General features: G+C 48.1%; 2 protein-coding genes across 6 annotated transcripts; both read right to left on the bottom strand.

Moving 5' to 3' along the window:
- Positions 1 to 61,281: 61,281 nt before the first annotated feature.
- Positions 61,282 to 118,945, bottom strand: CWF19L1 (CWF19 like cell cycle control factor 1). 5 transcript variants are annotated; one of them, XM_008176710.4, is made up of 14 exons: positions 118,796 to 118,945; positions 117,645 to 117,729; positions 113,739 to 113,817; positions 108,540 to 108,641; positions 105,905 to 106,119; positions 103,474 to 103,592; positions 92,249 to 92,333; positions 89,461 to 89,601; positions 88,625 to 88,736; positions 71,255 to 71,334; positions 68,837 to 69,046; positions 68,070 to 68,189; positions 63,237 to 63,334; positions 61,282 to 61,586 (listed from the first exon to the last, which is right to left on the bottom strand). In XM_008176710.4, the coding sequence occupies exons 1-14, from the start codon at positions 118,816 to 118,818 to the stop codon at positions 61,445 to 61,447; spliced, it is 1,611 nt and encodes a 536-aa protein (XP_008174932.2). In that variant the 5' UTR covers positions 118,819 to 118,945; the 3' UTR covers positions 61,282 to 61,444. The 5 variants fall into 5 exon arrangements, with proteins under 5 accessions (XP_008174932.2, XP_023968928.1, XP_065429366.1 ...); XM_024113160.3 differs by having other exon boundaries at positions 68,074 to 68,189; XM_065573294.1 differs by lacking the exon at positions 118,796 to 118,945 and adding an exon at positions 118,586 to 118,604.
- A 7,663-nt stretch (positions 118,946 to 126,608) lies between these two features.
- Positions 126,609 to 131,434, bottom strand: LOC135976601 (fibrinogen-like protein 1-like protein). Its single transcript, XM_065573296.1, has 4 exons — positions 131,258 to 131,434; positions 129,677 to 129,820; positions 128,846 to 128,908; positions 126,609 to 127,700 (listed from the first exon to the last, which is right to left on the bottom strand). The coding sequence occupies exons 1-4, from the start codon at positions 131,259 to 131,261 to the stop codon at positions 127,072 to 127,074; spliced, it is 840 nt and encodes a 279-aa protein (XP_065429368.1). The 5' UTR covers positions 131,262 to 131,434; the 3' UTR covers positions 126,609 to 127,071.
- Between the last annotated feature and the right edge of the window lie 1,081 nt (positions 131,435 to 132,515).

The raw sequence follows: 132,515 nt of genomic DNA, 5'->3' as shown, positions 1-132,515 counted from the left end.
AACTCAGGAGGTCATCTAGTCCAATCCCCCGCTCAAAGCAGGATCAACCCCAACTAAATCATCCCAGCCAGGGCTTTGTCAAGCCAGGTCTTAAAAACTTCTAAGGATGGAGATTCCACCACCTCCCTAGGTAACACATTCCAGTGCTTCACCAACCTCCTAGTGAAATAGTTTTTCCTAATATCCAACCTAGACCTCCCCCACTGCAACTTGAGACCATTGCTCCTTGTTCTGTCATCTGCCACCACTGAGAACAGCCAAGCTCCATCCTCTTTGGAACCCCCCTTCAGGTAGTTGAAGGCTGCTATCAAATCCCCCCTCACTCTTCTCTTCTGCAGACTAAATAACCCCAGTTCCCTCAGCCTCTCCTTGTAAGTCATGTGCCCCAGCCCCCCAATAATTTTCGTTGCCCTCCGCTGGACTCTCTCCAATTTGTCCACATCCCTTCTGTAGTGAGGGGACCATAAATGCTCAGAAACCAGAAAACAAATAAATCCTACAATTTTTTAACAAAAAAACTCACTATTTTTATTCTGATCGCAAGGGAGTTTTTGGGAGCCTGTCTCATGATTTTTGACTGCTTGAGGTTGGCCTGGGAGGGGGATTTCTGACTTGGGAGCTTGGAGGTCAGCTGGAGGGGCAAGAGTTCAGTGCTCTGGGGATGGACGTTTGGTAGGAAGCGAGTTTTTAGAGCTCGGGGTCAGGTGGGAGGAGTTCTGAGCAGGGGAGGGGTTCTGAGCCTGAGGCAGTTATGGGGAGTGTGCGTCTCGGGTCAGGTGGGAAGGGGGGCTTGTCAGCCTGGAGGGAGGCCAGGACAGGAGGGAGGGTGCTGACTTGGGGAGGCTAGATAGGAGAAGTTCTCAGTCAGGGGGGATTTCAGCAGAAGGCACTGGGTTGCAGTCGCAGATTTACCATGGAGCCAGGCCCACACTCCAGGGGGGCCCCGACCAGGCCCACTCTTCTCCGCCCCCTGGCTCTCTCCTGCGGGGGGCAGAAGCTTGGTGCTCCTGGCACTGAGGCTCCTGCTGCAGTAGGGCAGCCAAGCTCCCCCTACCCTGCCTCTTCTCACAGCTTGCTCCCTTCCCGCCCTCCCCTCCCTGCCGCCAATCAGCTGTTTGCCGGCAGGAGGGTGGGGGAGGAGCACAGGTGCAGCATGCTCACCTGGGGAGAGGAGGCAGAGAAGAGGCGGGGGTGGGGCCTTGGGGAGGGGGTGGAACGAGCAGACCTACTCTGTGACTGCAGAGCTGCACAGCCCGGCTGAAAAAAGAAGGTGCTGCTCAGCTCACCGGACTTTGCAGCTGGACATCCCCTTCTGGGTGCTAGGGCTGGTTGAGCTCCCTCTGTGTGCTGGAGCCATCCTTCATCTTGTACAACAGTGAGTGCCCATGGTGGGGCAGGGGCAGGGGGACAGAGGCAGTGGGGAAGGAAGGGGCATGGGATGGGGAAGAGAAGGGGATAGGGCAGGGATCGGCAACCTTCAGCCCGCGGCCCGCCAGGGTAAGCCCCTGGTGGGCCGGGCCAGTTTGTTTACCTGCCGTGTCCGCAGGTTCGGCCTATCGCGGCTCCAGGCCAATGGGGGGCTGCAGGACGACGGATGTGCTGGCCGCAGCTTCTCGCAGCCCCCATTGGCCTGGAGCGGCAAACCATGGCCAGTGGGAGCCGCAATCGGCCGAACCTGCAGACGCGGCAAGTAAACAAACCAGCCCGCCCGCCAGGGGGCTTACCCTGCTGGGCCACATGCCGAAGGTTACCGATCCCTGGGATAGGGGAAACGGGGGCCCAGCATGCGGATCCCCTTGGCAGCAGCTGGGGCTCCCCTGTTAAGCAGGCCCATTGAACCCTCACCCTGACAAGCCCCACCTCCCCTGCATCTGTACCACCCCGATGAGCCCCCCCAGACACCCTCCCAACTGAGCCCCAACCACCTACACCTAGACCCCCACCCAAATGAACCCTGTAGATCAATCTCTGTATTAAGCATCTTCACATAACTTTCATACGTCTTTGTATTATGCCTCTCTCTATAACCTTGTATTAAGCCTATCCATATATAACCTCTAACTTTCAGATGACTTTGTATTATGCCTCTTCATATAACCCTGTATTAAGCTATTTTCATACAACTTTGTATCAAGTCCTTTGATATAGGAACTTTGTATCAGATCCCTATGTAGAAAAACGTATAGAAAACTTTGTGTTAAGCTTTGGTATAATGTTATAGCCCCTAAGGATAGTTAAAGTAGAAGAAAAATGTCTTTTTGCTAGGAGTAGAATAAGATTCCCCCTCCCCACACTCCCTTAATCAATTGGCATGTTGAATGAATAAGGTGTGAATGAGCAAGGCGTGGAAGGCAGCACCTCCAGACAGCTAGTTGGAGAGGGGATGGAAGCCAGACCCAAGGACAATCAAACTTGTCAAGTGGGCTCACTAAAGAAGAGCAGACGTATTGACGGCCTCAGGGGATGGTTTAGAATCAAGCACCTTCTTTTGGAAACAACCTCTTTGAACAGTATTGGGACAACACCCAGAAGGAAGCAGCACAAAGGACCAATGGACACAGATTTTGAAGCTGGTACAGATTTGCACGAGAGGGAAGCTGCTATAAATGTGAGGTGTGTTGCAGAGGACCCTGGGTCTTGTTAACATTGGAGTGTAAGCAGAGTCAGGATGAGCTCTACCCTGACATCTGGTGGTGAATTATGGCGAGTGTGGAAAAGAACTCCAGGGGCTGATCTTGTTTGCATAGGCACACCCACCCGCCTGGCACGAGACAACAGCAACTGAAAGTGGTTACTTTGGCTGGTGTGGGATCCCCAGTTTTCTCTGTTATTGGGGCAGGAAGAATAGTTTTGTTACCCTGATTCTGTGGATCAAGGCCAGTGGAACTGTTGTATGACAGAAGGACTGAGTGAGTCCTTCACCATTACCTAAGTAGCACTTGCTTGACAAGGGGCATGGGTTACAAAACCCAGTGAATAGAAAGAGGAGGGGGGCAAGTATTTGTATCAGATGGTGTGGGCCCTCTTTGAGGGTTTGAAACACCAATTGCACTACCTCCACTGTGGAATGTCAGAGCTAACTTTGATTCCATTAGGAGTCTAGTTACAGACTGCTGAGCTGAATTCACTTTGGGCCAATGGTGCACTAGCACTGGGGCTCCCTTACTATCAGCTGAAATTGCTAAGAGCTGAAATCACAAAAGAGCTAAAGTTGTTAAGAGCTGAGATCACTGAAGCTATATTGCTAAGCAGCTGGCGGAGCAGCTAGCAGAGTGGAGCCTTGTGGGAGCGGCCCAAGGGACGGCTGAAGTGGAGCAGAGCTGAGCGGCTCACAGGTCGGTGAGCAGAGCGGAGCAGCTGCCGGAGCAGTTCGTGGACAGCGGGAGCGGCTCACGGGACAGCTGGTGGAGTGGAGCGGCTCGTGGTGAAGGCTGCGGCAGAACCCCACGGAGAGGCAGCCGGTCGGCCTCGGATCACGTAAGGTGCCCCTTAACACCCTGCGTGCCCCACACCCCCCCGCTTGAACTCTGGGGCTGCACTGACCAGGGACAGAGACTTTGGGGGGTTGTTGGACTTTTGGGACTTTGGTGATCCTTGGGTTGCTGGACCCAAGAGACTTTGGGGTTGTTGGACTTTTGGGACTTTGGTGATTCTTGGGTTGCTGGTTTCAAGAACCAACAGGAAAGGACACAGCCCAATTTGCTGGGGTGGGCTTTTGCTCATGGTTTGTGTTATGAATCCTGTTTGTGGTGTTTTTCTAATTTAATGCTGATGTCGTTTACCTCATGTTATTAAACATTTTCTGTTACACTCAGACTCCGTGCTTGTGAGAGGGGAAGTATTGCCTCTTAGAGGCGCCCAGGGGGTGGTATGTAATTGTCCCAGGTCACTGGGTGGGGGCTCGAGCCGGTTTTACATTGGGTTATTGAAACGGAACCCCTAGATACAGAACCCGGCCCTTGTTGCTGCCAACTTAGATGGGCAGAAGGGTTACAGGAGCATTGATCCGGATCAGCAGAAGCCCGGCTCCACCCCTCCCCTATCTAACTCACCTGGCCAGTGAAGTTAAGGGGAGCAACTAGTTGGTAACAACAACAAGACGGAGTGTGTTTGTGAGTGTATGTGAGTGAGTGTAATATAGATCATATGCATATGATACAGTGTTGATTGATGCATGTGTTACCAATGAAAGTGGCATTTGCCTTATTCCCCCTGAAAAGATCCTGTGCAGTACTTTAACTACAACAACCCCACCTCCCCTGCACCCAGACTAATCCCCCCGGCTGAGCTCCAACCACTTTCACTTGGAGCCCCCTGCAGACTCCCATTGTCCCTGCACCTGGCACCTCCCTGTGCATCCAGATCCCCCACTGAGTTGCCTGCACCCAGACCCCCCCCCCCCCAGAACCCTCTTACCCCCCCCCCCCCCACAGAACCCTCTTACCCCCATCTGGATCCCCCACACTAAGTCCCTCTGCACTCGGATCCTGTGCCGGGCTGAGCCTCCCTGCCCACATCTGGTGAGCCTGGCCCAAAAGGGGCCCCAGGGTGTTTCTGTGGCAGGCCTGGCCCTTGTGCTGTGTCAGGGTCAGGTTCAGCCTCACTGCCAAGTCCCTGTCCCAGGGGGGCGGGGGAGGCTGCAGGGTGATCTCCCACCTCCATGCAGGCAGTGGCCTGTGCTCCCCACTGCTATGGTGGAGCTTCCACATGTATTTATGATTAAAAAAAAAATCAGAATTTTAAAATATTATGCACAGAATTTGATGCAGAATTCCCTCTGGAATATGGGACGCTGTGCAGCTGTGATGGTGGGACTGGGAAGGGGGTGCTGGACAGTAGGGGATCTGTGGGCGGGGGGGATCTGGGCAGGGGTATGGTGTGCAGGGTGCTGTGTAGTTGTGGTGGGATATCAGCGGGAGGGGTCTTTAGGTAGGGGGTGCTGGGCATAGGGATCTGTGGGGGCATAAGGGCAGGGCATTGGGCTCAGGGGCAGTGTGGAAGGGGCACGCTGGCAGCGCAGGGCTGGGCGGGCCAGTGTGTGTCTAGCAGTTTGGGGTTTGTAAATAGTGCCCTTGTGCTGGGCTGAGTGGGGCCACTCCTGCTGTGCTGCGTGTCATTGCCCCCAACCGTCCCCTCACTCTGCGGACCACCCCACATCACATGCCCTATTTCCCCTATGGGGCCCACAAATATGTTTGGCGCCAGGCCCACAAAAAGTTGATCCGGCCCTGCTGGGTTGGAGAGGGTTGAGGAGAGTTGGCGAGGATGCTGAGCTGGGTGAAGGACAGGTTGGGATGAGTGGAGGTAAACTGGGGGTGGACATACATGAAGGTGTTTAAGAGACAGTAAAGATTATAGGAAGGGACAAGCCTGACTGGAAGTGGGGGAGAGAAGGATGAAATGAATAACAGGGGAAACGACGGTAATATTTACAATTCCATACACAATCTCCATTAAAAGGTCACTGTTCAGTGAAGTCAACTGTTCAAAAGTTAGGAAATACCAGATTTAAGAGGACCCGTACAACCTTGGGTCCTCTTCTGCATATGCATTGTGATAGTTTGGTTTTTGCTACAGGACCCCTGCCTTATTCCTTGCCCAGGATGGACAGTGTTCACTGCAAACACTCAATATTTTGTCTTACTCTCGCTGTCTGGTGTGTGGCCCCAGGCCTTATTTACTGCACTCTATTCAAAACCTGCTCTGAAAACACAATTATTAATTTCCTCCTGAGATTTTGTATGCTGTTTGTTGCTAGAGTTTCTGAGCACTTCATAATTAACGGATCTACTTTCACAACACCCTGTGATCTGAGGGGGTGTTATTATTCCCATTTTACAGATGGAGAACTGAAGCACAGAGAAGGTAAATCAAAAGAATCCACTAATTTTAGGTGCCCAATTTTGTGATACGTAGGACCCGTTTTTTCAGAGAACATAGCATTAAAGCATAGAGGTGCTGGAACTTCTCAATTAAACTATTGTAAGAATTTTTTTCCCCTTAATTTCATTCTGAGAAATGGATAAACCATTTTCCTGAAACTTACAAACACTCATCAAGGAAAATTTCAGCCCAAAAGGTAAAGTTTGGCAAGTTTGCAAGTCACTAAAACTGGGTCTTATAATGGGACTTGCTGGACAAACTTAAATGTAGGTGGCACAACTAGTTCCATATATAATAAAGATCTGCCTAGAGACGGGAGATCAGGAGCTTCTATTCTGCCTGACTCACGATACGAGAAAAAAGGGGCCATTCAAGGAAATTAAAAAGTGGAAAATTCCAAACTGGCATAAAGAGAAATGCTTTTTCACATAGTGGGTAATTACCCTGGGGAACTCACTGCTACAGGATGTCACTGAGATAATTTAGTGAGATTGAAAAAGGGACTGAAGATTTGTATGGATAAAAGAATAAATATCCACAGGTAGAGCAGTGAGTGCTAACATCCATTTTAGAAGAGTTATTGAACCTCCTGTTTCAAGGTTTAAATCAATCTTTAAATAAAAGAAATTATGAGGCTCCATAATGCTGGGGGTTGGGAGGGGCAGGTTAGCCCCCATTTGTTTAATGGAAAGATTCTTGCACTTTCCTCTCAACAACTAGTGTTTTCTATTCCCCACAGTCCTTTACTGTAAAGTATCCCAGTGTTTCCTCCTGAAAGGGATGGGGTTGGAACAGGGGAAGGGATGGGAGAAGGGACTCCTTTTCTTCCCATTTCTTTATCAATTTCCCTCACCCAAAAAGCAATGAAGGAGGGCCAAGGCTCCTACAGCCCCACTCCTGCCCATTTCTGCCTCTTCCTTACCACGCATGGCTTTTCATGCCCTCCCTCAGAAACACACTGTCTATTTTATTACAAATGTCAAAGCCATAAAAAAGAGAGTAAAAGGTAACAGCAACTCACCTGCCATCTCTGCTCAGCTGGTGAGGGTAGCTTAGTGACTTGGTCTTTTATAGCAGCTGCATTGATCTCAGGGCGGGCACTCACAGAGTCTGAGCTGGGCTTTGTCAGGAGGAAACAGCTCTAGGGATAGGCTGGGCCAAGTGGAAATATTTACTGCTTCTTCCCTAGGTGAACTTGAGAAATGCACATTTCTTCATTCTTCCCAGGCAACAGATCGTTTTCTTTGTGATGCATCCATAGAACAGGGGAAGAGAGCGATATTTTACTATGCAGTTCCTTAACTTCTAGGGAACTGAATGGTGAAGGAGTCTAATTGTCAGTTAATGCATTTTTCACTCTTTCAATCAACACACTTTCAATATGTGTAAAAAAACTAGAAATAAATAAGACATATCTAAAAGAAAAACTGAGATTCTCTGGGCCATAATTTCACCTTGGCTTTAGCTGGGCGTAATCAGGTGCTTAAATGGATATCTGGATTTGATGCACCTGCAAAAAACTATGGTGGGGAATAATTGCAGGGAAATTCCAGAAGACTGGACGAGTGCTCTTGTTGTGCCAATATTGAAAACAAGGCAAGTTGGATGACCTGGGTAACTACAGGTCAGTTAGCCTGACATCAATCCCAGGCAAAATAATCCCAGGAAAAGCTGAGGTGGGATTCAACTGATAAAAAAATTAGATGATTAATAGATTTCAAGGCCAGAAGGGACCATTTGGATCATTTAGGCAGTTCTATATAACACAGGCCAGAAAATAGCCCCAAAATAATTCCCGGAGCAGATCGTTTAGAAAAACATTAAATCTTGATTTAAAAGCTGCCAGTGATGAAGAATCCACAATGACCCCTGGTAACTTACTCCAATGGTTAACTACTCTCCAAATTAAACAATCATGCTTTGTTTCCAGTCTGAATTTGTCTATCTTCAATTGCCAGTCATTAGATCTTTCTATGCCTCTGTCTGCTAGTTTAAAGAGCCCGTATTAAATTTCTATTTCCCCATGTGGTACTGACAGACTGACCAAGTCACCCATTAACCTTCTCAGTGTCAAGCTAAATGGATCGAGCTCTTTGAGTCTCTCGCCATAATGCATGTTTACTAAACTTTTAATCATTCTCATGGCTCTTCTCTGAACCATCTCCAGTTTATCAACACGATTTGTGAATTGTGGGCACTAGGACTGGACACAGTATTCCACCAGTGCTAAATAAAGAGGAAAAATAACGACTCTAATCCTCCTCAAGATTCCCCTTTTCCTGCATTGCAGGATCGCATTAGATCAGGGGTCGGCAACCTGTCAGAAGTGGTGTGCCGAGTCTTCATTGATTCACTTTAATTTAAGGTTTCACATGCCAGTAATATATTTTAACGTTTTTAGAAGGTCTCTTTCTATAAGTCTATACTATATAACTAAACTATTGTTGTATGTAAAGTAAATAAGGTTTTTATAATGTTTAAAAAGCTTCATTTAAAATTAAATTAAAATGCAGAGCCCCTGGACCGGTGGCCAGGACCCGGGCAGTGTGAGTGCCACTGAAAATTAGCTCGCATGCCGCCTTTGGCACGCGTGCCATAGATTGCCTACCCCTGCATTAGATCCTTACTGAAGGGGGAGGCAACCTAGTGACAGATGTTGTGGAAAAAGCTGAAATACTCAATGCTTTTTTTGCCTCTGTCTTCACAGACAAGTTCTGCTCCCAGACTGCTGCACTGGGCAGCACAGTATGGGGAGGAGGTGAGCAGCCCTCAGTGGTGAAAAAACACGTTAAGGGCTATTTAGAAAAGCTGGATATGCACAAGTCCATGGGGCCGGATGCGCTGCATCTGAGGGTACTGAGGGAGTTGGCTGATGTGATTGCAGAGACATTGGCCATTATCTTTGCAAACTCATGGCGATCAGGGGAGGTCCCGGACAATTGGAAAAAGGCAACTATAGTGCCCATCTTTTAAAAAGGGAAGAAGGAGAATCCAGGGAACTACAGATCAGTCAGCCTCACCCCTGTCCCTGGAAAAATCATGGAGCAGGTCATCAAAGGAATCCATTTTGAAGCACTTGGAGGAGAGGAAAGTGATCAGGAACCGTCAGCATGGATTCACCAAGGGCAAGTCATGCCTGACCAACCTGATTGCCTTCTATGATGAGATAACTGGCTCTGTGGATATGGGGAAAGCGGTGGACATGATATACCTTTACTTTAGCAAAGCTTTTGATACGGTCTCCCACAGTATTCTTGCCAGCAAGTTAAAAAAGTATGGGCTGGATGAATGGACAGTAAGGTGGATAGAAAGCTGGCTAGATCGTCGGGCTCAATGGCTAGTGATCAACGGCTCGATGTCTAGTTGGCAGCCAGTATCGAGCAGAGTGCCCCACAGATCAGTGCTGGGGCCGGTTTTGTTCAACATCTTCATTAATGATCTGGATGATGGGATGGATTGCACCCTCAGCAAGTTCGCGGATGACACTAAGCTGGGGGGAGAGTTAGATACACTGGAGGATAGGGATAGGGTCCAGAGTGACATAGACAAATTGGAGGATTGGGCCAAAAGAAATCTGATGAGGTTCAACAAGGACAAGTGCAGAGTCCTGCACTTAAAACGGAAGACTCCTATGCACTGCTACAGGCTGGGAACTGACTGGATAAGCAGCAGTTCTGCAGAAAAGGACCTAGGGATTACAATGGACGAGAAGCTGGATATGAGTCAGTAGTGTGCCTTTGTTGCCAATAAGGCTAACTGCATATTGGGCTGCATTAGAAGGAACATTACCAGGAGATATTGAGGGAAGTGATTATTCCTCTCTATTCAGCACTGGTGAGGCCACATCTGGAGTACTGCATTCAGTTTTGGGCCCCCCACTACAGAAAGGATGTGGACAAATTGAAGAGAGTCCAGCAGAGGGCAACGAAAATTATTACGGGGCTGGGGCATATGAGGAGAGGATGAGGGAACTGGGCATATTTAAGTGAGGTAGCTGTGTTAGTCTGTACCCACAAAAACAATGAGGAGTCCGGTAGCACCTTAAAGACTAACAGATCTATTTGGGAAAAAGCTTTCATGGATAAAAAAACACTTCTGTTAGTCTTTAAGGTGCCCCCAGACTCCTCATTGTTTTTTTGGGCTTGTTTAGCCTGCAGAAGAGAAGAGTGAGGGGGGGATTTGATAGCAGCCTTCAACTACCTGAAGTGGGGTTCCAAAGAGGATGAAGCTCGGCTGTTCTCAGTGGTGGCAGATGACAGAACAAGGAGTAATGGTCTCAAGTTGCAGTGGGGGAGGGCCAGGTTGGCTATTAGGAAAGACTATTTCACTAGAAGGGTGGGGAAGCACTGGAATGGGTTGCCTAGGGAGGTGGTGGAATCTCCATCCTTAGAGGTTTTTAAGGTCAGGCTTGACAAAGCCCTGGCTGGGATGATTTAGTTGGGGATTGGTCCTGCTTTGAGCAGGGGGTTGGACTAGATGACCTCCTGAGGTCTCTTCCAACCCTAATCTATGATTCTATCCACAGTTGGTAGGCCCTGAAAATAGTCTTTCACCTCCTGGCACAGGGGACGGTGGACTGCAAAATAACCTTTCTATACTGATTGGGAGTCATGGAGCTTTATGTGCATTTTAAACTCTCAGCCTGGCCTATGTCCTGACATCCTTTGCAAAAGCCCTTGACTCCTCTCATAGCATGAATTACATTCATTCTTTTACCCTGTCCTGGTTCAGGGCTAGGCCTGGTACCAGCAGTGGAATTACTTATTGAATCATCGTAAACATTCCAGACTGTGTGCAGGTGAAGTTTAATATCATGTTGGCTTAAACTACTGATGGGATTGCTGACTTAATGTGGTGACTCTGGAATTCCGAGTAGGGTCTCCGTAACATTTCTGGCCACTGACTCTGAATCCTGGGTTCAAAAATGGCTGGTATCATGGTTCTGCTTCATTCGAGTCATATCGCACAGACGTTGACACAGCGTAAGCTCTACCAAGCAGTCTCCTCAATACACCCCAATAAATAGGCAGCGGTCCCCCCTCACCTCCTGGCTTGCCATGCCTTCTGGCAGGTCAGTGTTTGGTAACAGGCTGTAAGATCCAGGATCCACACTGGAAGCTGCTGGTAAAATGCTTTGGCGTCGCCATCCAGAAACACTGCCAGGTCTGTGCTGCTCGCTCAGCAGGCCACTCATTCACAGAGTGCAACAGCTCAAAGTTTGTCAAATGCTCACAGGTTCCAGTCTCCTCTTTGTGACCAGTACCTTTGTCTGAAGCAAAAGTGCTTTTGCCTTCTTAAAGCTGCTGCCACTAGTTGTGATACTCTCTTATATGAATCAAAGGATTTATTGGAACACTGCAAGTACCAACTCCAGCACACACAGGCAGGATTTCACTTCCTACTAGCCACCTCCCTCTCCCCCACCAATCAGATACAGCAACATAGAATCAAAACATCCACACCTCAGCACTGAGCTAGAGATACAGCACTACTTATGGGCGGAGGTGCTACCTGCACTGACCATTAGACAGTCCCTCTCCAGTCACCATCTAGTCTCCCTCCCTCCCTCCCCACTTACTGTCTCCTTTCATGCTCCCCCCGGCTCTTTTCCCCAATGCACCCCACCCCCAAATCTATCTACTCCCATATTTTCTTACTGCTTATGTATCCCTCTCTCCCTTTCTTTCCCTGCTGTTTGTCAGTCTTCTGTTGCAACCTCCCTCCTGTGTGTCATGTTCCCATCTCCTCACAGGTTCCAGTCCAGCCCTCTGCTATAGAGAGGTAGTGACCTTCCCTGCAGACAGCCTAGCTGCAGTCCCACTGAAAACTGGGAATTGATGGTCATTGTTACTAAGGTCAGTCTCTCTTCCACAGGCAAAGCCTGTATGACTGTGAACGGCTGCCATCTTGTCTGAGACCCATTGCCAGGAACAGGAGGTTGTGGCCATTTTGAATAAAGGAAAATTTGCAAGTTTGAAGCTAGAAATTAAGAGATGTAGTCTCCCAATTCAATAGGCGCACAGGAACCTATCCAGCCCTGCTCCCCTCCCACTCTGCCCCATGTCCAGCCCTGCTCCCCTCCCTCTCTGCCCCATGTCCAGCCCTGCTACCCCGGGATCTCTTGGCCAAGTGGGAGTTGCCATCACAGCCCAGAGCGGGCAGGCGCACGTGGAGCGAACACCCCTGCCCCAGTGGTGGTGGCAGAGACTGGGGCAGGGGATTGGGGCGCAGGCTTATATCGGGCGGCTCCCAGTCAGCGGTGCAGCGGGGGTGCAGAGGCTGGCTTCCTGCCTGTCCTGGTACCGCGGACCGCGCTGCGCCCTGGAAGCGGCCAGCAGCAGGTTTGACTCCTAGGCGGAGGCGTGCAAGCGGCTCCCTGTGGCTCTCGCCCGTAGGAACTGCCCCCCAGCTCCTATTGGCTAATTCCTGGCCAATGGGATTGTGGAGCCGGTGCTCAGGGTGGAGGCAGCGCGTGGAGCCCTGTGACACCACACTCCCGCGTAGGAACTGGACCTGCTGCTGGCCGCTTCCGAGGTAGGGACTAGCCTGCCTTAGCCAGGCAGCACCGCGGACGGGACTTTTAACAGCCCGGTCGGCGGTGCTGACCAGAGCCACCGCGACCCAGTAATGGGTCGTGACCCGCAGTTTGAAAATCGCTGCTTTAGTGAGCTGGATTTCCAAATCCCAGAGAATTTCCCTCTGGCTCAGATAACCTCTTGAAGACCTGAACCTTGACATTTACTTTTCTCTTCCTGGTTCCCTTTTTGCTCAGCAGTTTGCATAAGCCTACTACTGTTTTCTTAGGTAGCCGAATCTAAGGGTGTTGCTTCCTTTACTCTTGACATTAGACCTTTTCTGAAGAGCTTCCTCATTATATTGAAATCCCCTTTTCTATATTTAGTGTCACTGTGATAGGTTTTTCTACCTTATTTCCCTTTCACCAGTTATGTTGTGGTTGTTATTACTTGCTGGCTTATTGGAGGAAGAAGTGAGTTGGGGCCTTTTTATTCATAATATTGTATGTGCTGAATTAATTTTAATTAAAGTAGATGCAGTGTCCGCCCAGCCTCCCAGGAGTCTACTGAGCTATTTTTAGTCATACGGGGGAAAAATGGTTGGGAAATGGCTGGTGTGCCCAAGAATGGCTATTTATGAGAGCCCGGCATATCATGTCCTCTTTTTTAATTGAGACCCCACATTTTCCTATTTGTACCATACCAAGGTCCCCAGACTTTGTGGCCTTGAGCAAGTGTACCAACATTTTCTTCTTTTTTTCTGCTGGACACAGGGAAAAGCCATTGAGAAATTATGGAGAGTTGGATGTTCTGTGTCATCTGGGCATTCCGGAGAACAACCTGTTTGATAACATTATACCCAATGACAGGACTCTCCATCTCAGGAGTTGTGATGAGTGTCACAGTTCAGGGCACCTGTATTTCCCCTTCTATGGTCCAATAAGGGCACCCACTCCAGTCTCCAGGCTCCGCAACTGCCACCTCTCTTGGAGGGATACCCAGGTCTCTCTCCCTTCTGACTGGGTTATTTCCATGCTGAACAGTTCCCCACAATAGCAATGTTTGTTATTCCCCAAAGACAGACTGCCTAAGCAGACCTGCTTCACTTCTCTCCTCAGAGACAGTAGACAGTGTAACTGCCAACTGTTATAAGTTATGGCATAGTTCTTTCTAAGCAAGCCCTTTTATTATTAAGGTAAAAGCATAACAGAGAAAACCTATGTGCCTGCTAATATGCTACCAGAGATCACCCTCTAACTCCAACATGGGCTCTGGCTGATAATTAGTCCTTCAAACCCCACACCGGGGTTTTTCCCGTGGTCACTGGTTCATAACAGCTTTTGCTCAGAACTAGCCCCCAAGTCTTAAGGGCCCTTAGCTGACCAAAGCCCTTCCCTAAGGATTGGGGTCCCCCTTTGGACCAGAGGGCCCGTCTCTTTGCTGGATTAGAAAGAAGGCCCTGAGCTCAGGCTTTTTAACCAACATTCCTAGCTTTGTGTGTTGGTCCCTGGAGAATCCAGTCTGAACCAGTATGTGTGAGCCTCTCTCTCTGGAGTTGTTACAACCTGAGTGAATTTGCCTAACTATCCCCCACTAGGGAGGTAGTTCCTGGAGGACTATGGTCCCCCTCCACCATGGAAATACTCACAATTCCTCAATAGTGCATAAACGCCGGCATTTTTAATACAAGTTGTTGACCTATGACCCTGTTTCATGTATTCTCTAGCTTGTTGTAAATGGAATGATGCTATTGTGATATAATATTGACAGATAAGATATACTATCATATTGGGATATAATATTGATTCCCTTCTCTACAATGTTGCTTCTCCCGGTCTGCAAGTTACTGGGCTTCCAAGCACAATTTGTCTTTCTCCAGCTGCAGCTTCTCCTTCTCTACCTGTTGGCTTTTTCACAACTGGGGCTGAAGAAATATATTCTGTTTGGGTGAAGGCTGGTTGCTGCCTCTGTCCAGTTCTTCCCTCTCAGGAGCCATCTCCCAGGTTTCCCCCCACTCTGGGTATCTCTTACAATCCTAGACAATCATTTCTTTCCTGGTCTTTAGAGTATAGCAGGTTATCCAGCTATGCCTTGGTCAACTTCTGACAAAGGGGTAGCTCTCTGGTTATGAGATACAGGGCGGGTGAATTAATATCTTTGATTGTCCTAGGACCAACACAGCCACACCAACACTGGCTCTATATCCCAAGCTGCTTATATCTTATCTTTCCTGTCTGTCTCTCTTGGCTATTCTTTTCCCCAAAAAGATTGAGACAGTTTCTCTTTGTTTTTTACTTCTACAATACTTGCTTTTGCTACTATTGACACTTCCTGGAAATTCACTACTGTCATTAGATCCCATACCTGCTGCCACCATATATATCTCATTTTGGGAATTAACTGCACCTCTGCCCCCTTTGAGGCCAACCCCAGATTTAACCTACCAATTCTGAAACCAATATTCCATTGTGAATTTTAGAGGAAGGGCAAAAGCAGGCTTGTCCTGGAAACCCAACTGCAGATTCATGGAGAAAATTCAAGAATGAAATAATTAAGAGTAGATGAGTCATTCAGTAATACTGACCATAACCCCAGTTCAATCAATAGGTTCAACATCCAAAAACTGTCAGTTTCACTAAACTTTACAAAGGGCTATTTGAATAAAATGAGGACGCTACTCAGAAAGAGCCTACAGTCAAAAAGGAAAGGGAATCCACCTTACGTTTTAAAGAAACAATAGAAGAGTCTCATGCAAACAAAAAAGAAACGAGGAAGGCAAAAGAAAACCCCTTGAACGAAGCTTGCTACTCATTGGTTATCTAAGCCAATCAAAACCCCTTTGGAATTTGGAGATCTATCCCCAGTGAAGCCAATAAACAGCAGTTAATATGTACGAGGGAAATTGGGAGGTTAAGCTGTATTCTGAAGAGCAGTTAGCTAAAAGCTAAAAAACAACTAACGAGATTCTTTAAGTATATCAGAAACAGGAGGACTGTGAATCAATCTGTGGATTGCCAGGGGCTAAAAGGAGCAATTAAGAAAAAGGTAAGGACATAGCTAAGAAGATAAAGCACAGTTATTCAATGATGGTTCAGTGCAGCGCCTAACTCCCATTGAAATCAATGGAAGTAGGGCTCAAGTAGGGAGGGAAAACAAAGGACGTTCAAACAGGTGAAAAAAAACAGCAGGGAACATCCTTCCACATAGGCTCTTTGTCTCCTGGGTCTCAGCTGGAAATGTTTTTCGAGAGGGTGACTGAAAATATAAAAAAGAGGGACAAACACCTCAAGGCACCCCCATCTCTCTCCTTGTCTTCCTCATTGTCAGCACCTGAGAAGACAAAAGGAAACAGCCATTGGACACTAGGGCAGGGGTCCTGACCTGAAGAGTTTGGTCAGTAATCTGCTGGCACATGTGGTGAGACAGTTTGCTTTGCAGCTAAGATAGTTGCTTAAGCAGATACTAGTAACCATTTTATCTTTATTTTTCTTGTAAGCATTTCTGACTTTTATGCCTCATTACTTATATTCACTTAAAATCTCTCTTTATAGGTAATAAACTTGTTTTACTATTTTTTCCAATACAGTGTGTTTAAATTGGAGTATCTGGGTGCTCTATTTAAAATGGCAAACTGGCATATTATTCCCTTAAAAGAACAATGGAATTAATATATTTGTACTGTCCAGGAGAGGGCTGGACAGTACCCAAAATATATTTCTGGGGGAAGATCCAGGACTATTTTATTTAATATAGATTAGAGTTGATATTTTATATTACAATGTTTTGACATTATCTAAATGAAACAATTCAAAATTATGAAAAAAAGTTTTGGTATTTCCAAATAGAATTTTTTTTCCAAATTTCTGTTGTTGCTGGCACATCGGCACTGTGCACCGATTTCTGGCTCAAGTACTTTTGTAGATTACCTATGTGTGTGACTACAGCTTACGTACATATACCCATGCTAGCTTTCCTACGGTGAAAAATGGCATTGTATATATGGTGGCACAGGCTTCAGTGCAGGCTGTATAAGCACACTGGGGACCCACTCATATTGTTGGTCTGTCGCACAGCCGATTGCAGGATAGACATACCCCAAAAGTTGCTGGCAGACCAGGTTCCAGCTCTTGCCAAGGCTTTAGGCCTCAGCCGAGAACTGACACATTCATTGCTGGAAACCCGACCATCTCACCTTTGTGTTAGTACGATTAAGATGGGTATTGGACTTATAACAGTGTATTCAGTGGGGAGCTGGAGCCGGTTGCTAAAAATAGAGGCAGGTAGAGAACCGGTTGTTAAAGGGCCGGGGGATGGGCAAAGAATTCCTGTCCCCGGGCCTCCTGTTGCTCCCAGGAGTCCCAGCTTGGGAGGCTCCCCCGCCCCTCTCCCGCTTCCCCACCCCCCAGAGCTGCAGCCTGGCCAGTCACAGGTGGTCACCTACCTGCACCAGCTGGGCAGCTGAGGGGGGTATGGGGCAATTTGCCCGGGCCCCCGGGCCGACCCCATGAGGATGTCTGTCCCCGGGCCCCCAGCCCCTCCCCTGCTTCCCCCACCCCACAGAGCTGCAGCATGGCCAACTCAGCTGAGCTCAGGGCTGCGGGCAACGCAAGGTAAGGGGGGGGCTGCTGCTGCAAGTTCCAGGGCTGTCCAGAGGGAAGGTGTGTGCAAACAGAGTTGTGTGTTGTGGGGCAGCTGTGTAGCAGGGGAGTTGTGTGGCTGGGAGAGGGTCTGTACAGTGGTGGGTATGCGGCTGGGGAGGGAGGGATGTATAATGCTTGGGGTTGTGCAGTTCAGGTCACTTATGGTGTGTATGGGAGGAGGAGGGCTGGCTGTGTACAGTGTGTTGTGGTGTGTTGCGGGGGTGCTGTATGCTCTGCTGGGCATGCATAGTGTTCTTGCAGCACAGCAGATTGCTTGTTGAGTAGTGTGGTGTAGATGGGGGCTGTTGTGCAGTAGGGATTGTGTAGCTGTTGTTGTGCCTTGGGTTGGGTTGGCTGCCTAGGGCTCCTGGCAGCCAACAGCTTGTTTGGTGAGCTGGGGAGGTAGAGGTGGGTGGATCGGGGTTGGGGCAGTCAGAGGGCAGGGAACAGGGGGATTGAATGGGGGCAAAGGTCCTGGGGGGGGCAGTCAGGAAGGAGCAGGGGTTGGATGGGGCGGTGGAGGGCAGTCAGAGACAGGGGTTCCTGGGGCAGTCAGGGACAGAGAGAAGGGGTGGTTGGATGGGGCAGGGGTCCCGGGGGGGCATCAGGAATGAGAGGAGGGGTTGGATGGGGCGGCAGGGGGCAGTCAGGGGACAGGGAAGGGGCGTGGATGGGGCAGGGGTCCCGGGGGGTCATCAAGGAATGTGGGGGGTTGGATGGGGCAGGAGTCCCAGGGGGCGGGGGAGGCATGATCCCCTTGTGGGGTGGGAAGGAGGGAACCGGTTGTTAATTTTTTGGCAGCTCATCACTGAGTGTATTTAATGTTAGCCTATGAAATGCTTGTGAGTTGCCACATGTATTAATCCTACTTGTAATGTCTGTATCCCAGTTACACACTTGCCCTACTCAACACAAAATAATCAGTGGAGGAGGTGTTTGTGGTGCCCATCTTCTAACTTTTAGCCCAGTGGCTAGAGCACTTGCCTGGGATGTGGGAGACCCCGGTCCAGGTCTCCACTCTACCTGGTGGGGAGAAAGGATTTGAAGAGAGGTCTCCCACCTCTCAGAAGAGTGCTCAAGCCATTGACTTATGGGATAGTCTGATGTAGGGCTGCCTCTGTCTCTCCCATTGAAACTGTTCCTTTGTGGATAAAAACTTAGTCATTGGGTCAGTGAGAGTAAAAGTATGGAAATGACTGTTTAGATTGGTGGCTAGGGCACCTACCTAGTAGATGGGAGACCCAGAGTCCAGTCCCTCTGCTCCAATCACTCTATATATTTATACCACGTGGAACCTTAATTTGCCCCAGTATGCGTTATTGTACAGTCTGTAATTACATAATCACAGAGTAGTTTTTCCATAGGACCACTGCCTCGTAGAAAACACACTGAAGAGGACAGCTACCAGATTGGACCCTGCAGGCAAGATAGCTGGAGGAATGCCTAGGATGTAAATCTCATAGGGCTTCGTTGTCAGCTATGGTGCTGAGTAGTTCAGTGGTATCGGGACTCAGGGTACGTCTACACTACGAAATTAGGTCGAATTTATAGAAGCCGGTTTTATAGAAATCGGTTTTATATTGTCGATTGTGTGTCCCCCCACATAAAATGCTCTAAGTGCATTAAGTCGGCGGACCACGTCCACAGTACCGAGGTTAGCATCAACTTCTGGAGCGTTGCACTGTGGGTAGCTATCCCACAGTTCCCGCAGTCTCCGCCGCCCATTGGAATTCTGGGTTGAGATCCCAATGCCTGATGATGCAAAAACAGTGTCGCGGGGAGTTCTGGGTACATGTCATCAGGCCCCTCCCCCTCCGTCAGAGCAACGGCAGACAATCGATTCGCGCCTTTTTACCTGGGTTACCTGTGCAGACAACATACCACGGCAAGCATGGAGCCCGCTCAGCTCAGCTCAGCTCACCGTCACCATATGTCATCTGGGTGCCGGCAGACGTGGTACTGCATTGCTACACAGCAGCAGCAAATTGCCTTTTGGCAGTAGATGGTGTATTACGATTGGTATCCATCATCGTTGTATTCCTCAGTGAGTTCGGTCAGAGGCACCTGGGCAGACATGTTTTGTCTCCTGGCCTATTGAACCATCTTGACGATGATGGCTAGCAGTTGTAGTACATAATTTTCTGCCAAGCATCCAGAAGATGCCGATGGCTATCAATCATGCTGCACCGTCTGCTGCCAGCTTAAGATGTAAAAAATAGATGGACCAGATTTGTTCTGTATTCATTTGCTTCCCCCTCCCTCCGTGAAATCAACGGCCTGCTAAACCCAGGGCTTTGAGTTCAATCTTTGGGGGGGCCATAGTGTGACAGTTGTTTGTGTTTCTCCCTGATGCACAGCCACCTTTGTTGATTTTAATTCCCTGTACCTGTAAGCCATGTCGTCAATTGCCCCTCCCTCCCTCCGTCAGACAATAGTTTTGCGCCTTTTTTCAGCCCAGACGCCATAGCACTGGGATCATGGAGCCCGCTCAGATCACCGCGGCAATTATGAGCACTATGAACACCACGCGCATTGTCCTGGAGTATATGCAGAGCCAGAACATGCCAAAGCAAAACCAGGCGAGGAGGCGATTGCAGCGATTGCAGCGCGGCAACGAGAGTGACAAGGAAATTGACATGGACACAGACCTCTCACAAAGTACAGGCTCCAGCAATGTGCAAATCATGGTGTTACTGGGGGAGGTTCATGGTGTGGAACGCCGATTCTGGGCCCGGGAAACAAGCACAGACTGGTGGGACCGCATCGTGTTGCAGGTGTGGGACGATTCCCAGTGGCTGCGATTCCCAGGACCTGTTCAACTATAGGCTGAGCAAGTGCTGAATGGTGGTGGAAGGTGCATTTGGACGTTTAAAAGCACGCTGGCGCAGTTTACTGACGCTGATAGACCTCAGCAAAGCCAATATTCCAATTGTTATTGCTGCTTGCTGTGTGCTCCAGAATATCTGTGAGAGTAAGGGGGAGACATTTATGGTGGGGTGGGAGGTTGAGGCAAATCGCCTGGCCGCTGATTACATGCATCCAGACACCAGGGCGGTTAGAAGAGTACAGCAGGGCGCGGTGCGAATCAGAGAAGCTTTGAAAACGAGTTTTGTGACTGGCCAGGCTACGGTATGAAACTTCTGTTTGTTTCTCCTTGATGAACCCTCCCACCCATCCCCGCCCGATTCACTCTACTTCCCTGTAGCTAACCACCCTCCCCTCCCCCTTCGAGCACCGCTTGCAGAGGCAATAAAGTCATTGTTACTTCACATTCATGCATTCTTTATTAATTCATTACACAACTAGGGGGATAACTGCCAAGGTAGCCCGGGAGGGGTGGGGGAGGAGGGAAGCGCCGGGTGGGGTGGGGGAGGAAGGAAGGACAAGGACACACTGCAGTTTAAAACTTTAAAACTTCTTGAAGGCCAGCCTTCTGATGCTTGGGCAATCATCTGGGGTGGAGTGACTGGGTGGCCGGAGGCCCCCGCCCCCACCATGTTCTTGGGCGTCTGGGTGAGGAGGCTATGGAACTTGGGGAGGAGGGCTGTTGGTTACACAGGGGCTGTAGCAGCGGTCTCTGCTCCTGCTGCCTTTCCTGCAGCTCAACCATACGCTGGAGCATTTCAGTTTGATGCTCCAGCAGTCGGAGCATCGACTCTTGCCTTCTGTCAGCAAGCTGACGCCACCTATCCTCTTCAGCCCGCCACTTGCTCTGTTCATCCCGCGATTCAGCCCGCCACCTCTCCTCTCGTTCATATTGTGCTTTTTTGCACTCTGACATTGACTGCCTCCATGCATTCTGCTGTGCTCTGTCAGCGTGGGAGGACATCTGGAGCTCCGAGAACATATCCCGAGTCCGCCATTTTCTCTTTCTAATCTTCACTAGCTCTGTGAAGGAGAAACATTTGCAGCTGGTGGAGGAGAAGGGAGAGGTGGTTAAAAAAAGACACATTTTAGAGAACAATGGGTACACTCTTTCAAGTTAAATTTTGCTGTTCACATTACACAGCACATGTGCTTTTGTTACAAGGTCGCATTTTTCCTCTTATATTGAAGGCCTGCCGGTTTGGTGTGAGAGATCACTCACGCAGTGCCAGGCAACAGATTTCGGCTTGCAGGCAGCCATGGTAAGCCACAGTCTTTTGGCTTTTTTAACCTCCTTAACATGTGGGAATGGTTTCAAACAGCAGCGCCCTCATTTCCCATACCTAGGACCCATTAGGTTGGCCATTTAAAATGGGTTTGCAATGTAAAAGGAGGGGCTGCGGTTTCTGGGTTAACATGCAGCACAAACCCAACTACCCCCCCACACACACACACACAATTCTCTGGGATGATCACTTCACCCCTCCCCCCTACCGCATGGCTAACAGCGGGGAACATTTCTGTTCAGCCGAGCAGGAACGGGCACCTCTGAATGTCCCCTTAATAAAATCACCCCATTTCAAACAGGTGACCATGAATGATATCACTCTTCTGAGGATAACAAAGGGAGATAAGGAATGGATGTTGTCTGCATGCCAGCAAACACCGGGACCATACGCTGCCATGCTTTGTTATGCAATGATTCCAGACTACGTGCTACTGGCCTGGCGTGGTAAAGTGTCCTACCATGGCGGACGGGATAAGGCAGCCCTCCCCAGAAACCTTTTGCAAAGGCTTTGGGAGTACATGAAGAAGAGCTTTCTGGAGATGTCCCTGGAGGATTTCTGCTCCATTCCCATACATATTAACCGACTTTTCCAGTAGCTGTACTGGTCGCGATTGCCAGGGCAAATTAATCATTAATTATTAAACACGCTTGCTTTTAAACCATGTGTAATATTTACAAAGGTACACTCACCAGAGGTCCCCTGTGTGCCCTCAGGGTCTGGGAGCACGCCTTGGGTGAGTTCGGGGGTTACTGGTTCTAGGTCCAGGGTGATAAACATATCCTGGCTGTTGGGGAAACCTGTTTCTCCGCTTCCTTGCTGTGAGCTGTCTTCATCATAATCTTCCGCATACCCCGAACCCGCTTCCCTGTTGCGTGATTCTCCATTGATGGAGTCAAAGCACACGGTTGGGGTAGTGGTGACTGCACCCCCTAGAATGGCATGCAGCTCCGCGTAGAAGCAGCATGTTTGCGGCTCTGCCCCAGACCTTCCGTTTGCCTCTCTGGCTTTGTGGTACGCTTGCCTTAGCTCCTTAATTTTCACGCGGCACTGCTGTGCGTCCCTGTTATGGGCTCTGTCCTTCATGGCCTTGGAGACTTTTTCTAATATTTTGCCATTTCGTTTACTGCTACGGAGTTCAGCTAGCACTGATTCGTCTCCCCATATGGCGAGCAGATCCCGTACCTCCCGTTCGGTCCATGCTGGAGCTCTTTTGCGATCCTGGGACTCCATCACGGTTACCTGTGCTGATGAGCTCTGCGTGGTCACCTGTGCTCTCCACGCTGGGCAAACAGGAAATGAAATTCAAAAGTTCGTGGGGCTTTTCCTGTCTACCTGGTCAGTACATCTGAGTTGCAAGAGCTGTCCAGAGTGGTCACAATGAAGCACTGTGGGATAGCTCCCGGAGGCCAATAACGTCGAATTCCGTCCACACTACCCCAAATCCGACCCGGAAAGGCCAATTTTAGCACTAATCCTCTCGTCGGAGGTGGAGTAAAGAAACTGGTTTAAAGGGCCCTTTAAGTCAAAAAAAAGGGCTTCGTCGTGTGGACGTGTCCAGGCTTAATTCAATTTAACGCTGCTAAAGTCGACCTAAACTCGTAGTGTAGACCAGGTCTTAGATGGTTTTGTGCATGTTCTCCAGCAGAATTTAGCACCTACAGGGCTGGATAGCAGGTGCCCAGGAGTTTTGAGGATCTAAAAGTTGGATTTAGGCACCAAAAGTGGCAGGTAGGTGCCTAAATCCCTTTGTAGCTCTAGTCCTTAGTAACTAAGGAGGATGTTAAACACTGTCGAGTAGGGATAAACATGTTTAAATCAGCAGGCCCAAATAACTTGCACTGAAGAAGTCTAAAATCGTTCGCTGAAGAGGACATCTGGGCATGAACTCATCCCATCAATTTGGACTCTGGGGAGAAGGGGATAAAAATCGCTGGCAAGGAGAAACTAGGTTCTTTTTGCTGCTTGGGCTCTAACAGGGCAAGAACCAATAAGCATAAGCAAAAGACCCTCAGCTGTTTTGCTTGGGTTAGGCCTAAAGGACATATAAAGCTTGCATACGATAGCCGCTGCTATCATCTCTTGGAATCTAAGACTGGAACTCATTTGTGTGTGTATGTTACCTGCTTTAACCTTGTCAATAACTCTCATTTCTTTTCTTAGTTAGTTAGTTCATTACAGGATTGGCCACAAGCATTCTCTGTACTGACAGATCTGGGGTACAATTGGCCTGGGGTAAGTGACCAGTCCTTTGGGACTGGGAGTAACCTGAATATTGATGTGAGTTTCAGTGTAAGGGACCATCAATCCCAAAGACAAGCTTGCCTGGGTGGAAAGATAGACCGGAGTGCCCCAGGGGACTCTCTGTGACTCCATGTTAAGGCTGCTATAGTGCTTGTGGAGTTTACGCTTGTTATTTGGTTGGTGAAACCTAATTGTAGAACACACAACCAGTCTGGAGTTTGTGCCCTGTTCCTGGACAGTCGCCCTGAGGTTGGCACTCATGCTCATGAACCACTCCAGACAGCATGCCATACACTTTGAGCTGGAGGTATAAACTCCAGCTCGAGGAGATACACTTCCACTAGCTCCAGTCAAGCTTGCATACTCAAAGTAAAAGTGAGGCCATGGCAGTGGAGGGGTATGTGCCTCGCATCTTGGACAGGGTCGGGCTGAGGGTGCTTAATCCGTACTGCTGCTCACACTAATGTGGCTATCCTGTTTTTGACACAGTAGTTCAGTAACAGCTAGCGTGGGCATGTCTGCTGACCTAGAATGTATACCTGCAGTGTGAAGCACAGACATATTCTCTGAAAAAGATACAGGGGTCACAGTAGACGAGCAACTCAACATGAGCGTGCTGTGCCTTGCTATAGCGAAAAGGGCTCTCGGATGTATAAACAGTGGAGTAGCAATTGGAGAACAGAGGTGACTTTACTGCTGTGTATGAAATTGGCGAGACGCGTTGTATTACTTTAGATTAAAAAAAAGAAGTCCCAAACAGTCAAAGGTATTAACATAACCTAGTCACTGTCCAAAAATAACCAGTTTTAAACAAGGTTCAGGGTTTGGTCCCACGGCAAGAACACTATTAGACTTTGTTCTCATTTTTTATTAAAGATACAGAAAAGAAGGAAACTCAGTTAAAGCATTTGAAACGGAAAATATTAAATGAGGCTTTCATTTGAACAACATTCCGTATTCCCTTTCACGGGAGAAACTTTTTAGAAGGAAACCTCCCCCTTCCTCCCAGCTCCCATTTGACAGGCTTTCGTACGTATAAAAGACGATAAAAACTGTCTTGTAGGGGAAAAGAGAAGTAAGCAGAGAGGGGCAGGAGCTGTTTGTACTGCTGGTGTTGTTACAGTCCAACCCTGTTTCCTAAGGAGACAGAACAAGACAAACCCACACAAAAGAGGAAAGAAAAGAACAGCAAAGATAAATAATGCCGCTTCTGTCTCTGGTGTTAACTTTCATTTGCAATCTCACTGCTGGAAAACACAAGTCCAGCATGTGGTCTGGCAGGTGCTCTGAAACCTGCCACACTTGTAGCAATGTTGGGCTGTGCAGGGCATTATTTTCAGCTGCCTGTGGGGCCCGGAGCCTGGGGCAAATTGCCCCCCTCCCCCCCCCCCCCCCCCCGGGCAGCCCTGCATATGGGGGATAGGAGAGAAGACAAAGTCTCACATCAGATCAATATCTTAAATGTTCTTGAGTGGTATCAGTGAAACCCGTTCTGTTTAAATTAATTAAGCCTTTCTGGCTCCCTCTTACAACTTTTCTTAAACAATGTTATATGACAGATCACTGTGACAATCTATGAACTTTTACTCCCTCTTTACAGTTCAGCTTACAACTAGGGTAAATCTGTACACGCAAACCAATACCCTGCAACGCTTCCGGGGTCCGCATTTTTAAAAGGATCTTGAAAAATGGAGAGGGGGCAAAGGAGAGCCACAAAACTAGTTTGAGGTCTGGAAAAATCGTTTCCAGTTTGAGATTTAGGGTTAGTCTATACTGGAAAGAATTACTGGTGTAACTAGGACAGGTTTCAGAGTAGCAGCCGTGTTAGTCTGTATCCGCAAAAAGAACAATAGTAACTATGTTGGTCATGGCTGTGATTCTTTGCCAACATAATTATACGTATAAAAGCCGTAGAGTGAACACAGTTATAAAGGTATAAAGGTGCTTTATATCACCATAGCTTATTTCACTTCCTGAATCGGAACAAGCACTTTTATACCAATATAACAGTGTCTAGACTAGGGAGTTTAGCGGTTTTAAGAACGCCAAAACAGTTAGTGTGGCAAAACTTTTCGGTTTACAGTGGGGAAATCGATTAGGTACCAAATAGCTCTTGAATCCAGTGGAGAATGCCAGAACAAAGAACCCATGTCTACAAGCGAAAGCCAGACAAACCGAATTAGAAATAAGGCACCAATTTTTAGCTCTGACTACGGTTTTGAACTCTGGCTCACAAACTACCAAGAGAAGTGATGGATTCTACAAACTCTTGATGTCTTCAGATCAAGCCTGGAAGCTCTAGCCAAACCCAAGTTTGGATGTTGGTAAATTGGAAGGGATTAAGAGAAGAACCATGAGAATGATTAAAGGGTTGGAAAACATGTCTTCAGGTGATAGGCTCCAGGAGCACAATCTGTTTAGCTTAATAAAGACAAGGCTAAAGAATGACTTGATGCCAATCTATAAACACGTAATGAGGAACAGAATTTTGATAATGGGCTCTTCAGTCTACTACACAAAGGTCTACCAAGATCCAATGGCTGGACACTGAAGCTAAACAAATTTGGTTTGGAAATAACGTGCAAATGTTTTAACGGTGAGGGTAATTAACATTCAGAAAACTATCCAAGGTTTGTGGTGGATTCTCCATCACTGACCATTTTAAAATCAAGATTGGATGTTTTTTAAATGATCTTCTCTAGTTAAAACAGGAATGAATTCAGGGAAGTCTTATGGCCTCTGTTATACTAGATGTTCACAGTGGGCCCCTCTGGCCTTATAATTTATGAACCATGAGACTGAGTAAGGGGATATAGTTCTCTCCCTGAGGGGCTTCTGAGAGCAGGGATCTGATGGCTTTAAACATGTAAAATTTCTTCTGCATTGCCTCAGCGCTGCAGTTCTTCACCCTCCCTGCTGTCCTCCACACATCTCCTGGGGGACACTGAGGCTCCCCTCATGATGGGGATAAAGGGAGCAGAGTTCAGGTTAAACCCTCATGCTTCAGGGCATAAACCAACCCCTAACACCCCTGTGACCAGATTCTTCTCTTATGGGATTTCTTGTTCCTTCCTTTGAAGCAGTTGGTGCTGGCCAGCGTCAGAGACACGATACTGGGCTAGATGAACCCTGGGTCTGACCCCGTCTGGCAATTCTCATTTGGTTCTGTGATTCTAGACAGTGACGTTTTAATTTTGAGTCATAAGAAAATGAATAAAGTATAAACAGCAGGGAAGGTTTCATTTTCTTCCACCGAGTATCCAAGACCAATACGGGTTATTGTTCAGCACTGTTTGCCTTAGGCCTTTTACGGTTATAGGGATGTGTAAACAGGAAAGAGAGAAATTGTCCTTCAGATAGAGTGATTGTTTCATGCTAATCCCAATTGATAAGCCAGGCTTTCCCCACCACCTACTAATCAAATACCTTTATTGATCTAATGAAATGACGGAAATACAGAGAAAATAACGAGGAAGCAGATCTAAGGAGTGAGGACAATAGGCTAGGACAAATATTACAGTGAATCAAAGTACAGGTGAAGTTTTCAGGGCATGACTTTGCTGTGCACATTTTTGTTGGTGTTTTTCCAGAAAAAAAACGATTGAATGGAAACTGGAAGAAAGCTTCAAACATCGAAGCTTCCTCTGAGCACCCACTCCACTACTAAATCTAGACATCCTGGAGCTTTTTACATTCGAACTGGGTTTAGTAATCACTGCTCTAGGAATGTTGCGAATAAAAGAATAAATGTTTGTGACTCTGAAACTGCAGGGGCAGCCTTGGTGTATTTCTATTTTTCAGGTATTATTTGTATTGCAATTGCACCTACGGGACAACCTGCTGACATTGTGCTAGGTGCTGTACAAACATATAGCAACAGACCGTCCCTGCCATGATGAGCTTAGGCCTAGATCAACAAAGGTGCCTAAATCCACCATTTAAGCTCCACTGATCTTCTCAAAACCACCGCTTAACTGCTGCCTAAGGCCTGGTCTGCACTAGAAAATTAGGTTGGTTTAAGTACATTGGTCAGGGCTGTGAAATCCACAGCCCCATAGTTAAACCGACTGAAGTCCCCAAGAATTCTTCCGCCCACCTAGCTGCCGCCTCAGGGAAGTGGATTACTTATGCCGACGGGAGAACCCCGGTACCATTTTAAATGTAGACAAGCCCTGACAGTCCTCTAGTTGACATCCACAAAACCGTCTGAGCTCTGACTCTGCAGGCCGGGAAAGCCTATCCATGAGACTCCTCCCCACCCTGCCACCAGCCTGGGGCCCCCATGCTCTCTCCATCCCCTCCCCATGATCCATCCCAAGTTACCTGGGGGGGCTCTGTCCTCCTCCTGCTGCACCGGAGACTTCGGAACCGCAGTGGGGAAAGGAGCAGAACCCCCAACCCCTCCCCCTGCCGTTCCATGGGGCTGAGTCTCTGTCCTCCGTCTGTACAGCAGCAGCCCTGCCAGAGGACAGGGCTGGGGGGCCGGGCTGGGGGCAGTGCAGGGCGTTCTACTCCTTTCCCTGCTGTCCCTCCCAGCTCCTTCGGTGGCTGTACCAGCCCTGCCCCCCAAGCCCTGTCTTCTGGCTGGGCTACTGCAGTACAGATGGAGGAGATGCAGCTCCATGGGGCGGGGCTGGAGGTGGTACAACCGTGCCAGTGGAGCTGCCGGCGTGGGGCCGCCGGCTCCTCCTGTGCCTTTCTGGTCCGCCATACTGGCTATAAATACCTTGCTGGTGCGGTGGACTGGACCGCCCTACATGCGCTGCTGCCCACGGCCCAGGTGAGTACTCTAACCCCGTGGCTGTGGGGTATTCTGGTTGCTCTCTCCCTCTGTTTTTGTGAAAAATGTCTACAAGTTTCAGTTTTAGCCAAAAGACAAGGGTATGTAGTCAGGATTCTCTTGGCGCATGAGTGGACGGTGACGATAGAAACTTGCAGATTTCTTAAACAAAGCCCAATTGCCTCAACCTCTGGTGACCAGCGATACTCTTTTTGGGGGCAGGACTAATGCTATTTACCTGTGTTACAAATCTAACCACCATGAAGAAATCCACCATTAAAATGTTACCAGTCTTTTTGTAAACAAAACCAAAGAATACACGATCAGACACTCCAAAATCATCCAAGGCCGGGGCTGGCCCTACCCCATATAGTATACCCTGGGGGTTTTACTTCCGGGGTCAAGACGGACACGTGACCAGAAGCAAAGGGTGTCATATGATCTCTTTAAGAACTCCTCCCATCACCTTCTACCAATCAGGATGGATTTTTCTCCCCTGTAGGACCACCTCAAGAGGAGATTTGACCAATCAGGGGGAGTTCTGGGGCGGGGTGATCCATCCGGAAGTGGGTTGTGTGACCATTCTAAAAATTCCCCCCATGCCCTCTACCAGTCGGAGTGGGTTTCAGCCCCCTTAGGCCATCCCAGAAGGGAAACATGTACCAATCGGAATAGGTGTAGCGCACAGGTCTAGGCTGGAACCCCCTGATCTATGGACCTCGACAGTTAACTGGATGGCAGCACTTCCCCCCGGAAGTCCCCTCACCACATGGAAGAGGCTATCTTGTTCCAAGAACACATGTTTTAGAAATCGGGAAAACGCTGAGAGGAAACATGGACTCCTTCACCACCACGTGAGAATTTCAGACTTTGTTTCAGCTCCAAGGGCCTTCAACCACCCATGGAGGAAGTGCTACATCAGTGACAGTTCTGAGGAGGAGGAGGGAGTGGCCAAGAGGAGCCCTTTGGCCCAGCCACTGATGGATATGCTGGAACCCAAGCCCAAAACCCACCCCACTCGCGAGCAGCCCGACGAGCATCATGACCTCTCATCATCCACCCCATGGAGGAAGACGACTGCGGATCATGGGAGCCGCCAGTGGACATCGTGAACGGAAAAGACGTTGCTCAGGTAAATGCGTGATTAAGAAGTTACAGTCAAGGATGGGGCATAATGGGGTTAGGAACTGACCTGGGGTTGCGTAAATCTAAAAACAAACAATGGGGGCTTACGCTGTTTCTTTTCTGAAAATCTCTTGATGCCTTTCTAGAGGCCTTTGAGAACTTACACATCAGTAGCCCTGGGGGAGTAAATCTATCATGCATCAGCTGGTTTTGCTTGTGTCTGAGACACAGATCTTGAGAGGAAAATCCAGAAAAGGACAAAACGGAAGAATGAACCAGCTCAGACTCCCTAATGGTCGGGGTCCTGGCATCCATTTCCGCAGATGGCTTTAAAAGGGTGTTTTAAACAGTGATTAATAAAAGTTGTTTACATTTGTCAGTGTGAATGTCTCCCTTCCATACTCGTGTTAGTAAAAGATGGTACAAGTAACAGTCATGTCTACGCAGCCAGCTCTGTTAAAGAAAATATATTACACCCCCCGGGGAGTTGGGAGCTTCGGTGGGGTGAACCCTCTTTTTTAAGCAGCCAACACAGTAAAACTTTGAACAGAAGACAGGCAGCAGCTTGATTTTCAGCCCAGAACACTTACGCTTTACACAAACCGGCTCGAATCCATTTTAAAAGAAGCAGGACCATTGGGACTAGTTAGAGGGGGCGAGAAAGTTGCATAAGAAACTGGGATGGTCAGATCGAAATAAGATTTATGCTCAGCGATGTAGCGGCGTTTGAACAGCATTTAGGAGTCAACATACAGGTGGTGCTGTATGCGGCGAGAGGCCGGTGGGGATTTCTTAAAACGGGGGGGCCCGGTGTACCCCAAGACTTTTTCCATCCTGTCACATGATGAGCGTTACTATGGGGTTCTGGACATGAAAAAGTTGTTCGGTGCGAAAAATTATTGAGGTTTGCCATGCGGTGTTACAGTCCCGACCACTCCTGCAGGTAGCGTTGCTGCCTCTGCTTGAGTTTCAGGTCTGGGAAAATGGTTTCTAGTTTGAGATTTAGGGCTGGTCTATATTGAAAGTGTTACCGGTGTCACCATGTTGGTCATGGCTGTGATTCTTTGCCAACGTAATTGTACGTATAAAAGCCGTAGAGCAGTGGTTCCCTGGGGGTTTGCAGAACGTTACAGGGGGCTCGCAAGAAAAATTTCATGAATGGCGGCCAGAGGACCCCGGCATTGGAGGCAGCAGGTGGGACCCGGTTGCAGGGCTGGCAGTCCGAGCCCCAGGGAGAGCAGGGCCGGGCAGTTGCGGCTGGCAGCCCGAGCCCTGCCCCCTGTCAGCAGGGGAGCCTTCAGCCCGAATCCCAGCACTCTACGTGGGGCCGGCAGCCCGAGCCCTGCCCCCTGTCAGCGGGGGAGCCTTCAGCCCGAATCCCAGCACTCTACGTGGGGCCGGCAGCCTGAGCCCTGCCCCCTGTCAGTGGGGGAGCCGGCAGCCCGAATCCCAGCACTCTATGTGGGGCCGGCAGCCCAAGCCCCAGGGAGAGCGGAGCCGGGCAGTTGCGGCTGGCAGTCCGAGCCCTGCCCCCTGTCAACGGGGGAGCCGGCAGCCCGAATCCCAGCACTCTACGTGGGGCCGGCAGCCCGAGCCCCAGGGAGAGCAGAGCTGGGCAATTGGGGCCGGCAGTCCGAGCCCCAGCGGTCAGCGGGACCTGCAGCAGAAGCTCAGTGGAGCTCAGTTGACCGGGGCAGTCAATGGGGTCCAGCAGCAGGAGCCCCAGGGAGTGTGGATCCGGCAGCCCAGACCCTGACGCGGGGCCAGTAGCCTGAGCCCTGTGGTGGGCAGGGCGGCAGCTGAGACCCCCAGGCCCACAGGTGGCAGCTCGGACCCCTATCCTTGTCAGACAGGGGAAGTTGGTATAGAGGGCAGAGTGAGCAGGAGCCGCGTTGTACGTGGGGGGTGGTCCAAGTTAATTTGTCCCTTGCAGGGCACCCTCGTAGGAGAGACCTCGTGGCGGAAGAAAAGCTGTTTGGGAGCCAAACCAGCCGGAAGCACGTTGTAGCCAGTGTAGCAGTGTTAAGGTGCCTCAGTAATTGTCATTCTCTCTGGAGTGCTGTTTTGCTTCAGTGAGACTTGGGTGAATCTTCTCAGTTTCTAGTTTGTTGGTTGTTAGCAGTCTCTCTGTTATTTTTTATTAGAACGTTTGTACACAAGTTCAATGGATAAGTGGCTGAAAAAGGAAAGTGTAAAGACGCAAGAATCAGCTAGTGTTTCCTCACATTCACACTGTGGAAAATCTACGTCTAATGATCATGATGGTCCTGGAAAGTCACTTACAAAGAAAAAAATATGATGATGATTCTATAAAATATGGCTTTACATGCATTGGTGATCAAGAACATCCAAAACCACTGTGTGTGATTAGTGGTGATGTTCTAGCAAACAGCAGCCTCAAACCTTCTCTACTTCGGCGCCATTTAGAAACTAGGCATCCTGCACAACTCGACAAGCCTGTTGATTTTTTCAAGCGAAAATTAGCTGAGAGGAAAAGTGACATTACCAGTTTTATATCCAAAGCAAGTACTGATCATGAAAATGCACTTGAAGCATCATACCGCGTGAGCTACCGAGTAGCAAAAGCATCAGAAGCCCATACCACAGCAGAGAGCTTGATTGGTCCATGTATAAAAGACGTAGTTCACTGCATGCTCGGAGAAAAGGCTGCAAAAAGGATTGACATGGTACCTTTGTCCAATAATACGTTGTCACGAAGAATTAATGACATGTCAAATAACGTAGAGACCACAATTGTACAGAGAGTGAAAAATAGTCCATATTATGCTATACAGTTGGATGAATCAACTATTTTGAATGAATCTAGCTATTTTGCTACTGTTTGTACGTTATGTGAATGAAGGTCTGGTTGAAGAAGACTTGTTGTTTTGCCGACCATTGGAAGAACGTACAACTGGAGAAGATATCTTCAATCTGACTAATGCATGTTTTCAAGAAAAGGAAATCGATTGATCTCATTGCCTAGGCATCTGCACTGGGGCATCAATGACGGGGAAGTATCCTGGATCTACAAAAAGAACAGGAGTACTTGTGGCACCTTAGAGACTAACAAATTTATTAGAGCATAAGCTTTCGTGGACTACAGCCCACTTCTTCGGATGTATCCTGGATCTGTAGCTCGAACAAAAAACATTGCATCAAAAGTCTCTTGGACTCATTGCAGCATCCATAGACAAGCTCTTGCAACAAGTGGGGAGGGAAAGCTCAGTGGTTTGAATATCAGCCTGCTAAACCCAGGGTTGTGAGTTCAATCCTTGAGGGGGCCACTTAGGGATCTGGAGCAAAATCAGTACTTAATCCTGCTAGTGAAGGCAGGGGGCTAGACTTGATGACCTTTCAGGATCCCTTCCAGTTCTATGAGATAGGTATATCTCCATATATTACTATAACAAAACGCATGCCTGAAGGAAGTGCTGGACAATGCAGTGAAAATGGTGAATTCCATAAAATCACAGCCAACAAATTCCAGAATATTTCACGTACTTTGTGAAGAAATAGGTGGTGTACACAATTGTCTGTTGACCCATACTGAAGTTAGATGGCTCTCACGGGGCAAAATGCTTGTTTGAGCTTAGAATGGAAATCCTAGTTTTTTCCAACAGCCACCCTTTCCACCTTGCCAGCTGTACGGAAAATAATGTCTGGCTCCAGAGCCTAGCTTATTTAGCAGATATTTTCTCAAGAATTAATGACCTAAATTTATCTCTTCAAGGTCTATAACAGTTATCAATGAGCAAGAGCGAGCTGAATCCCTGATAAAGAAGTTGCAGTTCTGGGGAAGTTGTTTGGAAAACAAACAAACTGAGTGTTTCAGTAATCTCCATGACTTCCTGGCAGAACATAAACTTCAGTTGGATCAGTGCACTAAAACCAATATAACTGCACACCTAAAAGGACTTTGCACAACTTTCAGGGATTACTTTCCAGCTGTCAGGCGATAATGACTGGATTCGCAACCCTTTTGATGACACCACTTTCTCAACACAGATATTAAACACTGAGGAAAAAGAGAAATTGATTGAGATCTCCTGTGATTACGAACTGAGAAGGAGTTTCAGAAATCTGTCATTGATCAACTTTTGGCTGAGTTTAAGAAACAAGTACCCCCTTCTGGCAGAAAAAGCTGCTGCCGTTTTGTTACCATTTTCAACAACATACTTATGCGAGAAAGCATTTTCCTCATATACACATCTGAAAACCAAATACAGAAACAGACTTGATGCCGAACCAGACCTGAGACTTTATCTTTCTCCAGTGGTTCCAGACTTCCAAGAGCTATGCAGAGCAAAGCAAGCACATTCATCACACTGAGGAAATTTAAACTTAAAACCCTGGAAATATTCATTTTTGGGAGGGGGTTCACAAGATTTCACAATTTAGAGAAAGGGGTTTGTGGGCTGTTAAAGTTTGGGAACCACTGCCCTAGAGCAGGGGTAAGCAAACTACGGCCCAGGGGCTGCATCTGGCCCTCCCAGACAGGGACGGCTCCAGGCACCAGCCAACCAAGCACGTGCTTGGGGCGGCACATTGTAAGGGACGGCCAATCTTGGGGTGGTGGGGGGCACTCGGTTTTTTTTTTTGGTTCGGCGGGGCAGCGCTCGAGGTTTTTTTGTTGTTGTTTTTGTTTCAGCCAGGCAGCACTGGGGGGTTGGAGGTTTTTTTTTTTTGGCTGTGCGGTGCTCGGGGGGATGTTTCAGTGGGGCGGGATGGCACCCAGGGGGGGCGTGTTTTGGCGGGGTGGGGCAGGGCGGCGGGGCGCCCGAGGAGGAAGGGGGGTGTTACGGCGGGGCGGGATGGCACCTGGGGGTGTGTTTTGGCGGGGGGGGGGGCGGCGGGGCGCCTGAGGAGGAAGGGCGGTGTTACGGCGGGGCGGCGCTCTTTATTTTTTGCTTGGGGCGGCTAAAAGGTTAGAGCCAGCCCTGCCTCCAGATGTTTTAATCTGGTTCTCGAGCTCCTGCTGGGGAGCAGGGTCCGGAGCTTGCCCCATTCCGGCGCTCCAGTCAGGAGTGGGGTCGGGGGCTTGCCCCACTCCGCAAAGCTCCCAAAAGCAGCAGCATGTCCCTCTTCCAACTCTTACAAACAGGGGAATCCAGGGGGCTCCGCATGCTGCCGCCGCCCCAACCACTGCCCCCGCAGCTCCTATTGGCCGGGAACCACGGCCAATGGGAGCTGCAGGGGCGGCACCTGTGGACAGGCAGCATGCAGAACCACCTGGCCACACCTACGCATAGGAGCCGGAGGAGGGACGTGCCACTGCTTCTGGTAGCTACTTGAGGTAAGAGCCGCCCAGCACCTGTACCCCTGATCCCCTCCTGCACCCCAACCCCCTGCCCCAGCCTGTAGCCCCATCCTGCACCCTGAACTCCTGACTTCTGGCCCCACCCCAGATCCCACACCCCCAGCCAGGGCCCTGACCTCCAATTTTGTGAGCATTCATGGCCCACCATACAATTTCCATACCCAGATGTGGCCCTTGGGCCAAAACGTTTGCCTGTTCCTGCCCTAGAGTAAACACAGTTATAAAGGTATAAAGGTGCTTTATATCACCATAGCTTATTTCACTTCCTGAATTAGAACAAGCACTTTTATACCAATATAACAATGTCTAGACTAGGGAGTTTAGCGGTTTTAAGAACGCCAAAACAGTTAGTGTGGCAAAACTTTTCGGTTTACAGTGGGGAAATAGATTAGGTACCAAATAGCTCTTTAATCCAGTGGAGAATGGCATAACAAAGAACCCATGTCGACACGTTAAAGCCAGACAAACTGAATTAGAAATAAGGCACCAATTTTTAGTTCTGACTACGGTTTTGAACTCTGGCTCACAAACTACCAAGAGAAGTGATGGATTCTACAAACTCTTGATGTCTTCAGATCAAGCCTGGAAGCCTTTCTGGAAGATACGCTCTAGCCAAACCCAAGTTTGGATGTTGGTAAATTGGAAGGGATTAAGAGAAGAACCATGAGAATGATTAAAGGATTGGAAAACATGTCTTCAGGTGATAGACTCCAGGAGCACAATCTGTTTAGCTTAATAAAGACAAGGCTAAAGAGTGACTTGATGCCAATCTATAAATACCTCATAAGGAACAGAATTTTGATAATGGGCTCTTCAGTCTACTACACAAAGGTCTAACAAGATCCAATGGCTGGACATTGAAGCTAAACAAATTTGGTCTGGAAATAACGTGCAAATGTTTTAACGGTGAGGGTAATTAACATTCAGAAAACTATCCAAGGTTTGTGGTGGATTCTCCATCACTGACCATTTTAAAATCAAGATTGGATGTTTTTTAAATGATCTGCTCTAGTTAAAACAGGAATGAATTCAGGGAAGTCTTATGGCCTCTGTTATACTAGATGTTCACAGTGGGCCCCTCTGGCCTTATAATTTATGAACCATGAGACTGAGTGAGGGGATATAGTTCTCTCCCCGAGGGGCTTCTGAGAGCAGGGATCTGATGGCTTTAAACATGTAAAATTTCTTCTGCATTGCCTCAGCGCTGCAGTTCTTCACCCTCCCTGCTGTCCTCCACACATCTCCTGGGGGACACTGAGGCTCCCCTTATGATGGGGATAAAGGGAGCAGAGTTCGGGTTAAACCCTCATGCTTCAGGGCATAAACCAACCCCTAACTCCCCTGTGACCAGATTCTTCTCTTATGGGATTTCTTGTTCCTTCCTTTGAAGCAGTTGGTGCTGGCCAGCGTCAGAGACATGATACTGGGCTAGATGAACCCTGGGTCTGACCCCATCTGGCAATTCTCATTTGGTTCTGTGATTCTGGACAGTGAAATTTTAATTTTGAGTCATAAGAAAATGAATAAAGTATAAACAGCAGGGAAGGTTTCATTTTCTTCCACCGAGTATCCAGGAACAATACGAGTTCACAAGTAACATGTATGTTCAGCACTGTTTGCCTTAGGCCTTTTACAGTTACATGACGCAAGTCTGTGTAAACAGGAAAGAGAGAAATTGTCCTTCAGATAGAGTGTGATTGATTCATGCTAATTGCAATTGATAAGCCAGGCTTTCCCCACCACCTACTAATCAAATACCTTTATTGATCTGATGAAATGAAGGAAATACAGAGAAAATAACGAGGAAACAGATCTAAGGAGTGAGAACAATAGGCTAGGCACCTCTGTTAAACCAGGACAAATATTACAGTGAATCAAAGTACAGGTGAAGTTTTCAGGGCATGACTTTGCGGTGCACATTTTTGTTGGTGTTTTTCCAGAAAATAACGATTGAATGGAAACTGGAAGAAAGCTTCAAACATCGAAGCTTCCTCTGAGCACCCACTCCACTACTAAATCTAGACATCCTGGAGCTTTTTACATTTGAACGGGGTTTGGTAATCACTGTTGCTCTTGGAATGTTGCTAATTAAAGAATGAATTTTTTGGTGACTCTGAAGGGTCAGAGGCAGCGATGGGGTGTTTCTATTTTCTTTTTTGTTGCTGTTTATTGTTTGTATTGTCGTTGCACCTACAGGACAACCTGCTGACACCGCGCTAGCTGCTGTACAATCAAACAGCAACAGGTCCCTGCCATGATGAGCTTAGGTCCAGATCAGGAAAGATATTTAGGTTCCTAAGTTCACCACTTAGGCACCACTGACATTCTCAAAACCCCCATTTTGCTGCCACCTAACCCTATAGGTGCCTAAGACTCCCCTTGCTGGAATTCACCAGGCCCTCCAAGCACTGACTCGGCCCAACAGTTCGGAAGACGCTCGGAGCCCTAGCAGCCCTGATGCTGGATTCTCAAACTAGGCAGGGGAAAACCTATCTCAGCAGCGGGGCCCAATCCTGCAGCCATGCTCTGAGCACACCTCACACCTGCTACCTGTCAGACCCTGTGTCAGGAAAGCCAAATGAAGGCCCCCAGTAGGTGAAGGGCAGCACAGCAGTCAGGAGTGAGCAGGTAGGGAATATTTCAAGGTGTCCCCCCCCGGTGATTAGGGCATTCACCTGCGATGTGGGAGAGTCCAGTCCAAATCCCTGCAGTGCCTGATTCAGACCTGCTCTCCCACGCCCCAGCGAGTGCTCTAACACCAGGCGTTGGGGTATTCGGGTGGCTCTCTCGCTCTCGCTCTCTGTATTTTTGTGAAAAATGCCTACAGGCCTCAGTTTCATCCAGAAGAGCGTCAGCTGCTGGAGCAGGGGCGAGCTAAGCAGCTGACCCGGCTTAGGCACCTAACTCCAGGAGGGTTCACAATTGAGGATCCCACGTGGAGGCAGGTGTCTTTCTCTGACCCATCAGCCTGGTGCATCAAGTCAGCTGCTTGGGTACCTTGGCCCATCCCTTCTCTCTGCCCCTCTCTTTGGCATTTCCTACTGGCTAGCTTAGGGAGCTCCCCACTCAATTTGCTGATTTCTGAGAATCCATTCCTTGGGGGCCTAATGCTCCCCAGGCCTTGTGTGGGGCTGAGGGTCCACTGGGCAGCAGGCTGCCTAGGGGGTAGGTGTTGCAGTGCTGAGGGGAGCAGCACCTGTGCGCCTTTGGGGATCTGAGCCTTACAGACAGGGTGGACAGCATGGGGGAAAGGCAGTGTTGCTCATTCTTGTGGTTTCTTCATGAGTCACGTGAGTTTGGTCAGGGCTGGAGCCTGTCTGGTAATGGCAGAAGAAACTCGAGCATTGTCGTGAGTTTTAACGCTGTCTCTGGGAAAACACCCTCTGATTGGCTGCTTTCTCCACTGCTCCACCTTCGGAGGAAGACTAGCCAATCAGAGCTGCTGCAGCAGGCGGGAAGCGCTTTCTCCCCTTCCCCTCAGCAACCTGCTACCATTCTCCCAGGTGTGGGTAAGGAAGAAGGGGGCTGAAGAGTCCAGTCGCTCAGGGTGGCTCTGTTCTCTCCTTCCCCCTCCTCTCCTGCTGCAGCCCCCCACAGACAACTGCCAACCAAGAGGGCAGACTTCTAGATGAAGAGGGTGACCCTTGAAAGAACGTGACCACAAGGACAAGAGAGAGGAAGAGACTAGCTAATGCAGGAGAAATAGAGTTGAGGAACAGATTTGCTCCACTGCAGAATGAGGAGGGGAAGCCGGCAGACGATGTGATGCTAAGAAATAATAAAAGGGAAGCTAGTCCCAGAAGAAAAGGAGTTAATGGAGATAGCCAGGGAGCATAGGCCTAAAGAGGTCGAGGAAGAGATACAAGGGACTGCAAGAGAGAACAGAAGACAGATCTGTGCACAGAAGAAAGAACAAATGGGAGGGAACTTGAGTTTAATGCCAACAGCAGGAAGAGGCAAGTTTGTTTCACTGGAGACTCCTTATTAAGAAGAATTGACAGGTCTGTCACCAGAGTGGACCCGAAGAACAGAAGGGTGTTCTGTCTCTCAGGAGCAAGGATAGGAGATGTGAACCTGAGTCTAAAAAGGATCGTAGTGGGAACAGGAGAAAATCCTTGGCTTGTCCTTCATATTGGGACAAATGATACTGCCAGACCCCCCTTTGGGTGAAATCAAGAACGACTACACCAGACTGGGGAAGATGCTCAAAGAAGACAAAGTTCAGATGATCTTCAGGGGAATTCTTCTGCTCCCTAGAGAAGGAGGGTGGAGAAGGGACAAGATAATGAAAATCAACAGATGGATCAAGGATTGGTGCTATGTGGAAGTTTCAGAATATTTGGAAACCGCCTGAGTACCTAGGATACTAACCCTCTGGTACTGAGGCTAGCATGCCTGATTAAGAAGAGCTTTAAACTAGGGGAAAATGTGGGGGGAAAGTTTGGCAAAGATTCATGCAATCTTCATGCCTGATTTTAATGCATAGGAAAAGGAAAATCAGGTTAAAAAGGATATAGTAATGGATAAGAAAACGCCAGAGGATAAGAGTGTGGACAGCAAAAGGAAACCAGATAAGATCAGAGACAAACCACTGAGAAACAACAGTCAACAGAATTCATCCCTTGTATCCAAGTAGCTGGATCTGTCTTATCAAAGTCAAAATTCTGCCCCACACTTTCAATAATGGAATTGCTTTCAGCATCCACATCTGTAAAAGTTGCAATAGCAACCAATGGCAACTTTCTGTCCCGGAATCAGAGACTCTGGCACCCAAAAAGCCTGACACACCCAAATCAACATCTTCATAGGTAAGGAAGGCTCAGAAGTGAGACTGACAGAATCATCCACAGATTGTTCACCAGGAACATGGCTGAACTTTGTATGTTTCAAGAAACTTTGTAGAGCACTTGCATTTTTCTGACCTTTTTTTTCACAGACCTGTTGCCTCTTACGGTTTTGAACACCACTCTTATTCCTGTAGGTAATAATGGCAGAAATCATGGTTGACTGAATTCATCCAGTAAGCTCTTCATGAATGAACTGCTAGGTTTGGCATGACTGCGGTAGTGGGTGAAAGATCTAATTAATATCTGTGAAACTCTGAGAAATAACAGATGAAAGATTATGAGCGTTTCCCATTAGGACAGGTTGGGAAAGAGCTGCTGTCCAGGGCCGGTGCAACCACTAGGCGAACTAGGCGGCCGTCTAGGGCGCCAAGTGGTTGGGGGTGCCAAAAAGCAGTGCCCTGGCTCAGCAGGGAGGAACCACCTTCCGGAGGCACCGGAGAGCCAGAGCATCGGCTTGCGGGGGCAGCGAGCCCCAGCCATGGAGGAGCCGGCACGGTGCAGGGGGGCAGCAGCCCTGCAAAGGCAGCGGTGCTAGCGGGGAGCAGCTGTGCCCCCCGCCCCTCCTGCCCAGGCTGCAGTCCCCCCGTCCCCCCCCCACACACACTCGGGCTTTGTGGCTCCGGGAGGGGCAGTGACAGCGGCTCACACTCCTGGGAGCCGCAGAGCCTGAGCGCAGTGAGGGGGGAGCCAGGAGGCACACGGGGGCCGCCACATCTGCTGCAGGAGCTCCTGGGGGGGGTGCCGGGGCGCAGACTGGGCAGGAGGGGTGGGGGGCATGGCTGCTCCCCACTAGTAGTGCCACTGCCTTTGCAGGGCTGCTGCTCCCCTGCACCGCGCCGGCTCCTCCATGGCTGGGGCTCGCCACCGCCGCAAACGGGACACTCTGGCTCTCCGGTGTCTCCGGAAGGCGGCTCCTCCCTGCCGAGCTGCTGCAGCGGTCCAAGCCCGGCAAAGCCAGTGAGTGGACTCGGGGCGGAGGCCGCCAGGGTGGGGTGGGTGGGGTGGGGAAGGCTTGCAGGGGGGCTGTGCACCCTCCAGGGGAGTTCAGGGGGCGGGGAGGGGGGAACCTGGTCTGGGAAGCAGCCCCGGGCACGGCTGGCCCCTGGGGTCTATAAAGGCTCATTGGGATTTGCCCCTCAATGAACCGATGTGCAAGGGGCGGGGGGGGAGTGCAAGGTGGAAGTTTCGCCTCGGGCACAAAATATCCTTGCACCGGCCCTGCTGCTGTCTCAAATCTTAGCTGGACATATTAGCTAATGAGCCTTATCTCCATGAAGAAGGCCATTCCTCCCATCCTCTCTCACTCCCTTGCATCACAGATAGGACTTTGCATGCCTGAAGGTCACTTTAAGATCACCTTTGTCCAGCTTGTCCTCATCCATCCCTCCATGAATGCAAGTCAACGCCACCCCATTCCGTTTTGTTGCGAGCACGTTCTTTCCATTTCTGGCCAAAGAATTTTGTCATGGGATTGGCCCAGCGTGTTTTCGGGCAGCCCAGCGGTCGCTTGTGGTCTCTGGGGATCCAGTCACTGATGCGCATTGTCCACCTATTTTCTTGCCTGCAGAATACATGACCCGCCCAACTCCACTTTGTGTCGTGCATCGCGTGCACTACATCGGTCACCTCTCTATGCCTTCTGATCTCCTCATTCGGGATATGATCACGGAGCACATTCGCCTTTCCATTGCTTTCTGGGTGAGAGCGAATTTTTCTTCCTCCGCTTTCGCTGCGGACCAGCTTTCCTCTCCATGTATCATTGCTGGCAGAACAGTGGAGTTAAACAGTTCTTTCCTTTTCTTCATGGGCAGTTCATCATCTGTTAGAGACGTCTTTATTGTGTTGAAACTTGCCCACCCCGCCTTTCTCCTCCTCCTACTCCATTCCCTTTCAAATGAGTTGTCTCTGTCTTGTTGCTCTCAGATGCGCGCATTAACTCATTCAACATGTCCCCCCGAGTCTTCTTTTCCTGCCTTCTAATCTGGGAAAGTCTGTCCTGGTGTGGAGGATGCGCCAACGGACAAGGTTTCAGCTGCAAGGAATGCAAAGCACAAGGGTAGCATTGACAGTGTATACATTGTTTCTGGTGCAAGTCTAAGTCAGCCCTGGCGACCCCATTAAACGGGGCCGTGACCCATCTTGGGGTCCCGACCCACAGTTTGAGAACCACTGATTTAGATAATGGCATTGTAGCGAGGTGGTCACCTGCTCCCGGCCTGAAAGGGGTTAAAAGCCAGCCCTTGGAGAGGGCTGGGAGCCTTGGGCTGGGCTGATTGGGAGGCAGCCTCAGCGGTGGCCATGCCCCAAACAGCCCCAGCTGGCCCTATAAAAGCCAGGCAAGCCAGGAGCAGACACACCGTCTCCTCTAGCTGTAGAGGGAGACAGGCGTGGCTGCAGGGAGCTACAGAAGGTACCTGGAGTGGAGCAGAGCTGGGGAGCTCCGGCCCAGAGACCCCCCAGGCTGTGGCCTAGTATAAGGCCAAACAGGTACTGGGATTGCAGGGGACAGCCCAAGGCTAGGCCGAGGCAGCAGGTCCAAACCGTTCCTTGCCTGTGATGAGTAGCAATTAGACTGCAGCCCGCTCCAGGGAGCGGGGGGCTAGTTGGTGACTGGCAGTAGCCAAGACTGAGGCGAGGTGGGGATAGGGGGTGGGGGGTTCCCTGAGTATGAAGAAGGTTGTTAGAAGGAGGAGGGAGGTAAATTGTTCTCACTAACCTCTGAGGACAGGACAAGATGCAACGGGCTTAAATTGCAGCAAGGGCAGTTTAGGTTGGACAATGGAAAAAATATCCTAACAGTCAGGTTGGTTAAGCACTGGAATAAATTGCTCAGGGAGGTTGTGGAATCTCCATCACTGGAGGTTTTTAAGAGCAGGTTGGATAAACACTGTCAGGGATGGTCTAGATAAAATTAGTCCTGCCATGAGGGCAGGGGACTGAACTTGGTGACCTCTGACGATTCTAAGATTTCCAGGATTAATTCCATCCTGCTGTAATATTGCACCTTATTAACTGCTCCTCTTCCATGCTGCTCCCTGGCAGTAATGACAAATGCACATTCTTACCATGCTGAGAAGTTCCCTCATTTGCACTGGTGGGGAGAAGTTACCAATATCCTGCTAAAAGAAGAACAGGAGGACTTGTGGCACCTTAGAGACTAACAAATTTATTAGAGCATAAGCTTTCGTGGACTACAGCCCACTTCTTCGGATGCATATAGAAGAAGTGGGCTGTAGTCCACGAAAGCTTATGCTCTGATAAATTTGTTAGTCTCTAAGGTGCCACAAGTCCTCCTGTTCTTCTTTTTGCGGATACAGACTAACACGGCTGCTACTCTGAAACCTTTCAATATCCTGCTCTAGCTCTCAGTGTCACAGCTCAGAAATCTCCTGGATTCATGAGTCTCCAAACCCCACCTATCACATAAAAACTAAACTCCTGCATTTCTTGTTGGGCAGCATAACTGTCCTGTTCCACCAGAGCCCTAGCTGTAAATTTGTCACTCTGAGATTGCCCTCAGGCTTCATTCTCCTCATTTCACTTGTCACTTTAGCGCCTGCGTGGCCAAGCTAGAATCTGCTCTGCAGGCAGCTCTGGCCAAGAAACGGCACGTTGAGGAACGTGGCAGGGAAAGTCCCTTTCACCCCAGGGGCACCTGTTCCAACCCCCCAGAGTGAACCCACACACAGTGGAAGAGTACAATGAATATAGGAAAGGGAAATATTTATTTACAGAGGGATGAGAAGAGAAAAACAACAAGGGGAAATATACGGGGAGCAGTAAAACAGGGTTGCATTCAACACTGTGGTAGCACAGTCTGGAAGGGCAGACACTGAGCAATGTGTCTGCACACAGAGTTCAGGAGTCCTGGGCAAAGCTCCAGTCCAGTGGTGAGTCTTGGGTGCTCCTGGTCGTCTTCGGCGCCAGTGAACTTTCCCCAACAAACTCCTCCGGTGCCCTCTTCTGCCGCTCTCTGCAAAGCCACACAAGGCGACCACCTCCCCACTTAACTAGCTACAGCCTCCCTCCTTCTTCCCAGTGCAAAGTCACAGGCCCCAGTACTCACAGCCCCATGCAGCTCTGGCAGCAGTGACACTGGGTCCAGCTCTGGTTTGTTCTTCTCGGGTGATTCCTCCCTGCCACAGTGTTCCTCCTGCCTCCTGTCGTGGGGTGTCCCTGTCGGCCCCTCTGGGCCTCCCAGGCTTCGGGCAGGTTCTTGGCTGCTTCACTCTGTGAGGGCCTGCTCGCTGCAGCCCTTCTCTACCCCAGAGCTCCAGACACACACACCCAGTCGCTCTCCCTTCTCTCTCTGCTCCCCCTCCCAACAGCACTTCTTCCTTCTGAAACAATCAGCACTTCCCACCTCAGGAAAAATATCCTGCTACGGATAATTCTGCTATCGTCTTGCCGTACATCAGTGAACCTGGCTCCATAGAGGTGGTCATGGAACCTCTGTCACTGCCCACTTTAATGCCAGAAACTCAACTTGAGAAGCAGGTAGTTTCTCTTAGGTGGTTGTGAGGCCTCGACTTGCAAAAGCTACTGGTTGGAGTTTTCCCTCACACTCTTGATAAAGGACAGCTCCTAACCCGGTGTAGCTTGCATGGACGTGGGATCGGCATACACCAAAACAGGGGCTCGAGTGAACTGTTGAATGATTTTAAGGAAAGCTTCTTGACACTCAGCAGTCCACCACATTAAAGTACTGATGCCGGGGTGGCTTCCCCTTTTTCTTATTTGTAGGGGGGTATCCCGTGGTGAGCTCTGTGAGTGTATGCCCAATGTCTGAAAATTTCTTTATGAACCTGCGTTAATAGCCGCAGAATCCCAGAAATGACTGTAATTCTTTGAGAGTCGCGGGCCTCAGCCAGATGGTTACCATCTTCACCTTCTCTGGGTCTGTAGCTATACCACCTGCAGACATATGTGTCATAGAATCATAGACTATCAGGGTTGGAAGGGACCTCAGGAGGTCATCTAGTCCAACCCCCTGCTCCAAGCAGGACCAATCCCCAACTAAATCATCCCAGCCAGGACTTTGTCAAGCCTGACCTTAAAAACCTCTAAGGAAGGAGATTCCATCACCTCCCTAGGTAACCCATTCCAGTGCTTCACCACCCTCCTAGTGAAATAGTGTTTCCTAATATCCAACCTGACCTCCCCCACTGCAACTTGAAACCATTGCTCCTTGTTCTGTCATCTGGTACCACTGAGAACAGTCTAGATCCATCTTCTTTGGAACCCCCTTTCAGGTAGTTGAAAGCAGCTATCAAATCCCCCCTCATTCTTGGATGTCTGGCAGAAGATGCACTTGTCTAAGGATAACTTGAGGCCAGCCTTTTCCAAACAATCCAGGAATTTTCATAACTGAATCTCATGTTTTATTAAAGTGTGCCCGAACACCACAATGTCATCCAGGTACACCAGACACTTTAACAGGTGGCTGCCCCCTACCACCCACTCCAGAGTCGCTGAAATGTGGCTGGAGCCCAGACACTCCCTGGGGCATGCGATTAAATTGGTAAAACCCTAAGGGGAAGATGAACGCTGTCTTCTCCAGGTCCTTTGGTGCCATGGGTACTTGATAGTATTCACTGCGGAGATCAAGGACAGAGAACCAGCAGCTACCATTCAGGCTATCCAAGTCATCATCCACCCGGGGCACTGTGTATTGGTTGGGGATTGTCCGCCGATTCAGAGTCGATGCACCTGCGCACATTGCCACTTCTCTTTCGTACTACAACAATCGGCGACGCGTAGGGGCTCCTGGATTCCTCAATGATACCTGCATGAGCCAGTTCCTGTAGATGCTGCCTCACATCTTCGATATCAGCAGGGGATAATCGTCTTGACCTCTCTCGAAAAGGCCGACCATCCTGCATTCGGATATGGTGCTCCACATTGTGAGCACACCCAACATCCCACTTGTGCATAGAGAAAACAGCCTTCCTCTTGACTAACTTCTCACACGGGCGATCCTTTCACTCAGCAGGAATGGGGGAATCCCCAAACTGGAAACTATCCCTCCCAAAAGGTCTAGCCTTGGTCTTCTCTTGGGATGGGGGCCCCTCGCTCGCTGATATGCGGCTTTACAGAAAGCGTGCATTGGCAGCTCCTGCAGATAGGTGTTCCCTGCCATCTCACATCACTTTTGCGCCAATCTCTGGAACAGGTTTGCATTTGTCCCTAGGATTAAAGGTGCATACTCTCTTCCCACTGGATCCGGGGAGACCAGCACCAATGTTTTTAGTTTCTGGGTTACCCCTGCAATGTCCTTTGGAAACTGGACTTTCAACAGGATATATCCTCAATAAAGACAAGAGTCAGCTAATTTCCCAGATTGTCAGGCTGGACAGGGGACGCAAGGGTAAATGGCGCAGGTGTTCTCGGCAGTAAGATTTATAAAGTATGGTGACCTGTGATCTGCTGTCCAGAAATGCCTCCCACAATCGTCCTTCTATACAAACGGGCACTACAGCCTGGGGACCTACCAGGTGAACCCTGTTTGTGGTTTTTGCTAGGGAGCCTTGGAATTTTAGGGTCTTGGGTTTCCCTGAAGCTCCCTAATGGTTTGCTGCAAACTCTGAGATACCCTTGCATGGCTTGTCTTGTTTTGGCAGGCCAAGGCAGAGTGCCCACCTCTTCCACAGTTGTAACAGAAACCTTCTCACCGGCTATCACCCCCCCGTTACTCTCCCCTCTTGCGGATGGCACAGTATGTCCCTGAGCCTTCATCATGGCCACTTCTCGGGTCAAATCTCTCAGCGCCGCTGCCACTGACCGGGCTCTTCGTCGCTTTGAGCACGGTGGTGGTGTAACTCCCTGCCTCCTTCGGCTGCGCCACTGCATCTACTTGCAAAAATTGCTCCTCCTCGTCATGTATCTCTTGAATGAGATCATGGAATGAGGGTGAGCTTTGGGCCCGCTCCCTCACCTGCAGTTACTACTACATCAACCCATCTTGTCGGGTGCCCCGAAGGATCTGGTTCAACCTCGCAGAATCAATGTGCTTGGTGGGGATTTCTTCATTCCTCACTACCTGCTGTAGCAAATCCTCAAGTCTCCTGATGAAATCTGACACCCGTTCATGGGGCTCCTGATAGGTGTGGCAGAAACGATCATACAGGTCTTCACCTCTGTCAGTAGCACTGTAGACATTCTCAAGAGCGGCTAAATAGTCTTGCACCATAGCCGCTGGTTGGGTCTTTCAGGGCTCAGACCATTCGTGGCAGGTCCCCTCAGATTCTCGGGCATATGTTTCTGCTTCTTAGCATCAGAGCATTCCCACTCGTGGACAAGGGGCACCGCAAAATTCCTCCAGGTCTCATAGTCATCCTCCCCCAACGTACGGATGACACCCCCAAGAAATAATATAACCATTTGTATGGTGCACTTTCATATGCTGGAGTCAATGCATTTTTGTGGGCGCTCCCCAGCTCTTTGGCCCACTCCACCAGGCTGGGTGCTGCAGGTGGTGGAGCCCCTCCTAATGCCAAAATTAATTCCCTTCATGTCCATTTCTTATTCACCCTCAGAGCTTGCAGTTTCTGCACTAATGAATCCATCTCAAGTGACATTGGCAGACTAGTAGGGGTAGGGTTTCCAACCGTCTAATTGCACAAACCCAAACACCCGTGACCTGCCCTGCCCCTTCCCCAAGGCACTTCCCCTGCCCCCCTCATTTCCAAGGCCCCACCCCCCAGCCCTCCTCCCTCCTTTACTCGCTCTCCCGCACCCTCACTCATTTTCACCGGGCTGGGGCAGGAGGTTGGGGTGCGGGCTCTTGGCTGGGGGATGGGGCCAAGGAGTTTGGAGTGTGGGATTGGGGACGGAGTTTGGTTGTGGGAGGGGGCTTAGGGCTGGGGCAGGAGGTTGGGGTGCAGGAGGGGATTTGGGGTATAGGCTCTGGGAGGGAGTTTGGGTGTGGGAGGGGGCTCAGGGCTGGGGAAGGAGGTTGGGGTGCAGGAGGGGGCTCAGGGCTGAGGCAGGAGGGTTGCATGAGGGAAGGGGCTTGGGCAGGGGGTTAGGGTGTGGGAGGGGGCTCAGGGCTGGGGAAGGAGGTGGGGTGTGGGAGGAGGTTTGGGGTATGGGCTCTGGGAGGGAGTTTGCGTGCGGGAAGGGGCTTGGGCAGGGGGTTGGGGTGTGGGAGGGGGCTCAGGGCTGGGGAAGGAGGTTGGGGTGTGGGAGGGGGTTTGGGGTACAGGCTCTGGGAGGGAGTTTGGGTGTGGGAGGAGGCTCAGGGCTGGGGAAGGAGGTTGGGGTGTGGGAGGAGGTTTGGGGTATGGGCTCTGGGAGGGAGTTTGCGTGCGGGAAGGGGCTTGGGCAGGGGGTTGGGGTATGAGACGGGGTTTGAGGTGCAGGCTCCAGCCGGGCAGTGCTTACCTCAGGCGGCTCCTGAAAGTGACGGCATGTCTGGCAGCGGCTCCTAGGCTCACGGCGGCCAGGTGGCTCTGCACTCTGTCCCTGCCTGCAAGCACCCATTGGCTCCCCGTTCCCCATTCCCAGCCAATGGGAGCTGCGGAGTTGGTGCTTGGGGCGGGGGCAGTGTGCAGAGACCCCCCTGGACACACCTCCTCCTAGGAACCACTGCTGGACATGTCGGCTGCTTCTGGGAGTGGCGTGGAGCCAGGGCAGGAGCCCCCTCCCACACTCCAAATCCCTCAGCCGCAGCCCAGAGCCTGCACCCCCTCCTGAACTCCAACCCCCTCCCTAGCCCTGAGCTCCCTCCTGCACCCAAACTCCCTCCCAGAGCCTGTGCCCCCTCCCACACCTCCTCCCGAACCCCAACCCCCTGCCCCAGCCCGGTGACAGTGAGTGAGGGTGGGGGAGAGCGAGCAATGGGGGGGGGGATGAAGTGAGCAGGGCGGGGCTTTGGGGAAGGGGCGTGGCCTCATGGAAGGGGTGGGGTAGACCCAGGGTTGCCCTTAAATTCAAAAAGTGATCTTGGGCGTAAAAAGGTTGGAGCCCACTGATCTAAACGGTCATAGTTTAATCAGATAATGTCACACAGAGGTTCTCAAAGTCGGGGTCAGGACCCCTCAGGGGGTCGTGAGGTTAGTACGTGGGGGGTCGCGACCTGTCAGCCTCCACCCCAAACCCAGCTTTCCCTCCAGCATTTATAATGGTGTTAAATATGTAAAGAAGTGTTTTCATTGATAAGGGGGGGTCGCACTCAGAGGCCTGCTGTGTGAAAGGGGTCACCAGTACAAACGTTGGAGAATCATTGAGCTATGGGCTTATAGGCTCCATATCCATCAGGATCATCCCGATTAAACCAATGGGTTGGGCAAGTTATAACTGGGAGGAAGCAGCAGTCAAGTGAAGTTCAGCAGACCAGAGATGGCAGGATCGTGCCCAGTATTTATAGCTCTCTGGGAGGCTGACAGGCATCCTCACAGCAATGGTTACAGCAGGGCTTTCCTCCGATGGAGAACAGGCAATGCAGACAGATTGTGGACCTTCATTGTTAAACTAGGATCCTTGCTTTGAAGTTGACCTTCAACTTCCCATGCCTAAACAAACAAGCCAGTTTCATTGATTTACATAAGGTAATTGTCGGCCATTCGTTATAACGGATGGATAATCATCACCCATAAGGTATTATCATTAGTCTCACGCCCTATATACACATCTTTGATCTTAAGGCCGATTGAGTATAGTCACATACATGATGTGAAGAGACATGAAAAGGATTTAGCATCTACAAGCTAATTTGGTTAAATTGGTAAACTTCTAACAGGATACCGGCAAATCCTCAGATCTTACAAAACTAGGCAGGGCTGGGCCAGACCAGTTCTTTGAAAGCAAACCTAGGGTAGTGGAGATTCAGTAGGTGGCACTCTTTCCCTGAGTCAGTGCTGAACCAGGAGTATCGGGCTACTGAATGATTCTGATGAGATGTAGAACACAAGTTCTGACCATTTGGGTTTATTACGAATTCCGTGCCATGGACGAACCCTGGTGTTTTGGCCAAATTCCAATATGATTAGCTAAAATCTACCTAAAAAATTCTCCCTGCAGTTTTAATTGGATATAGTAACGGTCACTTCCTGCTACTAATGTGAAGCACAGCAATGAATTGTTAACAGTTGGCCACAATCCATCAGAAAGGTAGCTGGATTTTTAGAGGCAGAAATTATTTCTATGTGTAGGCCTTGCAGGAGCCCTAGACATCACCAGCCGCGTGAACCAGAGCAGGCAAAACACACCAGGTATTGGCTAACACCGAGTAAGCACATTACTGACCAGAGAGCATGGTACAAAAATGCACATAAGCGTACTCCTTAGAGATGGTACAGGAACACACCAACCCCTGGTAAAGATAAGGAGGGGATGACAGGATAATGGAGAAGGATCTTTTGTTCAAACTAGCAGGTACAAGGATAAGGGTGGTAAACCAATCTGGACGTACTGGTTAACTTATTAGTATCAATGTGTAAAAGAAAAAGTCATAGGAGGGGCGATTTTGTGCCGGTCTAAGAGACACCAGTCTGATTGAACCAGTCCCATTGTCGTGGGTGTACATGTGTTAGTGTACCTGTAGCTCTTATGGGGCGCTAATACCGTGCTTTGTCGACAATAAACCTGGCCAAGCACCTTCACCATCTAACCAAGCATGTGGGCTTTCTTATGAGTCTTCTAAATTAGCATGTCTGCTAGTGGAGCTCCAAGAACAGCAACAGTGGCAGCAGTAACAACGCTACAGCATCCGTAACAACAGTCCTCAGCACTAACATGACGCACATATACAGTCCAAAGTGTTCTGGGATCCATTATGCTGAAAGGAGTTATAGACATGCCCGGTAGTGTTGCATCAGCACAGAAAGCCATACAGGTTTATAGTGAAATTCCATGATCAGGGATTGTGTTAATCTAATATCGTTTTATAAAACATGTTCTAGTTACGTTCTACACTTTATACATTACAAATACACATGTGGTATATGTACCAGATGAACATGAGACAGAGAAAATGCACATCACTCCCATGCAGTAACTCAGGAGAAACTGGCTGAAATCCCATGCAACAAAGACACTCATGAATCAGAGCAGCAGCAGAAAGTCCATGTGATAGACTATACTGGACACAAATATGGATCTGAGCCCATATACTTTTGCTCCCAGCCTGAGGGTGCCGAGTGGGGTCAGTGTATTTCGGGCGGATTCCCTGCTGACCCAGTGATGGACATAATTGCCACTGATGGGGCCCTGAGATGGGAGCCGGTGGAGCAGTCTCGTCGATGGAGGACTACCTGTCTGCCGAGGGGTTGGGGCACGAGGCCAAAGGACAGAGAACCCTAGGGACCAAGGCCAACAGCTAGAACGAGTTGTCCATGAACAAGAGCCAGGGAAACTGAACTATCAACTTGGTCTGTTGAAGGCGGAGAGAACTCCGATTAGACGGCAACCCGCCACTGGATCGGGAGAAGAGTGGCCTGCAGGGAGAACAAGCAAACGGGGCTCCAGAGCTGCCGGAGGGAATGGCCCGGGGAAAATGTTATGAGTGTGGACAGGAAGGACATTTCCGTCACAATCGCTGATTCATGGACGGCAGTTACAGCCAGGCGCTGACTGCAGGTTCCACGCAAGAAGAAAAGGCCCCGCCAAGCTACTGGTAACTGTGTGGGTGGAGGGCACCCCGGCAACAGCACTAGTTGACGCAGGTTGTAGCCAGACGCTGGTGAGAGCCAATCTGGTAGTGTCCCCCAATCCCATGGGGGACCCTATCCTCATGCAATGTGTCCCTGGGGATGTACATTTGTACACCACTGCTTGGGATGGACACCGGGAGGAGATATCGGGGCCAAGCCACCCCAGCACATTAGCCTACCCAGTGATCTTGGGGCAGGATTGGGGAGGGCTCCGCAAGATTGTCAAGGACTAGAGTCATCGCGCACCAGAAGACAGGACACGTCTGATAAAGAGAGGGCTTGTGGCCCAAGGGTGGGGGGACTCGGGAAAAGACTCTTCTCCTATGCCCAGTACCTCCCTACAATGCACTCCCGAAGCAGGGCCGACAGAAATGACTGACCCCCCAACTGGCTAGACACAGAAGGGGATTTCATGAGGGAGCAGCGAGAGGACCAGACCCTATGCTGTGCCTGGAAACAAATGGTGACACCTGACCCAGACGGGGAGGCCGAACAATGAAGGCTGCAGGGACCCTGGTTTGAGGTACGTGGAGAGCGTCTTTATCGTGTGCTGAGCGAGCCTCAGTCCCAAGAAGAGCTGTGGCAGTTGCTGGTCCCACAGAAGTACCGGAGAGGCCTGCTATGATTAGTCCACTTAGTGCCCTGGGCAGGGCACCTGGGTAGGGAGAAAATCCTACGGTGGGCGCACAAAGTTTTTTCTGGCCCGGCATCCACTGCGAAGTTCAGAACTTTTGTGAGGCCTTCCCGGAGTGTCAATGCACCGGCCGCACCAAAGGCCCCCTTGGTAGCACTCCCTGTGGTCAGGGTGCCATTTGAACGACTCGATCTAGATCTTATAGGACCCTTGGAAAGAAGCGGCTCGGGGTATCAGTATATACTAGTGGTGGTGGATTACATGACTTGGTATCCTGAGGCCGTTCTGTTTCGGAATACCACGGCCTCTGCCATAGCAGCCGAACTTCTAAAATTCTTTTCCCGGGTGGGGATACCCAGGGAGATTCTGACCAACCAAGGAACCAACGTCTGGTTCAAACTGATGTCGGAGTTGTGCTGGTTGTTGAATATCAGAGCACTTAAGACCTCCATATACTATAAGCAGATGGATGGCTTGGTGGAAAGTTTTAACGGGACGTTGAAATCCATGCTAAGGAAGTTCGTAGATGACCCACGACACTATGACAAGTTACTACTGTCCTTGCTGTTCGCCATACTGGAGGTTCCCCAGGCCTGCACAGGCTTCTTATCTTTCGAGCTGCTTTAAGGGAAACAGCCCCGGGGCATCCTCGGCCTCCTCAAGGAGACCAGGGAAGAGCAAGGGTCATGGGATCAGTTCCCTATGTATTACAACTACATAAACTCCAGTAGTTGGGAGCATTCGCTCGGACGAATCTACTGCAAGCGCAACAGATTCAAGCCCACCAATATAACCGAGAGGTGAAGCTGTGCACTTTCGAGCCCGGGGATAGTGTCCTGCTCCTGCTACCTTCGGCCATGTCCAAGCTACTTGCTAAATGGCAGGACCCTTTCGAGGTGGTCTGACGGGTAGGGCCAGTGGATTACGAGGTCCGGCTACTGGAAAGAAGAAAGGAAGTCCGGACTTAACACATGAACCTCCTGAAGGAGTGGAAAACTCAGGAAGGGCTGCTGATCACTGCGTATCCCCTGGAACCAGAGCTCAGTCCATTGCCTGGTGACCCTGGTGACTTTACACCCGTCACGATCAGGGCAGAGTGGATCCAAGGTAACAGGAAGAGTTGCAACAACTAGTTCAGGCCTTCCCCACCATGTTATCGACACACCCGGGGCAAACTAGACTGGTAAGTCACCACATCGCCACCCTCCCGGGCCAAAAGGTCCGTGACAACCACCGGCCTCTGCCGAAGAAGATGTGGGATGCGGTCCAAAAGGAGCCCCAGGCTATGCTGGTCATGGGAGTAGTAGAAGAATCGCGGAGCGAGTGGAGAAGTCCGATTGTGCTGGTCCCGAAGCCAGACGGGACCACACGATTCTGCATAGACTTTTGAAAAGTGAATGCGATCTCTCAATTCGATGCTTATGCCATGCCATGGGTAGAGGAGTTACTCAAGCGGCTGAGTAATGCCAATTTCATCTCGACCCTAGACCTGACAAAGGGGTATGGGCAGATTCCTTTGATCCCGGCTTCCCGTGAGAGGACAGCTTTTCCTACTCCATTTGGATTATACCACTTCGTTACCATGCCTTTTGGTCTACCTGGGGCTGCAGCCACATTCCAAGGACTCATGGATCAGCTATTGCCACCACACCGCCAACATGCAGCAGCCTACACAGACGATATAGTGGTGTACAGTCACACGTGGGAGGGACACTTATGGCACCTCAAGGCCATGCGACAAGCCCTGGCAGAAGCCGGACTCATGGTAACCCGGCCAAATGTCACCTCGGATGACGAGAAGTAACGTGCCTAGGATACACTGTGGGGTGAGGGACCCTATGCCCACTTGTGGACAAGGTACAAGCTCTGCAGGACTGCCCGATGCCCAGGACAAAGAGACAGGTACACCAATTCTTAGGCGTGATAGGATACTACCGCCGCTTTGTGCCAGATTTCGCAACACTCACGTCACCCTTATCAGACCTAACTAAGAGCTCCCAACCCTGAAAGATCCAGTGGTCAGCAGAATGTGAGAGAGCCTTCCAAGACATAAAGGACTGACTAACTAGGGCACCAATCCTATTTCACCCCGACTTTGCTAATCCCTTTATACTTGAGACAGATGCATCTGAAGTGGGGCTGGGAGCAGTATTGTCCCAGGAGATCGAGGGAGAAGAACATCTAGCTCTCTATTTGAGCCGAAAGTTGTTTCTCCGGGAACAGAGGTATTCAACCATAGAGAAGGAGGCCCTGGTGGTAAAGTGGGTGGTCAATGCACTAAGACACTACCTGCTGGGGAACGCTTTCCAGTTGGTCACAGATCACGCACCACTGTGATGGCTCAACAACATGAAAGCTACCAATGCTCAAATTATGAGGTGGAACCTATCGCTCCAGCCCTATGACTTCAACGTCACCCATTGACGAGGAAGGGCACATGTAAATGCAGACTTTTCCTCCCGGGTGGGAGGTGAGGAAGGAAAAGAGGGACCACCACCGGACACCCTCTTATAGGGGTGTGTGTGACAGGGTGCACTTGCCCCGCACTGGTACGGTGGGGGTTAACTCTGCTCTCTGGGCCAAGGAGGCCACGCCCCCACGGCCCTGCTAGGCATGCTCCGGCTGGAGATTAGTATAAAAGGGAGCAGCTGTGCTCATTCAGGGCTGACTGCCAGAGGGAGGACACATGCTGTGAGCGCCAGCCTGGGAACCATGGAAGCCCCACAGGGCGGAAGCCAGGGATGCTGAGACTCCGGAGGACAGCCAAGGAGTGACGGAGCTGTTGGGAGCCGCACTGACCGAGGAGCCCAGAGACACCGGGACCGCTGCATCAGAAACAGGGTAGGAAGTAGCTCAGGGGGACTAGTTATTGTGCAGAGTGGGGTCAGCGTGTTTTGGGCAGATTCCCAGCTGACCCCTTGGCGGGCATACTTGCCACTGACAGTGCCCTGAGCTGGGACCCAGTGGAGCCTGGGTCCCCCTACTCGGCTGCCACCCACCCTGGGGTGGTGGCCCACTCCCCTGACAGGCCACTAGGCCAGGCAGCCCTACAGAAGGGGCAGTTATACTGACTCTGGCCACTGGGCCACACAGCCCTGACAGAGGGCAGCCCTATGGACTCTTGCCACTAGGCCATACTGCCTTGCTGAGCCAGCCTTGCTAGGCTATACACCCCAGCCAAACTGGGGAGCCACACTGACTGGTGTCATTAGGTCCCACAGCCCTGTGGGAAGGGGCTGTCACCTAACTCTGGCCATCGGGCCACACAACCTTGAGAGTGAGGGGCCATATTGACTTTTACCAGTAGGCCACACTATCCCAAGACAAGGGGTGATCGCAGGGAAGTAATTACCCCAACCTGCCCCAAGAGGGGACGGGGTGCACTTGCCCCACGACAGTGCCCAAGACACATTGACAATAGCTGCACACTTGCACAACTGCTGCTGAACTTCTGCAGATGCTCTCGACTCGTAGCACTGTGTCTCTAGCTGAGCCGTGAGTTGCACTGATCTACCGACTGCAACTCCAGCTCCGCCCTGGGCCCTCCCTGATGCTGAATTGTCAGGAGTGCAGCTAAGAGCTAGCTAAGGCATCTGTACACCACAAGCCAGTTTCCATAGCAGATGGCAAGTACTCTACCCTTCCAGGAAGGTCTAACAACTTTCCAGGTTTCAAATTACAGACCTTCTTGTGCCCTGCGTTACACCTCAGCCAGGGAGCTCAGCTATAGATAAGGTTCACCTTAATCCTCCCCGCTGGATTTTCCTTACCTGTGACCAAGAGCGTGTGAGAAGACTTTTAGAAACAGCTTAGGATTTCAAATTTTTCCCATAATCTACCTTTGCCTCAGCTTTCAAGCTGATCTGACTTTTTGGTGAATTTTAGAAGGGCTGCAAAATGCAGCATTACAGAGAACCTTAGCTGTCACCTTAACTATGGAGCAACTATTGGCACACCATAATTCGTTCCGGTATTGTGCAAAAGCAATTTCAGCAGCAACGGTAGCACCTCTAATCTAGGGATCTAACATTGCTCACATTAATGTAAACAGAAAAGTCTCATGTAAGAGTTCACGCACCATTTAAGTAATATTTTGTTCCTACACAATGAATGCTTGTGATATGAAATGAGAAGCACCAAAGACAGACCAATAATGGAAAAATTATGTAAGTGAATTTATTACATATTACTTATATGTAATAAAGTTTACATATATTGCATAACTTGAAAAATAACAGTTATTCAGTTAATCAGTGTTGTAATGTATATGCATGGGAGCCAAAGAATGGTTAAATGTTCACTTAAATTTAAATCAGCATTTTTTAAATTTGGCATGTACACTTTACTGGCATGTAATGCTTTAGCATTGCATTAAGATTTTTTCAATGGAACAATCTGAATTTCAGACTCTACAGAGTTTAGTGGCACCAACTCTAAGGGTAGGTCTACACTTACCTCCGGGTCCGGCGGTAAGCAATCGATCTTCTGGGATCGATCCCGGAAGTGCTCGCCCTCGACGCCAGTACTCCAGCTCGGCGAGAGGAGTACGCGGCATCGACCTGCCTGCCGCGTCTGGACCCGCGGTAAGTTCGAACTAAGGTACTTCGAATTCAGCTACGTTATTAACGTAGTGGGGGGTTAGTGTGGACCAGGCCTATGTGCGGTGTTTTTTGGAAGTTGCAAAGAACAGTTTCAGAAGATGCAGGTTTAATTTTCTTTTCCTTTTTTAGTTAAACCAAATTTCTTCCCAAAACAAACACATTTGTCTCTATTAAATGCCCCCCTCAAGGGCTGAACTCATAACCCTGGGTTTAGTGGGCAAATGCTCAAACCACTGAGCTATCCCTCTCCCCATTAGAGCATCTATTCTAATCTGACCTCCCGTATATCACAGGCCATTAAATGTCACCAAGTTACTGCTATATTGAGTCCAATAACATGGCTGAGCCTAAAGGAGACTGAACTGTTGTGTGCCACAGGCAGAGGACAGGAGAGACCAAGGTGCCATCGGTGCTCAAGGCCCCTGCAATGGCAGGGAATTGATTTGCTGAAACATGCCCCGGTGATCCCTGCAGTGAACTGTGCTGCACATAGGGTGACCAGACAGCAAGTGTGAAAAATCGGGACGGGGGTGGGGAGTAATAGGAGCCTATATAAGAAAAAGACCCAAAAATTGGGACTGTCCCTATAAAATCGGGACATCTGGTTACCCTAGCTGCATACCATAGAGAAAGGAGAGCTGGCCTGGGGGAAATTCCTGCCCAACCCCAAATCTGGCAATCAGTATGACAACAAGATTTTAAAGCCGCCAAGCCCTGGTCAGGCCCAACCTCCCCAGTAAGATGTCCCAATGCTAGGAAACTGTTATTTCAAGACTGAATTTGTCCAACTTCAGCTTCCAGCCCTTGGCTCTTGCTGTCTTTCTCAGCAGGCGGGAAAGCCCCCACTCTTCGATCTCTTCCATGTCTCAGTGCCTAGCCACACTGATCAAGTCACCCTCGCCCTTCTCTTTGATAAGCTGCATCATTGGAGTTATTTGAGCACAAAACGGCAAACTGGAGTTTCACAAAAGTCTGTCACATGCAAGGCTGACCTCTGGGCAGGAGCGAACAAGACCCACCTCACTGCAGAGGGTGGTTTTTCCATGACACTGAGAGAGCATGAAAAAAGCTTATAAATTAATCATAATTATAGTTAAGGTTAAGATTCTGTCACAGGTATTTTTAGTACAAGTCAGGGACAGGTCGTGGGCCATAAACAAAAATTCATGGAAGCCAGTGACTTGTCCCTGACTTTTACTAAAAATACCCTGGGGAGAGGGGGCTAACAGTGGGAACGCTGCCAGGGGCTGACCGCCAGCGGGAGCTGCTGCTCCGGCAGCCCCAAGGCCGACCGCCAGCCAGCTGCTCCACAGGCCCAGAGGGCGGCCGCTGCTCTGGCAGACCCAGGGACCCCTACTCCAGCGACGCTGAGGCTGACCGTTGGCCAGCTGTTCCAGCCCTAGGAGAGCTGATCCAACCCCTCCCCCCACACTGCTTCAGTTCTGGGGCCGCTGTTCTGGTGGCCCCAAAACTAACAGCTGCTCCAACCCTGCCGATGCGGAAGACGGAGGGCCCGGGAAGTCATGGAATCTGTGACCTCCGTGACAGAATTGTACCTTTACTTTATCATTACAGTTGAAGGAGAGAGAGTCTGGAGCACTGGGGCTAGTGCAAGACCCAAGGCCTGAACCAGAGGCTGTGAACTAAAGTCAGGCCATGTATTAAAGTAGATGCTTACAAATTCACTGTCCAATATATGCCCTTGGCAAAGGTACTGTTAGTGTGGCTAAAACACAGGCACTCCCTATGAAGCAACAGATACTGAGTATGTGTGTGAACAAACTCCAAAAGATGGAGGAATTAACTGAAGAAATCTGGGAGCCACTGGCAATAATATTTGCAAATTTATGGATGACAGAAGAGGTCCCAAAAGACTGGAGAAGGTCTAAGGTTGTGCCCATCTTTAAAAAGGGGGAAAAGAAGGAGCCAGAGAATTATAAACCACTCAACCCTCAATATCTGGGAAGCTACCAGAGCAATGTATGAAACATTCAATTTGCGAATACTTAGAGGATGAAGGGTGATCACTAGCAGTCAGCATGGATTAACCAAGAACAAATCATGCCAAACCAGCTTGATTTCCTTCTTTAACAAGGTAACTGGTTTGGTGGATGGGTGGCATGTGGTGGACATAATATACCTGGACTTTAGCAGGACTTTTGAGACAGTCCCACAGGACATTCTCATAAGGAAGCTGGAGAAATGCAGGCATGGTAGAACTACCATTAAGTGGACACAGAATTGGTTAAACAACTGCAAACAGAGAGTAACTATTAATGGAATGACATCAGATTAGGAGGTCTTCAGAGGGGTTCCACAGGGAGCTGTTCTGGGTCCGGTGTTATTTAACATCTTTATTAATGACCTGGATGCAGAAACAGAGAGCACACTGATCACATCTGCAGATGACACAAAGCTGAGGGAGAGAGAGGGTTGCCAACACTTTGGAGGATAGAATTAAAATTCAGGGATCTTGATAAATTGGAGAACTGGGCTATAGACAACAAAATGGAATTCAACAAAGACAAATATAAGGTGCTACACTTAAGGAAGAAAAAAACAAATGTACAAATACAGACTGGAGGCTAATTGGCTTGGCAGGAGCACTGCTGAGAAGGCTCTGGGAGTTGTGGTGGATCACAGCTTCAATATGAGTCAACAGTGCAATGCTGTTGCAAAAAAAGCAAATGCAATTTCAGGTTGCATTAACAGAGGTATAGCATGTAAGTCACGGGAAGTGATAGTACCACTCTACTCAGCACTGATTAGGCCTTAGCTGAGGTACTGTGTCGAATTTTGGTCACCAAAAGGATGTTGAGAAACTGGAAAGGATCCAGAGGTAAGTAACAAAAATGAACAAAGGGATATGAACAAAGACTGAAGGAACTGGGTATGTTTAGTTTGGAAAAGAGGAGATTAAGGGGGTCATGATAGCGGTCTTCAGATACTTGAAAGACTTCCATAGGAATGATGGAGAAAAAAATCGTTCTCTGTTGGCACAGAGGGCAGGTCAGGAGGCAATAGGTTCAAACTACAGCACAGAAGATCTAGATTAAAGCTCAGAAAAAACTTCCTAACTGTAAGAACAGTAGGACAATGGAACAAACTGCCTCAGATATTCATGGAATTCCTCCATGGGAGGTTTTCAAAAAGAGGCTGGAGCCATCTGCCTGGGGTGGCTTAGACACAACGAATCCTGCACCTTGGCAGGACTTAGACTAGACAACCCTCAGGGTCCCTCCTACTCCTCTGGTTCTGTGACTTTATGTACATTTTGATTTATTTTTTTTAATGCAGCTTTATTTCCAATGGGATAAAGATGCTTCTGACACTCCTAAGATACAGTTAAGGCCAGAAGAGATGTCCATGGCCTAGTTACAGCTCTGAAATACAAATGTTTCCCAATTGATTTGTGGACACCACCTCTCCAAAGCAATGGGAAACATGTTGGATCATATTTACTTCTTCGTTCTCTGGATTTCATGGCATCACCAATCTTTGTTTTTCATGTTTAGTTCCACACAACAAGATGTAATAGCTATCTTATCGCCTAAAGCCTACAACACAAACAATAAATGTGCTACGGCCCAACAATCCACCTGGGAATTAGCCAAGTTTCTGCTCATTCAGCACATTCTACAGCTCCTTACACTGTCCCCCCCACATCCAAGTCTTACTCCCTGGAGGGCTGGGGGAAGGAGTGGGATGGGTTTAGCACGGGGGGCATGATGCTGGAGATCACTAGGATTTATCAGGGGCATCTTTGGACTGGGGCACTTATTAGGGGTTCAGAGGCAGTCAGAGCAGTCCGGGTCACTGCAATCAGGGAGAGAGGGAACGCTGCGGGGGAGCACAATGGGAAGTTACCAAGGAGGTTTATGTGTGGGGCCAGAATGAGGTCAATGGGGAGCTGTTAGCAGCAGTAGGGGGTTACTGAGACAACAGTGTCAGGGGAGTTTGCCAGGCTGTTAGCAGTCAGGGTCTCGGGGGTTACTTGGGGTTCTGGAGCTGTTAGCACTGGGGGGTTAAGGTTATTGTTGGTCCTTGGGAGTATTACTGGGGGCTACTATCAGGGGTCTGGGTGTATTAGCAGTAGAGTGGGGCTGTTGGGGTTTGGTGAAGTTACCTAGGCAGGGGACTTGGTGGGGTAGGGGGTTACCCAAGGGAGGGAATTATCAGCAGGGGGGTTACCCAGGGGTCAGTGGGGTTTGGTGAAGTTACCCAGGCAGGGGGGATGGTGGGCCACTAGGTGAGGGTGATTCTCAGTGGGGGTATCCACATTTGGGGAGTTACCCGGGGGCTCAATTGGCAGGGGGGTCACCCAGAGGTGGGGGAGACTGCCCAGGGATCAGTTGGGAGTGGGTACAGTGAGGTTTGGGGGGTTACCCAGAGGTGGGGCAGACTGCCCAGGGATCAGTTGAGAGAAGGTATAGCGAGGTTTGGGGGGTTACTCAGAGGATCGGTTGGCAGCAGAGCTTAGCTGTGGGCAGTTATTGGGGCCTGAGCACTCCTAGACCTGGTGCTTGTACAGACAAACGTTCCCAGCTGCTCCCGCGTCTGCAGGAGTCACGGCTGACCCTGGCCTGTCCCTGCAGCGCCGTGCCCATTGGGGTCGCTCCACGCCATGCTGGGACCTACAGCAACCCCCCCCACGAGGCACATGACCTCGTTCACATCTCTTCCCACGAGCCTCAGGGCAGGGCTGGTTGGGGGAAACAACTCATTCTCCCCCTCCCGCAGGGGTGCAGCGTGTTCTGGAACCCACAACCCTGCCCCCTCCATGCTTACTGCTTCCAGGTGGAGCTGCCCCCATTCAGACCAGTCCTCGCCCCTCACTGGGCCCCACCTCCCTCAGTCCAGGCTCTCCCTTGCAAAGCACTAAATCAGTGACACAGAAAAGTAGAAAGTTTATTGCAGGGGTAAAAGGTGCATGCGCCCTGCTCTGCCAGCACCTTGCCCCAGCCTGGATTGAGTTCGGCTGCGTGTCCAGCCCAGGGCAAGGGCAGCGGCACTGACGAGGCAGGAACAAGCGTCCGCAGGGTCCGCAGCATTACTACAGCTCAGAAAAATCAAAAGGCTGGAAGTCTTCCCGGAAGGCCTTGGCAGTGGCCTCTGCCTCATCCCGGCTGGCCGTACACTGTTGCCAGTCCGCTCGCCCTGGAACATTCAGAATGGCTTCGCTCGCCAACACTTCCCTGCCAGCAAATCAAAACACAGCAACCCCTAGTCAATGGCCGGACTATTTTAAATTGCAAATAGATTACTTGAAATAATGAGGTTACAGACTTGGCATATAAACTCTGCTGTCACAGAAGCTATATTATATCAGAGCACAAGCTCAGATCATGTTGAATACAGTAGGAAAACTCCCATTGAATTCAAGGGGAGCAGATCTGCTACGTCACACTCATAAATAGCCTTGGTAGGATTTGATTTTTATTGGTAAATGTCCATTTCACCAATCACACCCAAAGCTACGAAGAAATATTTCCTTCAGTTATCATCAAAAATTACAGATAAAACTGAAGTAGCATTTTTCTTTCTTTTCTTATTTCAGGATATTTACTCTGTATATTTTGACAGGTGATGTTGACAATTTGTGTTGTAACAGTTTTAAAGTACTTTTTTGAATTTATATCTACTGTCATTAAACAACTGTCTGAACCCTCACCCCATCATTTCCTGAAACTAAAAATTTAAATCGATAAAAAAATATTTAAAATGTTTAAAAATAAACATTGATGCCTGTCATCATTATAAAAAATGTAAATCAAATTTTACCAAGTCTACTTATAAACAGACAGAATTCCTAGCCAAAAGCTTCAGTAAGCTGCTACTCAGATGCACCACCCATCTTTCATGTTTTAAAAAGGCATTTTACTATGGAAAATGAAATGCAAACCACAGAGACTGACTTTATAAGGGATGTCACACAGACATGATTTTGCATCACTACATTAACCTCAACAGAGGGTCCTGTGGCACCTTTGAGACTAACAGAAGTATTGGGAGCATAAGCTTTCGTGGGTAAGAATCTCACTTCTTCAGATGCAAGTAATGGAAATCTCCAGAGGCAGGTATAAATCAGTATGGAGATAACGAGGTTAGTTCCATCAGGGAGGGTGAGGTGCTCTGCTAGCAGTTGAGGTGTGAACACCAAGGGAGGAGAAACTGCTTCTGTAGTTGGATAGCCATTCACAGTCTTTGTTTAATCCTGATCTGATGGTGTCAAATTTGCAAATGCTCCCAATATTTCTGTTAGTCTCAAAGGTGCCACGGGACCCTCTGTTGCTTTTTACAGATTCAGACTAACATGGCTACCCCTCTGATACATTAACCTCTTCATTCGAAGCACTATGATTTTTGATCTGAAGGTGGCTAGGAATTTGGCCACACTAGCTATGGAGCTGGTAGCACATAACTAACTGGAGACACATGGAATCTTTACAAACCAGTATGAAACTCCAGACCTCATTCCTCAAACAGAGAAGAGAAGGACTGGTGGCCACCTGGTTAAAGCACATTCTATTCTTTATTCTGCCACCAGGCTGCTGCGTGGCCATACGCAAATGACTTCATGTCTCTGTCTCTCACTTTCCCCATCTTTAAATACTCATTCCTCTTTTGTAAGTGACTGAGATCTACAGATGAAATAAGTTTTTAAGGAGTTTAGTGTTATTTCAATTAATTAATTAATTGATTTTAAGATGGTAGTAATTCCTCATTAGCCTAAGTAGCCTCAGCTCCCCTCTCAGCTGCTGTAGGACAGCATCTTTGGTGGGATGTATCAAGTGTATATTTTATTATACTAAACACGATGAAGTTAAATAGGAGGAAAAACAAACCTTCCAAACTGCAAGGGAAATTTTTTCTTAATTCGGTGAAAAAGCTTCTCTCCAGTATCCAGTTCAACGTAAAAATAAGGTGTCCCCGGCTGTGCAATCTAGAAGAGGGGGAATAAAGATGATGCTGAAACATTAATTAGCATTTCACACAGTGGGAAAACCTGGATTCCCTGAGCCAAGTCTGAAAAGTACAATAATGTGACTATTGATCATTCGCAGAAAGTGAGCAGAGCAGCTGATGTTTAAATACATATGGTGTAAAATGTTCAGATATAAATTCCCCATAAAAAAAACGGAAAACCTAGAAACAGCTGGTAACATAAGTGATTTTGTCACAACTGCCAGCTGGCAGAGAGGGGGAGAACCAGCCTATCTTCGCCAGCGTGGGGTGAAGTGTCTTCTACTGCTGGAATACACTGTGCACACAAGGTAACACCGATTACGTTTCTGTGCGGTTAACATTGTGAAATCGACCAACAAAAGCCAGCAAATGAAGTTCTAGGTTAACTCAACTTGTTATTGTAGAAAAAATGTTAAAGGGCAGAAGCATAGCTGCTTTTTTCTTAGCTTTTGTTAACTCATGCCACAACCCGGGGAGTTAGCGACTAGGCCGGAAATTAGAAGTCCTACAAAATACACTGGGAGCAACAATCTTTGCCAGCCATCAGCCCATGCAAGAAGAGACTTAACTGAAGCTTTTGATTGAAAATCTGTGATATTTGGTTTAACTTTAAACATCTCTGTTGATCTGTGACACAAGTCTAGTTTGATGGAATACATATACTGCAATAGTAGCATGTCCTCTTTTTCCTTAGAATACCACACACCTGACTAGCAGCAGCAAAGGTAATAATACAAGACAAAATGGAGTTTGCTTAGGCCAATTTGGGCCTACGTTCACAGCTTTCAACGTTTCTGTACAACCTCAGGTGTGCAGCAAGGTTTGTATTCTCACCACAGCACTATCCTAGCAAGCTATCAACTGGACACAAGGACTTTGTGGCTCCACATGTCAGAATCAAGGTTGGTCAAGAGGTGTTCACCGAAAAAGAGTATGCCTATGACACTGTCTTTTTTGTGGAGGAGCCAAAGATTATTAGGCCTGCCCTTCAAAGTTTCCACAATGCACCTGCACCAAGGTCCAGAACCTTGAAGTTGGGTCACCAGAACCCCTGGTGCAGGTGGGGATGAGCACTCTGGAGAGCGCTGATGAGTTCAAATGGTCGCAGCAAACCGGTCATCTTCGGAAGAACAGGTCTCGCTGTCTCCTGCATGAAGTCCATGTCTCTCCTATGGATGCAAAAACGTCTCTGCGCTAAGACAAAGTTCAGGAGCTATCAGATCTGTGCACTGCCTACACTGCTATATGGATCAGAAACCTGGACCCTCCTTCAAGCAGACTTGGAGTGGCTAGAAGCATTCCACGTGCGCTGTCATCGCCAAATCCTGACCATAAAACAGTTTGACTTTGTGTGAAATGGCATAATGCTGCAGTGATCTGGCCTTCCTCCAATTGCTCACTCCATTCAAAAAGGGGCACTGTGTGCTCTTCTGCCATGTCACTAGGAAGGACAAAAACACGCAGCTCACTGTGCTCTCAGACTGATGTGCAAAGGGTGTCACCCTTGACCCAACCTGGCATTGCCTGGGGGCTGCCTAGAGATTCATAGATTTGCAGGATTGAGCCGGATCTGGGAACGTCACTCTATGATGTCTGGTATGATGCCATCCATTGTCACTCTGGCTGGAGCAATGGTTCTCAGTACACTATGCGCATTTGATGATGAGGATGAAGATGATGAATTTATAAAACACTGAAGGGAAAACTGTGCATGTCTGAAATCTGTTACCAACTCATTGGGCCTCTTTTGCAGTACATTCACATGAATACTTTGCATGAACACCCCCACTTTCTGCACACACACAGCGAGACAGGCAGCTAGCGTACTATTCATGTATGGCAAACCCCAATTTGCGTGACTTCTGTCATGCAGGCCTTCATCATTTCAAGATTCATAGAATCAAAGCACTGGAAGAGACCTCAAGTGGTCATCTAGTCCAGTCCCCTGCACTCATGGCAGGACTAAGTATTATCTAGCCCATCCCTGACAGGGGTTTGTCTAACCTTTTCTTTAAAATCTCCAATGATGGAGATTCCACAACCTCCCTAGGCATTTTATTCCAGTGCTTAACCACTCTGACAGTTAGGAAGTTTTTCCTAATGTCCAACCTAAACCTACCTGGCTGCAATTTAAGCCCATTGCTTCTTGTCCAATCCTCAGAGGTTAAGAAAAACAAGTTTTTCTCCCTCCTCCTTGTAACAACCTTTTATGTACTTGAAAACTGTTATGTCCCCTCTCAGTCTTCTCTTCTCTAGACTAAACATACTCAATTTTTTCAATCTTCCCTCATAGGTCATGTTTTCTAGACCCTTAATCATTTTTGTTGCTCTTCTCTGGACTTTCTCCAATTTCTCCACATCTTTCCTGAAATGTGGCAGCCAGAACTGGACACAATACTCCAGTTGAGACCTAATCAGTGCGGAGTAGAGCAGAAGAATTACTTCTTGTGTCTTGCTTACAACACTCCTGCTAATACATCCCAGAATGATGTTTTTGCAACAGTGTTATACTGTTGACTCATATTTAGATTGTGGTCCACTATAGACCCCAGATCCCTTTCCGCAGTACTCCTTTCTAAACAGTCATTTCCCATTTTGTATGTGTGCAACTGATTGTTCCTTCCTAAGGGGAGTACTTTGCATTTGTCCTTATTGAATTTCATCCTATTTACTTCAGACCATTTCTCCAGTTTGTCCAGATCATTTTGAATTATAATCCTATCTTCCAAAGCACTTGCAACCCCTCCCATCTTGGTATCATCCGCAAACTTTATAAGTGTACTCTCTGTGCCATTATCTAAAACTTTGATGAAGATACCGAACAGAACCGGACCCAGAACTGATCCCCACGGGATCCCACTCGTTAAGATTACACTAGGGCAACATGGGACTACAGTACCTTAATTCCATTTGGAAACTAAAGCTGCTGAAAAATAAATCGGGTATCTTGCCAGTAGCTCCTAACACTAATACTCTGTGATCTGCACTAGCTCTGCCCATTAGCTTGCGGGTGGAGGTTCAGTACCTAGTCTGACTTATGAAGCCCTACATGGCCTGGAGCTTGCCTGCTTGTGATGCCTCTCCCCTTGCGAGATACTGACACAAGATCAATGGAAGTGCTCGGAGTGCAGCCTCTCTGGTTTACCAGAGAAGATACTGATGATAGGACAGGGAGCCTCAACTTACAAATTCATTCCCTCTGCTCTGAAACCCCCTCAACAAGCTACCACTAGTGCACAGTGACAAGCATTTGGAGGATGCTGAGGTTTTTAAAGCACGTGTTGTGTTTGGGGTTCTGCAGGACCCAAATTAGGAGACGTTCACCTCATGCTGATGACTGGTTTTGTGCACAGCAAGGCAGCTGGTTTGGCTAATGTTGGTTCTGTCTCAGTTTACAACGGTCACGCTGCAGTCACGGCCCAACCCCGTCTTCCAACACCGCCTGCAATGTCTGCCAATGGGCCTGTGGCTCAAGGATCAGACTCTTCAGTCACCAAAGGACCCATGAAAAATAAAACCCGTGAAAGATCATCCTCGAGCTCGAGGGATCACCGAGTGTAGTTTTAATTGGTCAAGGCTCCTACAGACCAGTATAAAGCATCTTTGTGTTTAGATGTTGAAACCAAACTAAAATAATAATTAATGTCCACAGCCCAGCCTGCTGAAAATCAAGGCCGCCTACTTTCTACCACAGAGAGGGTATTATTGAACCTTTGCATTGCTTCCCACAGCAATACAAACACATCTGTGTTATTTACTGGCCGGAAGCTAGCCAGTCAACTCCTCTGGAGCATGAAGAGTTCGTAATACTCCTTGTGGAAAGTGACCTGGTTTTATTCATGGCATCTAGCTGCTTTACAAGGTGATGTAGTTTTGTTCCCATTTCCTAACAGGAGTTTTCTCTGAGCCAGCCTGAGGAAAGCCTCAGCTTTGCTGGAAGTGAACCTCAGTGTTAAACTCAGTGTCAGAGTTAAACGAAAAAGTCAGGACCTAATTTTTGGCTTGTTCCTACTTCGGCTGCAAACGTGTTTTTCAAGGAATAATGGGCCCAAAGGACACAGCAAGCTAGACTGCTGCTAGTTATTACTCATTGATCCAGCAAGAAGAGCAAGTGCTCTCTAAACTCTGCCCAGGCAGGTGCCCCAAGAGCCAGTCACTTGGCATAAACTGGCACTATTCCACCGAAGCAAGCGGAGCTGCACTGCTCTCGTCAGCAGTGAATTCGGCCAGCCATGCGCACATGACTGGCATGCCAGCTGGAGACTTATTTCTGATATCCCCTCACTTCAGACACTTCTGGCTTCTGGGCTTTATTTACCGCCACTATAACAGAGAGACGACTAATCTACAAAACGTAAAGGGTTGGGTTTTTTTATAAGTTCAATGATGCAGAAAACTGCACCGACCTATGGGAACCTCAGAGGTTTTATTCAAATAAAAGGAACAGGAGGTCATATTAGCAATGTCTGATTAAAGGCCACCCCAGACAGTCAGCCTACAGCAATTATTGATACAGGGTTTAATGCTGGAGATGCAGAGCACCTGCAACTCACACTGTTTTCACCTCGACAGGTAAGTGCTCAGCGCCTCAAAACTCAGGCCCACAGTATATCACAACCCCGACTGCTAATCTGGTCATGTGAGGCTACTGCTGGATGAAACACCAAACCAGAACGGATAAGTAAATTAGAGATGAAAGTCTTGTTTCATACTTGCTTGATATCCGAGTGCTCTGGGATTTCTAATAATTCAATCTCCTGTTCTTGTGCTTGTAAAATAAAGGACTCTTTAATGTCTTCAGTAGCACAGCAGTTGAGTGGTACAGGAATCACCTGGAGATGGTGGACACAAGAAAAAGACACAAACTAAAAGTTCTTGAAACGTTTTCATGACTGTCCTCCAATACCCTTTGTGATAGATTGAGGCCACTCTGAAACTGTCCCAGATCCACCAGGTAGAAAACCACGCAATGCACCTTCCATAATCCATGCAGCAAAAACTGGTCACTGAGCATCACTGTTTTCAGACACCGGCCAAAGATTTGTACATGTTATAGCACTCACTTGTAAGCTTTCCTGCCTAGCTCGGTACCTTGAACAGTAACCCACTGCACATGCCAACGAGAGCTGCTAAAACCAAAGCAGGAGGAGAGACTACCGGCTTACATGAAGCCCTTCTGGTCTTTATCAGTTGAAGATAATAAATGTTCCAGTCTATTGACACTGGCCTTCAGTAAACTCAGCTCTCTGCACTTGCTGTAACAGGAAAAATTAAACATGTTCAAGTGGCCATTTAAGTGGTCACAGGGGTTTTGCCTTTGTCCTGCTTCCCATCTGCTCGTTGCAAGATTAGCTACAATTTGGGATGCCAAGGAGGAAAAACAGAGAAGGGAGTTTGCCTGTACTTAGGTTGAAACGTGAGCGGTTCCCTTTCAAAGCAGCTTAGGTTGTGTTCTTCCACTGGTGTGTTATAACCCTACCTGCAGCTGTAGGTGCTGACTCCTGTAATTTCTTTCAAACAACACGTATCTTTTTCCTTTGCTTCTGAAAAACTTCTTCAGGGCAGATTTGTACTTGTCTATTTCTTCCATCGCCTCTGAAGAAAGTTCAACCACTGACTGGTAATGCCCAATAGGTAAAATCAGGACATGATCATTTGATAAGCCACCCTTGGCAAGGGCAAGATAGCACTAGAACAGAACAAGAGGTCAGAAAATACATAAGCAACCATTCACAGCAAACGAACTCAGACCTTGCCATGATTATTCCCCCATGGCTAACCCGGCTCACAGCTGCAAGATTCAAAAGACAAAATCGACAGAATACCCCAGGCTCTACTTCAAGGAGATTTTGTAGCAGGCTGTCAATTATCAGATGACTTAAAAAAGGGTATGGCACTGCAAACAATTAATTTGGAGGCAGGGCAAAGTGCCACCTGCAAGGAGGCAGCTGAGATGGGCTTCAGTCAGGGTGGCAATAAATGGGATTTCTGGATATGACGCAGCTTGACAGAAAATCCACTTGGGAATTTATGGTTGGGTTTAAAATAAAGAATGAATGAATTTGATCCTATAATAGTTCATAATCAGCTCAAATGTTGGTTTATATTCCACAGCAGCAGCAGCTTTAGGCAAAGTGGAATAGCCAGCTATCAACACTGTTTAACCTAGAGGTGGTCACGGAATCAGGGCTCAGGTATTCTTACACAAGACATAATGGTCTCCAACTAGATAGAAAGTTATCCAGAGAACAAGATCACCAAAGACTTATAAACAAGAAGGTTTAATCATTAAGAAATGCGTTTGATTCTCATGATTTGAGCTGGAATTTTGCTGAGAGCCAGTAGGTTCCACTGCTGAAGTAGGTTTCCATCTCAGGACAGTCTTAGACCAGGTCTGCACTAGAAAAGGTTTGTTAATATAGCTTGTGACAAACAGGGAATTTTTTGTAATATTTTTGTGATGCAGTTTCCCTCATACTTTGCTCAGCTATCCATGGTGGGGGGAGGAGGGGAGTGGGAAACGGATTAAGTTTGCTCTCAGGGCAGACGAAGAGACATAAGTGTGTGGGTGTGTAGGCTAGCTATCTGAGCAGACTGAATGGGTCATTAAAAAGATTGGCCAAGGCCAACCCGTATCAGCAGAAAATCTGAGAAGACAATGGAAATCCAGTCACCAGGATACTGACATCTAGCAATCAATGACCCAAAGGGAGGAGAATGAGGTGGGGGAATAAACATGGGCTCTGGCAAAAACTTGGAGCTCTTATACCTGGGAACTGACTAAGGAAGGAAGTCAGAGACACAGAGCCTGAAAATGGGAGTTCCCTACAGCTTGGCTAGTGAATTGCTCTGGGTTGATTGGCATGGACTATGCTTTAATGTTAATGGCTCTATGCTAACCTACGGAATTCCAGTGCTATATTCCAGCAGACTAATACAGCCAACTGTTTTGAAAATGCTGCTTGAGTGTCACTGCAAATACTGCGGGAAGTGCATTAGTCCCTGAAGAGCGTACAAGTCTCTAACCAAGAGTCTCTCTCAGCTGGAGTTGGCACGGTGTGAAGCAGGAGTGCTGAAGACCTAAAGGTTCAGTCTCAGGAGGCAGTGAGGCCACGTAGCCTACCCTGAAGGAAGAGCAAGACCCCTTTGGAACTCTGGCACACTGAAGGGATTCTGCCAAGAGACTGTTCTAAAACTGGGGTGTAGCACTGATTTTGTGGATTTGTGACACAAATAAAATGGCAAACCCTCCTAATGCAGTCATGCCTTATACTAGCAAAAAAAGAAAAAAGACGTGATGTTGTCCATACAGCTACACTGGTTTATCTCACAGAATAAACCATACGAGTAGAAGCATTTTTTTGCCAATATAACTGCATTTACACTAGGGCTTTGGCAGGTATAGAAATGTCATTAAAGAAAAATCACCCTGACTGACATTACTATACTGGCAAATCTTTCTAGTGCAGATCTGGCCTTGCCGTGGTTCCCTGAGCATAAACAAAGAAAAGAAAAGTGATCTAACTGCAGAGCAGAATAAACTGTCCTGCTGGGAGATCTTTTACCTACTTAGGTACATGATTTAAGTTGGAATCACAGAATTACATGCTCACACTCAGGACATCGTGTGTGGTTGATACATAGTCAAAATGGGCTGTTGCGTCTCTTGTGTTGAACAGCGGTGAAACTGGACAGTGTCAGGTTTCCTCTGAGGTTTGTGAGAGGATAATCAGAGGTTTCTGTGACCTGTAGCTGCCAGACAACCCTTTTCTGTATAGTTTAGGATATTTTTAATTGCAGTTTAAAGTCAAGTGTTAAAAAGAAAGTGGCTTTCAATCATAAGCATCAGTACAACACTGCACTTTTCTGTGAGAAGAATGTGCCAAGAAGTACTCACGTGTGTGCCGATACTAACAACCAAATGTTTCTCAACTTCAGGGCTGGAAAGACAGAACCAGCAGGGGCCAGTTGGCTGATCTTTATTAGGAGGGGAAAAAAAACAAACCTGTTACCATAAACATTCTTTTCACAGTGATAACAGGATCACAGCTAAGCACTCAAAGGTTAGCATATGGATGTTACTGTAAATGTACTTATTTTTGGTGTAAGAACTGGGTGGAAGGCCAGGGCGATGTTTTCTGGTGCCCCGTCTCTTGAAGAATATAAGAACAGCCATACTGGGTCATACCAATGGTCTAGCGCAGTATCTGGTCTTCTAACAGTGGTCACAACCAGATGCTTCATATGGAATGAACAAAACAGGACAATTTCAAATGATCCATCTTATTGTCCGGTCCTGGCAGGTGAAGGTTTAAGGTCACTCAGAACATGGGTTGTGTCCCGACTATTTTGACGAAAAGCCACTGATGAGGAGCATACCCAATTCTTTTTTTTAAACTCAGTTATACTTTTGGCCTTCATAAAATCCCATGGCGAGGAGTGCCAGAGGCTGACTGCACATTGTGTGAAGATGACTTGATCATTTATAAAGTTCAAGCAGAATAGAGTCCAGACCAGGAATATATATATAGATATAGATATATATATACATACACACACACCCCTCTACCCCGATATAACGCAACCCAATATAACACGAATTCTGATACAACGCGGTAAAGCAGCGCTCCGGGGGGGGGGAGGGGGGCGGCACATTCCGGCGGATCAAAGCAAGTTCGATATAACGCGGTTTCACCTATAACGCGGTAAGATTTTTTGGCTCCCGAGGACAGCGTTATATCGGGGTAGAGATGTACTTGATGCTTTAATGGAGCCAACTTCACAAAATTAAAAACAATTATGAGCCCGATAAGTTGGGAGGAAGAATTTCATCAGAAAAATGTGAATGATCATTTGGAATCATTTAAGAACACCTTCCTAGATGCTCCAAAAGCCACAATTCCACAAATGAGGAAACCCGCACTGGTTAAAAAAAATACCTGGTTTAAAGGAGAAGTGAAGGCAGCTATAAAAATTAAAAAATAGTAGGTAACAAATGGAAGAAAGGGAAATTTATAATCATGAATATAAATCAGAAGTTAGCAATTGTAGAAAATTAAAAAGGAAAGCCAACGGACACAAGGAGAAATGTATGGCCAGCAGAGTTAAGGACAGTAAGGAGGTTTTTTTTTTACATATATTAGAAACAAAAAGAATCCTCCTGACAATGGCACTGGTCCATTGCTATTTGGAAATGGTAGAGTTACCAATAATAATACAGAAAAGCAGAAGTGTCCAGTAAATATTTCTGTTATGTATTTAGAGAACACACATGATATAGTCCCATTATATGTGATCATAACACTGCATTCCACTAGTATTTCTGGAGTCTGTTAAACAGACGTTCCTAAAATCACACATTTTTTCAGTCAGCAGGTCCAGATCATTTCCATCCAAGAGTTTTAAAAGAGCTGACTGAAGGGCTCGCTGGACTGTTAATGTTGATTTTCAATATGTCTTAGATGCACTGGGGTACTTCCAGAAGACTGGAAGAAAACCAACCTGTAATTTTTAAAAGAGTGTAATAGGATGACCCGGGTCATTATAGGCCTGTCTGTTTGACAAGAACCCTAGGAAAGATAATGGAGCAGCCAATACAGGGTTCAATTAATAAAGCATTAAGGAGGGTAATGTAATTAATGCAAATCAATATGGGTTTACGGAAAATAGATCCTGTCAAATTAACTTGGGATCTTTTTTTATTACATTGTACATTTGGTTGCTAAAGGTAATGGTGTTGATGTAATATACTTTGACTTTTCTAAGGCATTTCACTTGATACTGCACAACATTTTGGTTAAAAAACTAAAATGATATAAAATTAATATGGCACACATTAAATGGATTAAAAACTGGCTAACTGAGAAGGTCTCAAAAATGTAACCATAAATGGGGAATAGTCATCGAGTGCATTTGATTTTCAACAAGGTCCCGCAGGGATAGGTTTTTTGGCCCTACAGTTTCTAACATTTTTATCAGTGACCTGCAAGAAAACATAAAATCATCACTGATAAATTCTGAAGATGACACAAAATTTGGAGGATTGGTAAACAATGAAGAGGACAGGTCACTGATTCAGAGCAATCCAGACTGTTTGGTAAACGGGGCACAAGGAAATAATGTGCCTTTTAATCCAGCTAAATGTAAAGATATACATCTAGGAACAAAGAATGGAGGCCATCCTTACAGGATGGGGACTTTATCCTTTCAAGCAATGACTCTGAAAATGACTTGGGGATCATGGTGGATAATCAGATGAGCTCCCACTGTGATGATGTGGCCAAAAGCGCTCTTGGAATGCACAATCTGGGGAATCTCACGTAGGAGCAGAGAAGTTATTTTACCTCTTTATTTGGCACTGATGTGACCAGTGCTGAAATCCTGTGTCCAGTTCTGAGGCCCACAATTCAAGGAAGATATTGATAAATTGGAAAGGGTTCAGATCTCTCATATTGTGGCAGAACTTGTCCCTGAAATTATGGATATCAGAGCCACGTGGGCCAATATGGCCAAGTTGTGGCCCATACGGGAAAGGGACATTCAAACAATTCAGAGGAAACCAAGGAGCATAATGAGAATAAGCATCCACAAATCTAGTAAGAAGATCCTTCTCATTGTTTTCCCTCCATCTATATGGCTTCTTTTCTGGCACTTGAATCAGGGAAACCTCCAGGATCGGTGACTCAGGTTCTGGAGTGACCTAGGGTCTGCTGAAGACACAAAAGAATTACTTGGAACTGCAAAATTATTTGTAAAAGACATCTGGATTGAGGATGTTGCAGATGCCTCTTCCCAAACTGAAGATCTCTGAGCAGCTGAAACCACTGGTGCAGAGTGGGACTGGATTGAAGCTACTGGTGCCAACAAAGGAAGCCCTGCAGAGAACCATCCTGAGCGCTCCTAGGCCAGGAGGAACAGTGCTGATGGAGCCAGTGCCAAAGAGAGAAAAGACAGATGCCCTTTTCCACTCCTCTTCCCTTCAGTTCTTCTTGGGGAGGTGGAAGACTTCTGCACTGGCTCCTTGCTGCAGTGCAGTCCTGAGGATTTCAGTCCTGCTCCTTCCCCCCCCCCCCCCCTCGGCTGCTTCCTTGCTCAAGTGTTTGGTGTCATGTCTCGGGTGAGAGGAGGATTGGACGGATGATTCAGAAAGGAAGACGCTTCTGTGGCTGGTCTGTGTTCAGAGCCCAACATCGCTTTCCTGGATTTTAACATGAGGAAAAGCTTCAGTCTGGATTGCCTGTCCTTTTGTGCATGCTTCTTGGAAGACCTGCATATGGCACATTTATCCAGGGACAGTGAAGGCATCCGTCATGGGTGTCAGTGAGATGCATAACCCACCCACGGGGGGGGCAGGACTTAAAACCTTGTGACCTAATCTGTGCCATAAGAAGATTCGCACCCGCACCCGCCCTTTTCGTTTGCTGGCTTACTGCTAACAAACTAAATAAAACAGTAACAACTAATAACGAACTATAACAAACTACTAACTACATAGCAAGAATAGTACAAAGGGACACTAGGTTGTTCTGACTCACCACCTAAAGGCAGCTTGAAAGAACGGTGTGGCAGTTGGGGTCACTGTACCCTTTGTACCCTGGGGTGTGGAGGGGCAGGGGAGGGGTGAGAGGGCATGCAAGGCATAGCCGCAACCCCTGTGGGACACTGTTGGTGAAAATGTTCAGAACTCCTGTGCTAGGGCACACAGCCATAAGCAAGTGGGATCCCCAAGTGCAGTAACTCGAAGAAGTGGAGGTTAATACTAGTGAGCCTACAGAGCCCATATGTAAGGCCATTTAGCCTCACACCACACCAGCCTTCATACTTATTTTTTTTTTAAGTGATACTAACAGTTTCCCATCAACGCTGACCAATTGCTTAGTCCGTTATACCCTTTGCTTGTCTTATTTAGATTGTAACCTCCTTGGGAGCAAGGGACCATTTCTTCCTTTGCATTTGCGAAGTGCAAAACATAATGGGGTTCCGTTCTTGACTGGGACATTCAGATGTTACCACAACATAACTAAAAAGCGGAATCAGAGTAGCAGCCGTTAGTCCTTGTGGCACCTTAGAGGCTAACACATTTATTTGAACATAAGCTTTCGTGGGCTACAGCCCACTTCATCGGATGCATGGAATGGAACACACAGCCAGAAGATATTTATACATACAGAGAACATGAAAAGATGGAAGTACGCATACCAACTGTAAGAGGCCAATCAATTGAGATGAGCTATCATTAGCATTGCTGGCACATGATGGCATACATCACATTGGTAGATGTGCAAGGGCTCACCATCATGTGCCAGCAATGCCCCTCTGCCATATACATTGGCCAAACCGGACAGTCTCTACGCAAAAGAATAAATGGACACAAATCTGACATCAGGAATCATAACATTCAAAAACCAGTGGGAGAACACTTCAATCTCTCTAACCACTCAGTGACAGACCTGAAAGTGGCAATTTTGCAACAAAAAAAACTTCAAAAACAGACTCCAAAGAGAGACTGCTGAACTTGAATTAATATGCAAATTAGATACGATTAACTTAGGTTTGAACAGAGACTGGGAATGATTGGGTCATTACACTAATTGAATCTATTTCTCCATGTTCAGTATCCTCACACCTTCTATAGGTCATCTCGATTATCACTTCAAAGGCTTTTTTTCCTCCTGCTGATGATAGCTCATCTCAATTGATTGGCCTCTTACAGTTGGTATGGCTACTCCCACCTTTTCATGTTCTCTGTATGTATAAATATCTTCTGTCTGTGTGTTCCAGTCTATATGCATCCGAAGAAGTGGGCTGTAGCCCACGAAAGCTTATGCTCAAATAAATTTGTTAGTCTCTAAGGTGCCACAAGTACTCCTGTTCTTTTTTTTAAAAAGAGGAAGTTACTCACCTTGTGCAATAACAACGGTTTTTTGAGATGTGTCCCCTAAGGGGTCTCCACTGTAGGTATAGCTGCCCCCAGTGCCTCTATTTGAAGATTTTAGGTAGCAGTATCTGTTCTGCCCGCACATGCACCCTCCCTTCCTCGTGGTCTACCTCAAGGCTATGTAGCACTGTGTGGGTGAATTGCCCCCAGTTCCTTCACTACGGCAGAGATCCTTGACGGGAATTCCGAAGCAGAGGGGAAGAGGGCAGGTTATGGAGTATCATAGGGACACATTGCAAAGAACCATCGTTACTGCACAAGGTGAGTAACTTCCTCTTCTTCTTCTTCAAGTACAGTAACTCCTCACTGAACGTCGGCCCAGTTAACGTTGCTTTGTTATGTCACTGATCAATTAGAGAACATGCTTGTTTAAAGTTGCACAATGCTCCCTAATAACGTCGTTTGGCAGCCACCTGCTTTGTCCACTGCTTGCAGAAAGAGCAGCCCGTTCAGCTAGCTGGTGGGGGCTTGGAACCAGGGTGGGCCGGCAGCTCCCCATCAGCTCCCCTAAGTTCCCTGTGCTGCAGCCGCCCAGCAGGCTAGCAATCGGCAGTTCAGCTGTCCCTCCCCCCACTGCCGTGTGCTGCTCCTGCCCTCTGCCGTGGAGCTGCTCCCAGGAGCCTCCTGCCTGTCGTGCAGGGGATGAGGGGAGGGGGAGAGAGGGGTTCCCTTCCCCCCCACCCCCGCTCTTGTACTCCATCTCCACAGAGCAGGGGGGACACGACCGGGCTCAGGATGGAGGGAGCTTGCTGGCAGCAACTACTGTCTCAACTTGCTGATCTACAGTACTTAAAAAGGCAGTGTACTTAGAGTGGAGTCAGCGTACTTAAATGGGCAAGGCGTGTGTCACACACTCACACAGTGTGTGTGAGAGAGTCTCTCTCTCTCTCTCTCTCACACACACACACACACACACACACACACACACACACACACACACAGCGTCTCTCTCTCTCACACACAGACACACACACTCTCCCGGCACTTTGGAAATAGTTTGTTTAAAACTTATACTGTGTCTGTGTCCGTGTCTGTATGTGTGTAGCCTTTTGTCTGGCGAAAAAAATTTCCCTGGAACCTAACCCCCCCCCCCATATTTACATTAATTCTTAAGTGAATCCAATTTCCCCTAACATCATTTTGCTTAAAGTAGCATTTTTCAGGAACATAACTACCATGTTAAGCAAGGAGTTACTGTAGTGTCCCTATGGGTGCTCCACTGTAGGTGACTCCACAGCAGCATGCCCTCTGGACAGCTGGGGCTTCCGAGTGGAGCCTATTACTGATAACGCAGTGGAGCTGAAGATGGTATCAGAGTCTGAGTCTTGGGTAATTGCACAGTGTTCTCTGAGGCCCACGCTGCTGCCCTGGAGATTTCAGAGATGGGGACTGTGATGGGATCCCTGGGGTACAACCTGGAATCGGGGTACCACTGTGCCCCTTAACTCTCCAGCCAGGGCCATCTCTCACAATGTTTTTGCGAGTGACAAGCAGCAAACCCCTCCAGGTGCTGTCATCACTCAACACAACGGCATGTGGAGCCCCACACCCAGCTAAATTGCATGAATGCTCCCTGTGCCACTCATGAATCACACAGAGAAAGGCACCAGCCAATCTCCCAAGGCCCCAGCCTTGCACCCTAGGAATATACCATCTTGCACCACTCCATATCCTTTCTTGAGGAATGCAAGTTTTTTATTAGTTCACCACTTCATCAAAGGAAAGTGGACATGTACCTTGACAGAACAAGGAGTAATGATCTCAAGTTGCAGTGGGGGAGGTTTAGGTTGGATATTAGGAAAAACTTTTTCACTAGGAGGGTGGTGAAGCACTGGAACGGGTTACCTACGGAGGTGATGGAATCTCCTTCCTTAGAGGTTTTTAAGGCCCAGCTTGACAAAGCCCTGGCTGGGATGATTTAGTTGGAGATTGGTCCTGCTTTGAGCAGGGGGTTGGACTAGATACCTCCTGAGGTTCCTTCCAACCCTGATATTTTATGATTCTATAATTCTTTGTAAGATGAGCAGATTTCCCAAATACTTTAGACAAACTCACTGGTAAGGATAAAACATTAAAATAAGTTAACAACTACAGAAAGATAGATTTTAAGCGGTAGGCACAAAAGGTACCAAAGAAAATAAAAGGCAAGCATGCAGTCTCAATCCTAACCCTTATTAGACTAAGCAAGATTTGGATTAAGCAGTTTTTCTCACCCCACTGCATGGTGCAGGCAGGACCATATTGACACCTTATGCGCTCTTAAGTATAGCATCTTCACGCCCCCCTGCCTACAGCTGGCCATCGTGTTTTCCATAAAAATGAAACTTTTAACCCACGTTTAACTTTTAAGCAGTCCTAGAATGCCAGCACCCTTAGGTATGTGCCTACTGTGCCTAACTGGAAATCCGGTCCTGGTTGCAGGTAGGTGACAGTCCTTAATACACAGGCTTTCCCTTTAAGCTTGGGACCAGTCTCCTCAGTTTAGGTCTTTGCCTTCCCAGCATTCTTGTTGCTTGCAGCGTAGGTGGGGGAGGAGAAAGGTACAAGCACGATGCCACATCCCTTATTTTGTACCCTCAGTCCAGGTGCCTGGACACTACTAGCCCAGACGTGCCCTGGTGGGCCTTGCTGAGTCACAGAGTTGAGTACTCCTCCTAGTGTGTGATGCTTGCGCAACTCTCTTACAGAGCTGTACATCCCTTGTTTACAACTCCGCTGCCGATTAATGGTCGTTTAACACCTGCCTGGGTGTTGGTCACCTCCTTCGTTGTCACTGGAGAACTAGCAATGGACGACTCTCAAACTTACACCATATTTCAATGACAGCCATACAGCAAAATCTCATAACTTTATACACACTAATGAGATACATATTTTGACAGAACAATGGTTTTCAGCAGGTCATAACCTTCCTATGAGATCTTACATAGCATGTTTTGAATGAAATATCACAAACATATACGAATGCTGAATATGGGGGTTAGAGTGTGGTACTTTGAGGTACAGTACGTCAAAGGGACATCTTTAACAAACACAACCGACTGGAAATGTATCTTGTAGAATGTATGCTACGGCAAGACACCTCCTTCATCTCGCCAGACTTAGCACTCCCCCCTCTGGTGGTGACAGGCCTGAGGTAAATCAGCCCCACTCTGGGCACTGTTTGTCTCCCCTCTCTGTGCTCCTTTCATCATATTTTCAGGGTAGCCCTCGAGATTGGCCCAAGGGGTGATCCTCCACCAAACAAAAAGCAAACAGTCTCACAAACCCAAAAATAAAGGGGGATACCTGTCCCTGCCTCCTCACTGGGTTGTCCTATTTGCCCCGGAGTGCCAGTCCTTTCCTAGCAGACACGTAAGTTTGGCTGTTTCCCCTCTGGGAAGAAGCACAGCCTCTCACCCTGGAAAAGTTTATTTCCCTGCTGCCACTAGCCTGGGAGCAGCTTGTCTCTCTCTTCCCCCTTTCTCTCACCAGAGGAGGTGTTTTAAAAGATCTCAGGCAGCCCTTAAAAGGATTCAGGTGTCCCCAATTGACCTGAGGTAACCCCTTCTCAACTTGTAGGAAAAAGGGCCTTTAACATTCTACGGCTAACATATAAGCCTTCCAGCACCCTCTTGCAGCTGTCCAGCCTGACTTTGTCACATATTCTCCCCCCTCTCAACACCTACTTGGGTCAAAAAACAGTGCACCATTGACATGTCCCAGCGTTGCCATGCTTGATCCCTGACCTGTGCGGCACTCTGAATGGAAGGGTTGTAACAACAGAAACCATCTCATTACCCTTGCATTTCTTTCTTTGTTCCAGTGCATCCATTGCAGGGGGGCATGGTCAGTGATGAGGATAAACCGCCGTCCAAGTAGGCAGTATCAGAGGATTTCCGAGACCCACTTTACCGTAAGGCATTCCTTCTCTACCACGGCATACTTTCGTTCTCTGGGTAGGAGCTTCCTATTAAGAAACAGGATTGGGTGTTCTTCCTTTCCTACCATTTGAGAAAGTACGGCTCCTAACCCAGCGTCAGAGGCATGGGTGTGTAGTATAAACTCCTTTTCAAAGTCTGGGGCTTCTAGTACTGGGTGCTTGCAGAGGCCGGTCCTCAGATCGGCAAAAGCTACTTCAGTTGCGCTGGTCCATTTCACTATCTCTGGGCCCCAAGCCTTTATCAGATCTGTCAACGGGTATGCTCTGGTAGCAAAGTGGGGAATGAATCGCCTGTAGTAATGGCTCATGCGGCACCTCATAGTCTCAGACATCATCCGATGGTCCAGGGACATCTACATCAAGCACATCACCAGCCACCGACAGTACCATGAGGCGTGAGCCAGAGTGACATCGTTCTCCCACTACGAGAAAGGGACCAAGTGACCTTCTCCGTTGGATCATATGAACTGGAACCATAAACTCTCTGAACATTAAGTCTCACCAAATGAGGGTCAATCCATCCTCATCAACATACCCACTCATACTCCACACCCGAACATAGCCACTCTATGAACTTCATACCCTCATATCTCAATGCCTGTACTTTGACCCATCAACCTTTTACCCCCAATCGGGGATATTACAAATTATGTATTCCTTCTGCCACCCGATCTTAAACCAAACTTTGCACCCTCGATAATCTGTACGTTATTCCCTGATAACCAGAAACTTCTATGCTCAAACTCTGTTCACTTTTTTTTTTTAAATCATCATCCCAACTATCCCCAGGAATGCTCTGACCTGTTTCTTCCAGATCTGTCGGGGCCAACTTTGTATCACCTCTAACTTGTTCAGTTGGGGGCGGGCTTTCCAATGCCCCTCCCCATGATGTACCCAAAGTATTTGGTTTTTGATAACCCTATTGAACATTTGGAGATGAAACCTGCCTTCCTCAATATCCAGTACTGCTTGTGTCTTTTCTAGGTGTGTCTCCCAGTCTGGGCTATGTATGATGACATCAGCAAGGTAAGCGACTGCATACTTGCCACATGGACATAACAGCTTATCTATGAGCTGCTGGAAAGTCACAGGAGCCCCACGTAACCCAAAAGGGAGGACAGTGTACTGGTACAATCCTTCTGGTATAGAAAAAGCAGTCTTCTCTTTGGCGTCCTTGGCCAGAGGGATGTGTCAATAACCCTTGGTCAGGTCAAGGGTGGACAGGAATTGTGCTTTTCCCAATCACTCGATTAGCTTGTCTATCCAAGGTATACAGTAAGCATCGAACTGGGACATCTCGTTTTATTTTCAGAAGTCATTGCAGAATCTCATGCTGCCGTCTGGCTTAGGTACCAGGACGACTGGACTGGACCATTGACTATGAGACTCCTCGATGACTCCTAGCTCTAGCATTCTCCTAACTTCTATCTTGATCTTTTTGCCTCTGGGATCTGGTATGCCTTAATATTCACCTTTACTCCAGGATCTGTGATGATGAACTTCTGTAGTCCTGCCTGGCTTCTCCGAGAACACATGGTGGTTTCGTTCAATCATATTCATAACTTCTGCTCGTTGTTCAGGCGTCAATTCAGAGGATATTCCCACCTGTCCCTGATGTTTATTTTCTTGGGGTGGTGTCTCTAGGGAGAGCAGATGAGCGTCCCTGTCTTGCCAGGGCTTCAATAGGTTGATATGGTAGATCTCTTCTGGCGATCAGGTTGTTGAACCTTATAGCTGACCTCCCCAACAGCTTCTATTACTTCATATGGTCCCTGCCATCTGGCCAGGAGTTTTCTCTTAGCTGTGGGGACCAACACCACTACCGATCTCCCACCTGGAATTTCCGGGCCATCGCTCGGCGATTGTAATAGGTCTTTTGGGTCCATATGTTCCCGCACTATGGGGGTGACTTGGGCTATTCTGTCCCTCATCTGCATCACATGCTCAATGATGTTTCTTCCCTGGTTGGGCTGTTCTTTCCAGCCCTCCTGGGCAATGTCCAGTATGCCACAGGGGTGGCAACCATATAACAGCTCAAAAGGGGAAAAGCTGGTTGAAGACTGGGGAACTTCCTTTATAGCAAACATCAGGTAAGGTAGTAAGATATCCCAATTTTTCCCATTCTGGTTCACCACTTTCCGTATTGTGTTCTTCAATGTCCCATTAAGACGTTCAACGAGGCCATCATTCTGTGGATGGTAGACTGACGTTCTTAGTCCCATTTGTGGAGCATCGCACACAAGTCCCTCATCAACTTTGACACAAAGGGCGTTCCTTGATCAGTCAAAATCTCTTTGGGTATCCCCACCCTAGAGAAAATTTGAATTAATTCCTTAGCTATCGTCTTGGTCATTGTGTTTCATAGGGGTATGGCTTCTGGTATCAGGTGGCGTAGTCCAGAACGAGTGCACACTGATGGCCACGGGCTAACTTCTCCATGGCAATCCTCGAATGGGACTTCAATAATTGGGAGATGTACTAAAGGGACCCTTAAGTGTGGTGGGGGGCCATGTAACTGGCATTCTGGACAGAAGGCACAATATCATCGGACCTCCATATAAACTCCTGGCCAAAAGAACCTCCATAGGATTCGATCTCCTATCTTATCTACCCCTACATGTCCTCTGAACAAATGGCTATGAGCTAGGTCCAACACTGCCCTCTGGTGCCTTTGAGATACCAAGAGCTGCTCCACTTCTTCCTCTTGCATTCGGACTACTCTATATAATAGGTCCCTTTTTATCATGAAGTATGGCCTGGGCCTTTGGTTTTCCCCTCCATTGGGGCCCCATTCACCTCAATTACCTCTTTTCTAATATTATCATATAGTGGATCATTATCCTGCCCAAAATTCTCAAAGGAGGTTCCAATATGCCCAAATTCAAGGGGACCTATTTCTGTTTCCCTCCCAGGATTGGTCTCCGTGGAATTGGGTCCAGTTTCCAGCTCATAAACTGAGTCGCCCCCGTGCCAGCTGTACAAGATTTCTTCCCTACGAGTGCAGCCTTTTTGTTCTGGGCCAAGATCCTGGTTCCTAACCTCTTGTCTGCCCTCCTCTCTCATCTAGTGTTCCGGGGATTGCTAGTTGTAGAGAATAAATCCTCTTGACCCGGCACATCTCTTCCCCGGTAGTCCAAGAGAGTTCTTTGGCCATTCTTTGGTCTCTCTTCGAGGGTGAGGAACCTGTCATAGGAGAAGGGGTTATTTTGGCTGACCCATCCTCATAGGTCAAACGGTAGTCCTCATGAACCTGTCCAACACTACGACTTCCATAATCTTCTCCGGGCTGTGGATCTCAGGGTGCAGCCATCTTTTTTTTTAATTAATGGAGATATCCTATCTCCTAGAACTGGAAGGGACCTTGAAAGGTCATCAAGTCCAGCCCCCTGCCTTCACTAGCAGGACCAAGTACTGATTTTTGCCCCAGATCCTTAAGTGGCCCCCTCAAGGATTGAACTCACAACCCTGGGTTTAGCAGGCCAATGCTCAAACCACTGAGCTATCCCTCCCCCCCAAATCTAATCTCCGCATTAGATGGAACAGGTCGAACAGCTGGGACCTCAGTGCTTTGCCAGCCTGGTACCTCCAACTTGTGGAACCTCTGGGCCTTTATGGTGGTCGTCACCCCAGACCTTGCCAGGATCTCAGCCTTCAACTGAGGGTAATCTGTAGCCACTTCCGCTGCCATGTCGTAGTGGGCCTTCGGGGCCTCCCCACACAGGAAAGGGGCAAGGATGCTGGCCCACTGGTCTTGGGGCTAGGCCTCACGTAGGGCCATTCTCTCAAAGGTAAGAAGGTACGGCTCCACATCATCTTCCACTGTCATCTTCTGTAGGTAACTATTTGCCCTTAGGGACTGTGACCCGTCGTGGCCATGTGTCAGAACTGTCAGGGCTTTCTGCTGGTTCACGACCTTCTGCAGCGGGGGCTTGATCCGGGCTGCCTGGCTCATCAGCAGCTGATTCGTTCCCTGCTGTAGCCGTACTGACTCCGGTTGGGTGGCCATCTGGATCCCGATAGCTTCCTGTTGTGCTGCCATGGCCTGTACCAGTGCCCTCACGATGTCGTCCATTTTGTGGGGAGCGGTAATTTACCTTGCCACGGGTTGGTTTGCCACGAAGTCAAATCCCACTTCTTACACCACGTATGGCAGGGCATCTCCTTTGTCTCGCCAGACTTAGCACTTCCCCTTCTGGCGGTGACAGGCCTGGGGTAAATCAGCCCCACTGTGGGCAGTGTTTTGTCTTCCCCGCAATGCTCCTTTTACCGTATTTTCAGGGTAGTGCTCAGGGCTGGCCTAAGGGGTGATCCTCCACCAAACAAAAAGCAAACAGTCTCACAAAACACAAAAATAAAGGGGGATACCTTTTCCTGCATCCTCGCTGTCTTGTTGTTTGCCCCAGGGTGTCAGTCCTTCCCCTAGCAGGCACTCAGGTTTGGCTGTTTCCCTTCTGGGAAGAAGTACAGCCTCTCACCCTGGAAAAGTTTATTTCCCTGCTGCCACTAGCCTGGGAGCAGCTTTTCTCTTTCCTCTCACCAGAACAAGGGTTTTAAAAGGTCTCAGGCAGCCCTTACATAGATTCAGGTGTCCCCAATTGGCCAGAGGTAACCTCTTCTCAGCTTGTAGGAAAAAGGGCCTGTAACATTCTAGGGCTGACATATCAGCCTTCCAGCACCCTCTTGCAGCCATCTGGCCTGACTTTGTCACAGTGCGAATTCCTGACAGGAGCAGCAGATTCTGAGCACACTAACAGTGATTAGTGCAATTGAAGACCCATTTAAAGAGTCTTTAGAGTTGATATTGTGGAGCCTTTGAATCTGTCCGCAAATGAAAGGAAGAGCTTGGGAAACTTTTTAAAGTCCTTAGTGCTGGCTAAGTAGAATGCTAGGGCTCTCCTAATATCCAGCATATGTAGCGTTGCCTCCCTATTGTCATGATGTGGTTTTGGGGAAAAAACAGAGAGATGAATTAACTGATTCACATGGAAGGACGAGGTCACCTTAGGAAGGAACTTGTGGGGTGTCCTCAAGGTGACTTTGTCCTCAAATGAAGAATGTGAATGGCGGATGTGCCTTGAATGCCGCTATCTCTCCTATCCTTTGAGTTGAAATAATGGCCACCAGGAATGCCATCTTAATGGATAGGTGTAATAGGGAGCAAACAGCCAAAGGCTCAAAGGGTGATCTGGTCAGGGTTCTTAGAACTAGACTGAGGTCTCAGGCTGGAGCGGGTGGTCTAACACGCAGGAAGAGGATTCCCATGCCTTTAATGAATCTGCATGTTGTTGCACGGTCGAACACTGAGTATCCGTCCATCGGATGGTGGAAGGCCGTTCTAGTCACTAGATGAACTTTAAGTGAGCTAAGAGAAAGCCCGGACCATTTGAGGTCTCGAGAATATAGTCCAGAATCAATGGGAGGGAGGAAGAGGACTGGTCCACTTGCTTGGAATCACACCAAACTTGGAATGGTTTCCACTTTTGAAGGTGGCTATGATGAGTTGCTGATTTCCTACTGTGCGGTAACACTTCTTTGACCCGTTCAGAGCATTCACTCTGTAGGTGTTGGAACCAAAAAAGGAGTCAAGCTTGAAGCCAGAGGATCGACATGTTGGGGTTGTTCTAAGAGAGCAGATGAGGAAGGGGCAGAAGAGGAATCGGAGGACATACTGGAACCTAACTTGTCTCAGCCAGGAGGGGGCAATCAGAATAATCTTCTCTCTCTCTCTATCTTCAACAAAACCCTGGATAACAGAGGAAATGGAGGAAAGGTGTACAGTAGGTCCCCGCCCCATGAGAAGACGAGGGTGTCCCCCAGGGACTGTCTCCTCAATCCAGCTCTGAAGCAATAGCAAGGACTTTTCCTGTTCCGGTAAGTGCCAAAAAGGTCTATTATCAGGGTCCCTTATAGGTTGAATATCTTGTGAAGCATTGCGAGGTTCATTTCCCATTTGTGATCATGGGAGAAGTTTCAACGAGGGCGGTCAGCTATCACATTCTGTATCCATGGCAGGTAAGCAGCTGAGATGAGCACCAATTAAAAAGTTGTAGTGCTTCCGCACAAAGGGAGTGTGATCTGGCACACATTTGATGTAGAACATGCAGGTCACACTGTCAGTCATGACCTTTGTGTGAGTATCACTGATGAATGGGAGAAAGCGTATACAGACATTTCTGACAGCAATTAGTTCCAAGAGATTGAGGTGGAGGACCGCCTCTGAGGGAGACTGCTTGCCCTGGACCTTGTGGTTGTTCAGATGGGCTCCCCAGCCTATCAGGGAGGCGTCTGTTGTTAGGGTCAGCATTGGTGGAGGTTTGACCCCGGAGAGTATCAACAGGGACTTGTCTAACCCATCCCTGTATGGGGAATAGACAGATTTGAACGTCTCATGAATAGCCAGGCATTTTGCGTCACGAATGTGCATGCCACCATGTGTTCAAGAGCTGGAGGCAATTTCTGCCCGTTTGAGGGCCAGCCTAGACTGTCTCTATGAGGCTCAACAGGGTGTTGAATCCATGCAAGAGGAGGAATGCTCTCACCTACACCAAGTCGAGTTCAGCCCCAAAGAAGCAAGTCATCCAGGTATGCGTAGATGACAATATCCAACGTTCATAGGGTTGCCACTACAATGGCGAGGACCTTGGAGACCATCCTGGGTGCGGCTGAAAAGGAGCACCCTGTTTTGGATACTGGTTTTGCACACAGGTGAATCAAAGAAATCTCCTGTGAGATGGTTGGATGGAAATATGTAAGTAGGCATCCTGTAGGTCCAGGGCCAGAAACCAATCTCCTTGCTCCAGAGATGGAATAATAGCTGCTAGAGTGACCATCTTGAACTTCTGAGCCTTCACATATCTGTTTAGTGCCTGTAGATCTAGTATGGGCCTCCAACCTCCCTTTGACTTGGGTATCAGGAAATACCTGGAGTAAAAAAACGTTGCCCCTGAGGTGAGTGGGGACTGATTCTTTGGCCCCTAGGCGGAGCAGGTGATCTATTTCCTGAGGCAACAGTGTCTCGTGAAAAGGGTCCCTGAAGAGGATGGGGAGGGAGGATGGGTGGGGAGGAGGCACATGAAGTGGATGGAGTAGCCCTTTGAAACAAAATCTCCAAAACCCACTTTTTGGAGGTGATGTTCTTCCAATTCCGTAAGAAATGAGTCAGGCAACTACCAAATGGGCATAGAAGCACCGTATCTGGCAGCTGATCGCATTGCAAGAAGTGGTCATTCGGGGCCTCAACCAAGGAGTCAAAATTGATGTTTAGAAGACGCGGGTCGAGAGATCGAGGGAAGCTGAGTACTTCCTCCTCTGGATCCGGGTTCTCTTGCGCTGTTGTTCATAGTAGCGCTGTGATGGAGGGAACTGGGATAATCAGGATCTGTGAGGTGGTTGTGATGTAAATTTCTTCTTCTGCCTTGGTGTATAGATATCCAGGGAGCATAGTATGGCTCTCAAGTCTTTCAGGGTGTGGAACGACATGGCGGTCTTGTCAGCGAATAGTTTGGGCCCTTTGAACAGGAGATCTTCAACCACTGCCTGCACCTCTGAGAGGTGTGGTCAGGATGCCCGACTCATTACCACCGCCATCAAGACTGAGCAGTGTCAGCCACATCCATTGCAGTTTGTAGCGCTGTTCTTGCTAGTAATTGTCCCTCTGTGATGATGGCCTGAAATTGTTCTTTTTGTGCTTCCAGTAAGTGGTCAATAGAAGTACTCAGTTTTCAATAGCTCATGAAAACATATTTGGCCATTAGGGCCTCATGTGAGGCCCTGAACTGCAGTGTCACAGACAAGTATGCGCCTTTTGTCCCAGGAGATCTAGCCTCTTCCAGTGTCTAAGGGGTGGATTTGGAGTGATATTGCTTTTCCCGAGCATTGACTGCATCCACCATGACACAGTTTGGCTGAAGATGGGTGAAGAGGGGAATGTAATACTTTTTATCAGCCATTTTGGATGTTGATGCAACAGAGGCTGGTGTCTGCCATATAACCTTAGCTGGGTCCTCGGTGACTGGAATGGTGATTCTAGAAGAGGAGGAAGCATGTAATATATCCAATAGCTTATGCTAACGTATGACGCAGTGAAGTAGACAACAGAACTGCTATACTTTCCGTTCAAGGCCAAAGGCGGTCGAGAAGCAACTGAGGACGGTTTGCTCTCTCAGCGCTACATAGCCTTGAAACAGACCACGAGGGAGGAAGAGCACATGTGGGGGCCGGGTGGACATTGCTATCTGTAATCTACGATTAGAGACGCAACGACGCAGATACACCTACGGTGATGCACCTACAGGGACACTACTCAAAGAACACCAACAACTACTACTACTCAGGAACATTTTGCTTTCTTATTTTTCTAAGGTAGCTTCCAGGGAGTTCACCAAAAGCACCAATGGCCAAGTACTTACGGATTTTCTTAGGCTGCTTGAGCTGGGAATGCTGTCCCCCCTTTCCATCTGATGGCCGCTTCTTTCCATGCTGTTTGCTCAAATCAAAGAAAAACTGACAAGCTGGTTCTTCCTGGTCAGAAAAATAAAACCAAAGTCAATTGTGCTCTGTCTATATGATGAAGCCCCACCTAATATACAAAGAGGTCCTTCTGAAAAGGACTGTTACTCAGCAGATAAGTGACATAATGGTTTGATCTTCTCTCCTACTAATACAATGAAGTCCATCTGCCTAGTAACCACATCTCAAGCCTGGGAGACTTGTCTAGAACGGTTATCCCCCTTCCCTATTTCAGCGGCCCCTCTTGTGTTTTTCAGAAGGCACAGAAGCACTTGTGGGAAAAGGAAAGAAAGAGTGCATGGGGGAAATGGAACTGATGGAGTACAGGGCTGCACTGACAATTTATTAGGACTCTAAGGGCTATATTCTAACTGACAAAAACCATGCCAACCGCAGTCACTCTAGCTTCACTGTGGAGGCCTGCCCTACATGGGCCCAGCATGCAGAGAAGCCCACGGAAAATAGGTCCCAACAAGCAGCCTAGTCACTCAGATTGATTTGGAGCATGGCCTGCAGTATCTACACACTGTTAAAGGTAGGCAGCAACTATGTGCTATACTACAGAATACCACAGGCCACACTGAGGCTGTTCCGGAGATTGTGCATCAATCCAAACCATCCCTCCGAAATTCAAAGCACTTGGGATGGAAACTCTCAAAGGTCACAAACCCAAGCACGGTTTTACGCTGCAGAAGAAAGCAGCAGCTCACTCACTCAAAGGCTGAACATATTGTACCTCTGCACCTGAGAGCCTCTTTGGCTGATGTGCCTCTTTCCCAGATTTCCGATATGGGTTTTCAGTGACATCCTGTGGCTGTTTCACTAGCTCTGCAGGGTCCATTGAGCGCATTGGGAGAATACTAAATGCATAGAGATACTGGAAAAAACAGAAAGGACTCAACGACTCAGATTCAGCCACCCAAGAGGCGCTGAGACGCTAACGCTGCAAATGAACAACTAGCTTCACAACAAGAATTCAATCCATTTTACATTTCCATTTTTAGGACCTTTTTGAAAAGCAGCAGCATATCTGGAAGTCATGCCCATTACATGGATTAGAGATAATAATAGGGAAAAGTGATAAATCTCTTTCTTCTATTATTCTGATGACACTTGTTCACAATTCCAGCCCCCATCCCCCTAAATCTTTCCCTCCCTAAGGTTCCCTGGATCCCAGGTCCCAACACTTCGAAAAGACCAACCGCCCTTTCAGCAGCAATCTGTTCCCAGTAGCAAGTTGTAATTTACTCTTTTATGCAAATAATATTTGGAATATCCACCAGCTCCCAGTTTAGATTTGGCCACAGGAAACCAGAGGCTAATCTGGGTGGAAGACCAACATACAGCTGCTTGGGACTTTAGGCAGAAGGCAGTTTCAAACCACCACCTCCACTGAAGGCCCTACCTCTTTCCCACCCATTGCCTCTCTTCACTTCAGCCTCCACAATGTGCTTCATTAACAAAACTACAGAGGGTAGTTTGGAGAACTGGAGAATTATTTTTTAACTGGTGCATTGTGCAGCATCCTGGAACCCTATATTTACCCCGTCATATAATTAGGATATATTTCATACAAAGCATGCCAGGTAGGATATCACATGAAAGGTCATGATCTGCTGAAACCCATTTTTCTGTCAAAATATGTGTATCATTAGTGTGTATGAAGTTGTGAGATTCTGCTGTATGGTTGAAATATGTTATAAATTCTCCAGTGACAACAACAAAGAAGGTGACCAACACGCAGGCGGGTGTTGAACAATCATCACCAGTCATTGACCAGCAGAGGAATAGTAAACAAGTGATGTACAATTCAATGACAGTTGTGCAAGCACCACACAATACAACAGGGACTGCTCAACTCTGACTCAGTTGCACTGAGCACTTCTGAAAAAACTATCCAGATGTTTTTACTGCGGATGGTTTCATCAAATGTCTATTCGCTAGCTTTCCTCCTTCTGCCCCCCACAAACAACCAGAAAGCCCACAATATTTTCAGTGAATTGTAAGGGTTTCCATGACACTTCAGTTCATAAAGGAGCTGGACTGCAGGAAGGGGAAAGTGGAAAGTAGATGTGAGGAAGGCAGGGATGAGAGGCAATGAGGCAGAGGAAGTAGGTTACAATTAACTGTCTATCTCACTACAATATTTAAGGATTTTTTTTTAAATTACTTTAACCTTGTGGGAGGGGGTGACAGACTGTACCCCTGTATTCACCCCAGCCCACTATTGTAATAATCTTTGTACAAGGTATGCCTTGTGAGCTATCATTTGAAAACTCTTATTTGCTGGTCATTATTGTCCTTGTAAAATATGTGTAGCCACATTGTTAACGTTATAAGATTCTAGTATTTGGTGTTACTAAAACTTGTTCCAAGTCTGGGGAGTGGCCAAGCCAGTTTCTCAGAGACAAGGGGCAAGCTGATGCCTCAGCCAGGTGTCAACAAGGTCAATGGGTCATTTACCTGCTCACTGGCTATTCTTTAGCTGTAAAGGGGGCAGGGGAGAAAATCTACATTTTAGTAGAGAAATAGCAGGGCGTTCCCATCCAGACTGTCTGCCTATCACCATGCTCCCAGCTGGAAATGCTTCTGAAAGGGAAGACAAGACTATAAAAAGAAGGGGCAGTACGAACACACGCACACACACACGCACTCACACACGCAATCAAGTCACTGCGCGAAAAGGAACAAAGGAATCAGCCATTAAACACAAGAAGGGGTCCTAGCCTAAGAAGTCTGGCCAGTCAGACTGCTGAGAGCACGAGGAGAGAAAAAACTTTATTTTGAGTTTACCATCGTTTGTTAGTTTTTAAGTGGGAAAAAAAATAAAAATAAAACTTATTTCTTTGTAGTTAATAAATTTGTTTTATTGTTTTATGTAATTCAGTGTGTTTGAACTGAAGTGTCTGGGAAACTCCATTTGCGGTAGCAAGTTACGTGCATATCATTTCAATTAATCAAATGACGTACTTCATATAAGCTGGTATTGTCCAGGAGAGGGCCATGCAATACAAGATACATGTTTCTGGGGGGAAATCTAAGACTGGGAATAAGCTGGGTATAAACATGGCTGGTAAGAGCCTAGATGTGGCTGGCTGTAGCTCACACACAGACCAACCTGGGAGTGACTTACATGCTAAAGGCTGTTGGTGAGCAGTCCAGGACTGCAGGCTACAGCAACAAAGCAATGTAAAGGGCACCCCAGGTTAGAGGACAGGGGTGACAAAGGTACTCACTAGTATGGATGGTACCCTGGGTATGACACAGAGGGGAACAGACGTGATTTTAAAAATATTTTCTCTGTTTTTAACCTCATCTATCAAACATTATGGGATATTACTTGAGTGATGAGATTCCAACTTTGCTCTGTTGCAAGTCTGTATGTAACTGTGACATCAGAAAGGCCCCATCAGCCAATGAGTGACCCAGGCCATACTCTAAAAGTCAATTAGGTGTCCAAAGTCATGCTTGTTTCCACAATATCTATATTTGACAGAAGAAAATCATCAAGCCTTTGTCATTACCTTTTTCTTGCTTGTATTGCCAACGTTGGCAAGAGCTATAAATCTGCTCACATGCTGTGCATTCTCCTGTAGGACCACATGGTTTCTTTGGAAAAACAAAAATTTTAAATGTATTTTTGACAAAATTATTACAGCAGACGCTATTGTTTGCTGATAACTACCACTAAGAACCAGTACTCCTGGGGGAACACTGCGCGCGCAGAATTCCCCACAGATTTATTTGCCTTCCCGCAGAAAAATGACTTTCTGATGGGGAAGCAAAGGGAAGCCACAAGCGCAATCACGCGACCCTCCCCAGCAGTATGTTTCAGGTGCCCAGGGCAGCTGGCAGGGGGGTAAATCACTGTGGGGCAGGAGGTGGGACTGGGGAAGACCCAGCTGATGGCTCCTACCCTGCACCAGGCTCAGCTGCTAGTCCGGGCTGGGCTGGGCGGGGACGGGACTTCCTCTTTCCCAGCACAGCATCCAGGGTGGGTCAGACCCACCCCCAGACTTCTCCCCTGGCTGCAGGAAGCACAGAAACTCCCTCCCCCCACCACACACTTCCTGTACCCATTGCTTCTCAACTGCAGGGGGAGGGATCTGCTCCCCCATCCACCCAACTCTGTGGATCCAGACCCCTCCCCCCCATACACTGAGCCTCACCCCCCACTCCCCGCACTCAGAAACCCTCTGATGAGCTCTACTCCCCTTGTACCTGGACCACCCCGACGAGCCACCCGCACCTGGATCCCCACCCCACCAGCATCTGGACCCCCCACTGAGCCCCCCAGACCTCCCACCGAGCTCTATCCCCCCCCACACTCAGACCCCCCTGCACAGAGCCCCGACTACCTTCACCTGGACCCCCCTGCAGAGTCCCATTACCGTTGCACTCAGAACCTCCCCCACAAGCCCCTGTGCATCCAGATCCCCCCCACACCCAGATCCCCCACTGAGCCACCCACATGCAGATTGCCCTACACACAACCCTCTCAACCCACAGATGGATCCCCCCACATCAAGCCCCTCCACACTTGGATTCTGCCTTGCTGAGTCTGCCTGCCCCACACACAGGGGCAGGGTCCTGGGGTGTTTCTGGGGCAGGCTGGATCCTTGTGCCATGTTAGGGTTGGGTGCAGCCTCACCGCTGAGTCTGTGTCTGGGGAGGAGCTGCACAATGATCTCCCACCTCCGTGCAGCCAGGGGCCTGTGCTCCCCAAGGCCATGCTGGAGCCTCCACATTTATTTGACAAAATTTGCAGAATTTTAAAATATTTTTTAATTTTTTGGCACAGAATGCCCTCAGGAGTAAACCAGCCAGGGAATCAAATATACAGCCTGTTGTAACTGTTGCTGGATTTTCTTCAAAGTAAGTTGCCTGAGGAATGGCATAAAGATGTGGGTATGTGGAGCTCAATTCTACAGAGTGCTGAGTATTTTCACTCTGATCCAACGAAGTACTTACGCTGTGCTTAACGTGAAGCACACAAGTACTCCCAGTGGTATCAATGACATGACTCACAGCGTTAAAATTAAGCACATTCTTAAATGCTTTGCTGGATTCGGGCCAAAATGCTTAGCATGCTCCAGAATTAAACCTGAGTCCACAGATGAGACGTTCTGATGGCAGAAGCTTATCAGACCTGCACATTTGAATAAAAGCCACTTTTGAGTGCAGAGATAAAGGATATTTAAGTATTTTAACTCGATCCTGGGCCAACACATTGTCAGACTTGGCTTCATTTTTATTTACAGGTCCAATTATTACACTGGAGACAGAAAACAGCCTCAAATATTGTTTAATTATTAATTATAACTGTTAAAACAATTCCCTGACTCAGGGTTTCTGTAATGGTTCATAGATTCTAAGGCCAGGAAGGCCCATTATGATCATGTAGTTTGATGTCCTGTGTAACTCAGGCCACAAAAAAACACCCAATCTTGATTTAAAAATTTTCAGTGATGGAGAATCCACCACGACCCTGGATAAATTATTCCAATGGTTAGTTACTCTCACCATTAAAAATGTCTGACTGATTTCCAGTCTGAATTTGTTTAGCTTCAGCTTTCAGCCATTGCATCATGTTATACTGTTGTCTGCTAGATTGAAAAACTCATCATTAAATATTTGTTCCCTTGTAGGTACCTAAAGATTATAATCAAGTCACCCCTTAAACTTCTCTTTGATAAGCTAAATGAACTGAGCTCCTTGAGTCGATCACTATCAGGAATGTTTTTTTGAAGGGCCAAAATCCCAATAATATGTATGTAAGATCTTGACCACAGTCTCTGTTAAGAACCTTTCACAAAGACCCAAATTCCACGACTTGGTCTGAAGCCTAGTTAACAATGGACAACACAAGGCTAAAGAAAGCTGGGATAATCAGATGACCTTGTTTGTTTTAACTATACATAAAATAAGCGGAGACAGCATAACTCCAGGTGGAGAGCAGTAATTGGGAGGCTTATCACGAGTTATAGGCACATAACTCACTAAGAGGAGCCTTAAAGTCTGCTCCCTGGTTCAGGAAGAGATAACGGTACATACTCCCCGAATGCCGACCAGGGTTCAGGGAGAGGCCTAGCAGAACAGACTCATAGACTTTAAGGTCAGAAGGGACCATTATGATCATCTAGTCTGACCTCCTGCATTATGCAGGCCGCAAAGCCGTCCCAACCCTTTCCCTTGACTCTGCTATTGAAGTCCCCAAATCCTGTGGTTTAGAGACTTCAAGTAGCAGAGAATCCTCCAGCTAGTGACCCCTGCCCCATGCTGCGGAGGAAGGCGAAAAACCTCCAGGGCCTCTGCCAATCTACCCTGGAGGAAAATTCCTTCCCGACCTCAAATATGGCGATCAGTAGAACCCCGAGCACGTAGGCAAGATTCTCCAGCCAGACCCTCATTGGCCATTGACACTATTTACCAGCGATGGCACACTGTTCATTTGACTAGAATCATGTTATCCCATTAAACCATTCCCTCCATAAACTTATCTAGCTTAATCTTAAAACCAGACAGGTCCTTCGCCCCCACCGTTTCCCTCGGAAGACTATTCCAATATTTCACCCCTCTGACGGTCAGAAACCTTCGTCTAATTTCAAGCCTAAACTTCCCCACGGCCAGTTTATATCCATTCGTTCTCGTGTCCACATTAGTACTGAGCTGAAATAATTCCTCTCCCTCCCTGGTATTTATTCCTCTAGTATATTTAAAGAGAGCAATCATATCCCCCCTCAGCCTTCGTTTGGTTAGGCTAAACAACCCGAGCTCCTCGAGTCTCCTTTCATACGACAGATTTTCCATTCCTCTGATCAACCTAGTGGCCCTTCTCTGTACCCGTTCAAGTTTGAGTTCATCTTTTTTAAACATCGGAGACCAGAACTGCACACAGTACTCCAAATGAGGTCTCACCAGTGCCTTGTACAACGGAAGCAGCACCTCCTTATCCCTACTAGATATACCTCGCCTAATGCATCCCAAGACCGCATTGGCTTTTTTCACCGCCATGTCACATTGTCGACTCAGTCATCCTGCGGTCTACCAGGACTCCAAGGTCTTTCTCCTCCTCCGTTACTTCTAACTGATGCGTCCCCAGCTTGTAACTAAAATTGTTGTTAGTCATCCCTAAGTGCGTCACCTTACACTTTTCACTATTAAATTTCATCCTATTTCTGATACTCCAATTTACAAGTTCATTCAAGTCTCCCTGCAGAATATCCCGATCCTCCTCCGAATTGGCAATACCTCCCAACTTTATCAGCCCACTCCTACAATTGGTTCTGAGGTCAGTAATAAATAGATTAAATAAAATCGGTCCCAAACCCGAACCTTGAGGAACTCCACTGGTGACCTCCCTCCAACCTGACAGTTCACCTTTCAGTACGACCCGCTGCAGTCTCCCCATTAACCAGTTCCTTATCCACCTCTGGATTTTCATATCGATCCCCATCTTTTCCAATTTAACCAATAATTGCTCGTGCGGTACAGTATCAAACGCTTTACTGAAATCAAGGTATATTAGGTCCACTGCATTTCCCTTATCTAATAAGTCTGTTACTTTCTCAAAGAAGGAGATCAGATTGGTTTGGCACGATCTGCCTTTGGTAAAACCATGTTGTAATTTGTCCCAATTGCAATTGACATCAAGGTCCTTAACTACTTTCTCCTTCAGAATTTCCTCCAGGACCTTGCACACTACAGATGTTAAACTGACAGGCCTGTAGTTACCCGGGTCACTTTTTTTCCCTTTCTTGAAAATAGGAACCACATTGGCTATTCTCCAGTCTAACGGAACAACCCCCGAGTTTAAAGATTCATTAAAAATTATCGCTAAGGGGCCTGCTAATTCTCACGCCAGTTCCTTCAATATTCTTGGATGAAGATCATCCGGTCCGCCCGACTTAGTCCCGTTAAGGTGTTCAAGTTTGGCTTCTACCTCGGATACGGTAATCCCCCCTCCTGTATCCCCCTCTGTCACGCTGCCAATATTCCTAATCCCTTCATTGGCCTCATTGAACACCGATGCAAAATATTCGTTTAGATATTGTGCCATGCCTAGATTATCCTTAATCTCCACTCCAGCTATAGTCTTCAGCAGTCCCACTTCTTCTTTCTTTGCTTTCTTCCTATTTATATGGCTATAAAACCTCTTACTATTGCTTTTAATTCCCCTTGCAAGGTCCAACTCTACATGGCTTTTGGCCTTTCTCACTCCATCTCTACATGCTCTGACCTCGATAAGGTAAGTTTCCTTACTGATCCCTCCCCTCTTCCACTCTTTGTACGCTTTCTGTTTTTTCCTAATCGCCCCTTTGAGATGGTCGCTCATCCAGCTCGGTCTAAATCTCTTGCTTACTAACCGTTTTCCCTTTTTTGGGATACAGGCCTCCGACAGCTCCTGCAGCTTTAACTTAAAATAATCCCAGGCATCTTCTGCCTTTAGATCCTTTAATATGTTTGCCCAATCCACTTCCCTTACCAGTCCTCTTAATTTATTAAAATTAGCCTTTTTAAAATTGTAAACCCTAGTCTTTGATTTAATTCTGTTAATCCTTCCATTTAGTTTAAACCGAATTAGCTCATGATCACTGGAGCCAAGGTTGTCCCCTACAACCATTTCCTCAACGAGGTCCTCACTACTCACCAAAACCAAATCCAAAATGGCCTCCCCCCTCGTCGGTTCAGCTACTACTTGATGAAGGAATTGATCAGCAAACACATCTAGGAACATCTGATAGGAGTTATGGCATCCTCCCTTACAGATGCCAATCCTAGTTTGCAGAAATGCAGTGGTAAACCATACACGATTGTCATTGTTGTTTACTGTTCTTTTTGCTTTAAACCCTCCAGGAATGTACCTGTGGGCCATCCTGTCTGGAAACAGCCACCGTCATTTCTCTGGACCTGAAATCAGAATTTAACTTACACATTGCAAGAGGAGAATTTTGAGGGATAACACCTGTGTACTAGCAAACATATTAACCCGAGCTATGGGCGGAGCCTTTATGTAATCTTTTAGACTATTGGCTTATTGTGCTAATTTTGTCTTGCTGCTAGAACCTATCCAGGGGCTCGGGAACTTGCTTCTCTCCGCCCATTGGCACCCTACATAATCTATTGTAATCAGTTGTTTAGCAGTGTCTCACTGAGCCTAATAAGCAAAGGGACACTCCGCCAGTGCTGTGCGGAATAAACCCTCGTGCTTAATTCTACACTTCCTTCATTTCTAATCCTTTAATCACTCTTCTGGCTATTCTCTGAACCCTTGCCAATTTATCAGCATTCTTCTTCAATTGTGGGCACCAAAACTGGACACAGTATTCCAGTAGTGGTAGCCTCACTGCCAAATATAGAGGTAAGATAACCTCTTTACTCCTACTTGAGATTCCCCAATTAATGTATCCCAGGATTTCATTTGTTCTCTTGGACACATCATCACATCAGGAGCTCATTTTCAGTTGATTGTCTCCCACAATCCCCAAATCATTTTCAGAGTCTTTGCTTGCAAGGACAGAGTCCCCCATCCTGTAAGCATGGCCTATGTTTTTTGTTCCTAGATGATAGGATGGCATGCATAGTAAAATGCATATTGTTTCCTTGAGCCCTGTTTACCAAGCAGAGACCTGCTTACATGCCACTCCACCAAGTTTTGTGCCATCCGCAAACTTTATCAGTGATGCTTTTATGTTTTCTTCCAGGTCACTGATAAAAATGTTAAATAGCGTAGGGCCAAAAACCAATCTCTAGGGACCCTGCTGCACATAGACGTGCTTAATGACTATTCCCCATTTACTGTTACATTCTGAAATCTTATCAGTTAGCCAGTTTTTAATCCATTTAACATGTGCCATATTAATTTTATATCATTCTAATTTTTTAAAATCAAAATGTAGTGCAGTGGCAAGTCAAACACCTTAGAGTTATCTTTAACTTATCTTTAGCAACAAAATGTATAATATCTAAAAAGATAGTTAATTTGACAGGATCTATCCTCCAAAAACCCATATTGATTTGCTTTAATTACATTACCCTCATTTAATTCTTTATTAATCAAGCCCTGTATTAGCCATTCTATTATCTTGCCCAGGATTGATGTCAAACTGACAGGTCATTACCCTTTTCAAAAGTTACACATTAACTTTATTTCAGTCTTCTGGAACTATCCCAGTGCTCTAAGACATATTGAAAATCAGCATTAACAGTCCAGCGAGCCCTTCAGTCAGCTCTTTTAAAACTCTTGGACGGAAGTGATCTGGCTGAAAAAAAAGTCTGATTTTAGTAGCTTCTGTTTAAGACTCCAGAAATACTAGTGGAATGCAGTGTTATGATCACATAAAATGGGACTGTGTCACGTGTGTTCCCTAAATACATAACAGAAATATTTATTAAACACTTCTGCCTTTTCTGCATGATGATTGATAATCCTACCATTTCTATCCAGCAATGGACCAGTGCCACTGTCAGGATTCCTTTTGCTCCTAATAGATTTAAAAAACTCCTTCCTATTATCCTTAACTCCGCTAGCCATAGATTCCTCCTTGTGTCTGTTGGCTTTCCTTTTTAATTTTCTACAATTGCTAACTTCAGATTTATATTAATTACTATAAATTTCCCCTTTCTTCCATTTGTTATATATTATTTTATTAATTTTGTATAGCTGCCTTCACCACTTCCCCTTTAAATAACCATTAGAGGTTTCCTTCTCATTTGTGAGATTGTGGCTTTTGGGGCATCTAGGAAGGTGTTCTTAAATGATCCCCAATTATCATTCACATTTATCTGATGAAAATTTCTTCCCAGCTGATCTGGCTTATAATTGTTTATAGCTTTGTGAAGTGGGCCCCATTAAAGCACCAAGTATATATATATTCCTGGTCTGGACTTTATTCTGCTTGCACATTATAAATGATCAAATCATGATCATTTGTACCTAAACTGACCTTAAATTAAGTTTTGTGATCAGTTCCTCTTTATCTGTTAAGATAAGATCTAATGTAGAATTCCCATGTACTGATTGCAACACTTTTTGGAGGTAGGAAATTGTTATTTGTAGGGCTATAAAGCAATTAAAAAAATTAATCGCGCGATTAAAAAAAATTAATTGCCCTGTTAAACACCATTTATTTAAATATTTTTGGATTTTTTTTCTACATTTTCAAATATATTGATTTCAATTGCAACACAGAATACCAAGTGTGCAGTGCTGACTTTATATTTATTTTTGATTACAACTATTTGCACTGTAAAAAAAACAAAAACTGCATTCAAAAACAAACAATGTAAATTTTAGAGCCTGCAAGTCCACTCAGTCCTACTTCTTGTTCAGCCAATCGCTCAGACAAACAAGTTTGTTTGCATTTGCAGGAGATAATGCTGCCTGCTTCTTGTTTACAAAGTCACCCGAAAATGAGAACGGGCATTCTCATGGCACTTTTGTAGCCGGTGTCACAAGATATTTATATGCCAGATGCACTAAAGATTCATGCTTCAACCACCATTCCAGGGGACAGGCATCTATGCTGATGACTGATTCTGCTTGATAACAATTCAAAGCAGTGAGGACCGACACGTTCATTTTCATCATCTGAGTCCGATGACACCAGGAGATTTTCCTTTTTGGTGGTTTGGGTTCTATAGTTTCTGCATCGGAATGTTGATCTTTTAAGACTTCTGAAAGCATGCTCCACACCTCGTCCCTCTCCGATTTTGGAAGGCACTTCAGATTCTTAAACCTTGGGTCGAGTGCTGTAGCTTTCTTTAGAAATCTCACATTGGTACCTTCTTTGTGTTTTGTGAAATCTGCAGCGAAAGTGTTCTTAAAACAAACGTGCTGGGTCATCATCCGAGACTGCTATAACATGAAATATATGCAGAATGCGGGTAAAACAGAGTAGGGGACATTGAACTCTTTGGGGGAGAATTCTGTCACAAATTTCATTGATGCATTTTTTTTTAAACTGGCGTCATCAGCATGAAAGCATGTCCTCTGGAAGAGTGGCCGAAGCATGAAGGGGCATACGAATGTTTAGCATATATGGCACGTAAATACCTTGCAATGCTGGCTACGCAAATGCCAGTTCTCACTTTCTGGTGACATTGTAAATAAGAAGTGGGCAGTATTATCTCCTGCAAATGTAAACAAACTTGTTTGTCTTAGCGATTGGCTGAACAAGAAGTAGGACTGAGGGACTTGTAGGCTCTGAAGTTTTACATTGTTTCGTTTTTGAGTGCAGTTATGGAACAAAAAAAAGTTGCACTTTCACAACAAAGAGATTGCACTACAGAACTTGTATGAGACAAATTGAAAAATACTATTTCTTTTTATCACTTTTACAGTGCAAATATATGTAATCAAACATATATCCTTTAATTCCAATTACAACACAGAATACAATAAATATGAAAATGTAAAAAAAATCCAAAATATTTAATAAATTTCAATTGGTATTCTGTTTAACAGTGCAATTAAAACTGCGATTAATCGCGATTGTTTTTTAATCGCGTGAGTTAACTGTGATTAATCGACAGCCCTAGTTATTTGTAATGTTTACAAAATCCAAGGATTGGTAGCATAAGACCTCCAGCATATGTCACTCAAACTTAAGTCCCCCCATGATCACACATTTTTCTCTTCTCTTTACACATTGTAGATTGGTGCGTAAGGAAGCAAGCATCCTGTTCCATGGGTAATTTGGTGGCCTGTAGTAGAGACCAACTAATACCCCGTCTTGTTCTTTATATATTAGGACATAGATCCATAAGCAATCAAGATCATTTTCTTCTGAGTTATCAGTGACTCGGAAAAAAGTTATGCCATCCTCCGTCCCATCGTCCCCCCCGCCCAACACACACACAGCCACTCCCCTTTTGCTCGCACAATCCTTCCCAAATAGGTTATAACCACTGGCTTTAACATTTCATTTTATGAATCATCCAACCAGGTTTCATTTATATCAGCTAGATAAAATTTATGCTCATAAATGAGCAATCCCCGTTCCTCTTGTTTGTTACTCAGGCTCCAAGAATTAGGAAAATGTCAAGAATTCAATTCAAAAATTTCTTCTCTTCATGTCATTTGCCTCTTTGCTTAATTTAGTTCTCAACATCTCAATTTTGTTCTAAGGACTCAGATCTTCCCTCTTTTTACCATCCCCTTTTACTATTAGTTTAACTCCCTCCTGGCTAGTTAGCTAGCCTGTCCTCCAGGAGATTGGAGGTGAAGGCTATACAAGCTACGCAGGCCCCTCTCCCCATAGAGCATGGACCAATATTCCACAAAACCAAAGCTCTCCTACCCAGCAATTCACATCCAGACTCTTCTGCCTTCCTTTGAACATAGGATATGAAGGATCTCAAAGAAGATTGTTTGGACACTCTTCTTCAGCATGCTCCGAGTTCACTGAGGTCATCTACTATCTCTGAGATATCTCCCAACACTGTGCTGTTACTGCCAATTTGAACCATCACCAATGGATCCTTCCCCGTAGACTTAAAAAGCTTATTCAATCTTAGATTAACATCTCATGTCTTGGCTCTGGAAACGTAGCACACTCTCCGGTTGTCCTCCTGTCCCTTGCAGAATACTATTTCAGTTCTTCTGAGTACTGAATCCCCAACAAGGATTGTCTGTCTTCCTTGGAAAATTGGAGAACTCTTTGTGGGTAAGCTTGGTATTCTTATAGGTTGGACAGAGCTGCCACCCACACATATGTTCCATACATACAATCATAGAAGATTAGGGTTGGAAGAGACCTCAGGAGGTCATCTAGTCCAATCCCCTGCTCAAAGCAGGACCAATTCCCAACTAAATCATCCCAGCCAGGGCTTTGTCAAGCTGGGCCTTAAAAACCTCTAAGGATGGAGATTCCACCACCTCCCTAGGCAACCCATTCCAGTGCTTCACCACCCTCCTAGTGAAATAGTTTTTCCTAATATCCAACCTAGACCTCCCCCACTGCAACTTGAGACCATTGCTCCTTGTTCTGTCATCTGCCACCACTGAGGACAGCCTAGATCCATCCTCTTTGGAACCCCCCTTCAGGAAGTTGAAGGCTGCTATCAAATCCCCCCTCACTCTTCTCTTCTGCAGACTAAATAAGCCCAGTTCCCTCAGCCTCTCCTCACAAGTCGTGTGCCCCAGCCCCCTAATCATTTTTGTTGCCCTCTGCTGGACTCTCTCCAATTTGTCCACATCCTTTATGTAGAGGGGGGGGCCCAAAACTGGATGCAATACTCCAGACGTGGCCTCACCAGTGCCAAATACATCTCTCCCTTCCCTTGGGCCCAGCAGGCCCAAGGGAAAGTATCTTTCATAGTTTCCACAATGAGGATCTGGTATCGATAGGAACTACTAGGTGTGTGGAATTCGTCCTGCTTCTCTTCCCTGTGGTGGCCAGTCTGCCTAACTTCATCTGTCTCCAACCATGTAGAATGCTGCTGTGACCTCTTGGTGAGGAAACGTGTTTTGTGAAATCCACAGTAGCAGTTATTCTATTTGTAACAAATTCATAGGGATGTATTGCTGACATTTATTATCAGCAGTGGGTCAACTTCCTAGTGTAGATGGGGGTTATGGCCAAAAAATATGCTTGAGATGAAGTCAGGGTGTACGCTGGAATAAATTAAGGTACCTACAAACTATCATGCGGCTTCAGTAAATTATAATTTTAGAATTGCTTCCCATACGTGCTAGAACACCAAACTTTCTTATAAAATAAGAGTGGTTTCTCAAGGTCTTACATACCTATAAGGAAGTCTTTCATAATGGGTCTTCTCCAATGCAGCAAAGTGATATCTTGGCTTCAGACTTGTGGCTAAATTAGATATTAACACAGATCCACATCTCTTAGTATCCATTTCTCCCTGTAAAAGGCAAATAAAGCATTAGACTAAAATCCTGTGGGTTTGCAATGCAGAGAAAAATGGTTCAGCACAGAGTTTCTTTGTTCTGTGTATTTTAGAGATTTAGTGCTCTGCACCTCTGCTGAGCAGCAGCATGGTCGAGCCAGAGTTCGAATTCTCCCATAGATGTTGCTTGCAGTGGGGCTTGCGAAGCTCACCTATTGACCCAGCTCTTCCCGCTACCAGAGAGCGTACTTTTTAAACAAAGGGAAAGCTCTGGCACAGAGCTCAGAGGCCCTGGCAGTGGGCGGCTAGATATAATCCCCATATCCCCCTCGTTAGCTGCCCCCCGGCCCCTCCTTTCTCCCCCCCTTAGCCCTGTTCTCCATTGGACACCCTCCATGAACAAACGAGACTGGGGAATATCTATGCTCCCCCTTCTTGTCCCCATCCATGAGAGCTCCCCAGCCCCCACAAATGCCCTCACCATCACTGCTACAAGCACTGGCCCAAATAACCGTCTAGGTAAGTCAGGCTGGGACCCTCCGCCAGCAAACCATTTGTGGGGCCCCAGATTAAAACTGCAAACCTTTAAAAATAGTCAAACTCTTTCTTCAAACCTTGATTACTTCATTAATATAAATGAGATCTCCAAATAGAACAAGTACCAAGTTTCTAGTTTTAGACTTTAAGTGTTCAGAGAGAAAAACGTGTGTTTAGAATATATGGGGGAAAATTATTTTTCCCATGTCCACTTAACATAAAAACTGAACATTTTTGCTCAAATTTTCATCCTCCACTTCGAACAGTCCCCATCACCATACCCCTTCTTTAGCCAACACCAACCATGACATTTCTCCTACCAAAATGTGTTTGAAAACATTAAGAGCAACTGAAAATGGGAGCTTGACTGGAAGTTGGAACTCAGCTTTATAGTGGATGCTTCCTGCATTGACTACAGTAAACTGACGTGTAACAGAAAAGTCAGTAGTGCAGGAAAAATGTGTTGAGTGACACTTAATGACCTTCACTCAGGTAAGAGGTATATAAACATCGGTAGTATCACAGGGTGAGCTAGCCCTATAAGAGTGTTTGTGTCCAGCCTCACCTGTGCCTAGTTTACCACCCAGATCATTGGACAGAGTCCAGAGACCACGTGACTGACAGCCAGGCCTGTTGGGACTTACTTATAAAAGGCAGCCTGTGCTCAGTGAAAAGAAAGCTAGCAGGAGCAGCACTATGCTAGCAGGTTCTCCAGGAAGTGGGGCCTGGGAAAGGATCAACAGAGACTCCACTGACCTCCACACAGCAGAGAAGAGACCGTGGGAGCAGGAGGTGCTGAGAGAGAGTGGAGTGAGACTCTCCAGAGGCAGCAGACTGACAAACAGCAGGTCATGTAGGAAACGGCTGAGAGAAAGTGAAGCAGGTGGTTTGGGCCAGAACCCAGAGCAGAAAAGTCCTACCTATGGGTGATGGGTATATACTCCTGCACGGACGACAAAAAGTCAAAAGTGCCCTAGGAAGGGTAAGGAGGAGTCAGAGCTATTCAGAGCCCAGAGAGGGCTGGAAGGACTTATTTCTTTAGTTGGATTTTTGGCTGTCCCCAGAAGAGAGACTAACTTTTAACCAGAGGGTCAAGAGCACCACAGCAATGTACAAGCCCATAGAAGACCACTGATCATAGAATATCAGGGTTGGACAGGACCTCGGGAGATCATCTAGTCCAACCCCCCTGCTCAAGGCAGGACAAATCCCCAAACAGTTTTTTTTTTAACCGCAGTTCCCTAAATGGCCCCCTCAAGGACTGAACTCACAACCCTGGGTTTAGCAGGCCAATGCTCAAACCACTGAGCTATCCCTTTCCCCCGATAGTGGAGAAACTGAGGTAGCAGATGTGCCTCATCACTAGGGAGAGGTAAGCTGCTGTTACAAGGAGTCTGCAAGAGGCCTGTGGGTGAGATCAAATTATCCAGCATACTTCACACACATGAAACTAAAGAAGTTACAAGATCCGCAAGTCAGCTAGTAAAAGATTCAAAAGATTAATTGGAATGAAAAACGGCTCAAATTTGTACCACAAACAATCCTAGTGTGGAAAACAATTAGTCCACAGGAAAAATGACAGCTCATTGTCTGAACTCAAGAAGACACCATGGGGCCCTACTTACCCATTTCAAGAGCCAAGATACGCATCCTCAGAACAGAAACCAGTCTGACAAACCATTTTTAAAGCTTTTTTTTTTTTTTAAATCTACAAATAGCTACAGTGAGTGGAAGTCAGAGTATTAGATAACTGCACATGTAACCCATTTCAACTGAATTTGAATACTTACAGGTTTATTTCCAAAATTCCCGACACCTCTGGGCCAGGGGGATGTCAGCAAGATATCGACACCTTTGAATTTTGGAGTAGATAATAAAGACATTTTCAGTTCGGACACATCCTTGGAGCTGAAACTGTAGGCAGGAGCTGGCTCACTCAGGGATTCTGTACCACTCAGGTAGGCAATCTGCAACCCTGAGGTGCCGCTGAAAATACCCTTACGACCTGCAGTAAAACACAAATGAAATTAAGTATTGGAAGAAACTACTAAAATGTGTCATGCTAAGAGGAGGCCAAGCTTTGCAGCCCTTGCTTATGAGGAAACTGACTGGCTCTGGTAACGCATTAATTGCAGTCAGGACTCCAGGATTTAGCTCAATGACTGGAAACCCCTTTCCATTTAAAATGCTCAGGGGGATTAAAGGGGCTACAAAAATAGAAAACACAATAATAATGGGGGATTTCAACAAAACCCATACTACATGGGTATATGTCAGCTTAGGATGGGACACAGAGATACAATTTCTAGACATCTTCAATGACTGCTTCTTGGAGCAGCTAGTTCTGGAACCCACAAGGGGAGAGGCAATTCTTGATACAGTCCTAAGAAGCACATGGAATCTAGTCCAAGAGGTTTTTGAACAAATGATAAATTCAGCAGTAATAAGTCACTAGGACCAGAAGGTATTCACCCAAGAGTTCTGGAGAAACTCAAATTTGAAATTGTAGAACTACAGTATTAGCTTTGGTATGTAAACTATTGCTTAAATCATCCTCTGTACAAGATGACTGGAGAGTAGCTAATGTAATGCCAATTTTTTAAAAAATGCTCCAGAGGTGGATCCTCGCAGTTAGGTAAGCCGGTAAGGCTAACTTCAGTACTGGGCAAATTGGCTGAAACTATACTAAAAGAACAGAAATATCAGTCACACAGATGAACACGATTTGCTGGGGAAGAGTCAACACAGTTTTTGTAAAGGAAAATCATGCCTCACTAATCTATTAGAATCATTTGAGGGGGGTCAAACATGTGGAGAAGGGTAATCCAGTGGATATAGTATACTTAGAAAAAGAATTTGACAAGATCCCTCACCAAAAGCTCTTAAGCAAAGTAAGCAGTCTTCGGATAAGAGGGAAGGTGCTCTTATGGATTGGTAACCGGTTAAAAGGCAGGAAACAAAAGGGTAGCAATAAACAGTCAGTTTTCACAGTGGCAAGAGATAAATAGAGGGATTCCCAGGGGTCTGTACTAAGACCAGTGCTGTTCAACATATTCATAAATGATCTGGAACAAGCGAACAGAATGTTAGGAACCATTAGGAAATGGATAAATAATAAGACAGAAAATGTCATAATACCACTATATGAAGCCATGGAATACCCATCGCCTGAATACTGCATAGAGTTTTGATTGTCCCCTCTCAAAAATATATATTAGAATTGGAAACAGTACATAGAAGGGGAACAAAAATGATTAAGGGTGTGGAACGGCTTCCATATAAACAGAGATTAAAAAAATGGGATTGTTCAGCTTGGAAAAGCGACGACTAAGGGGTGATATTATAGAGATCTATAAAATCATGAGTGGTGTGGAGAAAGTGAAAAAGGAAATGTTATTTACCCCTTCACGTAACACAAGAACCAGGGGTCAGAGGATGTTGTGAAGGCCACAAGTATAACTGGGTTCAAAAAAGAATTAGGTAAGTTTACGGAAGATATGTCCACCAATGGCTATTAGCCAAGACGGTCAGGGACGCAACCCCATGCTCTGGGTATCACTAAGCCGCTAACTGCTAGATGCGTGAACTGGACAACAGTGGATGGATCACTCAATAATTGTCCTGTTCTGTTCATTCCCTCTAAAGCATCTGGCATTGGCCACAGTATTACCCAGTATGGCCATTCTTATCTTCTGTGTATGGACTAGCCTACGTGAGCTAGCTTGAATCCAGCTAGCATGGGTAACAATAGCAGTGAAAACAGTGCAGGGCAAGCTCCAGTAGAGGTAGTACAAGCCCAGTTTGGCCCTAGGTATGTAGCCTGACTGCTAGCCCTCTCTGAAGTCCGTGCTGCATTGTCTTCAGCTAGCATGAATCCACGGCTGTTGCAGCTCGCACTAACTGAGGTAGACTAGCTCATGCACAGTTCTGTTGTGTGGACGTACAATAAATGCATAGCTGAATTAGGAAGGAAAATTCATACTGCATATATGCAATGGATTTTGTTCTTTTGCCATTAACTTGTTTCCCAACAATTTTTTCCCCAAAACTGGCAGCTTGACGACTTCATTGAAACTTGTCCAACAAGCTCAGTTTGACAATCCAAATAGCTCTGTTGAGCTCATAAGAAGTTGAAAATGTTGTAAAAGTACAAATGATGTCTTTTTATGTTGCTTATCGGAAAAAAAGCAGAATGGATTTTATTAAGGTTTCAAAAATAATTCATCTTGGGCCTGAGACTCAGTACGAGAGATTAGTTGACATGATTTCTGAAGGAAGGTATCAACAAGTGAAGAAATGAACAAGTGAAGTTTGGAATGAAAGGGCCATCACAACCTAAATTAAGACACCCCTACAGCAACATTTTAATACTCCCATAAAGCGCACATCGGATTCCCAACACAGAAATAAAATCTATACCATTACCTAAGTATGTAATGTTCTCAGCTAGTTCACAGCCATTGACGTCTGGAAAATAATGTACAGTTTCCGGGTTATTGGCACCCAAGACATACGTTGGAACAGGAGCTAGAGAAGAAACACACATAATTAGTTCACTTGTTTCAGAACTGTGACATTTATTTGATTCTGTATTTACTATTATGACATAAAGATTCACCACAGAGGAAATGTACTATAGTTATGGACCAAGAAATTGAGTTTGTTAGATCCTGCCCATTTCACTGAAATTTATTAACCACCAGTTAAAAAAACAACACACACCTAAATTGAACATTATAGCACATACTAATACAGTATATTAAATACTGTTTGTTTTTTTTAATTTGGTAGATTTCAAGTTGACTGTGTCCCTTAAAAACATCTTCATTGATAATGCCAACAAGATTAATAATTATAATAATAATAATTAATGGAGATATCCCATCTCCTAGAACTGGAAGGGACCTTGAAAGATCATTGAGTCCAGCCCCCTGCCTTCGCTAGCAGGATCAAGTACTGATTTTGCCCCAGATCCCTAAGTGGCCCCCTCAAGGACTGAACTCACAACCCTGGGTTTAGCAGGCCAATGCTCAAACCACTGAGCTATTTCTCCCCCACCATCCCTGATGATTCTCCCATCCCTGCCTCCATCAACTGTAATCTCCCCCCTCAAGAAAAGCCAGTGTAAATAATCAAGATTTGCATGACACCTAAGAGCTCATTAAGCTTTAGCCCTGAAGAACTAAAAGATTGCCGATACACAACTTGCACCAGTTTCACTTACGTTTGTTTAGTTAAAACAGTGCAACTTGTGTGTGGACTCATCAGTTTAGCTTTCACCTATAAAAATGTACCGCCATAAGCTAAAGAGATAAACCAGGTTTAAACCACTCTAAGTGCCCAAAGTGAACAAAGTTGCATCACTTCACCCCATGAAAATAAAGTGACATCTTTACTTATATCCACACAGACTGTGTGTGTCGACCAGGTCTAAGAGCGACTGGGGGTAAGTCAGTCCAGACCGGAGATCTCCCTGCCCTCTGAAGACTGAGTTTAACTCCTCCATAACCTGAGAATGGTGAAAACTCAATCTCTTCCAATACTGCTGCTAACCTCTCTAGCAAGGTTTGATGTGAAACAGGTCAATCACCATCTTTCCCAGCTTAGAAAAAATGATCTTTTATAAGCCACCCAGGAAATCCAATCAAGAACAAACCCCTTTGTGATAGGACCTGTACAGGCAAGTAACAAAGACTAGAGTTCCTACTCCAGACACTACAACTTACATACTAAACAGGACAGATAGATGAAGCAGAACAGAGTGGGGCTGGATCAAGGAAATGAGGTAACAACAGAACAAAGTTTAGCTGGAAAGCAAAACTCAGCTGTCCCGGCCAATGGGAGCAGCAGAGCCAGCACTCGGGTCAGGGGCAGTGCGCAGAGCCGTCTGCCGTGCCTCCACCAAGGAGCAGCCGGGACAGGTTGCCACTCCCAACCTCCCAGATCCAGCATCCCAAAACCCCTCCTCAACCCCTGCTCTGAGCCCTCTCCCGCACCCAAACTCCCTCCCAGAGCTCACACCCCAACCTCCAGCCCTGCACGTCCTCCCACACCAAAACTCCCTCCGCCTTAGTTAACTGGCATTTTTCACTGACTGGCACCCCCCATTCCCCCAACATGCTGGATAAAAAAAGCTTTTACTGTACATGCCTAACAGGGTGGATAGCCGCTTTAAAAAACACACCTGGATTTTATTTAAATCTGAATTCGATTTAAATTAAAAAACAGATTTTTTTAAAAAATAAATCTATTTAAAATTAAATCTGAAATGGACAGCCTATGTTAAAGTCAAAATTTATCAATTTATTAAAATAATTTTAATTAAATACCAAAAATAAGCAGTACATAGTTTCTCCCAAGTTTTAAAGAATGTTAAACCACTGAACTGGTAGGAGTCACTGGCTAAGCACCTGGAACTAGAGTTTGCTGAGATGCTAAATCAGCTTCTCACAACAGGAACCACTTCTGCAGGTGCTGAGAGACTATTTTCTTCATTTCAGTTCATTCAAATAGCTCAACTCAATGACAAATTCAAAGAAACCTACTGGGAGTTGAAAAAGAAGGAAAGCTTGTTTTCCTCTTCCAATCTATTAATAAAAACTAGCTAGGTGGGAGAGGATGAGAACTACCAGTTCCAAAATCTTGAAGGACAAACTGACCAGAAATAATCAGTTCCCTTCAATAACTACTTATAATACACCTCTACCCAGATATAACGAGACCCACTATAACACGAATTCGGATACAACGCGGTAAAGCAGTGCTCTGGGGGGGCAGGGCTGCGCACTCTGGCGGATCAAAGCAAGTTCAATATAACGTGATTTCACCTATAACGTGGTAAAGATTTTTTGGATCCCAAGGACAGCATTATATCGGGGTAGAGGTGTACTTCCTTTGTATAATCAGTTTTGAATGCAAAACATGTTCTGACAAGTTTGGTACATATTCAGCAAGTTTAAGGTAGTTTTATTTAATAAAAAAATAAAATGCAATTTTTGTGAATTTCTAATTTAATCTGAATTTCAATCCAAACAGCTTGGCAAATCACAAGTAAAAAATACCTACCATTTTCTAACAAAAAAAAAAAGTAAAAACTTGAATACATGTAAGTTGGGCTATACAATTGCTTAAATAAACGTGAAGCAAGAAGAATCAAATGTAGTGTATAGGTGTGACACCCTGATACCCCAGTATGCACCATTGTCATGTAATTAGGATATGCCTTATACAAAATATGCCTTGTGAGGTGTCATTCTAAAAGTCTTGTTCTGCTAGACATCATTGGATTGTGTGTGCTATTCTCATGTGTGAAGTTATGAAGTTTGGCTATGTATGTGTTTCAGTAACATGTCATGAGGTTGAAAACACCGACAGGCAGACTTTCAGGTATGACAGTAAAAAGACCAAACAATGTGAACGGCTTATTGAGGAAATGCACACAAGCACAAGGATTACCCCAGGAACTGTGTACAATAGAAACCTCTCTGAGATAGCACTACACAATGGGAACTGTTTGACCCAGGTCACAACAAAAGAGCTTTCCAGCAAGTGGGAAGAAGATATAAAAGGGGGAAAATGACGTGGGGGGGGGGGGTCCTCTCTCTCCCTACAACACCACACCTGGAAACACCTGAGGAACAAAGACTGAACTGTGGGAAGTGATGGTCCCAGGCTAGAAGGATGTATAGCCTGTGTATGAAAACCTGGGAAAGCCAAAAGCAACTTGTGCCTTAAGCATCAGCCAGCCTGTTCATCACTCAGGGTGAGAATCTGTTAATTTATATCATACCTATCTAGTGTGTTAAGCTAAATTCGCGGTTTTTGTTAATTTACTAAGGTAATCTGCTTTGATCTGTTTGCTATCACTTAAAATCTATCTTTTGTAGTTAGCAAATTTGTTTGGTCTCTTAAACCAGTGTGGAACCCATATTTGGGACAGAAAGCTTTGCATCTCTCTCTCCACATTGAGGGAGAGGGTGAATTTTATGAGCTTACGCTATATAGCTCTCTATACAGCGCAAGACAATACAGTTTGGGGTTTACACTCCAGAGGGGTTGTGCACTGGTGTGCTGTGCAATTCCTTAGCTGAGCTCTCCCATGCAGAGCTGATCTCAACATCTGTGTCAACATAGCTGCACCTGGGTGTCTCTCTACTTGGGTGTGTGCGGGAAGCGGGCTTGAGAGCCTGTCACAGCAGCACAGAGTAAGGGGAGCCCAGGCTGGTGGGACAGGCAGGCTCAGTGGTATCCTAGTGGCAGCCTGGGGGGAACCCATCACAACAGGCTACACTTAGTTGCAAGTCAACCTGTTTTAATAGTTACCAACTACGGGGAATCCATTTTTCTTTAGGAAAATAACTAAAAAGAACAAAGGTAAAACACCCTTAAAATCCATGATTTAAATCAAGGATTTCCTGCTTGCGGAATAAAAATTGGCTATTTTAAATCAATCCACCCTGGTACCCAACATCTCAGACAGGCACACAGCCCCTCCTGCCAGTCACATCACGTCATCTATATTTTTAGTGAGCTTGCTTGATCAGAGCTAATGCAGATATGTCTACAAGCTGGGAACTGCATCCCCAGCTTGAAGTGTAGAGATACTCTAAGAAAAAACAAGGTAAGGTGGCAGCTTTACAGATTTTCACAGATAAGCTTCTCTCATAAATGTGGTGATGGGACCTGAGAGGGAGTGGGGGATAAGGAAATGGGTAGTTTCTCCTACACAGGTGGAGAAGGGGTCTATGCTGGAGTAATGAGAGGCTCAAAGAGAAGCAGATGGGCTCAGTAAGTCAAACGGCATTTCATACTTAGAAATATTTTGGTAGAACAGCTGCATGGAAACAGAATCCTCATGTGCCTCTGTTCTGGGCACAGAGTGTTCAAAGCACTCTTGGCCCTTTATTATGCGCTCCCGGCCATGACAGAAACCTGGGCAAGTGAAATACCCCAATGAACACATCTCAAGTTGGGAAGGACAAGAGGAAAGGGCTTCAACGCTAATTCTTTTCACTGCTTGTTCATTAATTTTCAAAGGATGGTTCACTGTTGCTGTCTAGTGCAGCTGCCAGAGGGAAAAGATGGGGCAACAGGGAACAGATGTGGCCAACTACATGTGTTGATAATTAACAGCTTGAGCTGCCCCCAGCTCAGTGGCAGAGAGGAGACAACCCAGTATTGTACAGTACTGGAGAAATTACACAGATAGCAGCAAGCTGCACAGCATACAGACCTAACACTCCATTGAGTGCGAAGCAGCAGGGCCTAGTTACTATTACTCATAGCAATCCACTGACAGCCCCAAGCCCTTTGCATACACGCAGACATTTGCAGCAGGCACCCAAAGGCGCACACTGATCCTTTCTTGTACCAGCAGCGGCAAGCACTGCCGAGCACATTGCCTTCAGCTTCCATAACCCAGAGCTGAATGGCTCGGACACCCACCGCAGCCCTTGCCCTCTCTGGCCATCCCTCTATTCAGTTCGGGATCGTACACTGAACAGCTTAATAAAGCAACACAGGAATGAGATGTGTGGTGAAGATATTGTTCATCAAACCCAAAGCCACACGTGCAGCCCCATCCCACTGGGTTATAGTCATCTAATAGACAGGCCCTTTCCTTACCTTTCTTGGCACATGTCCGGTATTCCTCCCACTCTGCCTCTGGAGTAGAGCCAAAGAAGTTCCCAACACACAAAAGCAGCTAAAATCATTTAAAAAAAATAACACAAGAGAACCATTGTAAGAACGGGGAAAGGTTTACGATGTTAAAATACCTAAGCTGTCCTTTTCGTTACTTTCTTACTGTCACAGCATTAACAGTGATTTGGGGTCAGTGGCTTATTGCCTGAGATTTAGTTTCATTTGATGCATGTAAAACAAGAAATTCCTTAGCAGTTATTAAGCACATAAGGGGAAAAAAAAAACAGGAAAAAAACAGCTGAAATTACAAGATCAAATAAATCTTCATTGTGAGAAACTCCCTTATTCCTTCTCTATGTACAGAGTCTTTTCCAGGAGAAAACACTTCCTAGCAATCTCTCCAATAGCATCCTACCATTCTTGCAAGCATCCTTTTAAGTCATGATGTGCAGAGACCAGTATCACAAGTTGCACAGAGTGGGAGAAAGGTTACAGAAGTTTACCATGACCTGTTACATGAAATTAAGTGAAAGTTAGAATCAAAGAGAGTGGTACAAACTGAGTGTGTTTAAGCAAAGTGAACTGTGATAAGGATTCTCAAAAGACTCCTGGAGAGTGCATAGAGTGTTATAACAACAAATTAAGACAGGTTTCAGAGTAGCAGCCGTGTTAGTCTGTATCCGCAAAAAGAACAGGAGTACTTGTGGCACCAATCTGTTAGTCTCTAAGCCACAAGTACTCCTGTTCTTCTTTTAACAAATTAAGAGTTGCTAGGACAACATGAAGTGCTGATAACTGCAATCCACCAGAAGTGTATTTGTTTGGTTCATTTTGATGGGGGCAAGGCATTCCTTTTCTGGAGGGGGAATATCGATTACTGACTTGAGCTTGCAGCCTGGACAGCTTGCAGGGGAGGGACAGAGGGAGCTTCACCATCACCGCTACCACCACCTGCTGGGACCTCAGGATCTACCATTATTTTTTCACCAGTTTTCCTGGTGTATTTTAATGATGGTTGTTACAACAGGAGAAAGGGCCAGAACCTATTCTACCTGAACCCCAGACCACATTTAACTGTTTACTGTTACAACACTAATCAAGGGGTTTAAAACACCCTAGACTCCGTTATAACAGCATCAGTCTGAGCTCTCAGGTTCTGTTAAAATCTCATCCTGTGTTTCCCCAAGACATTCACACAAAGAAGAGTGAAAAGAATAGCAAGAGATAGGAAAATGCAGCTTTTGTCTCTTGACTGCAGTTCAGTTGCTGAACAACTGAAGGCAAAGCATACAACTTAAGTACCTGACTTCAATCCTCTGGCTTCAACTTTCCACTCTCCAAAGCAAAACTAGCAAGAGCTGTGGGAGGCAAAAATGCAGCCAAGGATCAGGCTGCATTGGCAGAGGCAACTTAAACTTTCTCAGATTTCCATCACAACTTCAACAACCACCATTAAACTCTCGCTGGAGAACTCCCACAGTAGCATGAACTTTCTAGACACCACAAGCAGCTTCAACAATGAACACCTCCAGACTATATACAAGAAACCCAGGGATCACCATATCTACCTTCACAGATCCCATAGCCACCACAAACACACAAAGACATCTGTTATCTACAACCAGGCACTCAGATACGACAGAATACTCTCCGAAGAGAAAGTCCAGAATAAACACCATTACACACTTAAAACCACCTTCACCAAACAAGGACACTCCATCAGAGAAGTAGATCACATCATGGAACAAGTCATCCAAATATCCCAAGAGAACTTGCTTCAGTACAGAAGTAAACCTTCACCAACCAAACACCCCTAGTTGTCACCTATCACCCCACACTGCTACCTATACAGAGTATCATCAAACAAGTACAACCCATATTCGATGGAGACCCCATTGTGAAAGAAGTCTTTCCCGACTTCTGGCCTTCAAATAACCCCCCAGTCTCTCCAAACTCATCATCAGAAGCAAGCTCCTCACAGACCAGGACACATCAACTCAAAGCAGCACCAGACCCTGCCAGAACAGAAGATGCAAAACATGCAGACTTATCTCCACTGCTACAATGATCAATACCCACCTCCAACACACCTTTCAAGATCCATGGGTCCTACACATGCCTATCACAACATGTGGCAGACCTTGTCCAGTGCATTAAGTGCTCCAGTAACAACTATGTAGATGAAACCAGATCATCGCTATGCTCTTGAATGAACTCACAGGAAAATGAGGAGGAAAAAAAAATCACCATATCACCTGTGGGTGAACACTTTTCACAAAGCGATCACTCCATATCTGACCTATCAGTCCTCAATCTCATAGGAAACCTCCACAACACTTTCAAAAGACAAACCTGGAAGCTTCAATTCATAACTTTGCTAGACACTAAAAATCATGGACTGAAGAGACACTAGATTTATGGTTTATTACAACAATCTATAATGCGCTAACAACTTCCCCCTCAGCTGCTTCTCCATCCCTTCCTTTCCTCCCTATGACTGGAGGGGAGTTAACTGGCCACTTCACTTTGTTTAACATAAGTAGTTAACATATATTTGAAGGGATCATTCAATCTGTCACACCTTGTATTTAGATGTGACACACTGAATAAGGGCAGGTCTACGCTACAAACCTCTGGTGAAGATACTCTAAGTCCATGGCAGAGAGCTCTCCCATCAGCTTAATAACTCCACCTCTGCAAGAGCTGACACCTACGTTGGTGGAAGCTCTCTCACCAACACAGCGCTGTCTACACGGGGTTTAAGGTCGGTATAACTAAGTTGCTCAGGGATGTGGATTTTTTACACCCCTGAGCAACGTACTTATACCTAAGTAAGTATGTAGTGCAGACCTGGCCTAAGTTTCCCAGACCCGAAGAAGGGGTCTGTGTAAGCTTGAAAGCTTGATTCTCTCACCAACAGAAGTTGGTCCAATAAAAGATATTACCACACCCACCTTCTCTCTCTCTCTAACATCCTGGGACCAACATGGCTACAACAACGCTGCAGGTAACAACACTTGTCACTTAGCTCATTTTTTTAAATAACAAATGTAACTTATAAAATGTTTTCCAGTAAAGACCTGCTTGCTTTCACCCTCTTCAATTCAGAGATTTTTTTTTAAGAACTCAGAAATGTCTGTGTTTTAAGAAAAATAGTTTCCCCCAGTACCTTTGTATCAATTTTCAGTCAGAAATAAAAATCAATTTTGGCAAAATAATCCAAGTTCTACATTTTGATTAATGTAGAATGAGCATGGGGCTAAAAGCCAAAATTCCTGGGTTCTATTTCTGGCTCTGCCACTCATTGAGGCCTGGTCTACACTTAAAATTTAGGATGACATAGCTATGTCGCTCAGGGGTGTGAAAAATCCACCTCCACCCCTGGAGTGCCATAGCTATGCCAACTGAATCCCCGGTGTAGCTGTTGCTTGGGGACGTAGTTTTCTTACAACAATGGAAATAGACAGGGGTTATCTCAGCATAGCAACACTGCCACAGCTATGCTGGGATAGTCTCTGTAGTGTAGACATACCCTCAGTGAGAGACCTTGAGCAGGTCACTGCATCTCTTTGCTTCAGTTTCCCACCTGTAAATATGAGGATAAGACGACTTATCTGTGGTACCAACTTTAAAGAGATGTTGTGAGTATTACTATTTGTTCAACATTTTTAAGATGCAAAGCACTGTGTAAATACTAAGCTTCTAATTCACATTATGTGCAAATATTCTTTCCACGTAACATTTAGAGGAGTCAACACAACGAGCATTTGGCTTTATTTAACATTATCGTAGGTCAGAAGTTTTTTCACTTGCCAATGGGAGGCAATATACAGTGAAATACTTCTAATCTAACAAACCACAGTGCAGAAGCAGAAATATAAATCTTACATCAAACTCTCCACTTTTCTTCTGAACAGCTTGCACTCTATTGAACAACATATCAAATTTTCCTTCAACATCCCCACAGGCCAGTCTAGGGAGAGAAATAAGGACATGACAACACGCATAATGAATTTGTGCATCTTTAATATTTGAATTGGTAACATTAAAAACTGTGACCCTATCTTTCTTACAGCCAAGGATTCATACACACACTTCACCCATGAGGTTGTGGAAAATCCTGCCTAAAATATAACTACTGTCTAAATGCTTAGATACATTTTCCCAGAACAGGTATCTTAGGAGTTACCAGGAGACAGATGGCCTGCAACCTCTGAGAAGTGGGGAAAAAACAAGTGCTTCTTAATGCACATCTCTCCATAACTGATAGTATTTTTCTACAACCTTTGTTATATTGTACTATATGATACATAAAACCATGTCATTAAAACTTGTATTGAAATGCACACCCAAGGGGCTGAGTTAGGATTGCATGGGCAGCTAAAGCAAGCATTTCTTGACTTTCAGTTGTTTAAACCGTGGAATATTTATGCTCTCTTTACATTTTTTTTCTGAAGTGTCCTACATTTCTAGTTGTATAAAGAAACAGAAAGAAGTGTTGGATAGTTCTGCTGCACACCATTTCCATTCCAAGCTATGCAGCCCTTCAACACCTTACGGCTTGGTACCTAACAGCCTAGAAACGGTCACATGACACTCGCAACGCGCACTGGATTGTCTACGAGACATTTAAAGAACGACACACTGAAGTTACCAACATCAGGGTTTAGCTCGGAAGCACTCAGCCAACTGTCACCCGCCAACTGTCACCCCCCCTCCCCGTGACTATCCGACCCTGGGTCCATTGGACACAACTGTCTGGGCAGCTCCCTCGAGCCCGCCTGGCCCCGCCCTCAGCTACTCCAGTTACGAGAAAACGGGCCACACACAGCGAAGCCTGGGGCCGCACAACCGGAGCCCGAGCCACGGCCCAGCTCGCCCGCGCTCCGCCCAGACAGGCTCCGGCTCCGGCCCCAGCGGGGCAGCTCGGCCGAGGGCCCGGCGCCGGGCTGGGAGCAGGGGGCGCCACAGGCCCGAGCCCCCCCGAGTCCAGCCCCGCCCGCCCGCCCGCTCCCCCCGCAGCCCGGCCCCCGCCTCACACTCTCAGAGGTTTCCCGGCCATTTCAACGCCGGAGCAGGGGACAAAAACCCCCAACCCCTCCCCCCGCCGGAAACGAGAGCCGTGTTCCCTGGGTACGTCACCCAAACCCTCCCCGGCCGGAAACAAGAGCCGTGTTCCCTGGGTACCTCACCCAACCCCTTCACCCGACTCGCCGTGTGCCCCACTCAAACCTTTCCCACCAGAAGCAAGAGCCGTGCTTGCCTGGTGCCTCACTCAAACCCTTACCCCGAACGTACCAGCCCAGGAGTCACGTAGGGGCCCAGGCGACGCGATGCACATTGATGTTAGCAAGGCCTGGGCACAGCCCACGGGCCGTTCTCTTAAGCAGCCAGGGACGTGGGGCCTAGATGAAATAACTGTAGGTGGGGCCCACTGGTTTTACAGACCGAACACCAAGAATCGCTGTCAGTGGCTCGCAGTCACACGGGGGGATGTAGCTAGAGGAGTCCCACATGGGCTGGGCAGCAGAGCTGCAGAAAGGATCTGGGGTTATACTGGTTCGCAAACTGAATATGAGCCAACGATGTCAGGCAGTTGCGAAAAGGCTTCTGGGGCGTATTAACAGAATGTATCAAGCCGTTATTCTACCAACACTGTTGTATGGGTCCGAAATTGGATAACCTATAGACACCACTTGAAAGTCCTTAAGAGGCACCATCAATGCTGCCTTCGTAAGATTTTGAAGATCAAATGGGAAGACAGGCACACCAATATTAGTGCTCTGGAAGAGGCAAAGACCACCAGTATCGAGGCAATGATCAGCAATTCCGCTGGACTGGTCACGTCCGGATGCCAGACCATTGCCTCCCAAAACAGGTCCTTTTCTCTCAGCTGAAAGAAGGGTACCATAACGTGGGTGGACAACGGAAGCATTCTAAGGACTTGCTGAAGGACAACCTAAAAAAGTGTAATATTGACACTTGGGAGACACTTGCCCAGGATCGCTTAAAATGGAGTGAAGTCCTACATGATGGTCCCCTGCGTTCTGAACTTACTCACCGACAAGCTGAAGAGGACAAGAGGCGCAGGAGGGAGGAGAGACTGGCTTCCAGTCATGGTCAACAGCCTTTTGCTGAGCCTGAAAACATCTGCGCTCATTGTAATAGAACTTGTGGTTTAAGGATTAGCCTCGTCAGCCACCTGAGGACCCATAACGCCCATGGAAGATGATCATACTCGGTAACGAGTGATCGCCCATCATCAACAGGAGTATCAGATCTGAGACATGGGAGTTAATTGTCCTGCTCTCCTCGGCACTGTGGAGGCCTCAGCTGGAGCCCTGTGTCCTGTTCTGGACACCACACTTTAGGAAAGATGTGGACAAATTGGAGCGAGTCCAGAGGAGAGCAACAAAATTGATCAAAGGTTAACAACACCCGACCTATGAGGAAAGTTAAAAAAACTGGACGTGTTTAGTCCCAAGAAAAGTAGACTGGGGGGAACCTGACAACAGTCTGCACCCGCATTAAGGGCTGTTCTAAGGAGGACGGGGATCAGGTGTTCTCCATGGCCACTGAAGGTAGGACAAGGAATAATGGGCTGAAGCTGCAGCAGAGGAGATTTAGGTTCGATATTGGGGAAACTTTGTAACTCTAAGGACAGGGAAGTGTCAGAACAGGTCACCAAGGGAGGCGGTGGAGTCCCCATCACTGGAGGTGTTTAAGGACAGGTTGGACGCTCTCCGTTTAGTTGGGCCTGCCTCAGAGCTGGGGACTGGACTAGATGACGTCTCCAGGTCCCTCCCAGCCCGACATTTCTATAATTCTATTTCAGGAGCCATGGAATTGATATAGCGAACCCACCATTTCCTGCCCACCAACCACTGTTCTTCTGATGCTCCTTTATAAAGTCACAGCAGTTCTCGTGGGAGAGGTTGTTATCCAACAACACTGTCTGAGGCTGGAGACAGAACAGGAGCTTTGTTGCCTGTAGCAGGGTGAACGTTCAGGCTCCAGGCCAGCACTGCCCTGTTCAGGGTTTTAACTGAGGATGGGACGCAGCAGTGGAGGGGCAGACAGAGGGCTCTGAGTGGCAGTTGGTGGTTAGCGAGAGAGAAACCCAGGCTGCAAACTCTGTTAGTGCCTGAGACTGGAGTTCCCAGAGTGGGGTATGGAACCAGCGGAAGTCCTGGGCTGAGGCAAGGCCTGCTGGATGCATCAGGCACCAAGAGGCTCCTTCTCCTTGGGCCAGGGCCCATTCGCACGTACGCAGGGCAGCTCCCTGGACCGAGCTCCCAGCCCTGAGCTCAGGCTCCCCTGGGCCCTGCTGTGTCCCTGCAGGGACAGCACATGTCTCTCCAACAGCCCCTTCTCGAAGGGTGGGAGAAGGGCTGGCAGCAGGCAGGAGAGGCAGGATTTCCTGCCAGCTCTCCAGCCAGTCAGGGCTCTGAGGGACGGGGCGGAAGGCCAGCTTCTCCTGTGTGCCCATCCCCAGCCAATCAGGGCTATGGAGGCAGGGCCAGTCCTCAAAGCACTGCTCCTCATCCATCCAGTGCGGGTGTCATGACTTCGACTAACCCAGACTCCCCTTAGCTGCTCTACCTGGTTCCTGGCTGCTCCCCTCCAGTCTGGCCCAAATGCAGCCACCAACCTCACGCCCGCTCCTTTGGCTCTGCCCACACCACCCAGAGGCTGATTAAGGTTTATTGGGGAGCTGGGTACAAAGAACATTTGGTCTCCCCAGCTCCCCTCACCATGGGGTTCTGCCCCTTGGTCCTCCTCTTCCCCACAAGGCTCCACTCCCAGGCCTGGCTTGAAGCTGGCCTGTGGTAAGAGCTGTCCAGGGAGCCCAAGTCACAGTGGGGAGGCCCGGACTCTCCACATACCCTGGGCGGCATTCCCTGGGGGTGGGGATACAGACTGTGGGCTGCTCTCGGGCTCCCTGGCCCCCCACACTGGGCAGGTGGAGGGTCCAGGGCTCCCCACAACTGGCCCCAGCTCCCTGGGCGCCTCTTACCACAGCCAGGCTCCAGCTTCCAGCCTGGCAGGGGACAGAGCCACAGGGGAAGAGGACAAGCGGGGTCACAGTTCTGGAGCCAGTGGCACCCTCACTTCTGCACAGGTTCCGGCGCTCCTGCAGGGGCCCCCAAATTGGCTAGCGCCCATGGGCACGGGCCCTGTGGGCCTGTGCATTAATCTCCCATTGGTTCTGCCACCCTTTACTCATACGGATAACAGCACTTCAGCACCCCTGCACTCAACACTATCGTGAACTGTACCCAACAGCACCCAAAACGGATCCCTTTGGCAAAACAGCTCCATCGGCTCATTACCTAGGCACAGTAGCGTGTCTGTGCAAATACGGCCTGTTCCTGAACTCTTCCCCCCAGCTCACGGCTAGATGATAGGGGAGAGCTCATTCACCCCCTGCTTACGTTGCCGACAAGGGGCTTTAATAACATCTAAAGACGGTTAAGCCAAGGATTTCCCCTTCCAAAAAGACCCTTTAAGCCAAAATAAGGAAAAGTGACCTGGAGCGGGGCAGTAACCCTGCTCCTAGGAGAAGAGGTTAAAGGCAGTTGAGGTCGGCTGCTTGAAGAGGCAGCCACAGCTTTGGCCCTGCTAGAAGGGCTAAGGGAGGAGCTGGCTCAGTCTCACTCCAGCTGGGAGTGGGAAGGGCCTGGCTGCCGGGGAGCACAGGGGACCTGAAGCAGAGCAGGGCTGGGGATGGGCAAGAGGAGCTGGGGAGCTCCAGCTTGGCAATTCCCCAGGCTGAGGCGTGGTAAGGCCCATGGTGGCACTGGGGCTGCAGAGGTGCCGCCTGGGCATAGGCAGAAGCAGCTGATCCAACCCCCTTGCCAGCGATGAGTGGCCATGACAGATGCAGTCTGCCCCAGAGAAAGGGGGCTAGATGACGACTGGCAGTAGCCACTGAGGCAAGGTGGGCATAGGGGGAGGGGGTTCCCCTGGGAAGGGAGACCCAGAGTGTGGGGGCACTGCTTTGGGACAGCACCCCAAGGTAAGGGGCACTGGGGTCTGTGAGGGACATGGGGGCCTGAAGCAGGAGAGACACCGGCCAGCAGGAGGCGCTCCTAGGGCTGGAATTGAGCTAATTCCTGGATGACCAGCAGGAGGCGCCGCGCCAGTGAGTCAGCGATCTGCTACATGGCCAAATAAACTAGTTCCTTTGAAGCAGTAAAACAAGAGTTCTGTGATTAAACCCCTCAGCCCCTTAGAAAGGCACAGCGGGGCGGGAGCCTGGAGGGACGACGGGAGGGTAGTGCACGGAAGGAGGGGTCGTGTGGGCATCAATGCAGAACGGTCTAGTTAACGGCCCCTAAATGCACTTTCTGCACAGAACTACTGCAGCTTCCCAAGCCCCAAACTGCACAAAGTCTGGGAACGGACAATTCAGGGATTCAGCCAGTTCCCCCCGGTCACATCACCGGGGTCACTCCACAGGCTTAGCCTGGCTGGTCTGCCTTAGCTCTGCCCCCGGGCCAGGCTGCCCTTTGGTCTGTGAACAGCCCTGGAAATGGGGTGGGATGCACGGCTGGACAAGGGACGTTTTTAGGAAGCTCTGCAGTGCAGGTTGCAGAGCAATGGGAGTTGAGGCAAGGAAACTAGTTGGACGTGTTGGGACAAAGTTGAGTGGCCAGTGTCAGACTGCTGGAGTGGAAGGTCCTAGACCAGTGGGGCGGTGCTGGGTTCCTTTCATTGTCCATCTCCAGACTTCCTGACGTTCGGTGTCCAAAGGCCTCATTGTTTTGTCCAGAAAATGTAGTATTGCTTTGGACGGTAGATGGCCCCACTGACACACGTTCAGCATTAACTCTTCTTACGGGTTGTGGGGAGGGATTGCTGAACAGTTTGCATTCCCTTCTCTAGAGAACAAACAAAGCAATTCCCAGCCCGGAGCAGAGCAGATCCATTCTCCTGTGTTTCTCTCTTGTGCTGTGTGTACACGAACAAACGGCCTGTTCCTCTCTCATGCTGCCCCCTCTCCTGTCGTATTTGCCATTTCAACAAAGTTGACTTTTTCCCACAGAAAATTTTGCTTTCTCCGAAACCACATTTCTGATGGAAAAAGTTTTGCCCAGCTGGAGCAATTTCCTTGTGTGATGGTGCCCGCCCCCCTCCCTCCAATGCTTTATGGAATGTGCTTATGAATGTATATATGACATAACTGGAATATGTTTTATGCTACATATGCCATGTAACATATCTCTGTAAAGGTTATGATCTACTGAATCTATTAATCCTCTTGGTGTGAATGTATCATTTTTGTACTTGAAGTTAGGAATATTGGCTGTATACTTGCTTGATTTTAACTAGCCTAGTAGAGCATTTGGTCAGCTTCCTGAGAAAAGTGCAAATTAGGTGCCCAATCAAAAACCACTTCAGCCAACAATGAACTTGAAGATGCCAATCCACATCAGAGCCTTCCCAGGAATGTGGCTTGGCTGGTAAAAACTGACTCATGCATGGACATGTGACTTGCCCATGTGACTCCAGAACTCCATCTTGGAGCTGGACTTTGCATAGGAGAGAGGAGGGGGTCTCCACCCGCAAGAGAAAGTCTATTTAACCCCCTGGGAGACCCCTCCATTTTGTCTTCAGCTGGCTAAAGGGATAGCCTCTCCACCCCCAAGAATACCTGAAAGAGACTGGAACAAAGGACAGTAACTGCAGGGAGTGTGAGTGATTGCTGGACCCAGACTAGAAGGAGACTAGTCTGTAAAAAGGAGCATTCTGGAACTGGGGAGGTTTTTATCTGTACCCAGTTGTATTATTGTATTAGACTCAGACATGCGTGTTTTATTTTATTTTACTTGGTAATTCACTCTGTTCTGTCTGTTACTACTTGGAACCACTTAAATCCTACTTTCTGTATTTAATAAAATCACTTTTTCCTTATTAATTAACCCAGAGTATGTATTGATACCTGCGGGGGGCGGCAAAGAGCTGTGCATATCTCTCTATCAGTGTTATAGAGGGCAAACAATTTCTGAGTTTACCCTGTATAAGCAGGGGTGTGGAGAGGGGTCGAGGCAGGCAGGGACAGGGAGCGGGGTGGTTAGATGGGTCGGGAGTTCTGGGGGAGCTGTCAGGGGGGCAGGGATGTGGAGAGGGGTCAAGGAGGCAGGGAGCAGAGGGGGTTGGATGGGTCAGGAGTTCTGGGGGTCCTGTCAGGGAGCAAGGAGCAGTTGGATAGGGCATGGGAGTCCCGGGGGTCTATCTGGGGGTAGGGGTGTGAATATGGGGTGGGGGTGTGGATAAGGGTCAGGGCAGTCAGGGGACAGGTACGGTCCTAGGGGGGCAGTTAGGGTGGGGGGTTCTCAGGAGGGGACAGTCAGGGGACAAGAAGCAGGGAGGCTAGATGGCGGTGGGATCCTAGGGGGCAGTTAGTGGCAGGGGTCCCAGGATGGCGCAGTCAGGGGACAAGGAGTGGGGGGGTTGGGCGTTCTGAGCGGGGCAGTCAGGGGGTGGGAAGTGGGAGGTAGTGGATGGGGGCCTGGCAGGGCGGGGGCGGGGCTAGAGCGGGGCTCCCCCCCGTCCTCTTTTTTGATTGTGGAAATATGGTAACCCTAGCAGACAGGCCCCAGGGTGTGGGGGGGATGAGCTCCCTATAGAGCAGCAGCAGCCCTGAGGGAGCAGGTAGCATCTCTGTGAGGTCGACCTTCGCTGTGGCCGGGGGTCGCTGCCTTTTGGAGCGCCGGGCAAGGAGGATGGGGAGGGCCTGGCTCCCGGCTCGGCCGGAGATTGGCTGAGGTGAACAGGCTCGAGCTGCGTGCCCCAGCCGCAGCCGCAGCCGCCCCAGCTCCACTCCCTGCAGAAGGGTGACAAGACACCCTATCATGCCACCCTTCCTTCTGCGCTGCTACTGACGGCAGCACTGCCTTCAGAGCTGGGTGCCCGGCCAGCAGCCGCCGCTCTCCGACTGCCCAGGCCTCCCCACACACATGGGTCCCACGGGCATGGACAGCCCCCTGACCACGGAGCCTCCCTGGACCATTGCACCCTGGGCGGTTGCCCACTCCCAAATCCAGCCCTGCGCATTGACTTTCAATGGGCTCTGTGCTCCTAAGTAACTCGTGACCTTTGGAAAATCCCTCCCCCCATTTTTGCTTGTTGCTATGTGACTGTCCTACTGCGGCCAGCAAGCAACAGCCCTTACAGGAGACAGCCCCTGGATCTGTGACCTCGTCACCGAAGCACGTGGCCAGGCAAAGCTGGGGGCAGAGCCCTGATTCTCAGGCTGAGGAGCGGCTCCGCCTGCTGTGGGAGTGGAATACACCCCGTGTCTGCCCCACAGGCTCTCTCTGGGTATTGTATCGACAGCAGGTAGCCCATAGTCTCCTCTCCCAGCATCCCAGTCTCTCCTCCCCCAAACGTGAGAAAGGACTGGTGGCCCAAGGAGTTACTTTTGGTGCAGTTGAGAGCAATGGGCCCATCCCAACAACCCTACACTAGGACCTGATCCAACGCCCACTGAAGTCAATGGAAGATTGCCTGTTATCAACTGGCTTTGGACTAGGCCCTACTTGCACACGTGGACAGTAATTCACGGTACTGATTAAAGGGCCCCTCAGGCCACTGCTGCAGCTACCCAGATATCGTCAGACGTGCAGGCCTGGCTTTCAAATCCTGCTAGGCCATTGCCGAAAATTCCCTCACAGCAACCACAGACCCCTAAGACTGTGGGGCAAGGAACCCAGCCAGGTCTGCCAGCCCAACTCCCCCAAGGCAGGACGGCTGAGAATACTGGGAATGGATCTACGCAGTACGGTGCCCACGAGAGCACAGCAGAGAGTAAGTGGCAGGGAACAGAAAGTTACCAACTGGGGTCACCACATTTAAAATGCCTTTTTACTGTGAAGCTTTAATCCCTGCTAATGAGCAGTAGAGCCAGTGTTTATAAAAACCCTTCTGTGTTTCTGGATTTCCCCACCCCTGTGACCTCTGGAAATGCGCATGAGTCTGAGAGCAAAAGACACTGAAAAGGCGCTACGGATCCGAGGCATTTACTCTCCCCGGAGCTTCTATATCTGGATACTGCAGGTTTTGCAAATGATTCTTCTGATTACGAATATCACTAAGTCAAGTCAACGCAAAGCACAAGTGCCCAGCAGAGATTAGCTCGGAAAGTGCACGGAAGAAAAGAAAAGAGAAAGTTGCCCCATTTTGGATAAACATGATACTTCCCCCTCCGAGTTGGGTGTGAGGTTTGGCCATGACACACGCTGACCCTTTTCCCTCCCTTCGTGGAGCAGGGGTTGGCCTCACTGCAGACAGGAGGGTGGGGAAGGGGTGACTAACAGTAGGACGCTGGTTTGATGAGGATGGCGGAGGCTTGGCAGTTCCCACTACAGAAACTACCCCAAGTGATGCTCCCTTTGACGTTCAGTCGAACAGAATAACAAGCCGAGTACCACCAGCCCCCCTCATAGCTAGACGCACAGTTCCCACCGTAAGTGTCCTGATCCAGGTCTTTAGTGGAGAACTTCATGTTGTCATGCACGGTGGTAGGATTGTTTGAAGCCATGGCGTCCCCTGCAGTCCCAGTGTAAGAGCCCAGCCTCAGCCTGTAGCCTTTGGACTCGTCTTCCAGACCGAAGAGGTTGTAGTCTGCGTATTTCATGGTGCCGGATGAATCGTGGATGACAAACCTGACCTGGTAGACCTTCTGCTTGGCGATCCAATAGATGTACTCCGTCCCCAGCCAGTAGTCATCCTGCACGTTGCCAAAGCCGTACTTGTAGGTGCTCCAGGACTCAGCCCAGGTGATCTGTGTGTCGTGCCGGTTCCGCTGGAGGACCGTCCAGCCCTCGCTGGTGCTGTTCAAGTCACAGTAAACGACAATCTGGTGGAATCCTGTGGGCTGGATGACAAAGACGCCACTGACCCTGTTCCAGGTTATCTCGCTGCAGTCCTTGGGCCAGACTGTGCACAAGAGAGAGATCGCTTTCACTAAACCCCGTGGAACAGAACCCTGCTCAGCTCTTCCCACCCTGGGTCAGTGAGAAAGGGCCCCTCCGGTGTGCCACAGACAGCAGTGTCTGCACTGACACCCCCCGTGCTTTGCCAGCCCATTGTCAAAGAGGCTTCAACAATGGATGCAGACACTGAGCCCAAATCTGCTGGCACAGCCCTGGCATTAGGTCCTGTCACCCACTCCTGGGCAGTTTATTCTCTAACTAGCTACTTTGCACGTTCACACGTAGGTTTCCCAGAAGACAAACAGGCCCCTGTTCATACTCTGCAGGGGTTTTCGGGGAGGTGTTTAACACGGCAGACACGATGCGTGGGACACTGCGAGCTAACAGCACCGTGTGTCCTGTGGGGTGACTGTATCTTACAGCAGCGGGTTCTGCACCCCCTCAGCTCTCAGCAAACTGCTGTGCCAAGGGCTCTGCAACAGAGCGTGTGTGCTGAGGCCACCGACACCAGCTGCCAGGGAAAGGAGGAGGCTGTGGAGTCAAAGGATCTTGCCACTCATCCCAAATTTTGGCTGCAAACTCCCCACACCTGCAGTAATGAGGGACACGGCTCAGTGGGTCACAGCCCTGGGTCCTGGATCCCACACAGTTTATCAGTGGTGCCACTTTTCCTGCAGAAAGATCATGACCCAAAGCTTCTCCTCTGCAGGACACGTTACAGCCTGTGTGTATCAAGCCCTTTCCCCCACACCCTCCCACCCTCTGCCATCAGAGTTCCTGCTCCCAGGGGCCTGGGGATTCCCCTCTGGCCCGGTCAGACAATGCATCCCAATGCCTTGTTGTGCCCTGCAGGGAGAAGCTGTGTGAATAACTCTTGTTGTTCTTCATATCAGAGGGGTAGCCGTGTTAGTCTGAATCTGTAAAAAGCAACAGAGGGTCCTGTGGCACCTTTAAGACTAACAGAAGTATTGGAACATAAGCTTTCGTGGGTGAATCTTGCGTCTGATGAAGTGGGCATTCACCCACGAAAGCTCATGCTCCAATACTTCTGTTAGTCTTAAAGGTGCCACAGGATTCTCTGTTGCTTCTTGTTGTTCTTGCATCTCATTTCTGCAGGGCGTGGATAGGTGAAGCGTGGGATACTCTTACCGTGAGCCTCTGGTAACTGTGGGTCACTGGCTCGGCTGTGCCGCAGGCTCCCTTTCCCCTGATCTGTAGGGACAGGAATTGGGAGATCCGCGTGACATGAGGGGTTGGCAGAGACTGTCTCCCAAGCACCAGAGAGTGTTAGCAGTGCATTCGCCTCCCCTTCTCCGTGTCCCTGAAACCCTCATCCAGGACAAACTGTTCTTCTGCCCACACTTCTGCAAACCCCCCTCACCGCTCTACCTGGCTTCTGTCTGCTCCCCTCCAGTCTGGCCCAAATGCAGCCACCAAACTCACCGCCCGCTCCCGTGGCTCTGCCCACACCACCTTGTGCCTTCCAGTCCCTTCCCTGGCTCTGCAGCTCCTCCTGCAGCAGCTTCCAGCCCCCGCGCCTCCTCTCGAGCTCTGCACAGCCCTGCCCAGCCTAGCTCGAGCTCTGGGTTAATTCTGCACCAGTCGCCCTGCTGCCCGAGCACCCCCATCTCATCCCGTCTGCCCCTGCCTGGCTCGGGCCCACGCTGCACCAGTTCACTCCTCCACGCCCCCTCTGCTGCCCAAGGCAACCAGCACCTCCTGGCTTTGTCCCGTGCTGCTCGCTGCACTGCAATGGGCCAGCCCCTGTGCGCCCCCGAACCTCCCTCCCTCCCCTCCCTCAAACCGCCAAAGAGCTCAGCGTGGTTTGAATAGAGAGCTACGGTTGGATTGTAATTTCTCCCAGTGGCTTCAGGCCTCCATAATCCCCAGGCAGCCAGTGAGTGACGTCCTGGGGCCCCAGGGCTGGCAGGGACCCCTAGGGCCAGGGGGGAGGGCTATAGAAGCAGACACATGACACACCTGCCTTCAGGTGCTTTGGGTGGATGTTCCGGATTGCATGGGTGGGTCCCTTTAAGATGTTCAGGTTGTGTATTTCCAGGGTGAGAACTGGGGCTGACAGGGCCAGCAGGCCGGCGAGGAGCAGGAGACGAGGGCACCGGGCAGCTGCAAAAGGGAAAAGCCGGTGAGAAGCTGGGAACACAAACCTGCCCTTCAGGAGCCGCGACTCCCAGTTCCCTGTGCCCGGGAACGGCACAACCGAGAGCTGGGACTGCTGGAACCTCCCGCCTCGCCCAGCACAGCCTGGCACTGCCGCCCTCGCCCATCAGTCTGGCTGGGCAGCCGGCCACCGGCCAGGCATGCACGGGGCAGAGAGGAGACGCTAGGAACCGGCCCCGTTGGGACAGACTCCCAGGAGGGGGGCGGGTGCTGAGGAGTTTGGGATTCGCCCTGGAGAAATGTTCCCGCCCCACAGAGACACCCCTGTGCCATGGAAATAACCGAGTAGGGGAGGGCGGGAGAGTGGGTGAGAGAAAGGGAAAATGGAAATTGGGGCTGGGGGGGCACTGAGAGCCCTGGGGAGGCCTGAAGGGTGGGTAATGAGAGCCCCACCGACAGGGGGGTGGCGGGGCTATGGCCACAGAGCCGCAGGGAGGGGAACCCTGAGGTGTGGGGGCTGGGTGGGTACTGGGAGTTCCTCCTGAAGGGACGGGGGTTGGCCAAGGTCACTCAGCCCCGGGGTGTGGGAGGGGGACTGGCTGAGGGCACTCAGAGCCCCAGGATGTGGGGGGGGCTGAGGGGAGGGACTGGCCAGAGTCACTCAGAGCCCCAAGAAGTGGGGGGGGGGCTGAGGGGAGGGACTCGCCAGGGGCACTCAGAGCTCGGGGGAGGGGCTGTCCGGGGGGGGGCACTCACAGCCCCAGGAGGTGGGTGGGGGAGGGGCACACAGGATTTCAGGTATTCCCTGGCAGTGAAGAGCTGCTGGCGGCAGGGAGGAGCCAGCCGTGACAATCCCCACTTGGGATCCCTGGCTGGGCTAGTGGCTATGGGGGCCCGTGGCCAAGCTGCAGCGGAAGGTGACCTGAAGGAAATGCCTCGGCCTCGGCCTCCGGCTAGGAAGGGCCTGGGCCAGACAATGACCCACCGCGCAGTGTCCCAGCTCCCTGCCCCACACCTGCGGGGCACGGCCCCTCCTCTGTAGGGAGGTTGGCATGTACCTTAGTGCTGCTTCCTCCATCCCCAAAGGCCTCTCCCAGCCAGTCTCTGGCAACCCCTGCCGTTCAATGCCCACATTACCCTGCTGTGACATACCGGGGGGGGACCCCTCGGGGACGGGGGGGCTGTCACACAGATGGGCAATTTAACCCGGCTGGCCTGGGATGACTGTCTCCCTGGAGCTGGGGTCTCAGCCCAGGTGTCTCTCTGCCCTTCCCCCCAGTTGCCCCCGGGCGAGCGCCCCACATTGAGTTCCAGCCCCACATTCGCACCCACAAGTGCTGGTGGGTTCCAATCCCAGCTGAACACGCCCACCCGGCCCTAGTGCGGAGCAGAAGGGCCCAGCGCTGCCCCACAGACCCTCTGGCTCTCCGAGCCCGCTCTTACCCATCACCGCAGCACGTCTGGCCCAGGCTGAACGCTGCTGCTCTGTGCAGAGAGGCTGGCACTTCTCGCTCCTGCCGTACGAGGGGCAGGTGCTGCTACCGACTGCTCCCCCTAACCCCGCCCTGCTGCGCTCTGGGGATGCTGCCCTGCTGTGGAGCTCTCAGGTGTCTTGAACTGGAATTTGTTTGGAGAGAAACTGCTAAGAAGCCTTATCAGCCCCGAGCAGAGAGTACCTGGGAGCCTGCCTGGGTCGGGCGGGTCTGGTACAGCCTCCCCCCAGATAAGGCTCTTCCCTGGACCTGCCACCCATTGGAATCTGGAACGATTCCCTCCGAGGTAACACCCGGGGCAGCCAGGGCAGGGCAGGGCACGGCCTGCTCCCCTGGAGCGTTAGGGCTTTCAGGAGTCAGAGGTGTCAGCAGAGCAGGTTGTACGTTAAAGCAGCGAAGGCAGTTGGGGGGCAGAGGAATTGGGTGCTTTGCCATTGCACTTGATCAGCTCAATTTGAAAATTCTTTCAAAGGAAATCCAGATGTATACATCTGACTGGGGTACATGTACACACATACACACGCACACTCACATGTGCACACACTCATGTGCACATACACATACACACATACATACACACATGTACACATACACATATGTACACACGTACACATACACGCACACACGCTGTCCCTGGAGCACCCCAGGATGCGACTGACGGGGTGGCTGGCTATTATGGAGGCAGAAGGGGGTTGGGAGAAAATAATCAAGAAGAACTTTTGCTGAAAATGCAAACCTAAGCTGGAAATCTGTGCAGGGCTGGGCTCAGCGAAAATGATCTTTTGAGCTGCTCTTATTAACCGTGGTCCTGTACTTCCTGGTTTGCGTCGGACCCAGGCAGGAGACTGGGCTGCTCTCAGCTGTAGAAGCCATTGGAATGAGCCAGGTCGGAATGAGCCAGGCCCTCAGAGCCTTCTGCCACCAATCGCCCCAGCAGTCACTGATCCACACCAAACCACGTCCTTCCAGCCAGGCAGTTTCATATGCACACGTCAAACCCTTGGTTTGCCACTCAGACACCACGGTGATGGGCACAGTAAGGACCGAGAGACGCTAAACAGGCAGGGAAGGAAACAGTGGCCCTGCCTACAGGTGTGTGTGTGGTGCAAACGGATGAACACCAGTTGCTGGCTGAAGGCACAACCTTAATTCCCGCATCTCCTGTCTGTCAGCTATCGTTCGCTTGGCAGCCTGAGCTCCCATTTCTA

The sequence above is a fragment of the Chrysemys picta genome, chromosome 19 (assembly GCF_011386835.1).
Source record: "Chrysemys picta bellii isolate R12L10 chromosome 19, ASM1138683v2, whole genome shotgun sequence".
Classification (NCBI taxonomy): domain Eukaryota; kingdom Metazoa; phylum Chordata; order Testudines; family Emydidae; genus Chrysemys; species Chrysemys picta.
Note: the sequence above shows the minus strand (reverse complement) of the source record. Positions and strands in the feature narration are given on the sequence as shown.

Excerpts from the sequence above, each read along its gene's own strand:
- LOC135976601 (XM_065573296.1), bottom strand. Across the intron at positions 128,909-129,676 it reads CCCAAAGCACCTGAAGGCAG|ATCAGGGGAAAGGGAGCCTG; the intron begins GTGTGTCATGTG and ends CTGTCCCTACAG. Across the intron at positions 127,701-128,845 it reads ACAGTTACCAGAGGCTCACG|TCTGGCCCAAGGACTGCAGC; the intron begins GTAAGAGTATCC and ends TCTTGTGCACAG.
- CWF19L1 (XM_008176710.4), bottom strand. The coding sequence starts at position 118,818 with ATGGCCGGGAAACCTCTGAGAGT. Across the intron at positions 69,047-71,254 it reads TTGTTAGTATCGGCACACAC|TGCTATCTTGCCCTTGCCAA; the intron begins GTGAGTACTTCT and ends GTTCTGTTCTAG. Across the intron at positions 63,335-68,069 it reads AGCACTCGGATATCAAGCAA|ATTGCACAGCCGGGGACACC; the intron begins GTATGAAACAAG and ends CCCCTCTTCTAG.